The sequence below is a fragment of the Lytechinus pictus genome, chromosome 2 (genome assembly GCF_037042905.1).
Source record: "Lytechinus pictus isolate F3 Inbred chromosome 2, Lp3.0, whole genome shotgun sequence".
Taxonomy (NCBI): domain Eukaryota; kingdom Metazoa; phylum Echinodermata; class Echinoidea; order Temnopleuroida; family Toxopneustidae; genus Lytechinus; species Lytechinus pictus.
The window spans coordinates 1,052,214-1,196,392 of NC_087246.1; the positions used below are offsets into that span (position 1 = coordinate 1,052,214).

The following is a 144,179-nucleotide window of genomic DNA, read 5'->3' on the forward strand; positions in this document are numbered from 1 at the left end:
GTAAGGAAAAGAAAAATCAGACAAGTTGATAGGTGAAATTTTGAACAATATTGGACAAACAACAAGAAAGTTATGAATTTTTAAAAGTTGTAAATATTGGTAATCACTATACCCATGGAGACTTCAAATTGGCCGCATATAAGATGTCATAGTGATGTAAGGCAAGGACTACTCTTCCATGTACTCCAATACATATTATGGCTAAAATGTCATTTTTCCCAAAAGTTTTATTTCAAATTATATTTTTCTTCCATGAGGACATAAAACAATATACTACCTGGGTTATATTTAGATTACTGCCCCAGGGGAATGGGTACTTAGGAGAAAACAACAAATCCCTGATAATAAAGTACATGGCCTATGGGAAAGTTGTCCTTGCCCTTGTCATAATTTACTTACCCAGTTGCCAATTTGAAATCAACATAGTATTAGTGATCTCACTTTTAAAGCAGCTATAACTTTCTTATTGCTTGTCCGATTTCTTTCAAACTTTCACCATTCTGTTTAATTTATTTTTCTCCGTCCTAACACATCATTTAATGGCCAAGGTTGGATTCCCCTTTAACTGGCACCCAAACCAGACAGATATCCCCCCCCCCCTACCCCTATCAAACTGATGACCACAATGTATTTGAACTAGATTTTTATATCCCTAGAGGCCACGCACATATAAGATTCCACTCCCCCCATTCATCCTCCCCCATCCCTCCTTTGATTCTCTGTCTCTCCTTTCTCCCTATCTCCTCCTCTCTCTTCTCATGGCTAACTCTGCCCCCCCCCCCCCCTCTCTCCTCTCTCTCTCTCTCTCTCTACACTGGTCAGTGCTGGACAGTCTGGCTTTGTCCACTGCATACATCACCAGCTTCACAAACAAGCGCTGCATGGCAAGTTCACTCTCGGTTACTGTGCAGCAATATAAGCGCCAGGTCAAGGCTGTTACAAATATAGATTGTCGTTATGAAACGTAAAGAATACACGCACAACATAGGAACAATATCAGGCGGCCTCTCCTTAGAAATGGAACTAGTGCAATGCTTCTTTTTTTGTATTGATGGAATTGGATTGGCGGGTTATGAAATAAAATTCATCCCTCCTGTAAAGATTGTGTAATTTAACAGACACTCCCTGGTGAGGAGATTTTTCCTGATGAAAACCTGACATGAAAATAATGACCAATGGATTTAACTGGCTTGATGCCCCAAGTAGAATCAAACGAAAATCTCATTTGAACAATCTTGACAAATGTTCTGCAATAAAATAGTTACTCACAAGTGACAAAACCATATTTTAAACAAAAGAAAAATTTATATTACATTCTTAAAACCTTGAAATAAATGTTAATTTTTTAAAGTATATGTATATAATATAATCAAAGAATAAATAACATTTGAAGTGGGAAGGTGGTCAATGATTTTACTCATCTCGCTATCGTATCTAAAACATACATGTACATTACAGTTGTGCAGTTGTCTTAAAGGGATACTCCGGGCTGAAAATATTCATATCTAGATAAATAGAGTAAAATTCACAGAGCAAAATGCTGAAAATTTCATCAAAATTGGATAACAAATAACGAAGTTATTAAATTTTAAAGTTAAGCAATATTTTGTGAAAATAGTCATATGCACGTCATCATGAATATTAATTAGGTGGGCTGATGTTACATCCCCACTTTCCTTTTTCTTATGTTATTATATGAAATTATAATCGCTTCATTTTTTCCACACGTGTGAACAATGTGTCTCCTTTAGAATTAAATAAGCTGTAGCAATGAATATCTAAATCATTAAATCAGTTGTCAATCCAATTTTTTCAGATCTTGGTAGAAAAAAAATTGAATAAACCTAATTTCATTTGATGAAATACAAAAGAACAAGTGGGGATATGACATCATCAATTTGCTCATTGAATATTCATGAGGAAATGCCTAGTAATGTTTCACCAGAATAATGCAAATCTTTAGAATGCCATAACTTTGTTATTCCTTGTCCAATTTTGATCAAATTTTCAGTGTTTTGTTTGTCTTATTTTTCTTGATCCGTTTAAATCATATTATTTTCAGCCCAAAGCATCCCTTTAAATAGCTAATCTGGGTTTTCCCAGGCCAGTGGCCACTCACAATCATTGAATAATAAATAACCCATAGCACCTGGCTAATTGTATTCATGAACATTACAAATATATAGGAGCACTTTGATTGGATGATGTGAAAACAAGCCCAATAGGTTTATATAATGAAGCTCAGAGTAAAGCATATTCATCCAGAGTGATAAACGCCAAATAGGTAGTACCTTGAATCTCTACAGATATTATTAAACTTTATTAAGTCATATATTACTGGGAATCTGTACAGGTATTATTAAACTTAATAGAGCCATGAAGTACCTGGAATCAATACAGATATTACTGAACTTTAAAAAGTCATAATACATTGAATATGTACAGATATCACTAAACTTGATCAAATAGAAAGAAACTTTCCCATAAAGCAGCATTTAAAAAGAAATAAAATCAATAAGCTTAATTACCTATAATTAGAAGACTGAGAATTTATAGGAAAACAGTTGAACGTCAACGGAGATCATAAAAATAATTGAACATCTGAGAAGTCTGCAAGGTAGTTCTAACTGTATGTTGTTATTTGTTACATACAGTGAATATTCCGTATGGTTTATAACATATGAGGAAGGCCTACTTTACTATTCAAAGAAAATGTGACCAAGAAAGAAAATTTGATTATTTCCATCTTCATGACACTCGTTTCAATTCTTCTTTGCAAATCAGGCAATTATAATAAGTTAAGCATTGTGTGGTCATTGGCAAGGCTTTACAAGGCAGATATCTTTAGCAGTTCTTTTCGTATGCTGTTTCATATGACCTAAGAAGAACTGGGTCATTTTTTATCATTTTGATAATTTGTAAATTCTCGTAATTGTCCAAAATGATCAGTAACATCAACCTTTTCCCTTTGTACATGTTTTATTTTTAACATAATTTAAGTTTTTTTTACAGTCCCGTATTATTGGCAGGGCAATGAAAGACCTTATCCTCAGACCAGAGCTAAGAACCTCTTAGTAAAAAAAAAAGTTTGTAATCTCATACCACAATCTGAATTAATTCTGATAAAGCACAATTGTAAAACTTTATGAAATATTAAAGATTAAAGTTCTATCTAAAACAAGTAATATCATTGTGGTTGGTACAGGGTGGGGGGCACATGGCTGAATGATTTTTCAGTGCAGTTCAAAATTTCTTCCAAAGTCGAACCAAAGTTTTGAAGATTCAAATCAAGATCATCTGTCTGTCCTTTTTTTTTTGGGGGGGGGGGGGTAAACCAGAGCAAGTAATGGACCACTTCATTATAGATAGAGAGTCACTATGAATTTAGATATATTACAGGATAGAGCCCCAAGCATATGCCATCACTAAAACTTTTTTGTAGGATGAATTATGGTACTGGTCAAATCCAGGTCAACTTGAAAGTCAAGGGAACTAAAAAAAACCCAGATCTTGCCTTGTCTGAAGAGTGATGATAATCATTCTAAATGCTAGGTCAAGGATGTTTCGACTTCAGTGACAGCCATTGGTCAAATTTTCACATTTGGACTCTAGCCCTCTTCCTTTGGGATTTCATCAGGGAAACTGGGATTTTTTTTCTCTCTCCTACAATTGAAATCTCTACTGACCATGACCGAAATCATCAATGACAAGTAGGCTAAATCCACAAATGGGATAAAAGAAGTGATAATTACAAAAGTGTGGGGAATAGGTTGGGAGTTACCTGTAGCCACTAAATATGAGGTCACATAGGCTCCTATAGGGCTCACATGAGTATTACAGACCCCCATTCACTCACGTGTTAAATCATAGCTCATCAAAAAAATCATCAAAAATCAATCCCACGAAAGATTTTGTTTTAATTCACTGACATAAGTCACAATTAACAGTACATTAACACTAGATATGTTAATCAGGTACTTGCCCAGCTCAATCAAAAGTTAAATGGCCTGAAATAAGATTTACAATAATTTCGGTCAGTTCATTGCCAGAAAAACCCGAACTGCATTGTCGATAATTAAAATGAAATACAAAGATGCAGTCTAGCCTCCCCAAAAGCCCTAATTATGAGAGTATGAAAATGACATTGTTTCTATCATTAATATTTTGATATTCAAACATTTTGTCTATTTTTAATGAATTATTTTAATCAATAAAGTCATGTGATCTTTACTTACACCTGTCCTGCATGCTTTGCGCGCGGTTGAATTACTCTCATGTGCCCCTAAGAGAAAATTTAATTGGGGTATGCAAGCCTAAGAGGGGACAATTTGAGCCCCCTTTTTTATATTAAAAAAAGTAGTGTACGTAATAGAACATGCTGGGATATACATATAATAGTAGCAGGTTAGAGGAATATATCATGTAGAAAAAATCAAATTTTATTTGCATATTAATTGATGTTTAATAGCTGTAACAAGGAACAATTTCACCCCCACAAAAATCGGGGGGGGGGGGGGGGAAATGAGCCCCTTATCAAAACAATATGTAATTAACTACATTCTAGGCTGTATAAAAACATAATGAAGTGTGCTACCTTCATAACAGTTTTCAAGTACAATACTCCATAGTGATGCAAATAGCTCAATTTTCCCCTAATTAATTAATAACCTATGAATTATAGAAATGCTTTGAAAGGATCTTTTGTTCTATACAGGCGGAAACATATATATCACTTCTAATTCTACATTAATTATCGGCAATGATTGCACCCAAAACCAACTGCCAATAACATCTACTACATAGGAGATACACATGTCACAACAGGTAACACTCCTGCTGTCATGCAATGCTATTATACCAAAACAAATGAAGTGGTCAAAGTTGGTAGTATCATCAGTTTTAATAAGTCAGTTAATTGGTCATGTTTAAGGTATCTTTAGGTCACTTTTCCCCAAACAGTTTAAATGTTTAGCAAAATTTGCAGATGTTTTTTGTAAGCCAGAGTCATATTGATTATTTTGAAAACCGGTGTTTGACAGCTTTAATTCGATCGAACATCGATGCATCAAAATTTGAAGGCGGGGAAAACAGAGTCATTTTTTTTGCTCCGGCCGGCCGTCGATGCATGCGCTATGCATGCACTACATGCACTGACGGTCTGCGCTGGCCGGGTGAGCGTTGCAAAAGCAGATAGATGACAGAGCAAAGTTTGTTTGTATTTTCCATGATCACAAAACACAAAAAAGGCCGGGGAGCAATGCAGAATTCTTCCCAAAATATCTTCAACAATGATATTTGCAGATGATAACATATAAGTTTAAAATGAAACATATTTAAGACATGAATCACGCAGAGTCGATTTTCGGTCAACTAGCATTCGCAGTCCAGACTCGCACGCATCAGCCCCGTCCGCAGCCCCGTACTCTCCCGAAACGACAGGCGTGCTTGCCAGCGCCATCTAACTTGTGCAAACAGCGGGGAGAGCGCTGTAACTTGCCTGAGATTGTGTAGTTGGCGGGGTGGTTGGATCCAAAATTAGCTCCAAATAAATTGATGGGAATAAATACGTAATTTTCTCTGGATGGTCATTTGAATTGGTATTCAATGCTGATATAACAATTGTGAGGAAAGATTGTGGAATATGAGTTCTGGCGATATTCGAGACTTAATCCTGATAATGATAATCCATTTTTTTAGACACAAGAGCTTGTGATCGAAATAAATACGAATGTCTCAGATCGAGCTCTAAATTCATATAAATTATTATTGGATGTTAAATAATTACGATTTAATAAGATTTTATGGCCATACTAAAAATATTGACGATGTCAGCAAAGTATGTTATGTTCATATGGAAGAATTAATAGTATTATACTGGCATTATTTATTTTTTTTATTCCATCTCTGGACATCTCCGAGCTCCAAGAAAAGAAGCACAATGCACATGCGCGTTCGATGACGTCTGACATATTTTCCATTCATGAAATTAGAGCCCAAAGTTGGGCACAAACAAGCTTCAAATTGATGGGGAAAAAATATCAAACGTAATTTTTCTCTGTTTTTGTCATGTAACATATTATTATATGGTGATATTACGATCTTCAAAAGAGTTTCTACATGTTGACAATGTTCGATAATCAATCCTGACGTGATAATTATTTTTTAGACAAGTGCAGTGCACTAAGCTCACTCAAGTCGATGGTCATGTGATGTCCGCCATTTAAAATTGAAACGAAATACAAACGTTTCACATCAAGCTCTAAATTCATATGAATGATTATCATATACAAATTGTTGTTAAATATTACGATTAAATCATGTTCTATGGTTATGATATTAATATTGTTCATGAAAAAGCAAGATTTACTTTACGTTGATCGCATCAATTTTCCGGCCATTTTCTGATTTGATTAAAGCACAGTACTGCGCATGCACGATCAATGGCGACTTCCATTCATAAATTCATCGTGCATAAATTATTTCGGCACGAGCAGACGAGTAAGACTCGAACTATGATCGAAATAAACTTCAAATTAATGGTGAATAGGCATCATAATTACACAATCGGTTTCATTTTGGGGGCAATATAAATGAAGTAAGTAGTAGTCAAGTTTGATATTACTGTTTATTTTGATGTTTGATTGTGTGAACCAAATGAATCGGCCGGCCGACGTATTTTTTTTTTTTTTTTTTTTCGATGCACCGATTTTGCAAAATCTGCACCGGCGTTCGATGACATCGATCAAACACCGATTTTAAAATCGATTCGACTCGGGCTTAGTTTTTTGTGTTTTATGGTCATTTGAATAGCTCAGTTTAATAAACATTTTAGCTCAGGTCTAATTTCACTTATATACATATATTTCAAGAAAACATTGTATAGTTGTATAGTTGGGACAAAGCTGTCAGAAAGTTTCTGTTGAGATAGGGCTTAATTATCAGTCTGGAATGACATGTACAGTATAATCGTGGATGTTTAACAAAGAGAATTTAAGTGCTGTTATGAGATCGTGAAAAACACAGTGCAAATGCATCATCGCTTTGTTTTTTTTTAAATGTGAAAGTATATGTGAAAATGATTTAAAGAGCAAGAAAAGCATAAATTAGCAATGTATGAAAGAGATATTTCTTACAAGAATATACTCCCAAAATCACACAAAAAAATGTTGCAGATTATGGTAAATCCCCGAAAGTTGCATGTCACTATCAAATTCATTACTACATGTACGGATAAAAACAGTAAAGATGTGGAGGATATGACACAATTTTATAATTTTACGTGGAAATTTCTTTTGATTCCCGATCAAAATGAAATAACAAACCTGCGTAACCTTTTCTTTTTATATAAATCCATTTCTCAAGCATAAAACTCTTGGAATGGACTAAAAATATTCTAATGGTAATAATAAATGAACTTTTCCCTACCGTACTCATTTAGGATATGACCATATCTGGGAAAACCACCACAGGTAACAAGGAAATACTATTACTATGGATAAAATCAGTATGAAACTGTTGAGAAACAGCACAAATATTTCACCATGTTTCAAATATGCACGCATTACAGAAAATTTAAACTCGAATATAGAATGGAATTAATTAGTTTTAAAAATATATTCAAATATTGATGTAAATAAATTATCCTATACAAATACATGGATGTTTGGAACAGGGGAACTTCACTGCCAAGAAGGGGACAAACCAACAATGAATTTAAACCACACCACAGCCAAGAATACACGTCCAGAGCTAAAATGGTGTGACCTTTATTCCCCCTTTAACCTCCAGTTTGGCGGGAAGTTCCAAACAAAGGAGAGGCTACCACAGACAGCCACACCCCTGACGCTGGTGAGCGGCAATACTATGCTAGCCAGCTATACACCATGGATGAGGTCAGTGGTCCATTGCTGCTTTACAAACCTTGCCCAGTAAACAAGGCTTTGTGGACATATGTGTATAGTCTGAAGAATAAGACTTTTTATTGATAAAAAAGCAGTTAAGATATATATAGGTATATTTTCAATTGGTCAAATGTCATTTCGTCCAATAACCAACTTGTCTACTATCGTATGGTCTACCATCAGTTCGTCCACTATCCACATGGTCTAATTGTCATTTTGTCCACTCACCATTTTGTCTATTAACCAGTTAGCCCAATAGCCATTTAGTCCATATACCATTTGGTCTAATTGGACTAAGTGTTAATTGGGCGAACTGAATGAAAATAAAATAAATATTAGACCAATTGAATATGAGACAAAATAGTCATATAAGGACTGGTGATTAGACGAAGTGGTGATTAGACCAAATAGTTATTGGACTAAATGGCTGTTAGACGAAATGCTGATGGATGGAATGGCATTAGACTAAATGAATGTGGACCATGTAGTAAGTGGACAAGGTGGCAGTAGACGAATTGGCAATTTACCAAAACATAGCCTATATTTCGACCAATTTGATCACGAGACTTCAGGGCTAATTTCCACGACTGATCATACACAATAATCAATGAAATCAATTGTAGAAACCAGCCCCATGATCAATCACTAAAGTTCTATGTTACATGGTCCTTTTGTTAATGCCCTGGATAAGAAATATGATTGCAATATTTTTAGATTTAAAGAAGGCTTTTGATAAATTTGATCACACTACTTACAGATATATACATGGAAAATTGAACCAGCTAAATTTGTATAGCATAAGAGTTATTGTACTTTCATGTTCAAAGAAAACAATAATTAAAAATCCCTCAATTAAAATCAACGCTAAAGACTATCTCATGTGTGGTCCTGAGGGTTCTCTTTAAAGTTGAATTAAGAAGGGGGTGAGTTTCCATAAATATAGGTTCTACATACAATATATAGTATATATAAGTTGTTAAAACACATAGCATGTCACAATAATCCTCTGCCTTCTCGATATTTTGCTTTGAAAGTCTATGAAATTAGCCACCTGTCAGAGCCCGAGAGACGAGTGTACAGAAAAGTCACTCGGAGTGTGACGTCACCGGGGGGAATTTAGTATAAGAGGTGCCTGAATGTCATACAGAAATGCTATGCAGAGAGAGAAAGATATTTTACAATTTTTTTTCAAAGCAACTCAAATCAAACAAATAGGACTGATATGTACAAATCTTTACTTTCCCTGTATAAAAAACAGTATGAATAACCACCATGAACTCTTCAATCATGATGTAAGATAGCAAACAGTGAGTTATTGAATGATATTTTCACTATTTCTCATTTATTTTATCACGATGTTCAATCAAGTGAGTAGCTGGAAAGTAATTCCGGCGGCTAGCTCAGCGCGCGCTGAACGCATAATACTAGTACACACAACACCCAGGCATTGAGTGTACTGTTATGGTCTGGTATGTCGACTTAGTTCATGGCCGTGCAGCGATCCCCTGGCGTTTTTTCTTCTTTTCTTTTGTCTTTGACTCCACTTTTATATCCTCTGGATCATTTCCACTCATAGCTCATTCCACAGAACAATCTTGAATTAACCAAACGTATAGTATTCTTTCTCGGCCTTCTGAGTTGTTTTCTATATTTAATTACGCTAGGGGTCACCGTCACACATACAAACGCAATTCGGAAGTGAGTTGAAGACAGAAAGATATATAGTAATTAGTATACATATCTATGGTTGAAGACAACAAGAACGGTACGGTAGCTCGACAGCTAGCTCCGCCGGAGCGGGCGGCCGGTCGGCACAAAGCAATTCCGCAACCAACTGTGTTTTTTTGCAAGAGCCGCGTCACACGCGGATAAATATGTCATAATAACACGTCTGCTACGTTATCGACTGGTGAGAAGATCTCGATCAAATTTCATATTATTCACCTTGAAATTATTCCTTTAGGGTCTATGGTATCATTCTGAGGGAATTCACATATTTGGAATAATAGTACGGCCACAAATATTTTAATCATTTCCTCTTTGCAAGTTCTATGGCTCGCAGATACAACTTCAACTGCAGTTATTCCATAGTAGTACACAAAACGGCACTGCCTTGTTTACTAAACCGGGACCGAATACCCCCCGGTGACGTCACACTCAAAGAACACCCGTCTCGGTAGGCATTGCAGGAGCGAACTCAGGGAAAATGGGTAGGGATAAATCGTTCAAATTCACTATTTTGAAAAAAGAAAATGGGGGGTTGAATCACCTATTAGTGTTTGGGGGGTTGTAAGGTTGCTATTAATGTAAATATCTCAATATTTGGAATCGTCTTCTTAATTCAACTTTAAGGATCACTATTGGTTGTTTTTAATGACCTACCGGGTATGTAAAGTATCCATATTATGTATGTTTTCTCACTTTGCTGACACTAGACTGTTTTTATCACACCCAAAGTATCATGTTTTCCACAATCTATTCAATTCTAATTCTAAACTTGAATAAATATCTGAGTGTTTTTATACATACTAAACAGAACTTAATCTTACAAAAACCAGTTATATGATTTTCAGTAAGTGTGTAATGTCTGTAGATATTTTAGGTATATAGCAATAGATACATGTAAGTTTACATAGAAAATCACACTGATAGTGTGAGCAACAAGCTACCAAAATAGGAATTATGTATCATTTAAGATCATTTCCTATTAGGACATTTTGTCGGCGGTCATCCGAACAGTCGTATCACACAGACGACGGTGCAAACCCATTTTAGAGAAAATCGACTTCAAAGTTTACTAAAATTTTCACACTTTAGTTCTCCAGCCTTACAACATATTCATTGCTAGAAAAATACATGGTTGGAAAGACCAAGACAATTGCTTGACAATGGTATCCTTATATTAACACAAAACCAAAGATCAGAGAAAATATCGCAAAAGATCTACATGCTTGTAATTTCGGTTTGAGCGGTTTAGATTTCCCCCGTACAAAACGCCATAGGGAATACAACAACCCTGACCGCGATTTCAATGCGCACGGTCAGTCAAAACGTCATATCGCTTTTCGTGTGCAAAGTCAATGCTGTGCAGATGGCAGATACGACAGTTTGCCTGACCGCGCGCATTGAAATCGCGGTCAGTCAAAAAAGCGTATCGCTCTGCTACTGTACACGTCTCCAATGGGATTTGCGCATTTCATTAAAAATGTGTACGGCATCGCCGTGAGAATCCTCTCATATCTAAGAAACTGAAATAAATTGCTGCCTAGAAATTTAGTTATGAATAGAATAGGACTTGTACTTTAATTTCTGCAAAAATCTTTTTTTTTTTTTTTTTTTTGTGACCAAAATTAACTGATACGACGGTTCGGATGAACGCAGACGATCTTTAAGATCATGTATCATGCCATTTTGTGTACCCTAGCTATGGTATTAATCCGATACATCAATAGATTTACAAAAAATATGCAATAAGGTTTATATCTCACACTCCTTACCTTGCCCATACCAATCCTATATTTATTGAATTAGATTTATTGGGATTTTTATGACATTCATGTAATTCAGGTCCTTATATTTATGTACAAAACAATAACCTCTTGCCAGGTTATATCAAAACTTTTCTAAATCCTAATGTTCAATAATGAATTTCATGGACACTAGAAATAAAATGATTTTCATAAACTTTACCTAAACTCTCATCTTTTAAAAACTTGATCTCATTTCAAAGACCGGAAATCTGGAATGTGTAAACAAGCTGTTTCATCAAATGTTTTAAAGTAAAATTCTAGGCAATGCATTTCAAACAGTTATGTGTTTGTTTAAATTCATATAAGCTTTATAGGCATATATGACACCCCCCCCCCCCCCATTTACACTGTAGGTTAGTGATTCTCTTTTTGTGTATGTGTTATCATGAAATCTACATATTATGTTATTAATAATAAGATAATTACAGTCAGATAATTACTAGGATTGTTTGCAGTCTTTCTCAAACTCAAATCATGTAACAATAATATGTATTTATATAGCGCAAAAACTATTTCTATATATTCTATTGCGCTGCAAGAGCTTCCCATATGCTGTACATATTATTGGAATAGATAGGTTTTTAATTTTAATTTGAAATTATGTAAAGTTGTTGAATTCCTAATGTCGAGGGGAAGTTTGATCCATAGTTGTGTTGCTTTAGTCTTGTGTGGGGGTACTTGCAGTGTGAGTGTATCTTGTGAGCTACGAAGTTGATGGTCATGAGATCGGGATGTTAATGCCTGACCATTAAGACCTTTAAAGACAATCATTAGGATCTTAAATATGATTCTTTGCTGGACAGGTAACCAGTGTAATTCTCTCAATAATGGGGTGACTGGAGAGAATTTGGGAAGACGACATATTAAACGGGCACATATGTTTTGCACTCTCTGCAGTTTGCTTATTTGAGAATCAGGTAATCCGTAGAGAATACTATTACAATAATCCAATTTACTTGTGATACATGCATGAACTATAGTTTTCATGCTGTCCTTGTCAAAGAATTCACAAATAATAAAAGATTGAATATGCAATTAACATCATTCTGGTCTAAACATGCATTGACTGCGCTTAGGCAGCATCAAATTAGATAATTCTTTAACTTGCATTATGTAATGAATAATTTCATTCAACACGTACAAACGGGTCTTTGAATGAAGACTATGGGGTAAGGATATATGGAGTTGCCATTTACATATTTTGCATCAGATTTGGGTCACTGATTATCATTTCTTTATTCGAAAGGCTTAAATGAGAATTGAGATAAGATTGTTGAATTGACTTATGTACGGCCATATATATGCATGGATGAATTTGGTATATATTCAAAATTTACTTTGGGTGACTTTAGTACTGTTTACAAAAAATGACTTGAATGTCAGGGGTGGAAAATAGAATAGCAGTATATTGGTAATGAATAGTTTAGATATAAAGCCACTCCATGGTACAAAGTAATGAACATCACTTTATGTCAGTGAACACAACGGGATGTTACATCTGTGCCATATACACAGGCAAGTCTTAAAGGGGAAGTTCACCCTGAAGAAAACTTTGTTGTAAAAATAGCAGAAAAAATAGTAAAAAATATTGGTGAAGGTTTGATGAAAATCCGTTAAAGAGTAAGAAAGTTATTAGAGTTCAAAGTTTTGGATTTGTGACGTCATAAACGAGCAGCTGCCCCATGTGTTATGTAATATAAAATGCATGAATTTCAAATTTTGTATGGTTCCTGATGACTTAATTTTTTTTCTATTCATGATCGGGTGTGAAATGATTTGTCTATTGATATACAAAAGGTACAGTGAAAACCATTTTCAATTTTCTGAGAAAATGACATTTCATTGATTTTTTACCATTCGCTATGTAGGAATGCTGCTCGCACATGACGTCACAAATCAAATAATTGAAATTCTAATAACTTTTTAATTATTTGATGAATTTTTCTCAAACCTTCGGCAATATTTTTTATCATTTTTTCTGCTATTTTTACAATAAACTTTTTGTCAGGGTGAACTTCCCCTTTAATCAATTGTTGAATTTAGTCTTCAGCAAACTTTGTACAAACATTTATTTAGCAAATTTCTTTATGTAACACCCTCTGATAAAAGGTGTAATTTTTCAGTAAAAATGAATGAATTATTAAGTTTAAAGATACTGCAAATTAAGAAAAAGCATTAAACACGGACATGCAGGGGCAGCGGAACGGGGGGAGGGGGGTTCAGGCCCCAATATGTATTTTCCATAGGGAAAAAAATTATTTTTTTCAGATTTCCTTGCCTTCTCTTAAACCAAATAAACAGATAAGGATGGAAAAGGAAAGATATAGGAAGCAACATGGGGGCCTAAAATTCCACTTGTGCTTCACAATTGCATTACCTGTTTAATAAGAGACATATCTGATATTTAACGACTACATGTCACTTGACTAAGTCAATAAGGAACAAAAATAGTTTAGTTCACAAATCAGACTTTCATAAGTTTGTTTTGTAAGATATAACTTATAAGCATCACATTAATGACTACAAATAAGTGCTTGAAAGGTCCCAACTTTCAGTGCTAAATATAATTTGAATTGAACTCGTGCTTTGTGCTTACTTCGTCATGAATTCAAATGGTACTTGAAATATCTTTTTTTCAGGTCAGAATAACAAACAATTTATAGTGTGCTTTGCACTCGCATTGTTTGTTTAGTGATAATCTTTATATACTTTTCATTTACATTTATTTGTTGTCATCATTCTGCTCATAAATTCAAACAGTGTCTGAAAATTACTCTTTAAAGCCAGTACACTGAATCAGCTGGCACTTCGCGTAATTAATTGAAATGTTGCTTTAACTGTCCCCTTTTTAGATAAGAATAATAAAAAAAATCAACTTGAGCCTTGTGCTCAAAACTGTGATTCTTATCATTGCATCTCTGCCTTCAACAAAGTGTTGTCCATTGCTCCTATGGATCCATAAGATTTATACAGATTCTTCAATAATTAGCATCAATAAAAAAGTGAGTTTTACAACCTAAGTGTTTAAAGCTATTTATGAAAGAAATGAATAAAAATGTAATATGTCTGATGGGTTAATCACAGAAATAGAAGAGAGGGAAAAATAGAAATCCATGCATGAAGGAAATAGGTATGAATCATCAAGAAACTAATGAAAACCAGAAATTGGTGAAGTATTCCTCAGTAATTTATCTTGTACAGTATGATGCTCTGTTGTATCACTGAAGACATATCCATGCTATGAACTCTACATGAACTTTTTGATGCCTGTGAAAGGGCCTATAGGTGGTTTCAAACCGCCTCGATCACAAGAATCCCCGTTAAATTACGAGAACTTTTTTAGGCTGAAAAATACCCATTAATTATTCCTGCATTCACACCGCCCTGAAACATACCCTTCGGGATAAGTTCCTGAAGTTACGAGCATGCGCAGTATGGTCTGATAAGCAGCAAGGCGCGAAATTCAAAATCACTAGCCCAGCAGCAACCCATGCACGGCGCCGCACCCAACGACACGCTGGGCTAAAAGTTCCCGTAATTTGCTTTCAGACCGCCAAAATACCCACGACCTTGGAAAAATCCCCGCGAAAGTTCTCGTAATTTCGCCAAGTACCTACTATTTATCGGGTATTTTCTTTCGGGGATATTACGCGTAGTTTGCTTTCACACCGCCAAAATACCTGGTATTTTCTGATCGGGGTAAATTTCCCGATCAGAGAATACCTGGAACTGGCGAACTTCGAGGCGGTCTGAAACCACCTTATGAGAGATTACTTACAGAGAGCTTCAACTATAAATGCTAGTGACATAATGATTCTTACTCATCTAGGTTAAATATCTAGGTATGAAAACACTGCCAAAATTGTATTGCCCAAAATATTACAAATAATTATAAGTTCTTTGATATCAAACCCCCTTGTAAATTATTGACAGTGAAAGATTTTTTTTTCTGAAATTGATAGAATAGTGTCAAATGATGAATATAAAAATATATGTGTGAGATCATCTGACAATTCACTCTATGATTTTGAGTGAAGTTCATTTTTTTCTAAAGACAGCACCATATCCAGCCATTGCTTTCAGCCTCCACTGGTGTGCAGAAGTTGGTGTATTTAAGCACAATAATTACTAGTTTGTTACACAGATACATGTAACTGAGCCAGGTTTTTGAAGTGTACAATTATTTCATTTGTTTTTTCAAGTCTTATCAAAATATATCTGGCCTTATTATAATGGTTTTGTAGAGATTGAATGACATATACTAGCCTACATTATACATGTATGTTGAATATCCCATCCAATTAAGAGCCCCCCAAAAATTTAAAATGGCCATATATATGCCAATACATGTATGTAAAGATCTCTTGGTGAAAATCTCATTTAAAGGGGCTGACACAGAACTAAAATCCATCTATGAATATGAAGCGATTTATCGTACAGTTTAGCAAAATGAATAATGCATGGGGTTGCAAACTGTGCTATTACATGTACAAAATATGTGGCTGATTAACATTTCATGAATAATTTCATACTTTGTAAAGCACCAAACCCTCATAATTGTTATTTGCATCAATGCAAATGCTTCTAATATAAATGAAGGAGGAAAAAGAACCGAAAACAGATTCTCTTTCTTTCAATACATGTAATGAAAGTAAAATGGAAATTTTAATTTTCATGCAAATTGTAATCTCTAATCTGGGGGGAAATGTCAAAAAATGGAAGAATGGTAGATAAGCTCATGACACTTTTTTCTTCAAAGAAATGAATATTGCTCATCAAGGACCAATTGAGAGTATTTTAATCATGCTAGCATTTAAAAGTGATGCTCTGGTATGGATTGGACAAACAGTATACTCAATCAATCTACTTCTCAAAAGGTCACTGCATCAAGAATGAGGCTTGCTTTCTCTCCTTCCCCATCTCCCCCCCCCCCCTCCATCTTCATCTCTCTCTCTCACCGTCTCTCCTTCTCTCTATTCTGGTTCCCTCAGTCTCTATCCTATCTATCTGTCTCTCCATTTATCTCTTTGTAGGACTCTCTGTAAAATGTATATCACATCACTGATCCCGCCCCCTCCCCCCCCCCCCTCTCTCTCTCTCTCTCTCTTCCTGACATAGTAAAGGTTGAACTTAAAAAGGAACATGCTAGCACACATGGCTTACACATAATTCAGTAACTCTGAATGTTACATGCATGCACATATAGATCTATAGGGGAAGGCGGGGTAAGTTGAGCATAGGGGCAAGTTGAGCCACCACCCCCAGGCCAATAATGAATGAGTCAGACATTATGGTGGTGTCATGTATTCATGACCCATTACATAACCCTTAACCCCACCACTTTGTTTTCAACTTTTAAACAAAAAGTACTTTTTTAGAGGGGAAAAAAAAAATCAGCAAAAAAAGTAAAAAAGGGTGTGAAATAGACCAGTGCTTTTTACCCACACACATCTTCTAATATAATAAAGAAATTATAAGAACAATATTGTTAGTCCAGGTATGGATTCTCATTCTTGTCAGTCTTTTACATGATGGATGCATAAGAAATGTGTGGATGTGAAAATATCGCATGAAGTTCGGACTGGGGTAATATAGAGCCAGCCAGCATGGGGCAAGTTGAGCCATGGTAATTCTTATGGTAATGTAATAAAAAACAAACCTTAAAAAGCCATTGATATACAAGCAGAAAGGAGCAAATTCACATGACAGTTCTTTTACTTTTAGAGGATGTTAGTATTTATAGAGAATTAGCAAGTGAAGACTTTTAATAAAAAATTGACATGCTGGTTCTTCCCGCATACATTTTGTACATAGTTTTTGTGGCTCAACTTACCCTAGAAGGTGGCACAACTTACCCCACAGATGGGGCAAGTTGAGTCATTTGATATCGTTTATTTCAAAGGTCACAATGACTTTCAGTGTGGGGGTAGAAAGTTATAAATAAGTGAAAAATATTTCCCAAGAATCAAATTTAAAGGCAAGCTACTTATTTCTTCAAACTTATTAGTCATATCAATTCTAACATGCAAAATACAAAAAGTGTCACAACTTACCCCGCCTTCCCCTATTTATTATATCAGTGTATTGTTTCATACAGGAAAATGAAGTCTAATAGTTATAATTTCAATTATACGCTTTTACATTGTCTTTTCTTAACCCTGGGCTATCGCTAACCCCGGACTATCCTTAACCATGTTCTATTTTTTTTTCTTTTCACACATGCAAAATTTTCTAAAAGTTCACTGATCTAAATGACCTTGACCATGAGACCTGAAAGTCATGGAAGACAGTCAGAGACACTTAATTACCTTTATTTCCAAGTTTCCTCCTATAGATCCATTTAATCTCAAAGCTATGACATTTCAAAAATTTCCATGTTGTTGAAGCTATGTAGTCTAGCTCTCCTATGCAGGCGAGACAAAAAAGGTGGACATGCAGTTAGCTCACATACAGGTATATGCACAATCGATTGGTACCTCTATTAGGCTATCCTAAAATATTTGTTTATGAGGATATAAAAAACACTTGTATCACAACATACTTTTAACAAATATTAATCACAACAATAGAAAAAATTAATTCAAATTTTTTCATTTTTAATTTCAAGTGGGAATTCATATTACCTTCAAAAATAAATAAATACCAACATACCAGAAACATAAATGTATTATAAAAAAACCTGACTTTACCATTCATTTGATCATGCATGTAAAGGCACGCACCTACAATAAGTCATCGTGCAATGTCAAGCTGTTCAGACAGGCCGTATCCAGACAGCATCTTAACAGAACGTCTGACTGGGCTCAGACGGTTGTGATTTTACCTCACTTCCACACTCGTCAGATCAGGACAAAAATTGACAAAATTATTCCCTTCTAATTCATCCCAATACATCAGTGAGTAGGAGCATTTTATTTGGCAGGGGTAATTATTTTTTACCCTGACTTTGTCAAGAAAAGGCAGTAAGAAAAGCAACTGTTAAGATTTGGCTTTAAATGTATTCTCATTGTGGAGGTGGATTCTTCAATTTTTTTTTATTTGATATGTCAGAGTACAACACTTGATAACTCTTAATAATGGTGAGTTGGTGACCAATCGGCATTGTCATATTCATAAATAGAAGCGGTTCATTTTTGCAGTACAAATTAAAAACAAAACTCCTGGTGAAGTATTTACAACATTAGGGTCTATATGTGTATCAATCATAATTACAAGTGCAAGTCACAATTACAAATTCAAACATCAACATGTACAAAATTGTGCTTTAACTAGTACCATAGGCATACATGTAGCATGTTTTCAGAGCAGGAAAGCAGGAATTCATGCATCTTTCATGCAATTCATTCATGCCTACATGTAATAATGCATGAATACACACATTTCAAGAAATGGCAATACACAAAAATATGAAATCAGACTCAGATATTGTAAACATTTGAGATGCAGAATTCATTTTCTGTTAAAAACAAATGGAAGAGGGAATTCTACCAGGCCATATGGGTTATTTGTTTAAAATGTTTTCCTTCTTCACACACCTTTATTTTTCCTTGTTCCAGAATATTCGTCATTTCGTGAATAATGGTTTCAAGATGACTGATGTTGGCATGACCTTGTCAGCAGAGGGCGCTATAATTGAATCTACAACAACTGCCATTGACTAGTTCTGTTTTATGCTCACATAACACACTTGTTATTTATAACTTGAAATATAATAGTCAGTACTTTGTATTTGTCAGTTTATCATGATTTGGGATTTAAACATTTTAAAGACCTACTAAGGTCAAGTTCACCCTAAAAATCAAATGTTGATTTGTATAGAAAGAGAAAAATCAAACAAGCAAAACACTAAAAAATTCAATCAAAATCGAATGTAAAATAAGGAAGTCATGACATTTTAAAGTTACGCTTATTTTTCACAAAACAGTTATATATGCACAACTCAGTGATATGCAAATGAGGAAATCAATGATGTTCCTCACTCACTAATTCTTTTGTTTTTATTGTTTGAATTATACAATATATCCTTTTTTACTGATGTGACAATAGGGACCAACTTGACTAATAAACAATGGTAATTCTACATGTTCAGGGATGAAAAAAACTTTGTTTCACAGGAAAATGAGGAGAAAATTAGTAAGCCTGAGTCGAATCGATTTTAAAATCGGTGTTCGATCGATGTCATCGAGCGCCGGTGCAGATTTTGCAAAATCGGTGCATCGAAAAAATAAATAAATAAAAATACGTCGGCCGGCCGATTCGTTTGGTTCACACAATCAATCATCAAAATAAACAGAAATGTCCAACTTGACTACTAGTACTACTTACTTGATTTGTATTCCCCCCAAAATGAAACCGATTGTGTAATTATGATGCCCATTCACCATTAATTTGAAGTTTATTTCGATCATAGTTCGAGTCTTACTCGTCTGCTCGTGCCGAGATAATTTATGCACGATGAATTCATGAATGGCCGGAAATCGTCGATCGTGCAGCGCATGCGCTGTACTATGCTTTAATCAAAACAGAAAATGGCCGGAAAATTGACGCAATCAACGTAAAATAAACCTTGCTATCATGAACAATATTAATATCATGACCATAGAACATTATTTAATCGTAATATTCGACAATAATTTGCATATGATAATCATTAATATGAATTTAGAGCTTGATGTGAAACGTTTGTATTTCGTTTCAATTTTCAATGACGGACATCACATGACGATCGACTTGAGCGAGTGCACTTGTCTAAAAAAAAAAATTATCACGTCAGGATTGATTCTCGAACATTGTCAACATGCAGAAACTTTTTCAAGATCGTAATATCTCCATATAATAACATTTTACATGACAAAACAAAGTAAATTGCATGATATTTTTTTCCCATCAATTTGAAGCTAATTTGTGCCCAACTAATTCGGGCTCTGATGTTCATGAATGGAAAATATGTCCTACGTCAACGAACGCGCATGCACATTGTGCTTTTTTTTCTCGGAGCCAGCTAGCTCCGGAGACGTCCAGGCCAGAGATGGAATAAAAAGAAAAATAATGCCAGTATAATACTATAAGTACTTCCATATGAACATGACATGCTTTGCTAACATTGTCAATATCTTTAATATGGCCATAAAATCTTATTAAATCGTAATTATTTAACATCCAATAATAATTTATATGAATTTAGTGCTCGATCCGAGACGCATTTATTTCGATCGCATGCTCTTGTCTTGTGTCTAAAATTAAAAAAATATGGATTATCATATCAGGATTAATTCTCGAACATCGTCATTACTCATATTCCACAATCTTTCCTCACAATCGTTATATCAGCATTGAATACCAATTCAAATGACCATCCAGAGAAAATTACGTATTTATTCCCGTCAATTTGGAGCTCATTTTGGATCTAACTACACAATCTCAGGCAAGTTACAGTGCTCCCGCTGGTTGCACTTTTTTGCTGGCGCTGGCCGGGGCTAGCTGCGGGCGGGGCTGGTGTGTGCGAGTCTGGACCTCGAATGCTAGTTGACCGAAAATCGTTCGGATCGACTATGCGTGATTCATGTCTTTGATATTGTTTCATTTTAAACTTATATATTGTCATCTGCAAATATCATTGTTGATGATATTTTGGGAAGAATTCTGCATTGGTCCCCGGCTTTTTTGTGTTTTGTGATCATGGAAAATACAAACGAACTTTGCTCTGTCATCTGCTTGTGCAACGCTCACCCAGCCAGCGCATACCGTCAGTGCATGCAATGCGTGCATAGCGCATCGACGCGACGGCCGGAGCAAAAAAAAGATTGATTCGATTTTCCCCGCCGCGCCTTCAAAATTCGATTCATCGATGTTCGATCGAATTAAAGCTGTCGAACACCGGTTTTCAAAATAATCGATATGACTCAGGCTTAAAAATTAGAATACTTCATATATCATGTAATAGAATACAACAGAAAAAGTGAGTAGGTGACATCTTCAGTTACCTCGTTTGCATACCGACCAAAATCTCATCACTTTCTTATTTTACATTCGATTTTGATGATATTTTCAGTGATATGCTTCTTGATTTTTTCTCTTTTTATTTGAATAAACTTTTTGTTGGGGTAGACTTATCCTTTAAATGTAACTCTTTAAGGGGAAGTTCACCCTGACAAAAAGTTTATTTTTTAAAAAGCAGGAAAAGTACTAAAAAATATTGCCAAAGGTATCAGAAAAATCCATCAAAGAATTAAAAAGGTATTAGACTTTTGATTATTGGATTTGTGACGTCATATACTAGCAGCATTCCTACATAGCGAATGGTAAAAAATCAATGAAATGTCATTTTCTTAAAAAATTGAAAATGGTTTTTACTGTATCTTTTGTACATCGATTGGCAAAATTATTTCACACCCGATCATGAAAAGAAAACAAAAATAAGTCACCAGAAAGTAGGGTTGTAATAAAAAACGTTTTTCATAAAAAAAAACCAAATAAAACGCTTTTAATTGTTTTAAATCGTTTTAAAACGTTTTTTTTCCAACGAACGATGTAATTTTCTGTAAATCAATTAAATTGTACACTTAATACAGTGTGATTTAAGCTCTTGATGTTTTAAATACATTTTTTGGAGTAAGTAAGAGATGACTACAATTTTTGTTACTGAATTTCCAACAGAAAAGTTCATATTTTCCCCCAAATAACTAAATCAAGGAAATTGAATGTCGAAAAAGTCGAAAAAGTTTATTCCTCATACATATGATGTAGTCTCAGGTTTTTTTAGTCTTGTCTATCTAGGGGGTGAGAAGAATTTGCACAATGTAAGAAAATGACATAATCTTTAGACTATAGGCTTTCAATGCTTAATTTCATTTACTCAATATGCTTTATTTCATTTGAATCAATTGTACCAATTTTAAGTAATAATAATAATAAAAGTCCGCTTTTATATACTGCTTAATACATCGGAACGACATGTCTAAGCGCTTTAAAGATTTATTATTACCACAGTCATCCGATTCAATCAGTCATTCCCGCACACAATGTATGCACATCCTCCACTCCCTGGGTAGTATTCAAGTCAGTCGCCAGTGAGGCGTACACAGTACTGGACAAGCTACAATGACTTTTACATTCTACCGGGTACCCATAAGTGCATGATATACAAAATTGGGTTTAAATCTATAAATATTAGGCCCTTGAACTGCTTATTTCTTTAAAGGACAAGTCCACCCAAATAAAAAGTTTATTTGAATAAAAAGAGAAAAATCAACTAAGCATAACACTGAAAATTTCATCAAAATCGGATGTAAACTAAGAAAGTTATGACATTTTAAAGTTTCGCTAAATTTCACAAAACAGTTATATGCACATCCTGGTCGGTATGCAAATGAGGGGACTGATGATGTCATCCACTCACTATTTCTTTTGTATTTTATTATATGAAATATGAAATATTCTAATTTTCTCCTCATTGTTAAGTGAATCAATGATTAATTCCTCCCTGAACATATGAAATTAGCATTGTTTAATACTATAGGGGAGACCGGGGTTAGTTGGAACATGGGGTAAGTTGAAACATTGTAATTTTCTTTAACGTCTTTAAATAAATTTCTGCAATACTGCCCTCAAGTTATTGTCATTATCAAGAGCCATCCACCATATTACAGACAACACATGTGCAACAAGCCTGGTGAAGTTAGAAACAAATTTTTGTTTTTTGACCTTCTGAGTAATTTTTTTCTCGTTCAGAAATGTTTGATTATCTCAGAGAAGTTTATAGATCAAGTTGGCCAGTTTGGGGGTATAATAGACACTTATACCAAGCTACAAAATGAGGTTATTAATATGCCATGGTGAAGTCCCTTTTTTGTGCTGTAAGCTTATAAATGTCAAATGGGCCTCCGGGGTTAGTTGGAACAAAGTTGAAGGGGCTAGTTGGAACATGTTCCAACTTACCCTAAACATCATAATCAAACATCATAATTTTTCAACCAAAAGTCTTAAATGTATGATTTACTTTTGCTGGTTCAAATAGATTCATTTTATACTATTTATGATCGCAAAAGACTCCTGACAAAGTCCATCGGAAAAAACAAAGTTCGGAAAACAAAAATACAAATTTAAAAAAAAAAAAAAAAACCATAATAAATTACATTTTTTGAATTTTTGGTGGATATTTGTTATAAATGTGAAAATTGATACTCTCACCAAAAATTAGCATTCTACTACATGTAGCTTAATAAATAGAGTTAAAGGCAAAAACATACCAAAAAAAGCAAATTTCAGGAAAATTTTATATGCTTATTTGCATAATTAATTATGAAAAAAATATAAACAATTAATTTTTGTCTTATAAATTTGATGCAGAAGTACATGAAATTGCTGAGAGTACACCTAATTGCATGTAAACTCAAATGCACCCAAATATGCGGAATTCTACTACACAGTCTGCTTGTGTGAGTGGCTGTATAATAGAAAGCCTAAATTTCAATGAATCCACACTTTAATATTTTGAACTTGAATAAGATAAAGCAAATAGGCTAAAACCATGTGATATTACAGATTCAAGTAGTTTAAGTATAATTCTTAATTGACCATGCAGTGTTCCAACTTACCCCATACCATGTTCCAACTTACCCCGATATGGGGGTAAGTTGGAACGTTTGCGATGGTCTTGTTCAAGTTGGATTTTTTCAGTAACCATAATGGAGTTAAAAATTTTATGGGGTACATTTGAAGCCCTGAGATATATGCTTCAAGCTGATATATCGATTGTTTCTCGAATAAAATCTATTTGGATTTTACAGCCATTTCTGTCAAAAATGTTCCAACTAACCCCGGTCTCCCCTATGGTTCAGTCAAGTTGGTCCTTATTGTCAAATCTGTAAAAAATGAAACATTGTATAATTCAAACAATAAAAAACAAAAGAAATAGTGAGTGATACACATCATCGATTGTCTCATTGCATATCACTGTTTTGTGAAAAATAAGCGAAACTTTAAAATGTCATAACTTTCTTATTTTACATCCGATTTTGATGAAATTTTCAGCATTTGACCTTGACATGATATGTCCCCATAACTGATATTTTGAAGAAAATTGAAGATGTAGATTTTGAGATTTTAGTGGAACAAGAAAAGGGTGGAAAAATAAAATAAAGAAACAAATAAATAAATAAAAAAGAAAATTTGTACGAAATTAATAGTTGATCTGTCGATTGACAGATCACCTAATAATTATTCACAAAAAACACCATTCATATAATGATACAATACTACATTCATAGACAATAAATGACATTTGACCTTGATCATGCAACCTACGTGTAAGACTTGTCAGTGATAGTTGATTACCCCTATATCCACATTTTATAAACTATATCTATATCGACGCTATATAACCCATGCGCAGCAGCGTCTTTACTCATTGCCTCATTACGAAACGTCACTCTCCAACTACATTTGATACATTGTCAGACAACTGGTTATTTCTACTTCTCAATCCTTCACCACGATGAACCTCTTCCACATCATATATCTATAAACTTTGAAAGTTATGACAGCAATCTAATAATTACCTCCAAAAGTTCAATGACCTTAAATGACCTTTGAATTTGGTCATGTGACCTGAAACTCGCACAGGATGTTCAGTGATACTTGATTACTCTGTCCAAGTTTTATGAACTAGACCAATACACTTACAGAGTAATTATGGTAATTCAACAAATAACCCCAACATGGCCAAAGTTCATTGACCTACCTTTCACCTTGGTCATGTGACCTGAAACTCGCAGAGGATGTTGAGTGTGCTTGATTACTCTTATGTCCAAGTTTCATGAATCAGATCTATAAACTTTCCAAGTTATGATGGTAATTCAACAGATACCCCCATTATAGCCAGTTCATTGACCTTTGACCATGGTTATGTGACCTGAAATTCGCACAGGAAAGTTATGATGGTAATTTACCAAATACCCCAACTTGGCCAAAGCTCATTGACCTTAAAATGACCTTTGACCTTAATCATGTGACCTGAAACTTGCACATGATGTTCAGTTATTCTTGATTACTCTTTTGTCCAAGTTTCATGAATCAGATCCATAAACTTTCAAAGTTATGATGACATTTAAAAAACTTAACCTTAGGTTAAGATTTCGATATTGATTCCCCAAACATGGTCTAAGCTCATTGACCCTAAATGACCTTTGAACTTTGTCATGTGACCTGAAACCAAGGCAGAATATTCAGAAATACTTTATTACCCTTATGTCCAAGTTTCATGAACTAGGTCCATATACTTTCTATTAAAGTTATGATGTCATTTCAAAATCTTAACTTTAGGTTAAGATTTGATGTTTACGACGCCGCCGCCGCAGCAACTAAAGTCTCACTCTGCAACATGTATGCAGATGAGACAAAAGCGGGAGTGGTTGAGAGGTAGCAGAAGCAGTATACATGTGACAAGATGGAATTTTTTCATTGCTGGTAGACCTACTAAACATGACTATTAATTGCATTTGCAATCTTCTTCTTCCACTAATCCCGGAGATCTGTAGCTGGTTGCTGCATTGTTGAATAAATAGAGTAGGGGAGACCGAGGTTAGTTGGAACATTTTTTACTAAAATGGCTGTAAAATCCAAATAGATTTATTTGAGAAACAATCAATATATCAGCTTGAAGCATAGGTCTTAAATGCACACTCAGACCTAACTGAGAAACAAAACAAGCATGGTTATACAATACATGTTCAGAAGAGTGTGAAATACTGTTTACATTTTTTTCTCATATCCAATGTTTTATTCATAATTATGTTTGGGGTAAGTTGGAACATGTTCCAACTAGCCCCTTCAATTTTGTCCCAACTAACCCCAGAGGCCCATTTGACATTTATAAGCTTACAGCACAAAAAAGAGACTTCACCATGGCATATTAATAACCTTATTTTGTAGCTTGGTACAAGTGTCCATTATACCCCCAAACAGGCCAACTTGATCGATAAACTTCTCTGAGATAATAAAAAATTTCTGAAAGAGAAAAAAATTACTCAGAAGGTGAAAAACCCAAAATTTCTGTCTAACTTCACCAGGCTTGTTGCACATGTGTTGTCTGTAATATGGAGGATGGCTGTTGATAATAGCAATAAATTGAGTGCAGTATTGCATAAATTTATTTAAAGGCATTAAAGAAAATTACAATGTTTCAACTTACCCCGCGTTCCAAATAACCCCGATTTCCCCTGCTCCAAACACTTCCTCCGAGTTGAACATAAACCGGTGATCATTGTCATGTTTAAACATTCAAGAGAGAGGAGAGAGAAAGGAGATACGAGTGATGTGGATTTTGCGCAGGAAGAGTAAGAGTTTAGTGGACAGCTTGTCTTGTATAAAGGAAGCTAGTCTTAGATAGACTGGTAATTAAAATAGACTTAGCATCTAGTCTTCAATCACAAGTATCACCGTGGCCGCCTGCCAAGCATACTTTCAATATTCTCGAATCAGCGATGAATTTATAACACGTAAAATCATTGATTTTGAGACTGATAGAACCATGGGCATGGAAAGGAGTGGACTACAATGTACATGTAGTTGCTGATCGCTTGAATACCTCTTAAAGATGCCTGGCAAGTTAATCTTTTGCATTACTTACATGTATACTTACTTTTGACGGGTACAAATCAGGAATTAACGGTTCAATTCCTATGGACTCAACCTGACGGTTTGTGTAGTGTAGTGTAGAGTACTGTAGTGGAGCATACATTACTATCACCTGAGCCTGAGGTAGATCTGGATCTAACTTGTAATGTTACAACGAACATGCAAATTACGTATTACTTCGCCATCTGCAATTCTTTTACTGCTTCTCCACTCACCTGTCACTGCCTAACCAAAATAGTTCTATAAATCATTTGCAATGTTGAAACTTGAAAGGTGTTTTGTAAATATCCTACCACACAGAAAAGCTTTGAAGATCGAGAAAACAGCAGAGTCAATGCACTCTTGTGCACGATCGGTATGTGTGTGCAAATGCACAATATCAGGGCTCGAATTAAGAATTGAGAGGGGCAAGGCCATTTTAAAAAGGGCACTTTCAGCTTGGGGCAAAGTGGCCTTGGATGCCCCCAAATTTCGAGGGGGCATCAAGGCCATCCTAAAGGGCATGAAGGCCACTTTTATTCTGGTCAAAATGGCACCAAGGTAAATTTTTCTAAAAACGACAAGTAGGCTATTGTAGTGCAACCTACTCCGGCACTTCCTTATCTGATTAAATATCAGAGTGTAGATCTGTTGAGAAAAAATCTTTCTGGTGCACCAAAATCAATTTTGGTGAAAATTTCTAGGGCTCCATTTTTCTGGTGCTTCCTTTCCACTTCTAAAATATTTCATTGTTTTTATGTTCACTTTCCTGACAAAACTACCTAATTCTAGACTAAGAGAAATAAAAAAAGTTCACATCAATCCAGACTTCTCTTGCCAAGTAACAATGCTATTGCCAAACAGTATTCTTTAAAGTGAAATAAAAATGGAAGTAACATTCCACAAATATCAACAATTATGTATAAATCAACCTAATTTAAAATTCAAATAGATCTATAGATAAGGAGTTGAAATAACTCCACATATAAAGTCCCATCGTACTGATCGTAGATCACTTCACGATGCCTCAATCACAATGCATGCACACTCACTCATCTACAGCAGTGACAGCACTATAGAGCAGATATCTAGGCCACCAGAACCGGGGAAGAAATCTTCCCATCCCCGCTAAACTGAATGCTTTTTTAATGAATTACAAAAGCAGTAGGACTTTTTTTTAGTGCAAATCATGTAAAATTATCAATAAATGTTGAATATCACCCAGAATTATTACTTCAGTGACAGTGAAGAGCTTTCCGGGTCTTTTCGAAGATGAATTCATCGTATTTGTTTGATACATGTTGATGAAAATCACCCAGACAGTACATGTAGGCCTACCATTATCCGAAGGGAATTTCTAATGATCAATTCAAGAAAATAGCCTCAAAATTTCATTTTTTATCACAATTAATTTTAAAGGATAAAAAATATATTTTGATGATTCAATCTTTAATATATATGATAGGTATTTTGGTAAAATTTTACACAGTATGGACTAATAATTTCCCTCAAACCTCCAAATCCCCCTCAATTGTAAATGGACTCTTCTCTAACTATTTGGGGATTTACCCTACCCAATTTATCATACTGCTCGCTCTGAGCTGCAGAACGGGGGCAAAATACGGTTTCAATATTAACCCTTATCAAATTATCAAATATATAAATAATATATTACTATTATAATCACGTTATTAAATTTTAGTATTTGTTAAATAATAATTTTTATCTATAAATTATTCTTCAAAACAGCATTTTGTAACATCGCTAATCGAAGGTACGTCATAACGAAGCGGTTCAAGGGTCAGTTCCTCACACGTATAAATAATTTGCTGCCGATTTCAAAACATCGCATGCGCGGGCGAGGGTCCGAGCTCGGACCGGACCCGGTACCTCGCGCATATCGCATGCGATACGGCAGCGAATTATTTATATGTGTGAGGAACTTCATGTTGGCTCTAAATCACCAATTTTGAGACTGATAGAAGCATGGAAAAGAAGTGAAACTTTGTGTAAAGTAAGAATATTAGTTTTAATTGTTTTTAAAGATCATGATGTTGCATGAATTTTATATTTTCCCCCCATAAAATCCCACCTTTGTCACTCGGAATATCAGATTGAGTTCACGGTCTCAAAGTTCGGGTAGGTGGAGCATAGTGTAGCGGTAGTGAAGTGGAGTGGAGCCTGCACGAACTTCGCTCGAGGTACCTCAAGGCTAGCCATTGCCCACCCTATAGCTGACTAGACTTGCTTTGCAAAAAAACAAAAGAAACAAGACCAACACACACTGAGGTTTATAGTTACCTGACTGCTAAGAAAGCACGAATGCCTGTGAGCAACCAGGGGACCAACGGCTTAAGGTCCTCTCCGAGGGACCTGGTATTGGTAATGAGGATAAATGCCTTGTACCAAAGGGCACTAGCGCACCACTTGGGAATCGAACCCGGGTCACCGGAATCCGAAACCCCCGCTCTACCGACTGAGCTATCGCGCCTCCCAACAAAAGCATCATTTTTTCCACCCAAAATTTTGTCTCACTGACCCTGAGGTCAGAACAGAAGCCCATTTGTTTTAATTAGGTGACAACAAAAATCATTATCAAACAAAAGTAGACGGTGAATTTTTAAACTAAGTAGGCCTACCGTAAGGGCACTAGTATTCAACCCGTTTGGAGAGTTTCCTCAATTATATAGAAATATGGAATTTACCTTAATTTCAGACCTGTCTTATTTCCAAGAGCGAATGCTGGTTATTCTTTTTAGCGTTATTTTTTTCTTCAAAATCAACCCGTCGACTGTGTGCGCAGGCGATCAAATTATACGGCGATGGTTTTTGCCACTAGAATTCAACCCGTCGGCACTAGTAATAGTATTCAACCTAGCGATGAAAGATGGCCCTGTCTCTCAATCTGCCCTTGTCCAATCCGACTATGGACTAGACCATTTGAGATGAGACCAACCCGGGAATTAGTCAAAGCCAGAGACTTATGTAGATCTATTCTAGTTTAGCATGTTTAGCAATCTCAAACATTTTGAGATTCGCTATCTATCATCACGACACTAGATTGAATACTAGTGCAATTCAGTGCAAAAGGTCATCACCGCATAATTCGATCCTCCGCGCATACAGTCGACAGATTGATAAAGAAAATACCGACAACAGATTAAAGTTACTCTGGTCCTGGAAATTACCAGTAAGAATAGATAAATTCCTATTCCTAAATTCCTATTCCTAAATTCCTATTCCTAAATTCCTAAATTCCTATATTTCTAAATATTTGGGGGAATTTGTCAAAATCTTTGAATTATGCCGGGTTGAATACTACTATTACTAGTGCTGATACTGATAGTACGGTAAGTATTTTAAGCCCGAAGGTAGACGGTGCAGCCAAAAGCCCCCAAAAAGGGGTAATTTTTCACGAGAGGATTTTTTTTTTATCGCATTTTTATTTAAAATTAAATAATTTACCATTGGTCACCCGGCAGCCGGTCACCCTATTAGGCCTATATCTGCTAAATCCACTTCTGTAAAATATCAAAATCACACACAAACACACACATAACAACATCAGACATTAGTATCATTCAATACAAACCTCTTTCTTCGTCAGTGTAAAGCGTGTTGCACTCTTTCAAGATTCTTTCGTTCAGGGAGATGGTTGCAGAATCCGTTGGATTTGCCGACTCTCGCCTTCTCACTCTTCCTGACATATCGACAGTTCAAAGATGGTCTTCAATCAGTCTTGGAAGAAGTACTGCCTCTTACTCTGAATGGTTGGTGAATCTTAATGAAAGTAGACGGGTGGATATTTATTTTAAAATGTTTTTAGCTTCAAACTCTGCCGCTTGATCGTGATCGTCTGCTCATTGACAGCTCGGTAAAAGACTGAAGTTAGAGATTGGTTCACGAAATGTACAAGTTGGCACTCGGACAAAGTTTCGCGAAAGTAATGATCATCTGCATCATTTAGTGATCTGTGTGTCAAAAATCATAGGCCCCTTTTGGGATTAAATAGATTTTTTTTTTTTTTGGGGGGGAAGGGGGAGGTCCTATCAAATTTTCTTTTTAATAGATGATTTTTATGAGACTCCTCCCCCAAAAAAAGTTTTGATGAAAGTGATGAAAACAGAACTAGAGAAATAACTTGAAGTGGAGAACTTTTTATTGATTTTGGTTGAGACTCTATATTGTTTTTTATTTTACATATCAAATATGTTTCTGAAAGATTTTATCAAAATAATATGTGAAGCAAATAAATCTTGAATTAAATGATCATTTGCCACGCAATATTCAGATAAATATTCGTCAGAGACAAGAAATATCCCAGGACCAAAATCCAATTGAAACCAGTTGGATTTCCAACTGGTTTCAATTGGTTTCAATTGGTTTCAACTGGTTTCAATTGGTTTTAACTGGAATTTAACAATTTCCAGTTGAAACCAATTGAAACCAGTTGGGCAACTGGAAATCCTAACTGGAACCAGTTGGGTAACTGGAAATGACTTCCAATTGGGAATGATTTCTAACTGGAACCAGTTGAGTAACTGGAAATCCCAACTGGAACCAGTTGGGCAACTGGAAATCCTAACTGGAACCAGTTGGGTAACTGGAAATGACTTCCAATTGGAAATGATTTCTTACTGGAACCAGTTGAGTAACTGGAAATCCCAACTGGAACCAGTTGGGCAACTGGAAATCCTAACTGGAACCAGTTGGGTAACTGGAAATGACTTCCAATTGGAAATGATTTCTAACTGGAACCAGTTGGGCAACTGGAAATCCTAACTGGAACCAGTTGGGTAACTGGAAATGACTTCCAATTGGAAATGATTTCTAACTGGAACCAGTTGGGCAACTGGAAATCCTAACTGGAACCAGTTGGGTAACTGGAAATGACTTCCAATTGGAAATGATTTCTTACTGGAACCAGTTGAGTAACTGGAAATCCCAACTGGAACCAGTTGGGCAACTGGAAATCCTAACTGGAACCAGTTGGGTAACTGGAAATGACTTCCAATTGGAAATGATTTCTAACTGGAACCAGTTGGGCAACTGGAAATCCTAACTGGAACCAGTTGGGTAACTGGAAATGACTTCCAATTGGAAATGATTTCTAACTGGAACCAGTTGGGCAACTGGAAATCCTAACTGGAACCAGTTGGGTAACTGGAAATGACTTCCAACTGGAAATGATTTCTAACTGGAACCAGTTGAGTAACTGGAAATCCCAACTGGAACCAGTTGGGCAACTGGAAATCCTAACTGGAACCAGTTGGGTAACTGGAAATGACTTCCAATTGGAAATGATTTCTTACTGGAACCAGTTGAGTAACTGGAAATCCCAACTGGAACCAGTTGGGCAACTGGAAATCCTAACTGGAACCAGTTGGGTAACTGGAAATGACTTCCAATTGGAAATGATTTCTAACTGGAACCAGTTGGGCAACTGGAAATCCTAACTGGAACCAGTTGGGTAACTGGAAATGACTTCCAACTGGAAATGATTTCTAACTGGAACCAGTTGGGTAACTGGAAATCCTAACTTGAACCATTCAGTTGTGTAACTGGAAATCCTAACTGGTACCAATTGGGTAACTGAGATGACTTCTAACTGGAAAGATGGGTAACTGGAAATGAATTCTAATTGGAACCAGTTGGGTAACTGGAAATTATTTCCAATTGGTTTCCAATTGGAAATTTTCCAGTTACCCAACTGGATCCAGTTGAAACCAGTTAATTTGCATATTATTTGCCAGTGTGCACAGATTAATGTTTTATGAGATTAATCATCATTAACAATGTATCTATTTAATTCTTTACAATTTCAAGTACCACACTTTTTAAAGATTAGTATTTAGAATACTTAGCAGTGAAAACCATGTTCATAAATGTTATAGATTATAATTAAAACAGATTAAAGGATAATTAGTACACCACTAACTGTTACCAAATTACATCAAATAAAAGTACATATATTTGAAGATCTTCCATATAAACATATATACATGAAAGTCTGTATTTTATCAATGCCCTTTACATTGGTATTAATAGACATATAACACTGCTTCTGTGTTGGCATGAGAAATAGTTACTGCAAATGCTAATTAATTTGTAACTAATTAAGTTCGTTCCAACTGGAAGTTCCAATTGGATCCAGTTGGAAACCAATTGGTTTCAACTGGTTCCAGTTGAAACCAGTTGCCTCCAATTGGTTTCAACTGGAACCAATTGAAACCAGTTGCCTCCAATTGGATTCAATTGGTTTTAATAGGGAAATTGGAACAACTGGAACCAATTGACAACAATTGCCAACTGGTTCCAGTTGCCCAATTGGTTTTAACTGGAACCAATTGGCAACTGGTTTTCAATTGGTTTTTAACTGGAACCAATTGGCAACTGGTTTTCAATTGGAACCAGTTGTTCCAATTTCCCTATTGAAACCAGTTGGCCAACTGGTTTCAATTGGTTTTGCCCTAATTGGTTTTAACTGGATTTTGGTCCTGGGATACTATGGACTCAAAACCGAAACCCCGGGGGGGCCACTTCCATTCACGAGTGGATACCATGCGCGACCATGAGATCTCAAAAAGCACCCTAAACACGTATTTTCCATATTCTTAAAATGCACCCCTTAACAAGTATTGGCGTGTGAAACCCTACCCTTAACAAGTATTGGAAACAAAATTATACTATTAATTGGCAAGTATTCCCTGAATTGAACCCCTAAACAAGTACAGCGATATTTCAATATTATGTCACGGACGTCGGTTTTACCTTTACCAACAGTCCTACATCATTGGGTTTAGTACAGCCCAACTCGCGCAAATCATACTCTAAACACATAGTGTTGACTTCAGGGGCAAAAAGTACATCCTTTATAAAACATTTTAGTCTTGATTTTTATACCCTCGCAAATTTGACCCTAAACACGTAACTTTCCTAGCGAAATAGATACCCTTTTTTCATTATTTCAGTGTTTTTGACACCCTAATTACGTTACGTACGTAACGTGCCCTATCTTGAAAAAGACATCCTTTTTACGTGTTTTTTTGGTCGCGCATGGTATCCACTCGTCAATGTAAGTGGCCCCCCCGGGACCGAAACCCCCTGCCAAAAGTTGTTGCGTCAACGATATGCAAGTTTTTCTGCAAATTGATACATAACTTTATTCATGTTTCAATAGGAAAGTCATTGTTTTCTTCTATTTTCCAAAAAAAAATGTTCATGGAAATATTTAAGAAAATTCTAGTATTTTAACTTTATGCCATAACGTACGGTTAGAGATGAAAATATCGCCCAATGAGAATACTAGTACATATATGGTACAGTACGACATTTCCCTTACTGATCAACACGATGCAAAATTGGCCACACGTGCTTTTAAAAGGATTGTCGGAATTGTGTGCTTGGTTTCAATTGATCTTTACTTGATTGCGTGTCATCATGCAGCGCAGCTAGCGCTAGCCTGCGGGACACGTACGATATACGGGATCAACGACTACACAGGGGCCGGGGGGGGGGCACGTCCCCCTAAATTTCAATTGGGGCCGGGGACACCCACTAGCGTACCTACGGGGGGGGGCACATCCCATGCAAAGGACGTATCCCTGCCCCCCCTGACGAACTTGAAAGACCTTTTTCGCCTCCCCCTGACGAGCTTGAAGACCTTTATTGCCCCCCTGACGAGCTTGAAGACCTTCTTTTTTTTTTTTTTGCTTGTCAATTTTTTTGGCGGATGGTTTTGCCCCCCTGTGGAAAATCCTAGGTACGCCACTGGGGACACCCCATAAAAAATAGAAGAAATGAACGAAAGGAGGAAAGGAGGAAAGAAAGAAAGAAAGAAAGTGAATATGTGTAATGGTTGTCCTCAGATGTCCTTGATTCATCTATCCTTGTTGATATTTTTTGTATGGTCTGTGAGACTGTGACGGATTTGGTTTAAAAACTGTTGTTTTGGTATATTGTATACTTGTTGAAATCTCTCCTCATGGTTGACGGATTTAATATTCCAGAACCAGTTATTAGTGAGTGTAAATACGTAAACTGTGAAGATTTCCAATGTAATGGTGAAAACTTTTCTGTTAGGACCCTATGCATATTAATTCGAGAAGTCTCTTTAAATTTTTGAAGATTTAGCAGTCCTGTTATCCTGTATAAATCATAATTTTTCTGTGATTGGTGTTTCAGAAACCTGGTTTACTCCATCCACAGAAGTAGCTATGTTTGATATTTCAAGTATGTCGATCAAATAAAAAAGGTGGTGGTGTATAGCATGTTATGTCAGAGAGGGGCTTGATTACAAATTACGCAATGATTTATCAACGGCAAATACTTACTATGAGTCTGTATTTATTGAAATGAATAATGCAAACAAAAAGTCAATTGTTGGTTGTGTGTATAGAGCCCCTGGTAATGATATTCGATCATTTACTGATGATTTTGACCAAGAAATGCAAATATTGAGTTAAGAAAATAAAGACATTTATATTATGGGTGATTTTAACATTAACTTGTTAAATGTTGATACAGATGAAAAGGTTACAGATTTTAATAATTTCATGTATTCATTTGGCCTGTTTTCCCTAATCACTAAACCTACACGCATAACATCATCTTCAGCAACCTTAATTGATAATGTATTTACCAATTGTGTTCAATATCAATTCTGTTCTGGAATTTTTTGTTCTGATTTTTCTGATCATATGCCGATTTGTAGCATTAACAAAGGCAATGCCATTACAACTAGTAAAGCAAATAGAAAAGTGTTTAGACGTCTAATTACTGAAGTAAGAATGAATAACTTTAGACAAGATTTACTTAACACAGATTGGTCTATTTCGTATGATTTGTGTGACGCTAATGTGTCGTTTAACTATTTTAGTGACCCTTTTTCTAAGCTATATAATGAACATTTTCCTTTAATTGAATGTAGTGGTAAGAATAAATGCAGGAAACCATGGATCACTCCAATTCTTCTAAAATCCATTCATAAAAAGCATAAGCATAATCGGAAAAAGTATATTGATTACAAAAATATATTAACAAATCTTGATCGTCAAAGTAAGAAGAATTATTATGATAATGTTTTTCGAACAAATCAAAATGATATGAGAAAGACTTGGTCACATATTAATGAATTGCTGGGGAGGGGGAAGAAAATGCCACTCCCAAATGACATGTATCATAACGAATCATTGTTCAATTCGGATTTACATAAAGCAGAGTATTTCAATAAATATTTTATTGATCTACCTTCTAAAATAAGCAAGGAAATTCCTCCTGTTCATACAGAGATTTTATGTCGGTCCAAAATCACTCCTCATCCTTGTATTTACGATCAACATCTGTTCGTGAAATTTCTAATTTGGTTTCGACTTTAAAACCATCGAAGGCATGCGGGTCAGATGATATTTCTCCCAAGGTCATAAAAAATAGTATTCAATGCATTGTTGATCCCTTATGCGATATTTTTAATAAGTCCTTGTTTCAGAGTATTGTCCCTGACAAACTGAAAATAGCTAAAGTAGTCCCAGTATTTAAAAAGAATGATCGTAAATGCATTGAAAATTACAGACCTATTGCGTTGTTACCCATATTCTCAAAAATTCTTGAGAAAATAGTGTACAAAAGAATGGATGATTTCCTTCAACTTCATAATATCATGATACCACAACAATTTGGCTTTCGAAAAAATTACTCCACAAGTATGGGCATCTTGAATTTAGTGAATACCATTATAAGTGCAATTGATAGTGGAAAATTTTGTATTGTTGTGTTTCTAGATTTATCGAAGGCATTTGATACTATCGACCATGATATATTATTGTACAAGCTTGAGCATTATGGTGTTCGTGGGGTAGCCTTAAGTTGGTTTAAAAATTACTTAAAGAATAGATGTCAGTATGCAATGATTAATGGAGTTAAATCACAATCAAAGGAGGTTAAATGTGGTGTACCCCAAGGCTCGGTTCTGTGTCCCTTATTGTTCTTGATTTATGTTAATGACATTATAAATTCATCAAAATTGTTTACTTATTCACTATTCGCAGATGACACTTGCTTACTTTCCCATCACAAAGATATGCATACTCTCATATTCTCAACTAACAATGAAATTAAAAATATATTTAAATGGTTTTGCTGTAACATATGTTGTCTTTAGAACAAGGGGTAAAAGAGTCCCAGAAGATACTAATCCATTATCAATAGGAGGCCATCAGATCAATCGAAGTCAAGATGTAAGGTTTCTGGGAGTTGTAGTTGATGATCACTTATCATGGAAAAATCACCTCAGTTATGTTTGTACTATAAGGTATCAAGGAGTGTTGGTGTCATTTATAAGTTACGTTTCTCTCTACCTCAGCAGACCTTAGCAACTCTTTACAATGCTATATTATGCCACATTTAGATTATTGTAATGTTGCATGGGGAAATACATATAGGAACCATTTAGACAAACTGCTAGTTCTTCAGAAGAAAGTTGTGAGGCTCATAACATATTCGAATTACAGATGTCCAAGTATTCCTTTATTTCTGCAATTGAAGATTTTGCCTCTTGATGATTTAGTCTCCTTCAATTGTTTGATATTTATGTACAAATCACAACCCTCTCAAAACTGTTCATTTTTAAAAGATGCATTTGTTGTCAAATGTCTATTTGTACAATACACGGCAGAAAAATATTATCCACCAACCACTTACAAGAACAAATACTGCTTTTGTAATAGTTTGTACCAAAGAATGGAATAAGTTACCACAAGCTTTAGATCCAGTCCAACACTGCCCATATTTAAAAATGCATGTCGAAAATATTTATTTGAAAGATTACAAAATATCTTAAATTGATTCTTGATAAACCATATGTGTGTGTGTGTGTGTGTGTGTGTGTGATTTTGTATGTATTTTTCTTATTTACTCTCTAGATTATCATTGTATATATTTTTTCATCTCATTCTTGATGTAATGTTCTTTATAAGGGGCCCCTCTCACAAGCTCTGCTTCTATGGGGTCCCAAACCTATCATGTATTCTCATTTTTTGTTAAACTGTGTAATATGTCTCTTGTTTTTGATTGGTTTAAATAAACTTGAACTTGAAAGAAAGAAAGAAAGAAAGAAAGAAAGAAAATATTCGCCACCCCCCCCCCCCCCATCAAACCTGTCTTAGTGGCTATACCTGCGCTGCCTATATAGGTTCGATTTGATTTGATTTGAATTCTGAACCGGATTCTGAATTCACATCAATATCAGAATTTGACGAGTATACAATAACAAAACAATAATCATAATAACAGTCATTATGTTAAAATACATCTTGTTTATATTTATTTTCATTGCTTACTTTTATAAGCAACATTGTCGGCGGAAGCCAACAAATTTAGGGGGGTGAACCTGAAATTTTGGGATGGACACAGTTAAAAAATTGGACAAGCAAAAAAAAGTTACCAATCAAAATTTTAGGGGGACGCAGGAAACAAAATTGACAAGCCAAAAAAAAACGTTATCAACAAAAATTTAGGGGGGACAGGACACCACACTCAACACAGATTCATGCACAAACACCCCCCCCCCCCCTGCACACACACACACATGTACATACATCCCCCCATCAAATCAAATGCATTTCATCTGTCCGCATAAGTTTCATGGCAGGCGTCATGAAAATAAGTGCATGTCGTTTTGTAAAAGAAACAAATGGATTCGGAATGCCTCGTCGTCATGAAGACAAGTGTAAAAATTTTCCCACTTCCTCAGGTGGCCGGATGATTTTCCACGTGCCTCTGCCAGTGGCGTACCTGGCATATTTCGTCAGGGGGGACAAGCGACAAGGATAAGCAAGAGGGGTTGTAGGCATGGACGTATAGGCAAAAAATTTTCAAGGGGGCTGATAATCATTGCCCAAATATCAACTTCACAGTTTTAATTTTCGAGCGAGCGAAGCGAGCGAACATTTTTTCAATCATTATTTAGCCTTTTTACATGATGTGAAATGTGCAGAAATTATACATTCGGTCCTCAAATTACCAATACGATGATATTTGGGCACCTCGCAGTCCTCGTTGCCCTGCATTTTGCAGCCCACCCCCATACACGTTTGGATGTGTACGTCTGGAAGTGACACTGAAGGTGGGATAGGTTACCCAGGGGGTGCCCAACACTAGCGTACCTACGGGGGGGGGGGGCAGAGGGGGCAGACTGCCCCCCCCCCCCTGACGAGTCACAACCCATGCAAGGGAAATATCCCTGCCCCCCCTGACGAGTCTTCAAGAATCCTTTATTTGTGGTTGAAGACCTTTTTTTTTTTTGCTTGTCAAATTTTTTGGCGGACGAATTTGCCCCCCCCCCCCCCTGTGGAAAATCCTAGGTACGCCACTGGTGCCCAATAAAACAGTTGGGATCTTGCTACTACTGATATTTGCTATTGGGCGATTACAATTTATTGTCGAAATTAATTATTTTTGTACATCATTCCAGAAATGAAATGTATTGGATCGTGATCGATATATTTCTAATCAAGTGGTAATTGCAATTTTTATATTAAAATACTTCTTTTATTCCTCTTTGAAGGTGTTTACATTATGTTCCAATTTCTGCTCATTTGGAGACGTTATAAAAGAGGTATTTGACATTGAAATCAGTTGTATTCATGTATTGATTTGCATTTGTTTTATTTCCATATACACAGTTAAAACAAAAATAAATGCATCCATTCACTCATAAAAAATTAAAATGAACGTGAAAATATATGCGACAGTATAGCACTAGATATGGGGAAATCACTCACTCACTGGCAGGAATGGCAGAAGGTTGAGGAAATTGAAATTGGAAAAAGATATAGGCGGACGAAGGGATCGGGTACATAGGATAGAAAGGGGGATGGTAATAACCAGAGGAATGTGTAAGCAGTGGTATAGCTAGGCCTTTTCAAGTGGGGGGGGGGTGGAGGCCCTTGATTACCGACAGATATCAGTACCGATTACCGACGTCCGGCGACCAATACTCATCTATATCCATCCAAGGGGCAGATCCAGGATAATTTTTTTCAAAAAAATTTAGACATAAAACAATACATTTCGTGCACTTAATTATAAATAGGATGGGTATCTTCCTTAATAAATTATGCGAGCGCGAAGCGCGATCAAATTTTTTTTGATATTCCTAACTGGACACTAGACATTCTAAGAAGTTTTACAGGATGGGTATCTAAACAGTCGTGCGGGCGCGAGCTAAAATTTTTGATTTCGATATTCCTACTTAAGAACTGGATATTCTAAGCACTTTTAGTACCGGGTAACCATGAACAAATTGGTTTCTAACTGAATAATCAATTGATGCAAGCGCGAAGAGCGAACTGAAAATTTGAAATATTTCCCCTGAAAAGTGGACATTCTAAGCACTATTTTAAAACTATGAGCAAGAAGGGAGTTAAAAACAATTGATTGGTGTGAGCGCGAAGCGCGAGCTGAAAAATTTTCATATTTCGACCTGAAAAATTTAAATTATAAGTATGCTGAATTTTAAGCACTTCATTTAATTATGAAAAGGATAGAATTTTATGCGAGTGCAAAGCTCGAGCAGAAATTTTTGATAATCCGACCTAAGAACTTGATATTCTAAGCACTTTTTGTAACCGTGAACAAATTGGTTTCTAATGATATATTTTTGATATTTTTTATTGTTTTTTATATTCTGACCTGAAAACCGGACATTCTAAGCACTTCATTTAACTATGAACAGTCATGATGGATTTACCTAAACAGTTATATGTGAGCACGAAGCGCGAGCTGAAATTTTTGATATTCCGGCCTAAGAACTGGATATTATAAGCATTTTTTGTAACCGTGAACAAATTGGTTTCTAACTGATCAATTGACGCGAGTGCGTTTTTCTATATTTCAACCTGAAAACTAGACATTTATCTTAGGTATCCAACTAAAAATTGATGCGAGCGCGTAGCGCGAGCGAAATTTTTATTGTTACAATTATATTACCTAAAAGTTGTTCTCTACCTTTTTCCTGTCCCTGGTCAGCCCAGCCCGTCCTCATTATTGGAACAGAGAGCTCGAAAGTAAAAGTCGCGTAAATATCACAATTTACCAATAAAAGTGTACAGTTTAATTACCGACAAAGATGGTGGAACTAAAAAACCGAATCAGTTGGAACAGCCCTGTGTGCCTGACAGTTTATCATTTTTTCCGACAGTCTGCAGTGCAGATTTTGTTTTCCCCTTTCTCTTGAACTCTATCTTATTTTTCCCCTTCCCCCTTTTTTCTCTCTTTCCTTTTTCCTCTATTTCTTATTTCTTTCCCCTTTTTCGCTTTATTTTGCTTGTGACTCGTCGGGGGGGGGGGCAGTCTGCCCCCTGCCCCCCTAATCTCCTAATCTCTTGAGGGGTTGGGGGTCTTATTATAGCTTACTACGCTCAAAGATCATAAATTTATTTAGAAAAATAATATGATTTAGTAATTGTTCCTTCCCTATATCAAAAACCTTAACTCCAATATGAATATCTTTCCAATTAACAGTTTCAATTTGACGTAATTTAAATAAATAACCAGTCTCTCCACAAAGTCTTTATGTATTCACAGGTGAAGAATATGTGCTCATATGTCTCTTCAAATTTACCACAAAACGAACATAGATTATGTGTTGATAATTTAAATCGAAACAAATATTTTTTTTATATAATTAACTTTGCTCATTCTCCTGAGGACGACAAGAACACACTTGTCGAAACGTCGAGATTGGGTGGTCCTTTTCAGGACCAACATATGCCCAAGAAAGATACATGGTGTACCGTGAAACCTACTACACTATATTATTATACAAGTTCATAAAACAATTTAAATTGAAACTCCCTTAACTTGCTATTTAAGGTAGCTTTTTAGGGATCCACTTTTGACTATTTAAGGATCCACTTTTGACATCGATATAAAGCTTTGAGAGAAGAGGTGATTATGATTAAAACTATGATTAAAAGCTCTTGTTTGTTGTGATTGATCACCCCCTTTTAATGGTTGAGTTAATAAATTCAGGAAACTTTCCAGCACTTTGGGAATTCAATATGCCTAATATCATTTTTTCAATTCAATTCAATTCAATTCATTTCCATTCAAACATAAAACAATGAAATATAAATCGGATAAAAGCAATGCTTGTAAAGTGTGTATCCCCCTTGGAAATGAAAAAAAGTGAATTGTCGACTTAAAGGGGAATCCAGCCTTGGCCATAAAATATTGTGTTGGGAAGGAGAAAAATAGATTAAACAGAATGGTGAAAGTTTGAAAGAAATCGGACAAACAATAAGAAAGTTATAGCTGCTTTAAAATTGAGATCACTAATAGTATGTAGATTTCAAATTGGCAACTGGGTAAGTAAATTATGACAAGGGGCAAGGACAACTTTCCCATAGGCCATGTACTTTATTATCAGGGATTTTTGGTTTTCTCCTAAATACCCATTCCCATGGGACAGTAATCTAAATATAACCCAGGGAGTATATTGTTTTATGTCCTCATGAAAGAAAAATATAATTTGAAATAAAACTTTGAGGAAAAATGACATTTTAGCCATTTATATGTAGTGGAGTACATGGAAGAGTAGTCCTTGCCTTACATCACTATGACATCCCATATGCGGCCAATTTGAAGTCTCCATGGGTATAGTGATTACCAATATTGACAACTTTTGAAAATTCATAACTTTCTTGTTGTTTGTCCAATATTGTTCAAACTTTCACCTATCAACTTGTCTGAATATTCTTTTTCTTATAAAAACATTTTTTTTATTTGGGTTGGATTCCCCTTTAATAATTTCTGCGTATACAGGAAAGAAAAGGGGGAATGAACGAAAAGGCGAAAATCACAATATTGATGTAAACATATTTTAAATTACTGACCAGATGCAGGGCTAGTCACACAAAGAGGTCTCCGCTATGAATGATATATTGCGCATTAGACAGAAGAAAAAACAGAGAGAAGAGACAAGAAATGACAAGACATAGAAGACAAGACAAAATAAGAGACAGGACAGGAAAATACAAGATAAAAAGAACACGATAAGCAAATAAGAACGAATGGAGGAAAAGTCAAAAAGTCAGATAAAAGGGAGACCCCGTATAGTGGTCCACCTGCACTCCCCCAATCAGTTATGTCGGGAAGAGAGACCTGCGGGTCATAGTGATTCAATTCGCTTTTAGCCTCCCAGGCACAGGTGAAGCCAAACAAATAATAATAATAATAATAATGATAATAATAATAATAGGGAAGGGCTGACCACAGACCAGCTTGATCTGGTGAAATAACAAAAGTTGATATAACTGGACAATAAAAAAAAACACAATAATCTTTTTTTTTAATGTAAGGATGATATAAAGATTATTATGAATTATATGAAGCAGGAGAACTTTGAGTTTACGTTTGAATGCATTTATAGAGACACTCATTAGGAAGGGAATTCCAGAATTAATGACCGTCGTATATAAATGTATTTTTGGCCAGTAAAATTCTGTTAAGTGGTATGAAATTCGTCAGAGCGTCTCGTGATGTCCCGTGGGGGTAGTTATGATAAAATTTATTTTTAGGGAACATGGCATAAAAAACATGGGAATTGTGCTTTGTTATTGTAACTGCATGCCTACATGAATTGCCCTAACTAATACAGGTCTTTGACTTTCAACAGTTAACTTTCAAGAACAAGTGGGTCCGTGCATGTGAGAACGGAAAGCAGAACTGTAAATAATACGAAGAGCTTTCTTCTGCAAAAGTAACAGTTTATCTAGAAGATAATGATGGGTTTTACCCCAAATAAGAATCACATAATCCAAGTAAAGCAAAATTAAGTATAAGTAAAGCGTGATTAATGATGAGGAGGCCCGGTGAGGAGGGAATGCAAAATTTTAGCCTATTAATAATACTTATATTTCGCACATATAGGCATGTCATGATAAAAATGAACTTGGTCATTGATTAATAATACAGTGAACAGAGGCCAAGTAAAGAAACTTGAAGGCTCAAATCAAATTGATTAGTATCTTAAAAAATATATTGGATAGTGATAGCAGTCCCAACTCCGCAATCATACTGTATTTACTCCCAGAGACATTGGGTGACCCCCACAGGGGCAAACTTGTTTTCTTTACCGTTCGTCATAATATTCGATGCTCACCCCTTTGCTGTTGAGCAAGACCATGCAGAATTGGAAAAATCGCTACCTCAGAAAATATTATTCTTTTTTTATTCTAGTGGCAGGCAATCTAGCTGATTTATCGTATGGGGTGAGTTACTATCTAGCAGTGGGTGAGGCAATATGCTCCCAAAAAAATTAAGCTTTCAACAAAAAATAAACAAACAAATGAAAAACAAAATGACAAAAAAAGAAAGAAAAAAAAAACCCCGTGGGCATATTGGTCTCTTTGCAACGGAGCAGAACTTGCAGAAGTAGTCTCTATATTGATGAGCCCATTCTTCGGGATTATTTATTTCCTTCAAAATCTTTTGGAGGAGGGAACAAAAAGTGGGAAGGGTGAAAATGAATCAGAGCATGAAAGAATACAGAATGCAAGAAGGGGGATGTATATACGTTTCTTTTCTGTTCTTTTCCTTACTCTTTTTTAAAATTGTATATGGTTCTTCCATTGCTTTCTGTTTTCCTCCTTTTTCTTTCCCCTTTTTTCTTTGTCCTTGCACTTTCCTGTGCAGATTTTAATTTCCATGCACATGCTTGATTACGTGCTTAGGGAATTTCCCTTATATGGGCGTGGCACTCGCCGGCCGAGGTCCAATTGTGAATTTGAACTCTCTCCCTCTCTCAGACTCTTGCCGATCCCCCGGCGATCTCGATGGTGATCTCGAGCCGGAGAGAGTCGTATTTTGAAGGGAAAAAAAAATCTTCTCCTGGAATCTTCTGTTCACCATATAGGCGGGAATCCGCGATTTATGTTTGCAGTCCGTCAGAAGATATATCCAACAACTTCAGCCCCTTGTTTTGTGGTGTATTGTATTTGATTTAGCGGGATTCCCCCACCTTAATCAGCGGCCGTGGGCGCGGCGCCCGGCGCGGTTGGTGATATCACCAAGCCGTATACCGTACGTGTGATTCTGTGAACTTTAATAGCGCCAGTAAATGCAGCCCAGGGCAGGCCCATGCAGCTGAGCTAAAGTCAAGACAAAGAAAATAGAGGAGAGATATTTTTAGCTGATGTGAGTCCTGTTCAGTTTCTAAATATTCTAATGATTTTAGGGTGCGTTCTTCCTATCTTTTGCAACCGAACTCGATATCAGAGTGACTCATGCCATGCATGCAGTCCCACATCTTGGAAAATGTGTTACTAAGACTAAGTGACTCACTCTTTTAGCTAATTTTTAGTTTTAACTTAAAGAAATCTAACTAACTCAACAATGCATGGTACGCATTAAAAAGTGATACTTTGACCCCTGGGCCTGGCTGAGAGGTAGGCACGGAAAAATCCCTAACAAAATAAATTGTTCATTTTTAAATTGAGTGAAATTAACTTTGTTGCAGCCTTAAAGTTTAACCTACGTTCGTTGGGCCATTTATTAATATTGCACAACTGACCTAGTGAGGTCAATTCATAAACAGTATTGAGGGTAGGCCTATAGTGTGCGTTTGTGTGTACTTGGTGACTTGCAAAGTCAATGGGAATGAAAAGATATCACAGCACTGACTAATAATAGCAGTGAATTGTGACAATGATACTAATTCCCCGATTATTTTGTTCTCTGATGAATCAGATTTTTTTAGGGGCCTCAATTTTTTTTTAATGTGAAAATTAATTGTTCGATTATCTTAGTAAACCTGGGAAAGAGATGACAGTCTGTTCACATGACTCGGAATGAGTTCGATGCACCCCCACCTAAAATAACAAGATTTTCAAGACTTCAGGTTCGTTCACTTCAGATTTCTCTATCGATTTTATCATTTCTTACCTTAGTTGGGACTCAAACTCGCCTCATTGTAACTTGTAAGTAACTGCAGTCAAGATCTCTTCTCACTACGCTAGCGAGAAGTACTGCTGATACTGGAAGAGGTTATTGAAAGCATATAAGAAATTTTCTGTGTGTAAGTTATGACAATAACACATCGAAATTGTGCATTTGGGGGGGGGGGGTAGGTTGTCTTTTAATGCATGACTGCATCCTAAAATGCTTTCAGTATACCTGTAAAAGAATATCAACAAGTAGGCTAATATCTTCCCTTCAATTTGATACCAAAATGATGCAGTATAGATATCCAATAATGATTGCACTTTGATGTCAATTCATTTCAATATTTAATTCCTCATTATTTCTATCTCAGAATGGAAAAGATACTGAAAGATGCTGTTGGGGCTACAACAATCAAATCAATGGGTAGAGCTGGAGGAGGGTGTATCAGCGATGGACAGAGCTATGACACAGACAAGGGAAAATTCTTTGTTAAAATCAATGAACAGAGTGGGGTAATTTTCTTTTTAATTTTCTTTTCATTATTTACCTGTTATTGATTTATCTACCTCTCTTGCTATTCCATTAATTTCAACAAGACCATTATCTGAGTGCATGAAACATTTAAGCATTAATGTACAAAATGAATTTGTTAATTGATTGGCTTGAATTCACAAAGGTGATTTTGAATTTTGGAACTAAAACCATGGTTTATGCAGATTTCATGCATTGACACTCAGTGTTTAATTATAAGAAATAGTGAATGCTTACTTATTCAACAGCATGCTATATTCACACCTGTTACTGATAAGCCCTCTGTTTATTTTAATTGATATAATGGATATGAATTTAGTGCACTGTGACAAGAACATGCGTTTATTTGTACTCGGGAGATTTGCTCTAAATAATAATGACAATTATTACTCTTGCTTATAAGTATTATCATCTAGTGCAATAAAATGTAACTAGGGCCTTATCTTACAATGAGTAAAGATGGATTCAAATCAAACGCAATTTGTGATTTATATCAATTTTAATAATTGAGCTAGGAATTTTAGATCAATTAAATTTGAGTTTGGTTTAAATCTATTGCAATGCTTTGGAAGATGCACAAAGTTATTTATAAAGTTTTGTGTAAAATTTGAACAGCTTTATGAAATCACATCCTGGAATAGACACCTGTGATACCTTTTTAGTCACTTGAATGAAAATGTACTATGAAGTTTGGTGTAAACTAAGATGGCCTTTTGGAATTTTCTTTGATGAAGGCAAGACAGATGTTTGATGGTGAGAAGGCAAGTCTTGATGCTATTCTAGCTACTGAGACCATCAAGGTTCCAAGACCTGGACCAGTCCTGGACCATCCTTCGGGAACTGGAGCTATATTCATCATGGAATATCTGGATCTTCAAGGTCTTGGGAAACATTCTGCGGCTCTTGGTGAGCAATTAGCCAGGTAGGATCCTGAGGCCATTTATGTGATGAAATTTTGTTCGAAAAGGAAAGTCCATTTTGTGTATCTTAGAAGGTTTCCAGTAGCAGCTACCAGTTACTACATTCATAAAGGATTTGATTGTAGCCCTACATAAGCATTGTACTTTTGCAGACCTAAATTAACCCCTGCCATGCCATTGGTGCTGTGTCATGCCATTTGTGACAATTTGTGCCTGAATGCTTGAGTGATAGAACATGCTGCTTCCAAAGGTTCTTGTTACAGATACATACATCATCATCAGCAATAGAACTAGTACCATTTTTGTTCAAGAAATAATTGTTACGTAGTCTTTAATTATTGCAAGTATTAGATTAAGATTATTGTATATAAATGAACATCAAAGTTTACAATGAAGCAATTACATTTAATACGTGACCATACAAATACAATGCAATAATAAAAGACAACGATGGTTTGATGACCCTGGAGAAATAGAGCAGCAGGACTTATAAAGAAGGGACCATGTAGTTGAAATACATGACAGATTATTGTAGGTGATATAGATGACAATTTGTAAAGATCCTGGGAAGGCCTGTCAATGCATGACCGAAAAACGTGTTTAAAGGGATGTTTGTCAGTTTTGGACGCGGGCCACGCGTGCACTCAATAAAGGGTATAAAAAACACAGATTTTCAAAAAAGGGTGGTTTTGAAAGACAGGTCAATCACAGGGTCAAACGTATTTGGGGTATGTTTTTTCTTCCAAAGCTTTTTTTTTAAAGACTATCTAAACGTGTTTAGGGTATGTTTTTTCCCAAAGCTTTTTCCTCCTCGTTTCTGAAGTGTTCTGGTTCTTCCCAATTATAAGCAATAACCCTGGGAACGGGCCTAGGAAATGGGAAAAGTGTCATGAAAGCAAGTAGACAAAACTTGTTTAGGGGCCAAAATGTGTAAATGAAGCCCGCCAAAAACTTGTTTGGGGGTTATTTTGCACACAGAGAAAAACTTGTTTCAGGTTTTTTTAAATAAGTTTGTCACGTATGTGTACAGCAATACATTTGACTACCCTCCCCCCCCCCCCCCCAGATAAAGATATGTCCACTAACCACACTAAATACAATATAACAACGGAAAAAAGAAGTATATTTTGGCAATTTCTAATGAAGGGTCTAAATAAAGGGTTATCCTAATGTGCTAATCATTTTTACTTTAAAGAAAATTAGGTCCTCTGATTACATTTTGCGTATTTTGTTCTTTCAACCACCACATTGCAGACACCAACATCACAATGTTCATGTATGCCATTTCATACAGATTGCATCTACACAACATTGAACTGGGTAAGAGAGCCAGGAAAGTTGAAGGTCGGATAGGAGCACATACATCAGAAGGTTTCATCAATCAGTATGGTTTTCAAACTCCCACCTGCTGTGGTTATCTACCTCTTGATAATACATGGAGTGATGACTGGGTGGTAAGTGAGGGTCAAAGGTCATGAGGGTCAAAAGTCATGGGGTAAGGGGGTCAAGGGTGTGTGAAGATGAAAGGGCTGATTCTCAAATGAGAAGAGCTCTGTGAGCACACACAGTGCTCCTGAAGTTGGAGAATGTTAATTCTATATTAAATTTTTGTTGAAAGTGGTTACATTCTTACAGATATGCAAAACTTCAGATAAGGTTCTCTTTTTTTGTATAAACTGTTACCAGATGACACACCGTAGTAGTTTGTAACTTCCATAGTGAAGAGTGTAGTGGTTTCACGGTACACTCAACAGGACCAATATATGCCCATGAAAAATAATACATGGTGTGCCATGAAACCACTACACTTGTGGTAGTTTGTGTCTGTATTCATGAATGAGATCCTATACAATATTCCACTACAGAGCTTTTATACCCAGCAACGCCTCAAGATGCAGATTGACATGTTAGAGAAGAAGAGCAGTGACAAGGAATTGAGAGAGATGTGGCCTCTCCTTGAGAAAAGAATACCAAAGTTATTTGAAGGATCAGAGATCACTCCGTCTCTACTGCATGGTGATCTATGGGGTGGTAATGCAGGCCAGCTAGAATCATGTCCAGGTAATGTCAATATTCCAAATTGTTGCTAGAAAATACAAATTAATATAATTACCCTACACAAACCATATATAAACTTCATCCTTATTTTACTCTTTTCCTAGCTGAAATCCAACACAAACCTGATTGAAATGTGACCTTAATGTACCGCTTAAATTTTGGTAAATCCTTCTAATTGTCTGTCACTGCTCCAATATATTACTTCATTATACAAACATATTTGTTTTAAAACAGTTATGATGTGGAATGTATGAAAAAGAAATATGTTTTGTTGGGTTTATTTTATAATTTTACAAGAATATTTTATTTTGATTGGGTGCCGGAATGCCCAATTCAAATAGAAATATCTGCATATTTTTTCCCCCTATTTGATATAAACCCATTTGTTTGTATGGAATGGGCTGAAATTTTCAAAATTGGATCTTTACATTTTCTGATATCTAGTAATTTCAAATTCTGTATGATCTGTAAGATATTTGTTCAAAGGGTTATTACTTAAAGAAAATGAAAGCAGAATCAATTAAGATATTTAATAGATATTCAATATTCCAAATTGAAATTTCACAGAGAATCAAGTGATGAAAAATATTCATCTTTCAGTACACTTGTGTAAGATTGTAATGCTAGATGATATTCAAGTATAATTCTTGATATACTAAAAAGCTATCGACTGGCTTTAACCTTCTATGAATTTTTATATTAATTAAATGCTTGTTTACAATTGTTGCATTATCTTACTTATTTTATTTTTTCTTGAATTGTTTTCAGTGGTTTATGACCCAGCTAGTTTCTATGGCCACCATGAGTTTGACTTGTCTATAGGAGCTATGTTTCACTCTTTCAGTCAAGCCTTTCATAAAGCCTACCACAAACTCATCCCTAAGGCTACTGGCTTTGAAGGGAGAGAGAAACTCTATCTGCTCTTCCATCATCTAAACCACTGGTAAGTCACATGATGATAAAGAATAGAAAAGATGATGATGATTGTGATGATTAAGATGGTGATGATATCGCTGAAGGCAATGATGATGATGGTGATAATGATGGTAATGATGATGATGATGATGATGGTGGTTTTTGTGATAATGGTGATGATGGTGATGATGATAACAACAATGATGTTGTGATTTTGATGATGATGATCATAATAGTAGTAATGGTAACGATGATGATGATGATGATGATGGTGGTGAAGATGATGATGATGATGATGAAGAAGATGAGAAATAAGAGCAGGACCAAAGGCTCAGAAGTATATATTACTGGCAATTGCTCTCATGAATATGATATTTCTGTAGCCTTGTGAATATAAATTGTCTTATAAATTTCTGGCCAGACTGTAAATATGAACATCTGAGTAGCATTTCATCAAGCATCATGTTGAATATGCTCAACCAATCAGATTCAAGGATTTTAGTAGCTTACAACAGTTATTAATGGAATTTAAATGATTTTACCTCATGCATTCATTTCTGTACATTCCTACATCTGTTTTGAGGAATATATGTATTTCATTCAATTTCATTCATTTCAATTTCTGTCTGTCCATCTTAAGGAATCATTTTGGATCAAGCTACAGAGGTTCTTCATTATCTATCATGAGGGGTCTTGTAAAAGATTGATCAAACCATGTACAGAGGTGCTTCATTATCTATCATGAGGGATCTCCTAAAAGATTGATCAAACCATGTTCTGTTATCCTACTTGCATCCTTAGACTGCCATTACTTACACCTGCAATTTACCCACATTGTGAGGGTCGGCGTCAGTAAATGTAAAAATTTAATTTAAACATTGAACCAGTTGGTGACAGATCTTAAAAAGTGGGTACCTAATGCTCCAGTTCTTCACCATGTTTTTTTTTAAGTGCCAAATTATCTTATTAAAAAGAATAAGTGAAGATGTGCTCAACAATCAGCCCCCTTTAGTCAGTTTTATGGTACCCCAATTTCAACACTACTTTATGCTCCCCATAAATTTCTACTTGATTCACTACAAATTTGTATTTGGTATGAACAGAAGTAGTGAGATAGCTTTCGTTCAGAAATTATATTCATTTCCCCTGCATTTGATCCTCTGATATCATTGTAGTTTCTTGATAAGTTATTGAATTGCTTTCTGTGATTACAAAACATTTTTTTTTAAATGATGTGTTCATGATTGATACCACAAAAAGTAAAATTACACGTTTTGAATAAAATCATCACAAATTAAGATTTGTTGGTGCAAAATGTGAACTTGGGTTTACAGTCATGAATGCTTTTTCTGTTCATTTTATTTTGTGCTTCAATGTATATGTGGCAAATAGAGTTTATGTGCCTGTTACTAAATGTAAAGCTTGAGTTACTAACTCAGCTATGATAATTTACATTCTTGCCTATGTTTATTTGTAATTCCAATTGTAACTTGAATTTGTTTTTATATTACTGATTATTAAGAGTAAGTTTCATCTATCTCTATCATATTCAATTAAGGTTACAGGACTTTCATCATGTGGTCTATTATTGAAGTCTGATCTCATTGAATGGTGTTGATTTTAAACAATTTTACTTGAAAAAAGGCAATCAATTTCCTTAAGGCTTATAGTAGAAAGCAATCGCTTAGATACTCCTGAATATTTTTCATTTAAGTCAAGCCTTTGTAAAATATAGTCAGTGTTTGTATAATGTACTTTATATGACAACTCTGTTCTATGAAAATGGTTATATTGTCTGAAATTCATTAAATATGCCATGGTTGCATACCACAATGTTATGTTGGAATGAGCAAGTTCAGATGATAGTGCAGTCAAAGTATCTAATGGTAAATAGGAAGAAAAGAGACCAAGCAGGTATGCTAACTATAAAACTATTGGAACATCAAGGTGTCTTTCATCAGGAAACCTGCAGGTGTATTTTCATTCATCAAACATTTGGGAATGTAGGAGATGTGCTGTGGAAGACACAGTTTTGACTTTAAGGGACTGAACTTACCAATGTCTTCAAAATTGTGTGTTCTTTCATTAAATTCTTACTTTGTGAATTATATTTTGAAATGAGAAAATGAAAGTGAGATTTTCAATCATCAATCACTTTAATCACATCGTGACAACTTATTTCAGTTTTTATTTTGTTACAGTGACTGATTTTATTTGATTTATTTGAAGCCAGGTATTATTTTGTGTTGATACTTCATTCACTATGTATTATCAGCTCCCTTTAATTAGTGATTGGTGTATTGACTTAATAAACTTCTTATTGGGATATTTATTGGTAGGCCGGGTTTCAGTTGTTGATGATGGTATGTGATGTATATGTAGCGAATTGTGTGCAAAACCAGGTACTGATTCATGGGGTGGGGCCATAGGCCCAGAGGGCATGAACTCTTATTTTACCAACTGCACGAATAGATCTGTAGCATTAAGTGCCTCTTGTGCCCTTCCTACTCTTGGGATAGATAAACAGCAATTTTGGAGTGATATTTTTTCCTCTTTGCTTGTCAAACTTAATTTCTTGCTCCCTATCCTTGATCCAGCCTTGTGCACTACAAATATGTTTTTAGAAGTCCAGTTGATGAAATAGCCATTCACAATGCATACAAGGATTTGGAATAGCATATGAAGTGAAACAGATGCACAGCTAAAAAGGCCAATGTAATTATAATTTGTTGAATTTATATGAATTGTGTTTCTTTTTATTTAGGAAAAAAGAATGCATACACATTCATGTATTCAACTATTCATTCTCTTTCTATAATCCTTTCTCCCCCTCTCGAGTCCCCCTTCTACTTCTCTTTTTCTCCCTGACACACACACCTATGCACACACACACACACACACACACACATCTATATTTATTGCATATCCAGGGCCCTGTTGCATTATAGTTACCATTATGGTAACATTGCCATCCAATGGTAACTTCCATAGTAACTATGATCAACAGCCAATCAGAATCAAGGATTCTATGATTGTTACCATTGCATGGCAAAGTTACCATAATGGTAACTTTTATGCAATGGGGCCCTGAGTAACATAATTTTTACCAAAAGCGAAGGTGAATGTCATTGTGATCCATTAAAAGATTTAATTTAATGAAGTTCTGGAAAAATCAATTTACATGTATACATTTTGTAAATTTTTTTTCAATAGATTTGGAAATGATATGATCCCTGGCCCATTGACCCTTTGAAGTTTGAATATACCTGAAATTTGAATGATCATGCAGCTGAAATGCTTATATAGCAAAGAATAAAAAAATATACCAGTATTAATATAGCCAGTATATTTGTATTTCATTCTTTTTGTTGTTGCTTGTACGAGTTTGCAATAGATATGTTTTGAAAATGACAAAAAAAAAGACGTAATATGATTGTCATCATAAACATTGTTGCTCTATTTTCTGTGTCAAGTTCACATTTTAAAGTTCATTTTATGTACACATTTTACATCTTTATGCCTAGAATATAGTATCTAAAATACATTTCATAATAGGTTGATATCATTTTACAAATATGACATTAATGCAATGATAAGATTTTGAGAACATTTATATTTTATGAATGATATACTGTAATACTAAGGAGAACCCAAAACACAGGGTTCAGTTTAGATTGGATTTAGTTAGTCCTATGTCTATCTTTTACATATTCTAATAAGTAGTCCAAGAGATTTGACATCTATAGTTAAATTCACCTGTATTTAATTTCCTGTAGAACAAGAAGACCATAATCTGTGGCATTCTTGTTTAGCAGTGGTTCTATATTGTTTGTTTGTCATTAGGAATATAATAGGCTTCCACCAAGTATTAATAAATGAGGTCAAAGTGACAAACTGGAATGCTATAACTGAAAAGTGTCCACGCGACATATCCCTGGTAACACGTACTATGATGACCGGTAAAGCTACAAAATTGGTAGCGAGGATGAGAATAAGAACAGTGCGAACACCTTTCAGATACTGCTTATGGAATGGCCTCTGGTCACCACCAACTCCTCCCTGCGGACCACCGATGTGTGGCTGTAGCCGCTTTTCAGCATGGATCTTGGTGAAAGTGATCTTCAAAGTTGCCAGCTGGGTACATGTACAGAAGATGGTCATGAGAGCAGGTACAAAGAATGTGAGAGCAATCCAAATTGTCTTCCCTTTCATGTTCATATCATCAGGGAAACATTCGTTAATCATGGTAGGGTTGTGTTTCCAAGAGACCAGTTGACCTATGCTGAAAGCAAAGCAACCTCCGGTTAGGAAGATTAAAGATATCGTTGAAAATAACTTGGTGACAATCCTTTTGTAAAGAAATGGCTTCCATATGTGAATGAAACGATCCCCACTCCATGTTGTCATATAGGTAATGGAGAGTGTGTTGAAAGCATGCTGAATGATAAAGAGATAGACACATGTATGGCTGTCCTGACTTCGAATGAGCTTTACAAAGTTAAGGCAGATCATTGCCAAAGCACAGAGCTGATCTGTAACGGCTAATGCCATTGCATATTGCCTCGCTCTGTATTCAAACCCGCAGTCTTCTCGACGGAGGATGCGGATGTTGATATTGTTTAATATAACGGAAAGGAGTAGATGAATTGTCGGCAGCACATGCAATGTATATTCAAAACCATTTAGAGAAAACCTGTCACCTTCATCATCGATGGTGTCTTCTAGGTGGAGTGTTCCATTAATACCTTCAGTCATGATGTGTGACTGATCAAAACAAAATAGCAGAGAGCTTACATAACAATATGTTTGCACACAGTAATTGTTAAATAACTTTCTGATTTAGATGGCACCAGCTCAGAAAAGGCACATTTTAAATTAGCTCCAATGGACTGATAAAACTACCAGTATGGCAAGCCGCTTATCAAGAAATACTGATAATCATAAACTTTCATTTCAAACAGACCCTCTGGATGAATTTGAGTCGATCTTATTGCTTTCAGAATAACAAAATTTTTAATATCCTTTTCATAAAAAAGAGAATGCCAAAGTATACAATTGAAAAAAAATTCAAAACAGGAATTACTATTGACAGACTGATTATACTTCATATCAAAGTTTTGACATAGTCAAGGGTTGTGTAAATTGAATAGCATTATGTTCTTATCAAGGTTTTGTTCGAATTTGACAGTGGACCTCCGCAAATTTCCTTTCCGAGCTCTCTGCAAATATGATTGTCTACAGGACATCATTTTCCCTGCCATATTCCTTTTTTTGTAAAAGATCAGTTTCTGTATCTTTTACACTTAATTCGGTCAAATAATGCACATTCACATTTCATATTCGTTATTGTTCATTTACACAAATTGGATATGAGAATGACAGGTGATATATATTAAAGGGATGTGTTTGGTGGGGGGGGGGGGGTAAGAGCGCTTGGTGGCTAGTCGTTAGATTCATTTGATTGAATCTCGGGGAGGATAAAGAAAGAACTGGGTCAAGTAAGTGGGAGCGACATGTTAATTAAATGTCATTTAGAGATATATGCTTTCAAAAATGCATCCATTAGGCCTGAGACAATACATAAAGATACATGTTGGTAGCAATAAAAACACATCATATTGATACATTGTAATTACCAGTCACGTATTTCAGCTGGTCATTTACATAGGGGGGGGGGGCAATTTTTAGACATGTTTTTTTTTCTCCTCCAAATCACACTTTGTTAAAGTAATATTTTATCAAATCCATATAAGTGATAGCTCCCCATACGAATACTGGTGGATTTTTGTGAGGTTGAATGAGGAATTGGTGTATCCCCCTTTCCCCAACAAATAAAATTGAAGAATAATCAAAACCATAGTACCGGTAATAATAATAGTACTGATAATGATAGTAATAATGATAATAATTGATAACAATAATAGTAATAATAACTAATACTACTACTAATAATAATAATAATAAGAATAATGATTATAATTATAATAACAATAATAACAACAATGATAATGATGATATTAATAATAATTACAATAATATTGATGATAATAACGATAATAATACTGATAAGGAAAAATTAATAAGAAATGCAATATGAAACATAAGCTTGTATATTTTAACATATTAATTGGTATCAAATATTCCTGTCAGATGGTTTTGATTTGGCTATATAAAACTATTCATTCTACTTGCAACCCTGTCCTAGGACAATCCTAATTGTCTCCTACCAATTCAGAGATTTTTAAAAAAATTGTTGGAAGTGACATTGTAGGATTCGAACCAAGTCACCTATGCTTCACAATTTGGAGAGTTGATACCAATCCACTAGACCACTTCACTCTGCATTTTTATATTCTTAATAGATGTCGATTTAATTTTTTTCTATCGGGGGGGGGGGGAGTTTGGGTGATGAGTAGACCCTCTCTCATAGGTTGTTGTAAGTCTACAATCTCTATGTAACATAGAATTCAATAAACAGCTTCTCTATTTAATTCTTTCTCTTCAAAGATTTTTTAAATTTCAAGTGTGATAGGAGAAAAAGTAGTTTTCCATGGATGGGTAATGTATGCGCATCTCTAAAATGGGTATCAAAATTGCCAAAATCAGAAAATAAGTATATTCTTCAACAATGGTTATGTATAGCGCCGAGTGTGTGCACTGCGGTTGCCCCTCCATTATCAGTCAGTATCGATTTAAATTTATTTATGATATACTTTGTAACATATATGTCTATATTGAAATTTGTTCGTAGTACTATAAGTTATTTTCACCTTGTTATTGATGATTTTGTTTGAAATGTAAACTTTTGCAATTCGGCTTTTGCCGCAAAGAAAGTATTTTTAATAAACCATTTGAATTGAATTATATGAAAAGAATATTAAATTCACCCTATCATGAAACAGACTATTAATGAGGCATAATTTAGGAGAGGTACCCTGATGCTACCTTGATTAAGGTCCTTTGTATGAGCATGATGTCCACCTCAGTGCCCACCCTGATTGGGAGTAATGAACAAATTTGATGTATTTGTAACTTTGTCTTTTTTTCAAAATGTAGAGATTATTCAGAAAAAGGTTTCCTTCTCTTCTTGTCTACTAATGTTTATTTCATTAATGCATTCATATGAATAAAAGAGACTCTATAACATCAACGAAATAAAACACAGGCAATGTAGATAAAGTTTTTTTTTCCATTTTGGATATGATATATTTCATTGAAAAAATAAGAATGCAATGACAGAAGAGCTTTACATCACTGGAATACATACTTGGCATTGCAACATACCGGTATATTAGCATAGCTGATAGTCTTAAGCAGACACACCACACAATTCTAATCTAGTCTTTTAAGATATATGTAAAGCATTGAATGTAAGATACACTTAAAAATCAAAAGCCTCTCACTAATGTATAATATATTTGATTGTTGTTTCCTCCAGGTGTGTGTGGGTAATGTTTCTATTAGTCTAGTCATCAATGGTTTAACAGAGATAGTGAGTAAGAGTAAGCTAAAACAATAAAAGGAAATTAAAGGAATATTCTTACTGTTAAAAAATAATGTACAGAAAAACAATGTTGCTTTATTTTCTTACTTTATGATTTGAACCCTGTTTTTTTATTTTTGCAGGCAAGTAAGTAGTAATGAAAGTCATAGAATACTGGAGCTCGTATAAAAAATCGTAATATTTTTCTCTTTAGTTACTAATACATCCTTACATTTGTTCAGTAACTTTAAGACCATTCATAACCCATACAACACTTAAAGACCGTCTCCAATGTAAACGAATACATAAACATTTACACATACTGTAAATCATTGGCCAACATTCATAAGATGACAAGAGGATCCTAATGATACGATTGGTTGTGCACGAACATTTGAACGGTCATTTATTTGGCCTAATTAAGAAATGACTGGTGATGGGCAGTCACAAGTAAAGTATAATGACCAGTCTCCGTTTTGAGATAATAATAATTGGATTTATATAGCGCTTTTTCCAGAAAATACAAAGCGCTGTTAGTGGCATAAGACAAGTAAAGGTATATATATATATATATATATATATATATAGGTGTGTTTTAAGATGTTTTTAAAGAGGTCAAGTTAAGAACTGTTTTAGAGAGATGGAGATGATTTTTTCAAACATTGACAACATCTTGTAAAACGAATAATGCACATCATTTGCCCTATCATTATATTTGTCCACACTTGTTACCTTGTAACAGTCTAAAATGCCCCCGGCTATGACTCAGCTTTGTTAGAACTGTTCCAAATGTACCCAATGTGTATAATTCTTACTAATGCCCTGAATGATGTGCATTATCTGTATACTATCTCATTTCTGCCAGCAAAAACTAGAACCTCTATATTATTTTTAAGAACTTAGAATACAAAATAAATAGAAGAATCAACTATGAAATTAATTTATACTGATTGTTACATAGTTGCATATCAGAGGCCCGTAACACAAAGCTTAGCAATGATCGTAGAACATTTTTCTACGATCGATTCCATTGACTACAATGTACAATCAATCGTATAAATGGAGCGTACGATTAATTGGTAACCTTTGTGTTACGGGCCCCAGGTGATTCTAATGCTACAACCAATGCATTGTTCTGGATTCTTATATCATGCTAATGACACCTGGATTCTTATATCATGCTAATGACACCTTCTGAATTCTTATATCATGCTAATGACACCTTCTGGATTCTTATATCGTGCTGACACCTGGATTCTTATATCATGCTAATGACACCTTTTGGATTCTTATATCATGCTAATGACACCTTCTGAATTCTTATATCATGCTAATGACACCTTCTGGATTCTTATATCATGCCAATGACACCTTTTGGATTCTTATATCATGCTGACACCTTCTGGATTCTTATATCATGCTAATGACACCTATCTATTGCAAATGCACCATAATTGCACATGTAATAAGTATTTGCTCTTTAATAAGACATATTGACAACTTAATTGATAACAAAAGCCTTGACCACATTAAAGGAAGCTATTAAGCAACCAAGTTGGATTTCATTTTGAAAACAGATCAATGAGATTTGAAGGAAAACAAACATTGCAATCTTGTAAATGACAAAACAATTTTTGGAAATGAAAATCATTTGATCCATAAATGAGACAAAATTATGTGAACTTTTTTATAAAACAAGTAAAAATCTCCCTTTTTCGTCTTCTGAATCCCAAAACACTATTGAATATCGATAGAAAATATTATAAATTTGATTACATTTTAATGATACAGGTGCAATAAGAAATGATAATTTTTTAAGATATAATTTCAAATCAATTGTGGCACATCCAAAGCTGGCTTCATAATAATACACATACTACACATCATCACTAAGAAAAGAAAATAGATATATTGTACAAATTTAAACACATTTTCATGATTAAAGTTGGATTGAACAAAAAAATTGAAAGAAATCTTTTTGGAGTAGTGGGTAAGGCTATCATTCAACCATACATCAACAGTTATATTCAATAAAAAGGATCAGTAGTACAGAGTTAAGTACTTAACAGTGCATTTAAAGGTCAAGTCCATCTAAATAACAAGTTGATTTGAAAAAAAAAAAATCATTAACACTTAATCTTTTCTAAGCAAAATTGGATGTAATATTAGAGTTATGACACTAATAGTTTGGCTTTTTTACACAGAACCTTTATATTCACAAAGAAGTTATATGAATGACACGGTGATATGCATATGAGAGTGCCCAATGAGGTCACACACTCCAAATTTCTTTTATATTTTATCATAGAATATCTATTTTTTTGTAGATTTGACAGGAAGCTCTTAAATAAATCGAAATAGGCTACAAAAATGGCAATTCCACATACTAACAGAGAAATAAATGCAGATGCTCAATTTTAAGGAGAGATTGCAATGTTTCATATTTCCTCTCATAAAGTACAAATGAAATAATAAGAGGGTGATGCCATTAGTTCCCTCTTTTGCATGTTATTCATTTTATTCATAAAAGTTTTTTAATGAATTAAATAAACTAGGCTTTAAAATGTCAGGAATTTCTTATTCTACATCCACGTTGAAGAAATGTTCAGTTTGCTTGATATTTAATCTACTTATTCAAATCAACTCTTTGGAATGGCCTAGATAGTTCTTTTTAATGCATGAAGCATCAAAAGCAACCTTGCTTAGTCTGGTCTGGGAATATATTTATGCGTAGTTGTCAATGAGATAATACTCAATATACTCATTTGCAACTAGGCACCTTGTCATAAGTCAGTGTCATGTTTTTTTTCTGCAGGAAACCTGCAAGCCGCTTTTAATCCCAATTCTATCATTTCATCGTAGAAAATAACCCCAGGAATGTGGGAAAGCATCTAAGAAAAGACAAACAGCTGAATCCCTGCTAAAGATGCTGTACAGACTATTGAAAAGGTTCCTTACAAGTGACTTTAAAAAGATATTACACTGAATTCTTGACAAAACAGTGCCTTGACGTGAATATAATTTGTAGCTGATTAGTTTACAAATCCTAGGATCACAATTCACATTTTGTTACTTGAGCATTGGATCACATTATGTGGTTAAAGGCACTCAACCATGTTCTACATAGACCAAAATAAATTAAATAAAGTATAATACTGTTAAAGTCAATACAAAAGTTTCTGATTGATAAATGCAATCATACACTCTTAATGAGTAATTCATTTCAATTCATCCTGGTGACTATGAGTAATTAAACAAATATTCATAGTTACGCTTTACATGATTGTCAAACCTTTGATATTCTGTAGTACTATGACACATTTGCACAAAACTAGCAATACTGTAATAACCAACTTGTTGAGGAGAGCATACAACTCCAAGAAGACAAATAATTTCATAATCCCACAGAGGGCTTATTGCAAAAATCACCATCAATGGTATCACTGTAACATTGAACATCGGCCAATCAAAATCAAGGTTTCTATGGAAGTTACAAGTAATTGCAAAATTATATTAATGGTGAAAGCGGGCCCTTTATAAAATATCAACACAATGTCATTAAAATCAATGTACACATTCCTAAATTCATAACCAAATATTTTGAACACAGGACATTTTAAAATGTAATACATTTTCATCATTGCAAGGAAATACTTTATTATATTAATAATGTGTATACAAGATACACTACAACCATAAAAGCACCAATAATGTCAGTATGAATTCTTAACTATGTCTAAAGTTGATTTTACTTTTTGTCCTATCTTTCCTATATATTTTTGCACTGATTCTTTATAATTAGTTTAATATATTTCATTTTAATAGATATTGTTCCATCTAAACCAATGAGAAAGCAAGTTATTAATTGCCCCACATCTTAAAAAGTACATATGTAATATCTTGTCCAGAATCAGAGGCATTGGTTAATATTGATTTGACTTTTGAAATTCTGGCACAGTAAAAGTCCCAATTGTTGCCTGTGTCTACGATATGATGGAAAACTGAAGCCCCAAACAAATTGCACCTTATATCATTATTCGATAATAAAAAAAAGTACAAATAACTGGAAAACCCATTCCAATTTCATTCAACAGTATACAATTATACACGGCAAAGAAATTAAATGATTTATTTCATCAAAGATATCTTGAAAGTGACTGCATGATTTTTTGTCCTAAGTGTTTTTTATCTATACAAATAATACTTAATGCAACACACATAAAAGTTCAGGAAGTATTTTAACGATACCTTTGTAATATTGACCAACGTCTTAAAGGAATCTTTCTTTACATGAGTATTTTGCTTTGAAATATCTGACAAAGGAAATTTGATATTAAAGATCAATATCTATTTTCTTAAACATAAATGACCATGGTTTGTATTGAGTGTAACTCATCGATCACAACGTATGGACAAATGATCCATGACAAAGAGTTGTAGAAAGCGGAAAACAGATCACATAATACGACTTCATCAAAATGAATGTGGCATTAAAGGTGGCAAGCAAATGATATTGCAGATGCATATCAAAACAATCTCACTGTTATGATTGAATACCTCAATGAGTATACTATTGCAACACAGTCTCTAACTCCATTCACTAGGGATAACTTCAATTGTTATCATTTTTCATTGGTAATACAGATGCTAGTCATTATTAACAAAAATGTGCCCCTTATACTGAGACCTATTTTTTACAATTTGATTAAAGCTGATTTTTTTTCCCTTCAACTTTTTAACTTATCAAATTTTGATTCTCTGCACTGATCAATGATCTATCTCTTTATATTCAATTATCCTACGGGAGTAAAGGAACTATGACCTATTATTGTCTCATTGTCTTATTTTACTATCAAAGATCTTACCCCCGCCTTTCATTAATATTATCACACTTGTATGAATGCATTAACAAGTGAATAAACAAATCTTATTAATTATTCTAAATCATTATCACGTCTCTATTGCCATTAACTGGTATATAAAAGAAGAACAACAATAATACTAATAATAAGAATCTATACGATTCTTTTAAAAAATGGCCAAGCCGACAAAGAGAACATTCATTTTGGCAAGTACGGACGGAAAGTTAGCTAAGTGCAAGAAGGCTATTGGGTATTCACTCACATGAATGTCTTAACCTATTAAAATGCCTGCTGAACTCTTATTCAAATAGACTTTGCACAGGGGCCATTAAATACTAGTAAACAACTGGTTAAACAATACAAAAACAATTAAAATTCAGCAATCATGCCATTTCTAAGAATGTTCAGGGATTAAGAGGTAATTTGTCATGGCTGATATCAACAAGAATATTAACCAGAAATTTCCTCTTTTCCCTCAAGACAGGTCAATTGCTTTATTAAGAATGCCATCGCTTATCCCATCATATCTAGTTATCTCAGATAGGTTGCAGCCACTTGGCCTATTTGTACAAGGTCTAATCTCAGATCATCTAACACCATCATGGCTAAGCCCATGAGGTATATGATCAATTTAAACTAATTACCACCTGTACTTTACAATTACAATTTATACTAATATACATACAGTCTAATTACCAATTTGACTTCTCATCATTCTACACTTTGTTTAAGTAACATTAAATTCATTACCAGCTCATCTAATCATATATACTAAGAGGTGTCAGATCAAGTGGATATTAGACCAAATGAGTTTAGCCTAACTGAAAATTAGACAGAGGGGTAAAAGGGGGACACTAAGGGGGTATTAGATCAAGTAGATGAAATGGTGATAGATGAACTAGGATTAGACCATGGCAGGAAAACAAAGGCAAAGGGAAAGTAGACCAAGTGGGTGTAGACCTACTGGCATTAATAGTCTTCTACATTATCAAACAGCAGCACCAATATTTATTAAGAACACTCCATTTTATTTTCCTCTTCCATGTCTTGTTCCCCATCTTCTCCTTGTTTCTTCTGCCTCTCCACCTCCTCATCTAACCAATTCTTCTCTCCGTAAGTCTTCATCATCTCAAGGCGAAGTTTATTCAGGATCTTCCTATTAGGTTTAGCTCTGGGTGTGTTATGGGTCAGTCCTGTCACGCTCAATTCAGCTTCCTAGAATGAAGAATTTCATTGATAATAACTTCCATCAATTCAAGTGAGATAAATATGGATCTACTGAGTGCCTTGCTTCCAGTTCAAGATAAACTAAGATGGCTTCACAGTCGCATAGAAATGTGTCCTGGACATACATTTGAATGTTTTGTGCATGTTATAACACATACATACATACTCATACCATTGAGGCATGGTATGTTATGGGCACAAATAAAGTTGATGCTGGAAATGAATTGTGATTACAGCTCAATTTTTCAATTCTTACAATAATGTTGCAAATTCAATGGTTATAATAACAGTCTATCTACATGGTTGATATAGTATAATGTCGGTTTTCTGTATTCTTTAATTTTCGAGGTATTCATATGTATTTACAATGTGTGTTTTTTCCCAACCTTAAGTCCTTGTCTATATTTCATTATTCAAATATATTCACCTTCTTCTCTCTATTGATCTCACTAGATCCCTTTCCATACATCTTGATGATAGCTCCCCAACTTCTTAGCTCAGGATGGAGTTGCTGAACAGATGCGAAAACAATCAATATTGATACATTATATAGAATATTTGCGGTCAATTTACAAATTAATGGGAAACCCTGGGAAGCAGCATTACTGTATTTTGATGTAAGGACATAACTGAGAAGGAGGGAGGGGGGGGGGGGTAATATTTCCACCTTAACACAGTTATAAAAAAAAATCTTAAATGAAAAACATGTTGAATAAATTAATAATATATTTTTTAATGGTATCTCTGTTGTCATATCTCGTATATGAGAAGATATTTCTTAAGAATTGCGGAGTAAAACCAATGTAATTTTATCATGGCCAATTATTCTAAACAAAGAGGGGAGGGGCATTTCATCAACATTCATCATCCTTGGTTTTGATTGGCTAAGCATAGATTTCTCTCTGTTTCTATGGTAACTGGTAGATAATGACAACTTCTCTGTGCTTACGACTTTCATGAAACTGTCCCATAACCTAGTACATAATATATCAATAGTTAGGTACTATATCTCATGATATATTGACTTACTTTTAATAGCTTCTGAGCTCCTTGTTGTTTTCCATTGGCTTTATTTTTGCACATTCCCTAGAGAGAAAGAAAATCAGATAAGATTAGAGGTAAGGAAAAGAGGGAGAAACATGAGAGAAAACAAGAGTTGAGGAAGGGGAGAGGGGAAGGGAGAGAGATGGGAATGGAGGTAATAGAGAGTGGGTGGGGGGGGGGGGGGACAAAGATAGAGCGCATAAAGAGAAAACACACGGCTCCTTAGAACCTAAGTTTATTGTTGTGCCAACACCATTCTAATGACATGAAATATTGCACTGTGATTCTAAACCTTCAAGTTTTTAATGTATTTTGGGGGGACATGTCGGTCAACAAACACATACTTTGCTTGCTGTTCTGTAAGAACCTGTATCACTCAAGAAACAAATTCAAGGGTCAAGATAATTTAATGTCATATAAAAAAATAAAAAAACTGTTTGGGAGCTATTAATTAATAACAGAGTGAACAACACATATAAATATACACTGGTATAATATACATTTAAAAATTAAAACTACATTAACTGTAAGCGAAATGTGTTTTTTATTCACATACAGTCGACAAAATGTTCTGAAAAATCATCGTTTTTATTGTCATATACCATTTATTTACCATTTGTAAACATCTTCTACAATTCCCTTTTTGTATACAGAATGTAGAGTACCATACTAAGGTCATAATAACATACTCACCGTTACTTTATGTGGACCTAGAGTGAGAGTGTATTCACTACGTTGATGATCTTTGAGTTTTATATTCATACTGAACTTTGTATCTGCCATACCATGACTCCTACATTAGGAAAGTAAAATACACCTTTAATAAGACTTGCACAGTGATAAAAACTTGTATAGACAGAAGATAGATACTTATAGGAGAAACTGTGTATTGATAGATAATGGAAGTAACAATGCATGTTGAAGAGCTGGTAGTAACTGTATTGTTATAATAAAGCTGGTCTCTGTCTTACAAGAAACTTGATTATACCTGTTATATATTAATCATTGTTTTGATCGCATCTAAAAGTGGAAAAGATACAAGTTTTCATTAAAATTCAAATGTAATTTTATAAAATATCAGATGATAGCAGAATCAGCTAGCTTTAACTAGAATTTCGTAAGTGAACTGGCCTGAATATGATAACATCTAAGGCCTAGAATCTAGGTTTAATTAGAAAATGACAATTTTATTACAACAGTTTAAGATAGATCAAATGGTGTCTTTGTTTTAATTGCATTTTTACCTTTGTATATATTCTTGAAGAACCTGCCATGGAGTGAGTTGTCCTGCCTTCATACATAGATCATAGATCCTTATATCATCAATAGCTACATGGTCAAAATACTGGGGGAAACAAAGAATATAAATCATTACTTCTGCTTCATACATAGATCCTTACATCATAAATGGCAACACGGTCCAAATACTGAGGAAACAAAGAATATAAATCATCACTTCTACCGCTTCATACATAGATCCTTACATCATAAATGGTAACACGGTCCAAATACTGAGGAAACAAAGAATATAAATCATCACTTCTACCGCTTCATACATAGATCCTTACATCATAAATGGTAACACGGTCCAAATACTGAGGAAACAAAGAATATAAATCATTACTTCTACCGCTTCATACATAGATCCTTACATCATAAATGGCAACATGGTCCAAATACTGGGGGAAACAAAGAATATATATCATTACTTCTACCGCTTCATACATAGATCCTTACATCATAAATGGTAACATGGTCCAAATACTGAGGAAACAAAGAATATAAATCATCACTTCTACCGCTTCATACATAGATCCTTACATCATAAATGGCAACACGGTCCAAATACTGAGGAAACAAAGAATATACTGTAGAAACAAAGTCATTGATGTTCGTACTTATCTTGCACCCGTTCACAAGTTCTTGTGGGTTCACAGATGGCTGACTAGACCAATCTTTACCCCCCCAAAAAATCTAGTGCAGTGTGGACAAGTTAACACAGGCGGTGGGTTAGGTGCAGTAATGGCGTTTGCTCTGCCTTTCCAACACAGGGTTTTGTTCTTAATTGTCCACCTGAATCGACTTGTAGCCCGACACACCAGCCCTAACCACTGGTCAGGCAGAATGGTCCTGAGTTGATTCTTCCATGGTTTCTAAGATGTATATATTTATATATATGCATGATGGTAAATTGATTCAAATGCAGCAAAAGTAATTCTAAAAAGACATTTGGGAAATCTGATGATAATAATCCTGAAAACACCATTCTAAAAAAAAGATAAGAAATAATCTTACCTCTGTATCGGATGGTGCCTTTTCTTTGAAGTCTGAGATGAGTTCTGGTACTAAGATATCTAAAGTTTTCTTTGCTGAAATAAGAGAGAACAACAAAAATGATTTTAAAAATTGATTATAAATTATGAGCAATTAGGCATCGATGAAGTGATTATATTTTCATTATCTGAAATGATATATAAGAACAATACTGAAGAAAGGCAGAGAAAATGGTAACTATGAACATGACCTTGAGAGGACATTGAGAAGGAATGGGAAAAGAGAATTCTTTCTATCATCGGATATGATATAGTATTATATTGGAATGCTATACCGGAGAAGGTGGTAAGACTGTGGTTGTGTGTGATCATGACCTTGATAGAACGGTTGAGCAAATGCCGTGTCACCGATAGAACATCATTGATTTAGAAAGAATGAGGAATGGGAAAACAAAAAGAGATAGAGAACAAGAGAGAGAGACCTGGAGCCTGTTGCAGAAAGAGTTGCGTTTAAACGCAAGTCAAAACATCAAGCGCAAGTCCCGAATGCCGGTGCTTTATTGGCTGAAAATCAAGTTGCGCAAGATTTTTTGAGTTGCGTTTGATTGCAACTCTTTCTGCAACAGGCCCCAGGAGGGGTATTACTTACCTGCTTCAGCTTTAGCTAATCTTTTACTGGTCGCTTCTCCTCTACCATACTTCACACCTTTGATCTCAACTACAGCTTCAAATGGAGCACTAGCATTCCCTAAACAACAAAAGAAGTCATTTCATTCATTCAGTAAATGATTCTTTTGCTTATTACAAACATACTATGTTTGTACAATGAAGCCCAACAGATACAGAGAAAATTTGCTCTATATTTCATCTATGAGAAAAATGTACACAATGTCCTTCATACTTCAAGTTATTTCAGTCAGCAATAATCACTATCAGAAATAAACAGCAATTAAAATAATATACTTGTAGCATGATTGATACTTTTATCACAACTTATCAAGCATTAAAATATTAACATAGGGATCAATCCAAGTGCTGATGAACAATCACTTAAAAACATATAGCTCTCAATAAATATATCAAGGTATTGATGTAGCTCTTTTCAAAACATTTGCCATAATAAGCAATGGATATAAAGACTTACTGCTCTCCCCAAAGACATACTGAGGTTGAGTTCTCATGACTCTCTGTGCATACTCATGAAGAATACATACTGGGGTCTTATCCTGAGCATTGATAACAAATTCTACCAAAAGAGAGACAAAAAAAACCAGAAGAATATCAGTAACTTCATTAGTAATACAAAGGATACAACATACAGCTTTCAGAAAATCAATGAAGTTATGACTGGGTTATTTTAGCTAGTTTTCACGTTTTCTCTCCCCTCTCCCATCCACTACCGCCTCAACTTTTTCTCCATTCTCCTTCTTCAACCCCCTTCCATCATGTCCACCCATACTCCCTTTGCTCTCTCTCTCTCTCTACATCCTTTTTCTAACCCTCCCCTGTCCCTCCCATCTCTGACATCATTCACCGTTCTTTTAACAAGCCCACTTATGAAAATAACCAGAAATATCGTGATTTGCGAGGGCACGCAACAGAATTGTATCAAAACTTCATTGTGAAATGACTGGGATGGAATAACATTTGTCATAAAAGCCTTGCACGTACACTTTAATGTTGACCTGAAAATGACCTTTGACCTTACCATGTGACCTCCGACTGCAGCATAACATGCAGGTCGCCTAAGTACATCTACCATCCAAGTTTTGTTGACAAGTGACTTCCGGTTGCGGAGTCAGGTGTCATAAGAGAGTCTTGCATGTAAACTTTAACGTTGACCTGAAAATGACCTTTGACCTTACCATGTTACCTCCGACTGCAGCATAACATACAGGTCCCCCAAAGTCCATCTACCATCCAACTTTGGTTGAAAAGTGACTTACGGTTGCGGAGTTAGGTGTCATAAGAGTCTTGCATGTAAACTTTAACGTTGACCTGAAAAAGTCCTTTGACCTTACCATGTGACCTCCGACTGCAGCATAAGATGCAAGTTCCCCAATTTCATCTACCATCCAAGTTTGGTTGAAAAGTGACTTATGGTTGCAGAGTTAGGTGTCATAAGAGAGTCTTGCATGTAAACTTTAACGTTGACCTGAAAATGACCTTTGACCTTACCATGTGACCTCTGACTGCAGCATAACATGCAGGTCCCCCAAGTCCATCTACCATCCAAGTTTGGTTGAAAAGCGACTTACAGTTGTGACGGACGGATGACAGACGACGGACGACATTTGGATCCCTTAAGTCTCGCCTTCACCTCTGGTGGGCGAGACAAAAACCTCTCTCTTCTTACTCTTTCAAGAATCAAGTATCAGTGATCAAAGTCAGTATTGATCATAGAGCAAGAAAATAACTATAAGTAAAATGGGCTTTAAAGGGATGGTCCGGGCTGAAAATATTCATATCTAAATAGAGTAAAATTCACAGAGCAAAATGCTGAAAATATCATCAAAATCGGATAACAAAGTTATTGAATTTTAAAGTTTCTCAATATTTTGTGAAAACAGTTATATACACATTGTCATATGTTATTATCGTCTTATGTTATTACATGAAATCATAAATGTTTCATATTTTCATACATGTGTAAATGATGTGTCTCCATTATGATGAAATAAGCTGCGGCAATAAATAACTAATGCACTTAAACAGTTGTCAATCCAATTGTTATAGTTCTTGGTAGAAAAATTTTAAACAAACCTAATTTCATATAATAAAACACAAAAGAACAAGTGGGGATATGACATCATCAGCCCACCTAATGAATATTCATAAAGACATGCCTAGAACTGTTTCACCGGAATAATGCAAATCTTTAAAATTCAATAACTTTGTACTTATTTGTTTTCCGATTTTGATAAAATTTTCAGCATTTTGCTTTGTGAATTTTACTCTATTTTTTTTAGATATAAATATCTCCAGCCTGGACCATCCCTTTAAATCATTATCTATTCCATGGCCTGAAAATTGATCTGCCAGGTTTTGGCTGAAAGAAGGGCATCCAAAGGAGCATTTCATCAACATTTGGTGTGTGACAAGTTGACAACTATCCTTGGTTTTGATTGGCTGAAAAGCACAGCTGACAGACTGTTAGTTACTATAGTAACTGTTGGATATATCAGACTTTTTCAAATAAAAAATCTGATAAGTGCTTAAATGATATGATCTTCCTGAATTTATTCAAGAACAAAGACGCTTACCTCTGCCGGTATTTCCTTCCAGCTGACATCGTAACACCTTAGGACCTCCAGGCTATATCATCAAAACAGAACAAATATCAATTTATTTAATAGTTAATTTGCTTGATCAATAGTATATTATGATATACATCTTCAATGCATTCAAGCATTCATTGATGCATTTTTGGCTATATTGTTATACCGAGGTTGTTTTATCTGACTGCTAAGAAAGCACGAATGCCTGTGAGCAAGCAACCAGGGGACCAACGGCTTAAGGTCCTCTCTGAGGGTCCTGGTAATGAGGATAAATGCCTTACCAAAGGGCACTAGCGCACCACTTGGGAATCGAACCCGGGTCACCGGAATCCGAAACCCCCGCTCTACCGACTGAGCTATCGCGCCTCCCTTAAAGAATAAAGCTATAGAATAGAAAAACAACAATAACACCACACATTTTGTCTTCTTCATAATTACACTGTGAAATGATCTATGTTGCTTTTAAAACAATTATTTCAACTCGTAAATCCATCCACAGGCTAACTGGCAAATGTGATAAATTTTCTCATAGAAAATTGCAACAAAATAATGGTGTAAAACTACAAACTAGTTTTGTGAGAAAAAAAACATTAAAAACAAAAAAAAACACTGAATTTACCTGACCATGTCTTTATAAAAAATAAAAGTGAAGAGACAGGGAAACAGATAAACAGAAACAGATAACAAACAAAGAATAGATTTAAAAGTAAACTTACAAATTGAGGTCGTTCTTTATTTTTCACTGCTTTGGTGTACTTTCTTCTTGATGCCCAAGATCTAAAAAAAAAAGAAAACAGTTACAGCATCTTGATTTACAGTCCGACCTCTCTTATCCGGCCTCCCCTTATCTGGATCTCTCTTTTATCCAGACGCACACTTGCCGAGATTTTTTTTTTTAAATCTATTACGGGGGAAATGAGATTTCAATCTAAACTCAAAATTCCTACGCAAAATCACTTTGATTACATACATTTTCCAATATAGTCTACCTACAACCACATTATTTTTAATGAAAATATCTTACCCAAATCACAGAAAGAACTTAGACAGGATAATTTTCCAGTAAATCAGGGCGCAGCACAACCATTTTATCACATTCTCTTTTTTTTCCAGGAAAATCAACACATGTCTCACCAGCTAGCGCTAGCCCTCGATATGGACAGTGCCATCTATCATGTTTGATCCTATAGTCATAGCAATGGCTGACTTTGTGATGCTCGCCACAACGATCCAAATTTAAAACTTAGTTTCATTGAGTTATTCTCTTTCTTTCGAGGTATGCGCGATGTATATCTCAATTATTTCAGCAGGTAAATTATCCAAGCGTTTTGGTAACCAATCGATTTCATTTCTGTAAAAAAAAACGCCTATATTTTGCACTGACACTGCAGTGAATACTGTCTGCGTACGCCCACTACAATACTACATGTAGCTACCATAGGGGAGGCAGATGCATGTACATGTATTTAATATTGGGTCTCCCAGATCTGGATAAATCCCTTATCCGGACTGGTGCTGGTCCCAACATGTCCGGATAAGAGAGGTTGAACTGTATTAACAAATGATCTGAGACATATGTTTATACATCTAATGAGTCAGTAGAAAATATCAAAATAATTTTATGTAAATAATCCTCTATTTCGGCTTCGGACATTTTAATAAAGATGACCTTATTTTACAGAACATTATTATGTATGATACTTTTCTGTGAGTACAGATAATAACACCTTAATGAAAAATAACAACATCACCTGGTCAACTAAATCTCACAGACAAAGGTGTATTCACATCATCTATTGTTGCATTCTTGGATGGCTACACGAAACTGTACTTGGTTTTCTAATAGTTTGATATTTAGTTTTTGTTAAAGAAGCATTGTTGTTATTTGTTGCCAATGAAAAAAATATAGAGTTTCTTTAACCCTAAAATGACTGGGGGGGGGGGGCCATGATGGGTTCGCGCAATATTTCCAAAACGCAAAAAGATGTGTGCATGAAATTCTTAGTTAAAACTGTTGAACTGTTAAAAAGTAAAAAAATAATATAAAATTTATGTACTCACTTGAATCTCTTGATGGCTATTTTTTCAAACTGGAATATTCTAGATAAGTACTCTTGAAGATCCTTAACATCTGTACAATAAATAAATTAGAAATATGAGCCATATAAAAATATGATTAATCAATATTCATACTTTAGAAAATGGTACATTAGGTAAAACATGTAATATCTCTTGATCACAAGATTTGTCTGTATTTTATCTCATCAAATATAATGGTAAAAAAAAGATAAATCAAGAAATTGAAGATGGGGATGATACATAACATTGAAACAGTAAGCACAAAATACAGGTTAAATACAATATGTAATTTAGAATGGATAGAAGTGGGAAAAAGGGTTACTTACACAAAATCTTAATTTTCTCTGATGAATCACATCAATTCTGATGGAAACATCCTTTAAGTTCACAAAAGGCAAAATAGTAACACATAAGCCTAAAATACCACCAAGTGATGAACTTACCTACAGAATCATCTTCACATATATGAACACGATTCTTCTTAAACTTTGACACCTCTCCTTTAGACTCTTGTCCTTTCATCTCAGTATCAGGATTGGTCTTATTATTTTCTCCTTTAGGACAGGTGGAATGCTGATCAGGTATATCTCCATTAGGAAGATCTGCATAATACACAAGGATACATGACAAATGAAAGAAATTGACTAAATTATAGCTAATGTCCTCCAACACATTACAATGAAAGAAACTCATCCGATCAAACCACCTGTACATAATCGCAAGGGAATTCAGTCTCCAGGAATATTTGTCAATTATAAAGTTGACCATATTTTCAAGGAACTTCCTTCCATCTGCTTGACATCCTCTCACTTGATACTTGCCAGATTTGGCATCAGTTTTACCTGCAAAAATGCCAAATCTCCAAAAAAAGGAGGAATTGAAACAAAAAAGATAGAGAGTAGGACAAAATAAATTGCCCCACAGTTTGACCAAACAAATATCTTGAAGTAACTTTTCAAGTTGCTTAGACTAAGAGGAGTACCTGAAGGTATTGCCTTTATGTCTTTGGCATCTGATTCTCCCTTCTTCTCTTTCTCCAGGGCACGACTGTAATGCATACAGGGTATAGCAGCTACTGGAACACGGTGGCGCTATCAATGAAATAAACAGCAGAATCTCAGTAAAAGATAACATGATCACAAAATGTTTATTCAATTGGCTTGAAAATTTAACAGCTGAGGTACAAAATGAAGCCCTTATTGATGTTTTAGGGGCAAGATCATTGCCACTCCCCACCCAGGTGTATGTATTATGTATGACAACTGAAAAACATATAAAAGCAAATGCAAACACACCATAAAATTTCCTGGCTGTAAAGTATTACCTGTTAACCACTTGATAAGTTGGATGAACAACATAGTTACAAAAGTAATCTGACATGAAGCTGACATTTAAAAAAAAATATCTTCTAGAATCCCCACCAGAAGTAATACCATACCGCCCTTTCACACGGTACCAAGATCGTAATTTGAATGATTCCAGTGAAAAATAATTCTATTGACGAATTTTTAGCACGTGTGAAACCAAACTAGAATCACGAACGCCATTGACAATCAAGAATTCAAATTCTACTACGGAGGTGAATTCCAGTGAAGTTTCACTGAAATTACGGTACAAAGTTTACGTCTGAAACGGTTTACCTCCAAAACATCTTTTGAGGGGCGGTGCTTACGTGACCTTTCAAGCACTTCCATAGATAATACATTGTCATGCACTCATCGTAGTTTCTTTTTTGCGATGCAGTGCTTTGATTGGGTTTGATCGACAAGTCACCAAAGACACAATACCGCCTTCGCTCAGAAATTCAAATTCAAATCAGTTTTTCGAGTGAAAGTGTGAATGGTACAATGATTCTATTATTAAGACAAATAGCAATCATCATCACAATGATGATTGTGTGAAAAGGCCCATAATACCATGAGAACAAAGAACATCTTACAAGCAAGGTCAAAATCTTAACTGTAGAGGAAATTATCTTCTGTCTCTGAATACAATTAAAAATAAAACAGATGAGTCTATACAAATTTCCTGGCATTACATTCCTACAGATTCAAACAGGTTATCTAATACAGTATTAAACAGGTGTTTACAACTTACCCTAGCACTACCTGAGCCTAGAAGGTAAGGTCTAGACCAGGTACATACTCTTGAAGGTCGATGGAGATAAAGAGGCATCCCACATTGATGACTGATTCTCACCCAACCATCAGGTAAACCTTCTAAAGGCTCTTGACCTCGTCCTTAAAAATAACAGATGGCAAAAAAACATGGATATTTAACTTGATGGCTTACCAAGTATCAAAATATTAAACAGATAGCATATTGATTGTCCTCATGGAAGAAAAATGTAATTTGAAGTAAAACTTTTGGAAATATACAATTTTAGCCATTTTGTGTAGAGCAATTGGAATAGTCCCTACCTTAAATCTCTATGACATCAACAATACAGCCAATTTGAAGTCTCCATATACTATAGTGATCATAACTTTTACAACATTTAAAAATTCAAACTTTGTTATTGTTTTTCCGATATTGTTCAAAGTTTCACCTATCTTCTTGAATGATTTTCTTTCTTTTCTAAGAAAACACTTATTTGGGTTGGACTCCCCTTTAATACTGCAATCCCATCGGCATCTTAATTAGCAGAACTTAATATGTAGTTATTTTTCTGTAGATTATAAATAAGGATGGATTCATTTTCAACTGTTGAAGAACAGAAAAGGGTGATTATAAGAAATTGATAATTGTACTTTGACTGTCATTGGGGTGCTGTATGCTGTTAGGTCTTAGAATTCATTCAACCATTTGAAGATTTCCTTAAGATAATACACAGAACAAAATTGGAATAACATGGAATGAAAAAGATAATAAATTCAAGAAGACTCAAAGTATATTAAATCCCCCCCAAAAATAAATATTTTTTTCAAACATTTATAATTTTCACCTCTTTTCTGTTGTGAATTAAAGCTTGAAAACAAAAGTGCTTAGAAAACTTGGGGGCTACATTTTTAAATATTCATTAACTAAACAAAATTATTAGTAAATGCAAAGATAACACAATAGTTATTCTATTACTTACTCTTAAGTACTGTTTTTTCCTTGACTCCTATAAGACCTTCAGGGAGAGCACCTTGAGTAAGGACCTTCCTCCATGCCTCTCCAGCCTTCTTCCTTCCTTTCCCTTGTTGTGTACCATCACTTTTACTTTGTTTGTACTGCTCTGGTAATCCCTCATCTAGAAGAGCATCAAGATCACCTTCACTATCAGAATCCCACTCATCATCTATCATCTCTCCTTCCTCCTCCTCATCTACTTCCTCTTCTACATCATCACCATCCTCACCATGAGTACCCTCTGTGATGCTTCCGCCTGCATCATTAGTAGTCTCTGGATTGTTTCTATGTGATAAACCACTAGTATTGTTTGTTATGACGTTTTTGCGACTGCCATTATCACTTGTGGAATGTTTCAATTGTAAGAGTTCATCACCAATGTCATGGTTTTCCTCCTCCTCCTCTTCATTATCACCATCTTCATCAAGAACTACCATTTCTTCATCACTCGCTCCATCATCCATCCATTCTTCATTATCTTCTTCTGGAATCACTCCATCATCCTCTATCTCTTCTAATCTTTCTTTTTTTCCTCTTTCTTCCTCCTCCTCTTCTTGTAATTCTTCTCTTCCCTCAAGATGAAATGGGTCTTCTGTTTCCTCCATCATAGAATCATTGACTTCAATCTTGACACTGGATTCAAGATTCAATTCTTCTACTCTTTCTTCTTTTACTCTACATACTTCCTCTTCTTCATCTGGTGGTTCCTCTTTTATTCTACCATCTGGTGATTCCTCTTTTATTCTACCATCTGGTGATTCCTCTTTTATTCTACTATCTGGTTGAAAGCATTCTCCAGTGTCCTCTATCATAGGAGAATCATCAACTTCAACCTTAACCACTACGTCTCGATATGTTGATCCAACTAATCGGTGGAAATGATCGTTGTCGTCTAAATCGATATCCAATCCGAGCAAGGCTGCTGCGCTGTCTGGCTTCGCTTCTTTTAAACTTGACTCAATGTCCCTAATGACATCGGGGAAGGCATCGGCAATATCCCATGCATCATGATCAAATGTGATATTTGTTGGGGTGATGTCGACCGGCTGAGAAAGTCGTCGCTTAGGAGGTGAGGATTCATCTAAAGGTTCCATTGGGGGATAGAGGGAAAGCTCAACTTTACCTCATCTGCAACCAAAGATGATTTGTTAGGATCATGCAATGGCAAACAAATCCTCTGCAAAAAGTTAGAAAGGGAAAACACACATATCAATTACAAGCACACTATGATAAAAACAATGGTAGTTAACATGCATCTATGAGTACAGCAATGTAACCAAAGAAGAAATTAAGGTTGAGGAGCATTTCATGATACAAATAATGATTTTTCACATTCTGTTATAAGATACTAGAATTCTTACAATATGTGATCGACTCAGAACAAAATTTGTCTGTGAAAATCCCCGACTAGATGATTCATGAAACACGCTCTTCATATATCATTTCTTTTGCCATTAAAAAATAAATAAATAAAACAACCCCCCCCCCAAAAAAAAAAAATTAACACTCAGTATACTCAGGAAACTATATTTCACTTCAAATAAAATAATTAGTTTAACCTACAGTGTAACCAATAATTTTGTGAAAGACTTGAAAGCCACACTGTCACAAAGTAAATGATTTATCTCATGATGCACCAAAGCATGATACCTTGACAATTTCACTCTAGATCTCTAAACAGACTACTGTGCAAAAAGGCATTCCACACAATTATACAAATAAAAGTGTAGTCTTTTGTACTTTTAATGGGCAATTTATAAAATATCACAAACAACTTATTTCCCTTCAATCTAAGAAACATGTTACCAACATTAACAGCATGTGATGTCAAGTAAAGGTCATGTTTATCCATGATAACATAACATTTGGCACTATGTAATCTCATCTTATTTTTAATTTCATATCAGGAAAATGATTTATAATATATTCTATATCGTTTATTATTTACAATTACAGGCCTTTCATGGATTCAAGGTATCTGTGAGCTTGATCTTTAACCTTGACATCACAAACTATTGAGATCATTGACAATCTTTATTATTTTTACTTGTTTTAAATAAAAATAAATCAAGATGGAAATTTTGCCCTTTTTTAAACTCTGATTTCATTCAAACTCAGGTACAGCTATGGAAAACCTATAGATAGCCAACACAGATCTCTATCAGTACAGGTTACTGTACATTTATCAGTGCATTAGACATCATTCACAACTGCCTGTGAATAATGAAATAACTAGTGTACTCCGAAAAGAAAGCATGGGGAAGAGAAAACAAAAAACATAATAATCATACAATGTAAACAAAATTCTGACACTTTAAGCTTCTCATAACAAAGTTAGAACATGGTATAATTCAAACTAGTCTTCAGAACAAAGGCCTATAATATCATCAACATGTTATGTCCTCTCCAATAAGTTTGATGTGAGATAGTAGATGTTGAAGTCTGATAGATTGGGATGTTTACTCAGCTATACTGCAATTAACCCTAGTAAAGACAAAGCACACTGAAACACCTTATAAAGGCTAGATCAGACCTTGTCTAAACCAGTGAGAAACCAGTACAGTTGAGTTACATTCATCATCTCATACTGGAGCCGGCTACTTTAATACCTAGTAGACTCCTTGTCCAGTCACTTTACACGAGCCAAGTCGTACATAAATAGGGTAGGAATAATAACTTCTTGTCCAACCCATGTTGACATCAATACTTCGGCTACTGAAGAATTGTATCTAGAATAAGACATCTAAATGTATATTTACCAAATTTAATATTCGGGGAAGTAAGTGTATGTCACACACTTAATTTTATCATTTATTTTTTTTTCAGTATCCTAAAACAAAAGACTATTTCTTCAATTATGATTATGAAACATCTCAGCAAAGAAGATTCCATGTTTTAACTAAATATTTTCCCCCTTTTTTCTGAATATAATTAATGATATGAGGATATCAACATGAACTTAAAGGAGAATGAAACCCTTGAAACCAGCTGAATCCATATCAAAGAGAAAAATCAAAGAAACATATTGTTGAAAGTTTGAGGAAGATTGAATGAATAATAAGAAAGTTATGAGCATTTGAATATTGAGATCACTAATGCCATGTAGATCCTCCTATTGGCAATGCAACCAAGATCTGTGATGTCACACACGTACAACTCCCTCATTACTTTAGTACTTAAATCACTTATATTCTCACTTTTATAGAGTCTATTACAAGGTGAGGTGTTCTCTTTATGAGAGGACAAGTACAGAGGTTTCACAACATTATATCATTGATGAATCATTTGTCATATGATTAGAATGAGCAAAAAGAGATGTTTTGGGGTATATTTTCAGTGTCCAAAAGGGGAGAGTTGTTCATCTGTGACATCATAGATCTTGGTCGCATTGCCAATGGGAGGATATCCATAGCATAGTGATCTTGACATTCAAATGCTCATAACTCTTCTATTGCTAGTCCTATTTTACTCAAACTTTTGTTGATCTTATTCTTTGATTTTTCTGCTGTCACAAAAGCTAACTTGCTCCAAGAGTTTCATTCTCCTTTAATACCTGGAAAAATCTTTGATTTGTTAAATGATCATGTTATAACTAGGACTAGTTATAACCACAAATAAAATCACACAAACATGAAGGGTAGAAGAAATCACACATGTATAAAGTACAATAATGGGACACATGCTCAAAATCAGGCTAAATCAAACAACATCAATGAAATGAAAATAATAATGAAAATGATTTAGAATTGCATATTTTACTCTCTAAAGCTAGAGATATAATTCTTGTTGACTTGTCGTTGATCCCAGAGCTTGCAGGAGACTCTAAAGCTAAAGGATGTTTTACAATTTGAAACAAGAATCAATTTAAGGTGGTATCATGCAGAATCTATATTTGATTTTAAGGTCCCTCCCAATGACCATGCCAACTCTTCAGAACTAATTACCACCAGGAGGTGGACATAGCGGAACTGATGATCCTGCCTCCAGAATTGAACCCCATGTAACCTTTATGTAACTAGTAAATGACATAATAAAATATATAAAGAATTAATCAAGTTTGATTGTTTTGTGAACTATCTCATTTGCAGGATATAATAAAATACCAACAAATATATCAGCAATACCCCCACAAATAATTATGAAAATAACCAGAAATATCGTGATTGGCGAGGGCATGCAACAGAATTGTATCGAAACTTTATTGTGAAATGACTGGGATGGAATAACACTAGTCATAAGAGTCTTGCACGTAAACTTTAATGTTGACCTGAAAATTACCTTTCACTTTACCATGTGACCTCTGACTGCAGCATAACAATACATGCAGGTCGCCTAAGTACATCTACCATCCAAGTTTGGTTGAAAAGTGACTTACGGTTACGGAGTTAGGTGTCATAAGAGTCTTGAATGTAAACTTTAACGTTGACCTGAAAATGACCTTTGACCTTACCATGTGACCTTCGACTGCAGCATAACATGCAGTCCATCTACCATCCAAGTTTGGTTGAAAAAGTGACTTACGGTTGTGGAGTTATGTGTCATAAGATTTGTGACGGACGACATTTGGATCCCTAAAGGCTACCGCACACCTTACGACCCGACTGGTCTACGACTGGCTTGCGACTGAGTAGAGATGAATCGCAAGGCAGTCATATTAAAGCCTTGACACCGCACACCTTGCGATCCGACAACCATGCTGTCTGCGACTTATGCGCTTTTTGCTTTTTCCATAGTAACTGAGAAAATGGCGCTTACTACTGCGTATGCGCGTTGTATATCATATACTTGTCGCGTAACGTTGGGGAAGTACAATAAGAAACAAGATGGCAGCGTAAACATCGGGCAAGTCTCTTCCGTCTTTTCACAATATTTTTTCCTTTTTTTGATGAATTCTTGTTTAAAAATAACGAGAGCGTAGAAATGTCGGAAATTAAGTTTTATCCCATGTAGGCCTACATGATTTATGGCTAGATGTTTTAGAGGGAAAGTAGAAATCTCGGGGGCGAAAGTTTCAGGGTTTTTTGCCCTTGGGGTAGGTGAATAAGAAGGCAAGTGCCTACCATATAGGAAGGACTCCCTGGCTTCATTGAGAGTACGCCTACAAGAAGCAAACTTCTTGCCATTGACACCAATGGAAAAAACAGCATACGTGTGTGTAATAAGCTAGCAATCAACGGGAACCCTGGCCAAAGAACGAAACTCACAGTGTCTGTGCAGGTCGACAGTTGCTCTATTATAGCTACAGGATCCCTATGCCAAGACTTCATGAGATCGTACCTTCCTCAGATCTTAGATACTGTCAAGTCATGTGACCTCACAGTGCACTTGGAAGTAGAACTCCTGAGGCGAATCTGTGTAGAACATGACCAAAAAAACACAGTACCTCTTGACAAAACACAGCAAGGGAAAGGCCACTCAAGTAATGATCAAACTTCCAGTCAGTGTCCTTGTTCATCATCAGATATGCTTCTTCTCTGTCCAGTATGCCAAACCCATTCATGTAATGGCACAATTTTCTGCTCCTCATGTAGTAGTTGGCTTCACTACTCATGTACGCCAATGAATGATGAAGAAATAGCTACCCACGAGGCTGATGAGTCCCAAACATACATTTGCCATCTATGTTCAGCTCTTCAATCTTTAAATTCCACAAATGAACCAGACGAAGCCCATTCAGACAAAGATAGCACTATATCACTCAATGACGATTGGCCCCCCAGCATCCCTTTTGCTGACTCCCCCCCATCTCCAACCAATACAATTCGTTCAGGAGGCATCCCTGGCGAATCCAGGATCAACATAGATGGGCCTGACGAAAGATCTGCAGATGAACTTCGTGAAACAATGCCCACTCACCAGGAAAGTACCAGCTCTTCACCAACTCCTGTTAAGATCGATAAAGAGTCACAAACTGCCATCGAATTGCCAAAGGGTGACTTAAGTAAACTTGAGAACACAGTCTCAAAACTGACAGCAGATCTACGTACTGCACGCTCTGTCAACAGAACTCTTGAAGGGGAAAATGAAGCCCTTCTTCGCGACCTTCAGGAGATGAAAGCTGCTGTAAACAAGGCCGAAGATGATTTACAGCATGTTCGAAGTCGACTGAGGCGCACCAAAGAATCCTGTGACCATGCTGAACGGGAAAGGCAAAAGTTGGCAAACAAGAACAAAGAAATTCAATTTCAAAACGACAACCTCCTTGCGTTATGTCTTAGATATGACATAGAAGAAGCTTTGGCTGAACAAGACTGGAGACTTGTCCCAGATGGTAACAAGGCTCACCCTGCTTCATCACACATTCAAGGTACTGAGAGCCCCCAGAGTAACAGATTCACTGTTCTCAGAGACGAGCATACCCAAAATGATGTTACCGAAGTTACTGAGCCCTCATCTAGCAATGGGAGGTGGACCAAAGAAGGGGCGAAGCCTAAACTGCCAAATCAAACCGTAAAGCGAGATCAGGTCAAAACGCTGGCCAGCAAGCAAGCAATACACTCTGACCAAAGACACCGTAAAGATCTTAACTCAGGGCCAAGCCCTTCACAACCCTTTAATGGACATAAGATTGGCCTGGCCCACTCCCCAAGGAAAGACAGACGCCATTCTATAGACAACGGACCTAGCGCAATGGCAGAAGACCCCACACTTAATGCCCATCCTGTCGAGGCGCTAGATGCAGAAAGAAAAGGTGAAATCAACATCCCCTCAAAAATGGACTTCGAGACAACTGTGACCGAAGATGATGATGCAGTTCTTCTTGACTCGCCCACCTCTACACCAACCACCACCAGCAGACTGAACCATACATATGCTAATATAGTAAAAACTAATATGCCTGATTCTGTAGGACAAAATATTTCTGCTTCACCAAGAGCGACAGACAATAGTGGACCTCGTACCCAGAATATCCCCAATCCTGCATCTGCACCTTTACCTGATGCTGACAGTGCAGAAAAACGACAAGACCAGGTTTTTCGGCATGGCAGAGCATCCCACGCCACTTACCTAAACATTATGGCAGTCATAACCAGGGCAGCAATGGCATCATTGGCGGTGTTACAAACCCCCAACATATGGAATCAGACAGGGACACAGTTTCTCATGCAAGCACACCTCCACAACATCTCTTATCACATAAGGCTGCTGAACCTTCACAAACAGCACCTGCTCCCAGCCACCGATCCTCAGTCAAGCTATGCTCCTTCAATGTACGTGGAATAGCTTCGTCTCAGTTCTACTTATATGATCTTCTTTGTACTTGTGACATTATCTGCATACAAGAACACTGGCTACATGAACTCTCTCTTGGTAGGTTAACAGAAATTAGTCAGAATCATTTGGTATTAAGTAAGTCCTCTTGTCGTCCTGCAGAGACTGTAGTCTCTCGCCGTGGCCATGGTGGTCTTGCGATTTTCTATAGCAAGAATTTAGAGCCATATACCTCCATTATTCCAACTACCTCTGAAAGACTTATTGGAATGAAGTTGAAATCTCATGGAAGCCTCAAGGATCTAGTCATCATGAGCGTATACATGCCTACTGGCAACTCCACAGACATGACCACAGAATACATATCTGTACTAGACGAACTGACTCACATCCTACAGTCTTTGAATCCGAAAACAGAGGTCGTCATACTTGGAGATTTTAATGTAGATCTCCTCCGCCCTGCTAAGCATCACAGACTACCAGCCAAGGCCCTAAAAGAGTTCATGGAAGAGCATAACTTCAGTTGTCTGAACACCCTGCTTCATATTCCTGGAGTCTACACTTATTCCAGTGATGATGGATGCACGAAGTCTAACCTCGATCTTGTCTTGGTCAAAACTCCTAGTGAACACTGTTTCAAAGAGTTTCACATCTGCAACGAGGAACCAAAAAACACATCAGATCACCTCCCTGTTGGAGTGACCTACTTTCACACTTGCAGCGACCCCAGCTTAGTAACCCCTCGACATGAGCCCAGTGAAATGCCCTATGGCAAGAAACTGTCGAAACTCAGAGTACATTGGGATAAATTAGATTCTACAAGTACCGAAAGACTTTACACACAACCTCTGGAGGCTCAGTGTAGGAAAATCTGGGCGCAACACAAAGACAAAGCCAGAATTCTACAGCCAGATACTGCAGAACGGCTCCTTGATACAATCTGTAGTGTCATGGTACAGACGTCTACTTCAAACCTACCTCACTCCCTCTCTAGTACTCCAAGGAACAGGAAACCAGAATGGAACAAAGATGTTGACAAGTCGTATGTAAAAATGAAGGTCAATTGGAAGAGTTGGAAAGATCAGGGTCGCCCTCGGAGTAAGGAAAATACGGCTTGGATTTCCTACAAAAAATCAAAGAATATGTTCAGACGGTCACTCCGGCAAAGCAGGCAACAAAGTCGTAACGAGATTATAAAAGAAGTGGAATCTTCAAAGGATGACAACCCCCTTCTCTTCAGCAAACTTGTTAAGCAGCACAGATCCCCCAGCAACATCAGGACAGAAACAGACTCTCTTATTGTCTCCGATAAGAAGCATACAGGACAACAACTCCTTGAAGGATGGGAGCAATACTTCCGTGCTCTTTCCAACCCTGATCCCTGCCCTCCCTGCCAGGTGGATGAGGAAGTAACTCAGGCAGAAGTTTTACTCGAAGGAACTCAACTGCATGTCACATCTTCGCAGCTGAACATCGCCATTGCCCAGCTAAAATCCGGCAAAGCAGGAGGCATAGACCAGATCTCCCCTGAACATGTAAAGTTTTCCGGACCAATCACTCGTCTTGTTCTTGTGCAGATTTACAACTCAATCCTATTCCACTGTCACATACCGTCCAACTTCAAGACCAGCTTAATCCTTCCAATTCATAAAGGAAAGGGGAAATCTCCCACTGATCCTTCGAACTACAGGGGTATATCTCTCACTACTGTGTTCTGCAAGATCTTAGAACTCCTCATTAAGCCAGAATTAGAAGAGGCTCTTCATAAGTCAAACATACCTCATGAGCTTCAAAGTGGATTCCAGGAAGGTCACTCATGTCTACTGGTAGCGGCTACATTGAATCTCATCATCGAAAGCAACAAGAAGCAAACATTCATTGCATATCTGGACGCCGCCAAAGCTTTCGATACAGTTTGGCACAATGGTCTTCTCCTCAAGCTATACAAGGCTGGTGTTCGGGGCAATCTCTGGCTTGTTATAAGGAGATTGTATGAAGATCTTAGCTCTGCTGTGTGGTGGAAAGGCAGAATAAGTGAAAGCTTTCCTGTGAAGCAAGGTGTAAGACAAGGAGGAATTCTTTCCCCCCTACTCTATTTGGCCTTCATCGATGGTCTGATCAACAGCCTCCAGTCGTCGGGCCTCGGAGCTTTCACCCAGTCTATATACACAGGCATTCTTGTACTCGCAGATGACGTTGCACTAGTGGCTACCTCCGCAAAAGAACTGAACAGTATGCTTCAACTTGTCTTCGACTATTCCTGCAGGTGGCGCTATACCATCAATCCGTCTAAGAGTGCCGTCATCATCACTGGTTCTGGTCCCCAGACCTCAGAGGCATGGCAATTTGGTTCTTGTACCATACCTCTCGTAGACAAGCACCCTCATCTGGGTATCACCCGTTCCTCACACAAACTTGATGCTACTTCCAAGATGATATCTACCGGCAACAAGACTCTCTATGCTCTTACTGGTGTGGGAGCATTCCGTATGGGACTCACCCCCGCAGTCATGGCATCACTCTGGGAGAGATATTGCATACCTAGGATGCTGTATGGTTCAGAGGTCATCCACCTGACGAAGGCAGCCCTAGATCGCCTAGATAGGGCCCAAATATCCCTATTTAAAACCCTACTAGGTCTTCCTCGCTCTACTGCCAATGAATCAGTCCATATCCTCACTGGCCTCCCGGCGGTATCTGATATCGTAGCCATCCAACGCCTCAGACTTCTGGGGAAGCTGGTGAACCTCGACCCCTGCAGGCTAGAGTATCGTCTTCTTCTTCATGTTATGTGCCAGCACCCCAGCTCCAAGACTGTCCAAATGTTCCAATCCCTCATCAACAAGTACGACCTACCCTCCTTCAATGATCTTCTCAACTCCCCTATACAGTACAAACAATGGAAGAGACTCATCTCTACAGCCGTTCTTGACTACAGGGAGGAAGAAACCCAAGCGGCTCTAGCAGCCAAATCCTCACTTCAGCTGCTTAGTCACCTAGACTGCGCCCAGAGGACAACTCTGCTCCCGTCAAAGCTAAACTCTCATAGTCATCGCCAAGCCTTATCCCTGAAGAGTCAACTTCTTTGTGGTGTCTATGCTACCAACACACGTCTCACCAAGATTGGAAGGCGTCATGATAGCACATGCTATTGCAATATCAAGGATGAGACTGTAACCCACCTTATAGGAGAATGCACCCTCTATACGGATGAAAGGAAAAGGTTCCTCACCAACCTTCCTCCCTACCTCCAACATGATCTTGCCATAACTCCTGTGTCACAAGTCGCAGCAGCTGTTACGAACGTTGTACTTCTTGGATTGGACACTAATGGAACTAGTATATCTGTTGCCTCAGCTCCCCAACTTCATTACTACTCTCTTAATTTCTTGCATGAGCTTCATGTTAAACGTTCTCTGTTGGTGAACAACAACTAGACAGTCTGGTGATACACTTTATTCCAATCTCCTCCTGAGCCTTGCTCTTTTGTTTCTATATGTATTTATCAAACCACTTTTTCTGCGTATCCACTGGATCTCGCAGTTCTCCAGGACTGGAGGAAATCAACAGAAGAAGAAGAAGAAGAAGGTACCGGTACGTTGTCGTTAGTAATTTACTCTCATTCTCAAGAAGCCGCCTGGCTATACCCACTAGTGTCCTTACTTTGTTTAGTTTAGAGCACGAACACGAGAAGAGCATTGAAAAATATCACAATTAAGTCATTCATATAACTCCTATATAGAAAAAAGAATCACATGATTAAATATTATGGTTTATACTTCACGAAATAATTGAAATTTTACCAAATATTTCAGCAGATCCCCAAACGTAAGCTGGCAAACAAACAAGACCCGACCTCCGATCGGCGATCAGTTACCGGGTACGTACGTAGGTACCCGTAGATGGCAGTGTTCAAGACCCCGTTCAAAATGGCGCTGTCCTTGCAGAAAAAAATTCTGTCGTCGATTTACGTATGCCGTAAATCAGTAGGTTTTTGTGGACTGAAAATCAAACACGAATGCAAGACTGGTGTTTCAGTGCCGAACAGTCAATCAGTAAGTATTCAAATGGTTTAGAATTACGTTTCCACATATGATAGTGTGTCCCAAATTCCAGTGAGAAAAAAAAATGGTAATGTCAGGTCCCACTTATACAAATTTGTGTTGGTCATGTTGGTGCCCAGTCAGTACCGATTAACGCGCCCGGAATTCGACATGTGCCTCCATTCGACTAGCCAGGAGGCTCCTCATCATCATCTGGTACGGGATGAAGGCGCGAGCCTGTAACTCCCGGTCGCTTCTTGTAGAATTGATTAAGCATTAGAATTGATCACTGAAAACTACTAGGCCTACTTCATCATTTTTCATGAGCTTGCGTGAGGAGTCATTGAGATTGAACTTTGAAGCTCAAAGCCAAAGGTACTCATTCCATGAACAAGGGGCCGATTGCACGAAAGGGTCTTTCCAAGGACCATCTTTCGTGTCGCCCATATTTTATGATGCGCTGTATGCGGGATTTTTCTAAAATATATGATAAACTTTTTAATCGATTTGTATACAATTTTCTGATATATCACATCATTTTATAAACAAAGATTTTGTTTACTTAACAGATGAATAAAATATGTTTGCAGGCACTCACACAACATGCGAGGTTAGTTGTAATAACCTCGCACAACGCATGTCATTTCATAATGAATTTTGACGTTTTCATTCATCACACGAATGTGAGAGAATGACACATGCCAAAATCTTCACAATATACTAAATTTATTCATCTTAATCTTATTATTGAATGCAATTTAAAAAATATGCTAAAAAGTATTTATAAAAAGTGATTTTAAATGCTTACCTCCAAATCTCAGCCAAGATAATAGTGAAAGATGATTATAATAACTACAACAACTAAAACAGCAGGAAAAGATCCTAATACTGCGGTGGAAATTACGCAAACAACAATCGAAATGCGAATTTTTCCTATCGAACAGTCTAGATTCAAGTCGCCGGCGCATAATAGGAAATTGTACCAAAAATCAACAGGTTGCATGTCACGTATAATCGCTGATGGCGCTACATCATAAAATAACGCTGAACAGCGAAAAAAATGTGGAGCGCCTAGAACGCAACCAGCAATACAGCTGATCTGACGTAAACGACGTAAACAAGCAAGTTTATTAAATATTATCGCGCGCCCTCTCTGTGCGTATAGAGAGAACCAGTGAATCGGCGCCATGCCTGCTTTGACATCAAGAAAAATCATCGATATAAAGTACCAGAAAGACAGAGAGGAATTGAAATTGGCTCCATATCGTTTTGTAAGTTTCCTATCGAAAGCTTATCTGATCTTAAATCCATATATATTGCTAATTTAAAAGATATAGCCCGAAAGGCATTGCAAGTGCCGTGCAAGTGGTTATCCTGTGGACGGCGGCGGTAATGTACCCATGGGTGGTTTGCAGGTAGTTATCTTTGTGCTATGTTATGTTAAGCATTACACACATATCAGTCCGGCATGGGTATTCAAATTTTTCCCAATACCCGTCTTTATTTCTTTTACTGTATCTTGCCTGGCGTTACGTACATACTTTTTAAAATAATGTTTGTCAATGTGTTTTATTTGAATTTTAATAATGTGCAATTTTATATATTGAATGTGCAATATTCTCTCAACGGTTTTTCCATGAGGGCTCGCATGCCTCTGGGCAATAGTACTGAATTTTGCTTTTGCGAGCCCTGGCCCATGGAAAAAACGTTTTTTTTACTCTTTTCTTCTTCTCTCTCATTTCTACCTTATCTATATATAATTATTCAATTTCAAATTGTATTTATGTAATTACATTGTACAATTTTTGTATGTTTTTTATGGCCAAATAAATAATAATAATAATAATTTATTTAAAATGTGTTTCACATGGCGCATCATAATAAATGGGCGACACGAAAGACGGTCCTTGGAAAAACCCTTTCGTGCAATCGGCCCAAGGTTATGATATGATATAACCTTGTTCTCAGTTACATCTCCATGTGTGGCAAAATAAGGTTGACAATGTTTGGCTTATTTTCTTTTTCTTTTGGACAAATGCTTGATTTTTTTTACACTGTCAGTTTCCATTACAGCTTTTCATTATATAACTTGGCTCTTAAAGGACAAGTCTACCCCAACAAAAAGTTGATTTGAACAAATAGAGGAAAATCCAAAAAGCAGAAAATTTCATCAAAATCGGATGTAAGATAGGAAAGTTATGACATTTTAAAGTTTTGCTAAATTTCACAAAACAGTTATATGCACATCCTGGCTGGTATGCAAATGAGGGGACTGATGACGTCACTCACTCACTATTTCTTTTGTATTCTATTATGTGAAATTTGAAATATCTTCATTTTCTCCTCCTTGGAAGGTGAAAAAAAAATTCTTCCTCCATGAACATGGGGATCTTACAATTGTTTTAACATTTTATGGTTCAGTAAAACTGGTCCTTATTGTCAAATCTGTAAAAATGGAAATATTGTATAATTCAAACAATAAAAAACAAAAGAAATAGTGAGTGGAGGACATCATCGACTCTCTCATTTGCGTGTTGCCGAGTTGTGCATATTACTGTTTTGTGAAAAATATGCGAAAATTTAAAATGTCATAACTTTCTTATTTTACATCTGATCTTGATGAAATTTTCAACGTTATTCTCGTTTGATTTTTCTCTATTGATTCAAATCAACATTTTTCTTGGGTGGACTTGACCTTTAAGTAAATTTGATTCTTTAAATTATTTTTTTTTTATTAAAAATAGAGCTTGAAAAATGAAAATTTTCTTACCATATTACTTTCCACCAATAGAGGGCGTACACAAAAATATGCCCAAAATTCAAGTTTTTGGGTGCTCTGGTCAATACAAAAATTATTCTAAGTTACTAATGAAAATTGAATTGCAACTGTATGGAAATTCATAATTTTGGTCACAAAAGTGATATTTTAATGATTTTTAAAGTGTGTGCTCTATACAGCATTGGCATACCATAGTCCTACCTGTAGATTCACCACAGGCAAGATGGTAGCAGTGAGCCAGTGCTCAAAGTGCTTATTTTGCCAAAATATATCAATATTTCTTTTAAATTTGTCTGTTGGATTTGTATTAGGTCTTTAGGAAGACTATTCCAGCCATTGATTACTCTTCTACTGAAAGACTTATTTCTCACATCCAGTTTGCTATGGGATTTCAATAATTTCATTGAGTGACCTCTTGTAGAGTTACTACCAGACTTGGAGAAGAAGTGGTCTGGAGAAATGAGTACCGTAGTAAAAATCATTTACTAACGTATGCTTACTCTCCATGGAGCCAGGAATTGCATCCCATTCATGTGTGTGTACCTCTCATTCAATGAACAAGGTTATGATATAACCTTGTTCTCAGTTATATCTCCATGTGTGGCAAAATAAGGATGGCAATGTTTGGCTTATTTTCTCTTTTTCTTTGGGACAAATGCTTGATTTTTTTACACTGACAGTTTCCATTACACCTTTTCATCATACAACTTGGCCCTTAAGTAAATTTGATTTCTTAATTAAAAATAGAGATAAAAAAATGAAAATTTTCTTGCCATATTATTTTCCACCAATATAGGGCGTACACCAAAATATGCCCAAAATTCAAGTTTTTGAGCGCTCTAGTAAATACAAAATTATTCCCAAGTTACTTATGAAAAATAAATTGCAACTGTATGGAAATTAGTAATTTTGGTCACAAAAATGATATTTTAATGATTTTTTAAAGTGTGTGCTCTGTACAGCATTGTCATGCCATAGTCCTACCTGTAGATTCCCCACAGGCAGGGTGGTTGCAGTGAACAAGTGGTGTGTACCACAAAAAAAACAGAAACTTTCGCCCCCGAGAATCGAGATTTCTACTTTCCTTCTAACTTAACAAAAGTAAAAGATCTAGATCTAAGCCCTAAAATCATGTAAAAATGGGATACAACTTCATTTCCTACATTTCTACGATATTGTCTGATTTCATTTTTTAACGAAAATTCATTAAAGAACGAAAAATACTATGAAAAGTTGGGGAAACTTGCGCGTTGTCAGTTTACGTCGCCATCTTGTTTCTTTTTGTTCTTCGCCAACGTTAATACAGACGCATATCCTCGATATTCATCTAAAAAGAGTGCAATCGAAATTCTAGTTGACAAAATGGATGGGTGTGTTTAAATAGACAATAATCTTTACATTTCTTTTTTTTTAAAGAGGGATGTCAAACATGCCATATTCAATGTAAGAATGGTGAATGAACATTCTATTGAGTTGTGTTAGAGTGGATGTATCATCAGCCACATGCACATTCCCCTCTATTGGAAAAAGCCCTATTTTAGCTTTGAACATTGCTCAGTCACACATGCCAGTCCCAGAAATCCACTTAGTGGAAAATGTATGGCGTGGGGCCCTTAGTCCTTGTATAGTGTGATTCCAATTGTTATAAAATATACACAACCACCACAGAGTAAGTACTCATTGACCAAGCAATGTATTATCTTATTTAATGCAGATCTGTAGCAGTAGTATACGGTATGATGAATCAAGTTTGAAGAGTAACTCTGAGATATCCTGGGTGAGAAGGATCCTTCAAGGTAGTGGACCCAGTGCTGATGTAGATGAGACTACACTAGATGATGAGGTGGTAGCGGTAGAACCAAGATATATGGAGATACTACAAGAAAAACAGACTAACTTCATCTCTAGGTATGTGTGTTGTGTATTTTCAATGTGCAGAAGAAATTGTTTGTATTGACCAGTGAAGCATTGAGAATGGAACTGTTGCTGCGCTAGCGCCATGAGCGTCTCTGGATGGTGTGTGCGCTCAATAAGATATCACTATTGTAATTTTATTATTCATAAAAAAAACTCATATTATAAAGAGTATACATGTACATTTAAAACAATAAATTGTCCCCCTGAAATAATAAAATAATGAAGATGGGGGAAAAAACACATATTCAATATTTATTATTCATTCAAAAAGAAAGTTTGCTCCTTAATAATTCTATTCATATAAATATAATAAAAAGAAAATAACAAAATTCTGATTTAAGTGGATAAGCATTGTGAACGAACCTGGGGAGCGTTTCATGAAAGGACTTGTGTGACGTTTACCATAGTAACAGTACCTCTCAGTCAATCATATCCAAGGAAAGTTGTTAGACAAAAAATATTGATGAAACGTTCCATTGGTCTGGAAAACAGTCAGTTTACATCACGGCATTCATTCCTCAACTATTGGTTACAAAAAGTTCGGTCAGTCTGTAAGTAGGGTTCTAAAGGCACAGAACCTAATTTAAATTTGAATAAACTTTAGGGTTGGAAAGTGGTCTAGAAAAAGTGCAGACTATCTGTGTCAATATTTTGGACTTAGATTTTTTAGAAGCTACACTTTGTAGCCCCAACTCTCTAACATTCACACCACTATTGACAAACTGGAGTGGGGTCTTTGCTGCTAACTACTGCAAGTGGACTGAGGTGGGTTTAAGGTAGGTTTGCATATATCTATGGGTAGGTCAGGTCAATAGTTGGCCACCCGAGTCCACTTTGAGACTATCTCTGGTGGTGGTTTTGGGTAGGTTCACTAAAAGGTCCCGAGGTTGGTTTGATGTGTTTACATCTAATTTCTTTTTGCTTGAGGTAGGCCCTAGGCCAGGTACATGTAAGTGATCTTCTAGATGTAACAGGGGTCTCAAATTCATTTTCCCCTCACATATCTCCCTTTTATTTGAAGTTTTTGGAAGCATAGTTGAAGTTTGATATCTCCATCTTTTCTCTGTCTTTCATCCTTCCAGACCAGAGACGAGGAGAAAAAATTATTCTCCACCTCTTGATGTTGAAGATAGTCTTGAAGAAATGACCCTTCAGCTTACGACTGAGACTGATCCAGTCAACTGGAAGGAGGTCACCCTTGATGATAATCTCCTCAAATTTCAGGTAAGGAAATATTTGATCCAATGGGTTATTATGCCTCCGCTCTCAGAAGGTGTATGATGGAGACATAATGTTTTGGGGTTGTCCGTCCTGTTTGTGTTCTATTACTAACTAAGGAACTATTTGATGACTCCTCCTCAAGCTTGGATCATGAATTACAGTAATCTAATTAGATTTTTGGATTACAATGTCAAAGGTCAATGTCACATAGCTCATGAAAATGTCTTTTTGTGATTAATACAACAATTGGATCAATTCAAACTTTGCACAAGTAAGCATATGGGGGCAGAAGTGATTTGAGAGTCATGAATTAAGATGTCATTGTTGACATGAACATGGCTTGTTTTTGCAATGAATAAAGAACCATTTGACAAATTAACTTCAGACTTGGCTCATAATGGGAGTGACAATAATCTGATCTGATTTAGGGGTCATGACGCAAAAGGTCATAAAGGTCATGGTTCATGTTCTCAATAACATAGATCAAATTGATAAATCAAAAATTGAACGTAGGGAGTGGCAGTCTGATCAAATTATGAATTCTTAAAAAATTTTAGAAGTTAAGAGCACTACATTAAATTAAATCAGGCAATGGGGGAGTATGACTTTTGACTGTTGAGAGTTGAGAATCCATCTGGTCTTCCTCTGCTCTCAGTTATTAGCCCATTCTCATCTATGAAATAGGTTTTCATGCAACTTAGTGGTATGGAAATACAGTGCGTTCCACAAAAAACGAAACCAAGATTTAGCGTTGATTTATCATAACTTAATCACGAATACAATAGACAAATGACCTACCATTGTACAGCATAGAATCTCTTCTTTCAGCTGGTATAAAATACAAGATTTCTCATCCATGCATGAGTGAATAAAAACAATTAGAAAAAAGGATATCAAAAAGTTATTCGGCGGGGGTATCAACATTTCAAAAAGAAAATCACATGCCTAAAAAGTTATCTGCCATTTACTTTGATAGCTAAATCACAGAAAATGATAAAGAAATAACAAAGTCATGTTTCTTCAAAACTTTGCTTGTATTTCCATAATTTCATGAAACAAACATGTTTTCACCGGTTTCCCTCCCAAGCTATCGCACGATTAACAAAAGTCTTTATGCATGGCTGATTGTCAACAAACAGGGTGTTGAGTAAGTCTGAAAGCTATCCTGTAAAACCTCTTCATTTTATTTCATATAAAAACAGAACTTTATTTCTTGACCATTTTCTGTATTACTGTATTGAGGTATCAAATTAAAGAGCAAATATTGAACTTTTTAAAAATGTGATTTTCTTTTTTAAACTTAGATACCGCCTGCCAAGTGACTTTTAGGTTTCCTTTCTTCAAATTGCTTTTGCCCATTCATGCATGAATGAGGAAAAATCTAAGTTATTTCAAATGAAAGAGGAGACTCTAAACTTTACAATGATAGGTAATTTGTCTATTGTATTAGCGATTAAGGCATGATAAATCATCGATAAATCTTGGTTTTGTTTTTTGTGGGGCGCACTGTATAATTTATTGATGTTTTTTTAATATTTAACATTCTTGTATGTATAGCGTAATATAACTAAAAGCTTTCATGGTACTCCTCAATGAAATAATAAGATAAACAGAAATATAATATACCAGTACATAGGACTCATTTGTGCCCCCCCCCCCTCCAAAAACAGGGGGGAAAACACACACAAATGCTCCTTCTTGTATGTGTAGAATTACCAATCTTATTTAAGACATCACTAGACCCAGGTGAGGTAAAAGGGTACATGAGATGATAATAATCATAATAATGATAAATAATTATTTGTTAAAACTATCTTTGGTCTAATTATCTTGTTTATATTACTCACATATTGCAGCTTCTTTCCAAATGTGGCCAGACGTTCCAACATTCAATCCCTAACTACCAATTAAAGAAGATGAAGACTGTTGAGGATGTTCTCACCTTCTACCAGACTTCGTTAAAGGATACTTCTGTCTTTGATGAACTGAGTACCAAAGAACTCCCAGCAAATCTACGAATACAATGGGACTACAATGATTCCAAACTGGAGGTTTATGAAGAATATTTAGAATATGTAAAGAAGAAGAAACCAAGAAAGCCTTCTGATTGGCCTTACAGACCATCACATTGATTGATCGATTCGCTGGGACTCCATTTTTTGACAAAGAGAAGTGTGTGGACTTGGTAAATGATACAAGATTCTTGGATGATATTTGATGTATAGAACTTCTATTATACAGTCACTCCAAAATATAAGTTCAAAGGAAACAGAAATCAAAGCCTAGTACATGCATGGATGTGTATCTGGTTTACTTTCCAGTAGATGATTGATGCTGGATGCATGTCATTGAATATACCCAAAGATGTTATGGTATACTGTCAGAAAAACTCAACTCTTAAATCCTAGTGTGAAATAAATGACAATTTATCATTAAAAAGAAATGAATGCCTTTGTAAACTTGAATATATTCAAAACCTGTATTATAAAGTGGTATTATTTTAGATACAAACATCCAGTAAGCAGAATACTTAATCATATTGTAAAGTATTAAGGTATTTTGTGTAATGATTTTAATTTTATGTCTATGTCTCCACCCACTGTAGGTGGTTGTTGGAGGCATTGTTTGTTTCATGCTGTCCATCTATCAGGTTTTCCTTCAAACTAAAGAACTGTATTTGATGATGATGATGATGCACAGCATTTGTATAGCGCCATATATCTGTCAAAGACATTCAAAGGTGCATTTTCAGAGGAGCCAGCCAATCTGGGTCGCCAAGAAGGGCACGCAAACAGAACTGTGACCCGCAGGTCTCTCCCGATATAACTGATTGGGGGAATGCAGGTGGACTACTACACTGGGGTTTCCCCCTACTCTTATTTGAATAGTGCAGTGGGTTCTTAATGTGCAAAGGTGGGGACTCTCCTCTTCACGGGGCCTCCATTAAACATCCTATCCAAGGGAAGAAGTGTTTTCCACTATAACAGAGCCTGCATCTATGAAACAGGGGAGAGACGTTTATATACAACGCACTGGCTTCAGTCATCCGCCAGGGTTGGACTCGAACCCACAATCTTTTGTTCGACAGGCAGACACTTTACCGACTGAGCCAACTTCACTCTCGATCTATTTATAGATCGACTTCAAATTTGGTTTGTGATGCATAACAGAACCAACATGGTCTGACGAAATTTGGGGTCAAATGTCATAGAGGTCATGATTCAGTGTAATAATATTTAGGTCCAATATTTAAATCAATTAAATAGAACTTGGCTAATGAATGGGGGTGACAATCTGATCAGATCAGGAATATTTTTGAAACATCAAGGATAATTGTGCAATGTATTTCAGATCTGACAATAGCAGAGGCATATGCACTAGGTTCTCTTTTCCTTTCATTCTTCACTTTCTTTTTTTTTTTCAAATAAACCACCATTTAATAACTTTCAAATTCACTCTCATTTAAAGGGGGAGTGAACTATTTGTGGTCTCTCATTGACTGTATGTTATGAATACATAGTCTTAAAATATTACATTTTCAGATGTCTACTAATAATACAGAGAATAAATTGACATATATTTGTATTTGTATTCAGAAACTAAAATGTTTTGAGAGGAAAAGTAATTGTTTTGCTACTTAGTAACATAATTATTGCGGAATAAATGTATTGAGTAGTTAATTGGCATGTTATCATTCAAGTGGGTCTATATTGCTAGACTACACTAGCATTATGGGTCAGGAAATGTGCCCAGGATGAGTAGTTGAGGACTCAAGATGGCGCTATTAGTTCGTTTCTGCTTTAACATAATTCCTCCAATTCATCTGGAGATGATTGAACATTTCAAATGCCTGAAGTTTTCCCTTGCGCAGATCAATTCGATGTAGTAAATTTGTTTATGACTTTTTGTATCGATATATGAATGGTTCTAGCCATAAAAATAAATGCACATGCATCAATTCATAAATGTAGGTGCCTGTTTTGTGACTCTCTGAATGATATAAAAATTAAAATTAAGGGTAGGAGATGAAGGAGCACTTGAAGAAAAGAGAAAAAAAGGGGGAGTTTTGTAAAGCTTTTGCTACTACAGTGATAATGATAGTGGTGATGGGTGATGATGATAATGGTGCTGGGGAAGGAGTGGTGAAGATGATATTGGTGGCGACGGCGATGGTGTTGGTGGTGGGGATGATGATATTGGTGGTGATGGTGTTGGTGGGGATCATGATGATGTTATTGGTGGCGATGGTGTTGGTGGTGGGGATGATGATGATATTGGTAGGGATGATGATGATGTCGATGGTGTTGGGGATGATGATGATATTGGTGGCGATGGTGTTGGTGGGGATGATGATGTTGGTGGTCGCAATGGTGTTGGTGGGGCTGATGATGATGTCGATGTTGGTATTGGTGGGGATGATGATATTGGTGGCGATGGTGTTGGTGGGGATGATGATGATGTTATTGGTGGCGATGGTGTTGGTGGGGCTGATGATGATGTCGATGTTGGTATTGGTGGTGATGGTGTTGGTGGTGGGGATGATGATGATATTGGTAGGGATGATGATGTCGATGTTGGTATTGGTGGCGATGGTGTTGGTGGGGCTGATGTTATTGGTGGCGATGGTGTTGGTGGATGTTGTGGGGATGATGCTGCGTAACAGGAAAAATGATGAAAAATGATAATGGTGATAAAAAGTGTAGTACAGAAATATCACTCCACTCACCAAGTCAAATTTTCCAAGAGAAACAATATTTTCAACAATGTACAAAACATCAGACATTCCTATATAATAGAAAGATTTGATCTTTATTTCAACATAATAATAATATTCATCATGGCTCCTCATACCATGATTTTGCTTTTTGTAGCTTACAACACAGTGGAGAAAATCTGGGGAAGCATAGCTGACGAGCCACTGAAATCAAGGCTTCTGATTGGCTGAAAGGAACAATGACAATGAAAATTACCAATAAGATGTATCATGAAGGGCTTCAAAAGTGTCCAGAATGCAAATGAAAAAAAAAAAAAATAAACAGAGAAGTCATTGAATGTCTTTAAATAGTGATTGGCTATATTATAAGCCTTGTAGTTGAAAAACATCTGTATGGTAGATCTTGGTAATATAATAACTAACACATCAATGATGTGGAGCTCATCCGGCATCTCGCAACGAAATTTTACACAATTTTAATTTCAGCCCAGTTGACACTGTAGTGAATTATATTGGTGACATAAATTGAGGATATAGAATTGAAATTGATGAAGAAATGACATAAAAGCATTTTTTGTGATCTATGAATAAATTTCATATAAATTAAGCATAAACCATTTTCTCGTCAAAATTTCTTAACTCTGTGTAGTACCTTGGTGAACCTCATGTAGCTCTCAGATGGAACAAAAATAATCAAAATCAATCAACAAATAATTAAGTATTTTTTGTGAGTTTTGAAAATATATGAATGAATTAGCATATTTAATGAGTTTCAAAATTCTGTGTTGAAATTTTGTATCACCACCTCGAGCTATCATATAAAGCAAACAAAATTGAAATTGATCAACAATGAAGAAAAAACATTTTTTGTGATTTATGAATAAATTTTGCAAATTAGCATAAATAACTTTCTAGACAAAATTTCTAAATTTTGTGTACAAGTTTGGTGAACTTCATGCAGCTCTACCAGATTGAAGAAAAAAAAATCAAAATCGGTCAACAAATAAAGAAGAGGCATTTTCTGTGATTTATGATTAAATTTCGCATAAATTAGCATATATAATTTTCTACTGAAAATTTCAAAATTCTGTGTAGAAGTTTGGTGAACCTCATGAAGTTCTACCAGATGGAAGAAAAAAAATCAAAATCGGTAAACAATTAAAAAAGAAGCATTTTATGTGAATTTTTACAAATACGCATAAATTAGCATATTTAATGAGTTTCAAAATTCTGTGTAGAAGTTTTGAATCCCCCACCTAGTGCTATCATATAAAGCAAACAGAATTGAAATCGGACTTGAAATGGCGAAGAAGCATTTTGAAATTGTGGACAGACGACGGACACCAAGCCACAAGCTCATCTGGCCCTTCGGGCGGGATGAGCTAATAAATAGAAGTTTTCATATAGTACAGTATCTATATAAAACAAGATGAATGCCTCTGGCCGTCTCACCTGCATCACGCGATTCAATATAGCAGCAGTGCTGATTTTGAAAACTACTATAACTCGCACAAGATGTTCAGTGATACTTGGTTACTCTTATTTCTACGTTTTATGAACTAGACCCATACACTTATAGAGATATGATGGTAATTCAACAAATACCCCCAACGTGGCCAAAGTTCATTGACCTTACATGACCTTTGACCTTGATCATGTGACCTGAAACTCGTACAGGATGTTCAGTGATACTTGATTACTCTTATGTCCAAGTTTCAAGAGAAAGATCCATCAACTTTCCAAGTTATGATGGTAATTCAACAGATACCCCCATTAAGCCAAAGTTCATTGACCTTTGACCTTGGTCATGTGACCTAAAATGCGCAAAGGATGTTCAGTGATACTTGATTACTCTTATGTCCAAGTTTTATGAACTAGACCAACACACTTTCAAAGTTATGGCGGTAATTCAACAAATACCCCAATTTGACCAAAGTTCATTGACCCTAAATGACCTTTGACCTTGATCATGTGACCTGAAACTTGCACAGGATGTTCAGTAATACTTGATTACTATTATGTCCAAGTTTCATGAATCAGATCCATAAACTTTTAAAGTTATGATGGTAAATCTACAGATACCCCCAATTCGGCCAAAGTTCATTGACCCTAAATGACCATTGACCTTGGTCATGTGACGTGAAACTCATGCAGGATGTTCAGTGATACTTGATTAAACTTATGTATAAGTTTCATGAACTAGGTCCATATATTTTCTAAGTTATGATGACATTTCAAAAACTTAACCTTAGGTTAAGATTTTGATGTTGATTCCCCCAACATGGTCTAAGTTCATTGACCCTAAATGACCATTGACCTTGGTCATGTGACGTGAAACTCATGCAGGATGTTCAGTAATACTTGATTAACCTTATGGCCAAGTTTCATGAACTAGGTCCATATACATATTAAGTTATGCTGTCATTTCAAAAACTTAACCTCAGGTTAAGATTTGGTGTTGACGCCGCCGCCGCCGCCGCCGTCGCCGCCGCCGCCGCCGCCGTCGCCGCCGCCGCCGTCGGAAAAGCGGCGCCTATAGTCTCACTCTGCTATGCAGGTGAGACAAAAAGCAACACAACTTTCATTATTAATGGTGAATAATCGTTAAACTAATGAAATTCATATCACTTTAAACTTGAATTATTACAGCATATCAATGGAACCTGAATTCTGTTTCAAGGACTGCACCAATGAACACATTTCCTTTTAAAAAAAGTAATGTATTTGCTTGATTAACATTGCTTAAAAAAACGTTATTTTATGCATTTGAAATGTCTTTAAGAAGTTTGAAGCAAATAGTTTATTAAACACAAACACAAATAAAGTTTTTCTGTTCTTATTCTATTCATATCTCACTGTGTATTGAATCTAATATTATGTTAAGCATGCATAACAATGGTGGTCATTAATGAGTGTTAGTTAACCTGAAATTTTCCACAAAATCAAGGTTGAATTTAACTGCGAATGAGATTTACTTTTAGGATATTATGATTTTTATAGGCAAAGATTTAATCATTTTCTCAAGAAAAGATATAAAAGAAACATTGGTTTCATTTTGCTAATAAACCCAGTATTGCATATGGTACCCTTGAGAAGGTCTCAACGCATTTAAAGAAATGAAAAAAGAATGAACAATGAAAGAATAGAGCAACTGGAAATATTACAGATCAATGTCTAATCACTAGTAATATTATAATTTTCAATAAACCTTTGAATTGCCAAACTGGATCAATTTGTCTCAATCCAAGACCCATGTTTACCATAAAGTTTTGTCTTGCATTACATAAGTAAACTATTTACATTAAATAAGTCCTTCTGCACTGACCAAAGATTTTTCATAGATTCACATAGTAACTCTGAGAGATGAGATGGAGCCAGGTCAAGAAAACATTGAAATGAGATTTAAAAGATCTTAAACTCAGTGACTCGTATTCTGAAGTCAGGTTTAATTTAAACTGTGGTTTAAACTTGTGGTTTAACTATGGATAGCCAACTGTAAAATAAATCTGTAACAAATCTGATTTATCAGCTCATCTATTACTCAGATCATTCATAACTGTCTGGGAAAAAAGTTGAATTTGTTTCCATTGCCATTAAAGTATAATGAAAGAGCACTGAAAATAGAATAAATATAGAATGCAAACAAAATTTTGACATTTTTGGCTTCCCATAATGAGACCATGGTTTAAGTTAAACCTGACTTCAGAATACGGGCCAATGTGTTTTCTGAGTGATAAGAAAGATGTCAAATTATAGGAAATGAACTACATAACTGCATTTAAATGTTAAACATTTTAATGAAACGGTGGAGATGGCCTGTGCCCTGTATGCTAATTACAAGATACAAGATATTTTATTTTGTCTTCTCAAAATAAAATTAAGGCTGTATGGAAATTGTGAATATTTAAACCACATTTGTGGAAGACTGGTAAGACTTGAAAAGAAACAAAGTAAAAGGTTACTTTAATTATGAAAATGAAGTCATTTATCAAGTGCTAAATGTATATTCCTACCAGGTACACAATCATTACACATAGTCAGCTTCAGCACAATTCGGATGAATTTATTGCTAAAGAAAATTAGTAATATAATTTCTAAAATATGCCTCTGATGTCTTCACTCTAAGACCAATGCATATCAGTTTTTATATCCATTACTTAAGATTGTTGTATTGAGAGTGTACACAAGGAGAAAAAGAATAGTTTGATTACGAAAAACGTTTGCCATGAAATAGTTCATTTTCCTTGCTGACATCACGCATAGTCCATTTTTTCTCTAGGGAAAGAGTGAACTATACGTTTTTTTTTACCCCCCCTGCCTCGCGATTCGCGAGCAGAGCGCTGCTTAGCCAAACGGTACTCTCCACTGCATGCCACGGGAAACAGACGATCCATACGGCAAGACTTTAATATTATTTTCTCAACTTCTCAACGATTGTTCTATATCGACTTATTAAAAATTGTTTCGCTGTAAAATGGTATGAGTGGAAGGGATATAAAACAAATATACAATGACCCATTCTCGGAACAGGCTAAAACTATTCGCACTCAGGAACATCAGATAGTAGTATTTTCCCTCGGGCCGATGGCCCTCGGGAGAATAGTACTATGTGATGTTCCTTCGATGTGAATAGTTTTAGCCAGATCCTCGAGTGCCATTGTATATTTGTATATTATGACCACTGAATTAAAAATGAGGAAGTACTTGTCTCAGCAAGATATTCAAGATTTAATGTTATTATATGCTGTGACCATGGCAACATAGTACCCAACATATTAAAAGATTATGTCATGCACATCTTCACTTCGAGACAAATGTGTGCGCCATGTCTCATGAGCATTGGGCAGAAACTAAGAAGGTAGTTTGATCTCTAAGATTTGCAAGTTGCAGAAGCCACCCATCCATATGCTTATTCTTAAAGTACCCCCTTCAAAATTTCTTTGGCGGAGGTATAATTCATTCCATTGTTGGGATTCCAAACCCTGTCCCTCTGCTTTAAAGATGTAAGAACTATCAGACCATAATAAACATATAATAATAATAATGTCCAACATTTATATAGCGCTTAATACAATGTTCCTAAGCACTGCAAACTATTACCCCTTCAAAATTTCTTTGGCGGAGGTATAATTCATTCCATTGTTGGGATTCCAAACCCTGTCCCTCTGCTTTAAAGGTGTAAGAACTATCAGACCACAATAAACATATAATAATAATAATGTCCAACATTTATATAGCGCTTAATACAATGTTCCTAAGCGCTGCAAACTATTACCCTGGCTTTAGCAGGGCTACCCTGATCTGGCGCTTGAGCATTCAAGAAATTTCTTGCTACCGGGTTTACTACACCTGGGTGTAGTAATGTAGATGATTCAATATCACTACAGAGAAATATTTCATTTAAAATGAATAGTCAGAGTGGAGACACACAAAGTACTAAACACAATGTCTAGTTGACTCCAGTACTATACATGTAGATATAAGTTGATGATTTTACAGGAGTATGTGATAAGCTGGTAATGTAATAAACAAATCCGTAGCCTCCTGACAGATTGTTCAATCTGATATTGTGGCAATCTATCATCTATGGAAGCAGTACTCCTTCTCCTTGATATAGAATGATTTCAGTACTCATGAGGAGTCATTGACCAGAGTTCATTACCAGACAATGTAAGAATGCCCAAGTCTGTGAAGAGTAATGAATGCCATTTTGCATCATAAATATACTTTGACTGGTTCATTACTGGTACCAGACCATGTTTGAGTCTTTGAAGAGTAATGTAATGAATGCCATCTTGAATCATAAATATAGTTTGATCAGTTCATCACTTATACCGGAAGGTGTAAGAACGCCTAAGTCTGTAAAGAGTAACGTGATGAATGCAGGAGGAGTGTAGTCAATGAGAGGATGTTCATGATTTAGATCAGCATTGAGCTTCATTTTAGAGGCCGGGTACTGCAGGGTATAAAAGAAATTAAGAGAAAGGAAAATTACAAAGAGGGAAGAAAGATAGAGGAAATATAAAATTGGGGAAGGAGAGGCACAACAAAACTGTAGGCATCATAATTCACTGATAGACAAAACAACCAGCATCTTATTATTTTATAAGTGTACAGTCCTCACGCAATCAAAATTTCCTTGTTTATGACACAGATTTGTTACGTTGGGTTTCAGTAACAAGTTTAAAATACATATTAGTAAAATCTGTCAGAGATATGTCTTTTTATAATGACTGCTGTTTTTAACTACTACTATTATTATTTAACTATTATTAATGTACATTTCCAACAAGAGTTATGATATTCATTTTTTTTCCAGTTTTATTTAATCAGGGTGGCCTCATCAGTTGCACAAACTGCTGTCCTTGAGGGCCCTGAGAATATGATGTTCCAAACAACACAGGTTATAATGTTATGATACCTCATTATCTGCCTAAAATTATACGAACTAATGTTGTTCAATGAGAATTTTAGGATATTTATTCTTCCATTACATAATTCATTTTCACAATACAAGCGAAAGTTTGCTCAACTGCTTTTTTAATTATTATGGAAATGAATAAAGAGCATAAGCAAGTGGATATTCAAACAACTTAAAAAATGCAATTCAAAAGAAAGAATCACAATGCTACTAAATGATAAAAGGATAAAATTTCTTTGCAAATGATGTTTCTGAAGAAAACATCTTTGTATGCTCATGGACACAAGTCACACAATATACATTCTCTAAATGTAGATAGGTCATCATGAAGCAACTTGATATATTATCTTGTAAATTAAACATCTTTAAATTGACTAATAAATATACTCTTCAGAGTTGCTTCATTTTAAAAGAGAAAGAAAAGAAAGTTTACCTTATATTCATCAGGGACATCTTGTTGGTTTAATGGGTAGATCATTCTAACAAACTTGAAACTCTCTGCTACAACATAGACTGGTTTATTAGCCACTTTAGCACAGCTTGCTATCTGATAAGTCCCTATCTGCAATGAAACAAAATAAAACAATGATCTTAAAACTCTATTCTAGGATGTAGACTGGTTTATGAGCCACCTTGGCACAAGTTCCAATTTCTATAAAAGTATAAGAGCTTCAGCAAATTTATGCTTTTCAAAGCTCTTTTTATTTGCAGTCACTCGAAACCCTTTAAGTACTGAAGTCAAATAGAGAAACAGTTTTTTTTTAACCTAGCACAGGAATTGTAAATTTTAATCTCCAACTGTACAATTGGATAAAAAACTCCTGCCAATAGCACACTGTAGGTCACTATGATTTATAATTATTACTTCTAGTTTGCTTATTTGTTTGTTTATTTCCCCTATGTTAGCCCATTGTTTCTTGTTATTTGTTGTTCACTCTTTATGTATGTACTATATTAATTTGTATTTGATTGTACCATGGTGGTGCCACACTCACAAGTTTTTTTAAATGAAAACTTCTAGGGGCTCCCAATCCCATGTTTTTTACCTAACTTGTATATACCTGTATTTTTATGATTTATTGATTAAAATAAATTTTGAATTGAATTTAGGTATAGCATACAAAACAAAAAATAAGGATTCTTTAAGAATGACATCTTTGTATTTAATAGACATGTGTTTTATATTTTGATTTAGGAATTCAAACATTTGTCTGGAAGTGGCATACAAGGCAGGTGATAGTTGGACAAATTCAATCCCCTCTGCTTATGATTGTAAATCATGAGAAAATACCTGATGGCTGAGGTGATGCTGTTTCCAATCGATAAGTGTGGAAAGTTTTACTTGATGAATCTCCTGGAAGACACTAACCTTATTAATGATACCTCCACTTTCAACGATCCCTTCTGCTCCCATGATCACCATGTCAATCCGCTCCATCAAGTATCTACACATACAGAACACAATATATGAAGGAGTAAACAGCTGCAATTTACATAAAGGATTTAGATTTGAGACCATGTTTGACAAATATTCCATGAATTTAATGAATAATCTCAGGGAGGTTCAACGATGAAGAACAGGGTGCTCAATTTTTATAAATTGTTTAAAAGTATTGCTTTGGTCTAGGTCTCGATCTAGAAATTAGTCTTAATCTTATTTACAGTTAGCCATGTGGAATTGGAAACTTACCTGACTTTGCAAAGCAGCTTCCATTCTCTATTTTGGAAACTCTAAAGATTTTAACTTCCTGAACACACCTGTACCTTGCCAAGTATATACACTCCTATATTACAAAGTAAACATGATTTTAGATGTTTAAAGACCCTGACCGGTGTAAAAACAATCATATATCAACATAAAGATAATGATTCATACAATACGAATATACCAAAAATATTACATATATCTCCTTCCAATAGTTAAAAATATTAAATAAAAATCAAAGAAACTGCTCCTCCAAAGTACGCTTCGATTGAGCACCCCCACGTCGCCTGGAAATGATGACGTCACGTTGTGTCAGGAGGGTTGTGATTCCATAGGTTTGTGTACAAAAGCATTGGGTATTTTCTTCCATTTCCATGTTATGAATCCATTTTTTTTTTCGTTTTCGGATGAAAATGGCACTCAAAATTATTCACTGTTCAAATTGTTGTAAACCTACAACTATTCACTACCTTTTTTGTGATTTCTTTGTTTGGCTCTTATTGGGCCTAAATTGCTATGTCAGGAAAAGTTGTTATACATAATCTAAATGCAGATAGAATTGAAATCTGCGCCAAATAAGCAGGAAATAAAATATGGCAAAAACTAGTTCAAAACTGCAGATTTCATAAATTCAAGCTTGTGGGTAAAAATATATGTGATATCCCTCTGTGTTTGAAGTGAAGAGAATGAAATGCGTTATCTGGAAAGCAAAAAAATTACCCAGTTTTTCTGTGTACAAACCTATGGAATCACGACGCTTCTTACACAACGTGACGTCACGGTCTCGAGGCAGGTGAAAAGCACAATAAAGCCTATTTTCTAAGCGGGGTTCGAAACCCGATAATTGGAATATTCTTAAGCAAAATACTCAGCTGGGAAGCGGTGAAAATGCATAAAGCATACCTTGGTGTATTTAGTAGCTTAAAAGCTTTCGATTGGTATATAATTTATCAATTTCATTTTCGGGTCCGGTCTGGATCTTTAAGTACTTACCCTGCAGCTGAGTCAAGGATGATGACGGTTGGTATCCCATTGTCTTCTAACTCCTTGGCCATCTTCAATCTAGGAAATCAAAAAAATCACATTGAAAAGATGATACATAGAAATAAGAATGAACTGAAATTAAAATCTCCTAATTAGGTACAATGAAACATGTACAGAAAGATCACCAAAAGGGAGAAAAAACTGCAGTCTTATCAGGTGGTTTTTATTGATAGAGTAGTAAGAGTACATGGTTGGATGTAGAAAATTTGGAAAGAAATTGAACTCTGTTTAGACAGGTGATCTTTCTATTCAAGTAATCACTGAAGTCAGTTCTACTGTATTAACATCCTATTTCCAGGATAGTATAGGAGTCATTTATGAAAATCATTGAACGTCATATCATTTTACAAATGCATCAAATTAATAAGACACAGGAGTAATTGGTGTTATATATAAATTCAAACATTTCACAACAATGTTGAGAATAAATGAGTCTGTGGAAACCTACATTTAGGTCCATTGAAACTACCTACAATGAAATGGGTTGATGCAATAAAAAGTTTTGCTTAACCATGCATTTGAAAATGCATTTTAAAATTGTTTTAAACATTTCAAAACATTTAAAAAAGGGTAAGGCATATTGATTATATCTGGAACTTTAATAATTTCCTGTAGTGGGGTGCCTGTAAATCATCTACACTGAAAAGACGTGATAGCTCAGTCAGTTGAGAGTTGGCCTCCAATCCAGCAAACTGTGTTGATTCTAAGTAGGTGCGCTAGTGCTGTATGAAAAGCCATTTATCTTACATGCCACAGCTCTCTTGCATAAAAGCTACTATTATGAAAATCCATATTTTATTGTTCAAAATAGACATGAAATACTCCGAAAATTTGCTCTGTCCAATTGATCATAGGCCCAACAGCCGCTGTGCAGCGCCAGATCGACGAGGCTCTTTCCCTTAAATGTTAAACGCCAAAAAGGTTAGCAGCAACTCCCATCTTTTAACATCTTTTAGTCTGACGCGGCCGGGCTTTGAACTCCTGACCTCCCGGTTGTGAGACAGATGCTCTACCAACTGAGCCAACACACCAGTATGTTATGGTAACTACCATGGTAACAATGCTAAGCAGCCAATGAGAATCAAGTATTTCAGGAAAGTTACGATTTGTGCAACAAGGCCTGGGTCAATCAGGGAGGAAACTAAGCCCATGGTCTCCTGGATGCATTAATACTAACAAGCATTCCTACTTTGTTAGCAGTCATGTACAAACAAATACCACCACTTCTCACTGGACTAGATTCTCAAACAAATTGAATTATTTCTTGGGCTTTATAACACAAAGCATATCAACTGATTGCACATCTATTATTAACTATTGATTACATAAACCATTACGTGTGATCGATTGTACAATCAGCTTTTCCAATTGATTATTGAGCTTTGTGTTACAGGCTACTACCTCTCACCCTGATTTATCTGGACAAGATTCAGTAACAAACACATTGAATCGTTTCTTAGCTTTGGATGCCTCTATGAGAACCTTCATAACAACCCGAGAATAGGAGTGGGTCAGAACATTCTAAAAAGAAAAACAAGAGATACATATGTTATTTATTTTTATTAAAGCAATCACAATATGTCTCTTTGCTGCATTTTAAACTTGATTTTTTTGTAAGTAAATTTATGTGTAAAAATGGTATTCACATTTAAAATGGCACACATAATCTCATAATAATAGTATACATGTAATACCCAATATTAATAAAGTGCTTTTCCCAAATGGCCAAAAGCGCTCTCAGTTTCAACTTAACAGACTGACCTCTTTTAAACTAAGCAGGATTTTTTTTTTTTCAGGAGCTACTTTTCACAACCTCCTGTCTAAATCTGCTATACTGTATTGTACAAACTTTGAACAACATTGCAGGGAATGGGGATTTTCCAGGGATCTTTTTTTTTCAAGGCTCTTTTGGTTATTTGGGGTCAAAATCACCCCTGTGCAATTTTTCCCTGCTACTAAAAAATCCTTGACAAGAGATTCTGCTTTAAACTTACATTTTTGGCATGAATACAGATACCAATCAACGCTGAAAGCCAAGAAATATTAACAAATTACTAAGAAACATCCCCAAAGTCGGAACATTCTTAAATTTCCTATAGAATACTACAGACAAATTTTCACAAAAATTGAACAAGAGTGTCGCTAAGGCGAGCACATAATACACCCGTCTGTATGTTCACGGAAACTGGAGTATTGGTCAAGCAAGAAAAGTGGAAGATGGCGACTTCACCTTTGACCTTCTGACCTCAAAATCAATAGAATTGCTAGGATCTATGCTAGTATCATACACACCAAACTATATGAGCCTAGGTTAAGTTCAACTAAAGTTATCGCGTTAACAAGGACTTCAGAAGGGTAAGATGAAAACGTGTCACTGTGATCTTGACCTTTGACCTTTTGACCTCGAAATCGATAGGCTTGCTGGGATCCATGCTAGTATCATACACACCAAATTATATGAGCCTAGGTTGAGTTAAACTGAAGTTATCAAGTTTACAAGGACTGCAGAAGGGTAAGATGAAAACATGTCACTGTGAGCTTGACCTTTGACCTTTTGACCTCAAAATCTATAAGCTTCCTGGGATCCATGCTAGTATCATACACACCAAATTATATGAGCCTAGGTTAAGTTAAACTGAAGTTATCGCGTTTACAACGACTGCAGAAGGGTACGATAAAAATACGTCACTGTGACCTCAAAATCAATAGGCTTCCTGGGATCCATGCTAGTATCATACATACCAAATCATATGAGCCTAGGTAAAGTTAAACCGAAATTATCGTGTTTACAAGGAAAAGTTAACGGACGGACGGACACCGAGCGTGATACCATATGTCCCGTCGAGATGGGCGTATAAAAACACTGGTTAAAATGGCAATTTTCTTTTCCCCAAAATATGTATATTCTGATCAAATACAATCTTTGGTAGGTATGTGACAATGAAGGATTTCAATGCTGCCATGGCTTTAAACAGCTCAAGAAATCTCAACTAATTCTTTTCTTTCTTGGATAATTTCACATGAACAAGGAATGGTATTCCATTGGACTCCTTACCAGCATGCTTCATGCCAATACCACAATACAATTAACAGTCTAATTTTCCTCCATGTGGGGAGCATTTCATCATCAATGATTTTCCCTGACAACTGTTATAAGCTACTGAAATCCTTGCATTTGATTGGCTCATAACAAATTAGGCAGTGAAAATCTTCCCAGAACTTACTGCTCCATCGGTGATGAATGGATGACCAAGCTTAGCAATCTTATCTCTTGACCCGGCTACAGTGTCTAGGTACATATTACCTCGGTTTACTAAGATCTTCTTGCATTCATTAAAATTCTGAAATGAAAATAAAAGATGATGGAAAGAGGAATAAACATAATGAATAAAAGACTTAAGAAAAGGACACAAAGCACATTTTTCAAGACTTGAGAGACTGCAGATCAAACAAACAAAGAAGACACATAAAATGGAAAGAATGAATCTAAAAAAATTTTGGTTTCCTCTGTAAGTTATAGATTAATTCAACACTGTAGACCATTCTTTACTTAAACCACAAATATAAATGACTACAAAAAATCAATAGGCTATCATTGAATAAGTCAGTACATTGGCATTACCAGGCAACCCCCAAAATACCCCCCCCCCATAAAAAAAAAAAAAAATGGCTGCTTCAGTGATACATTTTGAGAAAGCATATATGAGGCCTAAACAAAACAAAGAAACTATGATTCACAAGACAAAATGAAATAATACACCTTGTGATCTAAGGCTGCAAGAGTGATAAATCTTAGGAACAGCTCGCATCCTGATGATATAGCTGTTACTGAACTATCTGTTTCCATCAACCATCTGATACATTCCTTCAGCCCATCTCGAAGACCAGCTAATGTCTCAGCTGTATACATACATGTACAAACATAAACAAAACATATATTTAGTGGAAATACACCTTACTGATGTGACGTTTTGCCAATTTTTAATTGGTTTCTTCAGGCGAATGACAAACTCACTGAAGGGGAGACCCTTACAATGTTTGAGAATGAACCCATCCCCTTAGTGGGTTTGTCACTTTTTCTCTTGATCAAGTAGATAAAGTCTTATTTGTTCTTGTTCTGACTACAGATATTCTTTTTATATTTTATTCATCAAATGCCTTGGCCCAAAATTAAATTGAATTCTAAACTTTTTTTCCTAACAAAATAAAGTCTGTGCCTTTGTGGGCTACTTATAATTACTTTCAATCAACAGAGGGTCACAAAAATACATGCTAAATATTACAGTTTTTTAACACTCTGGTGAATAAAACAAACAATCTCTAAGATTATAAAGAAAACAAATGATCATAAATGAATGGATTTAGTATCATTTGTTATGAAAGTAATATTTCAGAGACTTTTTGGAGTGTGTGTTTTATGTTGCATAGACTCAACACAGGCACAGTGGTTGCAGACTGCAAGTACCAAGCACTCCTGATTAACATTTGTTTGTATACCTTTTAAAAAAAAATTAGTAAATAGTATAGGTAGTAGCACCTTGACTTAATTTCAGGTATTCAATCAGAGTGTTGATAGCAGCCACTGCAGCAGAGATGTCCTGGTTTGTAGACATGTACTCAGTGAAATACAGAATAGCATCTGCAAATGAGAAGAAAGAGTCAATATCAATGTCTTATATTTACCAACAAATTATGTTCCTGGTATTACTAGTAGTATTACATTTAATTTGCTTTGATTTTTTTTCTTAATGTTAATGCTGAAAATGATGGTCTTAACTACATGGCTCATTAGACACATGTACATCGCACTTGGTTTGTTAACTTACAATGTAGTATGTTCAATCTAACTCTAAAGAACCAGGCTTGATCACCGAGATGACAGAGAATCTCAACCAGCCTATACTCTTGCCTAAAGACACCAACTCCTAAAACTTATATCCTACTTTAAAGTTGTTGAGGCACTGGTTCCTGGTTTTTATGTTATCGGAAACTTTTACCCATTTCTCTATTAGAATATTTTAACCTGAATTGCAATATACATTCTTATCCTACGAGAAATGCAAATAATTTTCATCTTCCTAAAATAAGAACGTCACTGTCTCAACAATCCATCATTTATCAAGGTCCTGTAGTTTGGAATTCACTAACAGATGAAATACGCAATGCAAAAACACTTAATTTATTCAAAACACAGTTCAAAAGATACCTTCTTGAGAAATACAGTGGCTGAATGATGTATAGTTTATGTATAGCACTTGTATTATTATAATTATTGTAATATTATGTTAGGGCATGGCACTTTTTGATGTCTTGGTTCATTGTTTATGTGTATTTTTAAGTTATTTTGTTTGTTTTTAGAAATGTTTTTGCTATATCCCTGTTATTGCATTTTCTATGTCACCTTTTCGTTTTAATAATGGGTCGGCCTAATTATAAGGATTTTTTTCCTTTTTGGCTGCCACCCCTCAGTATGATTCTGAATCATAATGCAATTTTTAGACTGTCTTTTACACTGATTTGTAATACATGTATTTTAACTTTGTATTATATTTGTTTTTTATGTAAAGGTTTTACTGAGAGAATAAAACAATTTGAATTTGAATTTGAATTTGAATACCCTTCCTGTTGATAATTTTTTGACAATGACTAAAGCAAGGCTACTACTAGACTGATAAATCCAATGTTTTGGAGGAGTTTTTTTCAAAATTTTCTGAATTTTTTTGTCCTCCTCCTACACAGACAGATGATGGCCATTGCGCTCATAATGCAGCCTTCTACCATAGTCCATTTCCTTCAGGGTTGGTACTAGTTTGGTTGCTCGTCGCTGGACTTTCTCAACAGCCTTCAAGTCAGGAGCATATCGTAGGTACCATATTCCGTTCGCGTATTCCAGAATTGATGTCACAAGTGACCTGTACAACCTCTTGATGTTTTCTTTGTCTCTATGCAAGAAAGTGCGTCGAATCATAGCGAGCACACAATTTGCTTTCAAGACTGTGAATGATATGAATCAAATTTTCGCTAATATTCCTCAAATACTACTTAAGCGCTGATTTTTCTTCTCGTTGACGAACTATGGAGTTTAGATGTTGTTTGAAGGTTTCCATGGTGGCATGTACAATCGCTGATGTGGTTTACGGTACACCATGTGGAGTATTATAGAAACAGTGGATAGAAGAAGAAAAAGAAAAAGAAAACAGAAATGGATAGGCGAGAAAGTGGAAATTTGAGAGTAGAGTAATCTTTCTTGAATGTAGTCCTGAAAAGGACTGTAAACCAGAAGAGATTGATGAGTTGAAACAGCTTGACTAGTAGGATGGATGAGGTGCTGGCTTGAGTCGGCGAGTAGAGATGATGAGCAGAAGCAGTAGAGAGACTCGACGTTTCGGGCAGGTTGACTGTCCGTCTTCAGTTTACTCGCCGTTTCCCAATTTTTCGTCTCAAGAGGGTGCGCAATTCATATTCATATCAAAGACACTACAAGGGAAAGACTAGGCACCAAAATCATTTTACACTTAAATCGATGCAAAGCATTACGCGGAGTCTGCAAAGTGTCCAATCTTTCATTATAGAGCTGAATTAAGGTTGTGAATTGTATTAGCGCCACCATCGAGCTTCCTTTTATTTCCATGGTAGAGACATGTGAAGCCACTTTCCAGGCCGAGGTAGGCGAATTTGCTTGTTTAAGTCGTTTTATGTGCTTTTTATAGAAAAAAATAATAAAACAATTAAAAACGGATAGCCACTAACTCCAGTAACTGGAAAGAGCCCCAGTGAGTAGCGGAATGAGTTTCCGCCAACATTATTCCTGTTATGCAGCGATGTTAACCGACTACTAAAAAAAAAAAAAATTGTGTAATCACGTTTGTAACGCAAAGTTGATATAACATACTAATCTCGCAATAGATGTGAGTGGGCTACTACTATTAGTATTAGGCCAAATCCTTTTTAATTCTCTTTATTCAATCCTTCCTTTAATTTCTTTCTTTTTCTTTTCTTTTGATCTTTTTAATTGTTATCTCCATCTTTCCTTTATTTTGTTTCAAGATTGTGATCTGAGCTGAATTAGTCAGATCACTAAAATGGCCTTCTCTCCAACCATGAAGAAAGGACAGCAGACTAACCTTATTCTACAAATCTCACCATAAAAGGAAGCCGCTGTAAACATCCCTGAATATGTGTTGGAAGCACCAAGATCAGTAAGAGCCAACAACAGCCGATTGGTACCACTTCAATGTGGAACAAAAGCCTACCTCAATAGTTTTATACCAAATACAATAAAAGACTGAAACAATCTCCCACCAGAAATAAACTAGCACATCACTGATGTGGAGCTCATCCGGCATCTCGCAGCAAAATTTAACACAATTTTTAACTTCAGCCCAGTTGACACTGTAGTGAACTATATTGGTGACATGAATTGAGGAAACAGAATTGAAATTGGTGAACCTCATGAGGCTCTCAGATGGAACCAAAAAATCAAAATCTGTCAACAAATAAATAAGCATTTTTGTAAGTTTTGAAAAATATGCATAAATTAACATATCTAATGAGTTTCTAAGTTCTGTGTAGAAACTTAGTATGACCACCTAGAGCTGACATATATTTAAGCAAACAAATTTGAAATTGATCAACAAATGAAGGAGAAAAGGTATTTTTTGTGATTTATGAATAAATTTTGCATAAATTAGCATAAATAATCTTCTAGCCAAAATTTCAAAATTCTGTGTGGAAACTTGGTTACCCTCATGTAGCTCTACCAAATGGATGAAAAAAAAAATCAAAATTGGTCAACAATTAAAGAGGCATTTTCTATGATTTATGAATAAATTTCCAATAAATTAGCATGAATAATTTTATACTCGAAATTTTAAAATTCTGTTAAAAAGTTTGGTGAACCCCATGAAGCTCTACAAGATGGAAGAAAATAAAATAAAATAATAGACAGTTCTTGTATAGCGCATAACACATAATGAATAACATCTCTATGCGCTTCCAAAGGACTTGGATTATTACCCCAGCTGTAGCTCAAGCAGCTTTCATGCACTCGGCATTTCAAGGAATAAATTCCTGCCAGGTACCCATTCACCTCACCTGGGTTGAGTGCAGCACAATGTGGATTAATTTCTTGATGAAGGAAACCACGCCATGGCTGGGATTTGAAAAAAAATTCAAAATCGATAAACAAAGAAGAAGCATTTTATGTGAAGTTTTAAAAATACATTGTATGCATAAATTAGCATTAAAAAATTTTTTAGTCAAAATTTTAAAATTCTGTGTAGAAGTTTGGTGAAACTCATGAAGCTCTACCAGAAGAAAGCAAAAAATCAAAATCAGTCAACAAATAAAGAAGGAGGAGCATTTTTGTGAATTTTGAAAATTGTGCAAAATTTAGCATATATAATGAGTTTCAAAATTTTGTGTAGTAGTTTTGAATCCCCACCTAGTGCTATCATATATAGCAAACAGAATTGAAATTGGACTTGAAATGACGAAGAAGTATTTTGAAATTCGGTCAACAAATAAATAAGAGGCATTCTCTATGATTTATGAATAAATTTCGCAAAAAATGAGCATGAATACTTTTCTACTCGAAATTTCAAAATTCTGATCAGAAGTTTGGTGCACCTCATTCAGCTCTACAAGATGGAAGAAAAAAAAATCGGTCAACAAATAAAGAAGCATATTTTAATATGACATTTTAAAATATACATAAATTAATTTCGCATAAATTAGCATAAAAATATTTCTAGTCAAAATTTCGAAATTCTGTGTAAAAGCTTGGTGAACCTCATGAAGCTCTACCAGTCCAGATGGAAGCAAAAAAGATGTACCTCTCCTTCTTTCAAAATTCATAACAAAATGGCCGATCGAGACTGGGTTAGGAGAGGTATCGCGTGTGGTAAAATGTACCACAGTCTGGGGCACGCGCGACTGCTCCCTACATACATGTAGTACTGTGGGATGGGTTGGAGCAACTGCCTCCTTGGTTGGAGCATAGAATACACATGTACTATGGGCTAGAGGCTGTGTTGTGTGCACACAACAATAGACCCAAACCCCCAAGCCCTGTGCATTCATCCATGCTTGGGTGCACAACTCAGGTCTCAGCATAGCTGCATAGTCAGGCCAGCCAAGGGATCTGATCATCACTTGGAGAGTCGACCGGTGCGAGACAAGGACGTCTGTGTTTACACTTACTATACCTTCTGCTTCGCCCGTTCGCCCTTCGGGTTTCATCTAGTTGCGGCAATTATACATCACATCGGCAATTATACATCTACACCAAGAATACGTCACACCAGCAATATCCACAAGTTATTTAGGCCTGCTTTTTGGTTACCGTATCTTTATTTCAACGTGCCTTGCACCAACTTCCTACTGGTGAGTATATCTGTGAACCTTCCTCCTGTTAACCCCACTTTCCACTCTTTCCCTCACAGGATATATATACTAATACCCCAAAAATTACCACAGTGGCGCTTGCGAACCTTACTTTGCGCGAATTGGTATCCCATTGGATTTCAATTCATTTTCATTTTGATTTATTTTGAGTGTGTTTTGGGAGTGTTCTTCTTCCTTCATAAATTTTTGGAAGGGGGTAGATATTGGATATATTTAGAGTGTTTAAAAGATCAAAAATACATTGTGCTTTTGATTTTGTATTGCTTGTGATATGATAGTGATATTCTGATTAAATTTCTGAATGCTTGTTGTGTTGCATGGGAGTGAGACTCCACAAATAAATTTGTATTTTTGACATTTTGCAAAGCATTATTTTTACATTGGCTTTGAACGTGGTGTCTTGTGTTGAGTTAGATGGTCAGTCCATCTTCCTTTTACAGCATTTGTACAACACGTCCCAAGTCAATCCTTGTCTTTTATACGCAATTTGTTTGTTTTTTATTCAAAACTTGAATTAATTTTACTGTCAAACTTTAGTGGGATAATTATATCAAATTTGTTTCAAGATTATCACAGCTATCAATCTTGTAATATTTCCCAAATTGCGCAAAATTGTGATTTTTAGAATAGATTTTCTAGTCTCTTTCCCATGTTTTGTTTGTGTCATTTTTGAGTGACTCTGAGTGCTGAATTTTCATGCTCTTTGCTGTGTTTTGTTTTTGAATTTTTGCCTCGGGCGTGGCTCAGTTAGTGAATGGACCAAGCTGAATTGTGCTTGTTTTCTTTCACTTGTTAATAGCTGAGCATTAATTCAATAGTTTGGTGATTGTTATATTTTATGTATAGTCACCACATTTTCCAATTTGAAATAATTCTGTTTTCTGGATTAAAATAAAATACCCGGTAGGTGGATACAATATTTTCAACCATTTTTCAAGGAAGTTCCTTGTTTAAAACAAAGATATAACTGTTTGGATACTTTGCTTGATTTTAGGAATTGAAACTGGATAGAGTCATAGACTATATTTGATTTTCTTGCTATTGAATCTCAAGGTGGGATTAGGAATTTAATTTTCCGCTTTGAATTTTATATTATTCCACGTACAATTTCAAATTGTTCTGTGCTGAATGCAATTTCATAATAGGAAGGCATTTTCTACCTAGAATTTTATATTCTGGTATATATTTCTTGCTTTTCACTGTGAGCGGTTTGAGTTTTAGAACCAAGCAATTTTGCAAAGAATTTTCTGTTAGGTCAAATTGGGTTTCATGTTTTTGAAATACTTTTGATCAAACTGTGGAGGATACCACATGTTTTATAGAAGTCGATGGCAGACCTCTTCCACTTGGTGTACTAAAGATAAAGTTTCTGTTTTAGACAAACCAAGTTATGATGGCATTAATGGAAGTTGGGAAGTTTTTCTTCAACAATTTTCTCGGTATGCCGATAAGGCAGGTTGGACCGCCAGGCAGAGAATCAATAATTTATATTTGTGTTTGCAGGGGCAAGCAGCTGAATTTTGTGCAGCTATATTTGAAAGCAACCCCAAAATTGATTTCTTTGATTTAGTTTTTGAATTGGGAAATAGGTTTGGACATGATCCACCTAATACATTCCCTCAAAATGTTCAAACCCATCAAAGATGGCATAGTTCTTTTGTAAGCCCGTTTACTTATTTTCCCAGCCCAAGAACACAATCTCCAGTTCAGGTTACCCCTAATATTTTGGAGGATTCTACCCCAAAGTCATGTAGCTATTCAAGGGACTCTGATGGAGTTGGAAAGTCTCAATGGAAAACTGAGATGGCCTCTATTAATAACAAGTTAGACAATCTCATTAGTACGCTTTCTGAACTTTCCAAATCTAATAACCACCCAAACTGGGAAGGGTTGAAGATAGAGGCCGACCTTCAACCTTAAAAACAGAAGGCCAGGGTTCCATATTAAGCAAAAAGAATTTGGATCCACCCAAATCTGGTAGTCTGATCTCTGGCAATGGGGAGGGCTTTGACCCAACAGTTGAAATAAATGTGGCTTTGACCACAGCTCTTGAAACTGAGGGCTCCCAATCCAGTGGGGAGGGTTTTGACCCGAAAGTCGAATCAGATGTGGCTTTGACCACATCTCTTGAAACTAAGGGCTTTGACCCTAAAGTTGAATCAGATGTGGCTTTGACCACGTCTCTTGAAACTGAGGGCTCCCAATCCATACCTGACCAGGGATTGACTTCAACCGTAAGGGTGAAGCTTGATCTGAGCAACAAAATAGATGAAGGTGTTTCCTCATTTTCTAGTGAGGGTCCATGCTTAATTGTTAATGCACCTATTATTTCTGAATCTGCAAATGAGCAGTGCAAAGATCTTATTTCTGATCCTTTATTTTTAAGTCCTAAAGTGGTAGAAAGAGAAGCCACTCCAGCCAAAACAGAATTGCCAGCTGATGTAAATAAAATGACTGTCAATTCTAACATTTCTGATAGTTCAGAAATTACCATTCAATCTAAGCCGAATTTGTATTATGTAAATATGTGTAAGATTGGGTTGAATTTGTTAGGATTTAATCCTAACCCACATAAGCATGCAGTGTACTGGGATAGCGCTGTAGCTTTTCAGCTGCATCAAAGTCACGGGTGGAGTGACCCACTACTGTATTTTGGCATTGAGCGTGATCACCGTTGCTATCCTTTTAGGTTGTACGGTACCACCTTGGTACCACCGTGGAATTGCATAGATGATTTATTTTGCCCGCATACATTCAAGAAAATGTACTTTGGCATTGATCATTTTATGTTGCTATAATTTGATAATTATTGATAAGGGATATGAGTGCTGGAGGAAATTCTCATAACATTCCTTTTGCAGTTATTACTTAGAGACAAATTGTCTGGTATTCATTGATCAATTTTTTTACTAAGGAATTTACACCATTGCTTGATATTCATATTTTGTACCAAGATTGATTTAAATTTAAAAGCATGGTGTTCTAAATATTCACACCTGAAGATTGACTTCCAGTTGTGATTAGGAATCAAGAGCTGAGAAGCAGAGAAAGTATTTCTTTTGCTCAATGACTCTAACCCTAATCATGATTTGATTTTAACTTTATAAAAAGATTTCAAGAGAAAAATATCCTGAAGTGTTTTACTTTTTTTTTTGCATCTAGAATGACCATTCAATCTTTTTATGGAGCACTAAAGCAAGTGAGTGAAAACAATTGCTCTGATATTTTATTATTCACAACATATTTTTCCTGGGGATATTACCCCTGAATCCTCAAAAATAAAAAGGAGGGGGTAGGGGATAATGAAAATTTCATTAAATATTATTCAGTAAGTTCATTCAGTTCATTAAAGTAAACCTGTCTGTGAACATTGTTACTTTATCCCTTTAAAGTTTAAATAATTATATTGAGGAATGCTTTTAAAGTTAAGTTTATTCTATCCAAGCTTAACATGCGCATATAACATACAGCCCACCATTTAGGTTTTATCAAAAGGGGTAAAATGCTTTTGAATTCAAAATGATTCAAAGTTATTTCCATTGATAATGTTTGTAAGCAGATTCCTCATGTTATTGTGTTCAAAGCTTTTATACAAAACTACTCCCCTTTTAATTAGGCAGATGCTTTAGATAATTTCATTCAGTGCTTTCTATAGAAAGTTATTTCCATTGATTAACAGGTTCTTCAATCAATTGGAAGATCTGCAGAAAGCATCCGAAAATAAGCTATTGATCAATTTCCATCAAATAATACAAACAAATGTATTTCTTTTGTTCAAAGTTTCTTAAGCAGACCCTCTGAATATTTGAGAGCAGACTTGAGAAACATCCAAATTTATTGTCTCCAACCCTGGGATTTCTTCCATTTAATTGCAGAACATAAATAATAGATTGGAATTGCTATTGTATATAGAAAGGTAGGGCAATCTAATTGTTTAAGGGTGACCCCAACTTTTCAGACTAAAGGTGAAAGCATTGTAAATGGCTCACCTTTGGTGCAATTCCTCTTCCAGGGCAATGAGTTATGTAATTTGCATTCTTTTCTTTAAGAATCTTGCAGGGGCTACAGTAGATACAATAGTTCATAGGAAGCCAAGTCTATCCGAATTAATCTTAATTGTTAATCAGGGGTGTTACCAGGGAGTTCCAATTGAGTTGGTTTATTCAGTACATATTTATTTTGAGAGTACTTGTTATTTCCCATGTGCTTGTCCATGGTCAAAATACATGTAGTTACCTCGGAATATTTTTTGTGCTGATGAACTAATAATGTCTTTGTTAGAGTAGCTGCAAAATTGACATTCATTTTCTAAAATCTGACATTTTACTATCACTCAGAATGTCATTGACATCATTGAATACAATTCTTCTTTAACATTGACATAAGTCACTTATCATAATGGGACACATTTTTAATGATTATGCTATAAATCATTAAATAACCTGAAAAGCTGACACTGTCTTAACATTGATATTGTAATTAGAGACAAGAGTTACATGAATGTAAACACTTGTCAATATATCTTTTTGATAGATGGGGTTTTTATTTGTGGTCTTTTATTGAATTAGTTAATGAATAGAACTTATACCTTGAGCAAATGAGTTTCCAGTCCATTGCTTCCAAAATGTTTGAGTAATTTACAAATATTATGCTATATTTGGGCGCAATATTCCTGGGATTATTTAATGTAGGTTAGTGTGTATAAGGTCTTGAATTTTATGACTTCAGACTTCATCATTTTGCAGGGTTATTCATTTTTAAACTTCACGACCAGAATGTCTTTTTCTTTATTCTGGTTATAGCCTCCTTGGGAATCTGTTAACTTATGGATTTCTGCAAGGAAGATATAAGAATCGTTGAAAATAAAGCAAATTGATAGAGTTCAATGAGGTCCTCTTTTTACTGGATAGATGACAAATATTAACAGATTCTCCTAAATCTGATTGTTCGTCTCTTGGCAATGAGGGCGGAGATCCATCGAAGGACTCCAGACCCAATCCTGGCCGAGGACAAGCCCCAGAAGTTGGGATTTGTATTTATTCAGTAATATTAATCAAGCCCCAAATCTAAATGTCTAAGAATTTATCTTTATGGAAGGGATTAAGACTAAAACAAATTTTATAGAAATTTTGTCAGACCTTTGGGTCAACTATTTTGCTGGCTGCTGCAAGCATGCGTTCATATGTACATTACAAATTGTAGACATTCCAGTATTCCTGGGATGAGGTTAAGCTTGTCAAGTGAAGTGTTTAACAATCAAAGGATCCTTTCATAAATTCACATTGATGAGCTACCCCATTAACTGTCTGCTCAGAAAGCTTAAACTTTTTCACAAGAATTATTTTTCTGGTTTAAAATTAAATGTACACATCGGCTTTTGTAAACAATTGTTAGGGTGTCTTTCCCTTACAGGAGTAAAGATTTCTAGATCTTGACTTGTGTAGGGTGATAGTACGCCAACAAAGTCATTCTCCCTAGATTTCTTATTTACATTGGTCAACTTCTTTACAATTGACCACGTTTTCATCTTATGAATATGAGATATCATTCCTGGGATTTCCTCTTGGAAGTCAAGTTCCAATAATGATGGGATTAAGACTTGCAACAATTGTTGTAGCAAATCCAGTCGTTTGGCTAGAACTTGCAGTGAAAGTTGAGTCTAGAACCTGCAGACAAACTCGTGGTCTAGAACTTGCAGGGAAAGTCAGGTCTAGAACTTGCAGAGAAACTTGTGGTCTAGAACTTGCAGGGAAGTCAAGTCTAGCAGTACAATCGGTTGCAGACAATCTAGTACAGAACTAGAGTCAAGACACAGCTATGACTTGTGCTAGACTTCAAATCTCGTACTACATTGTGTTTTTTTAAAACTGGTCAGTTTCTGACCTGTCGCAATACTTCGGCAGCAACATCTGTATTTGACGCAATTGCGTGGAAGCATTAAGTAAGTCTTCCCAAGCATTTTAGAAAATATGCATTTCATGTATTCTTTATATCCCTTGCGGGCGAAAGGCTTGACCTTCGCTCTTCTTGCAGTCCATTTTGATATTAATATTTTTGCAAAACTTTAGAAACTCCCTTGTAGTCTCGGTATTAGCATCAAGCTTATCATGTGGCAGCGTATGTTTGATTAAAATACTTGTATTAAAAAGTCACATTGATAAGTCTCCCCTTGACCTTTTACCTGAGAAGTTGGATAGTTCTTTTATTTAAAATAAATTTGGGCATATAAATATACTGACTTAATGGCATGTTCATCCTCTGACCCTTGCGACTCCAGACAGTTTCTTACAAACATCTGAGAGCGGCAGTGGATTAACATTTATCGTTCCCTCCTTTCACTGAGGACTGCTTAGATCCACATGTGTACATATGACATATGGCCGGACAGTCCAAAAATAGAGGAAGTAACGATGTCCTAAAGTCGGGGGGAGTGTGGTAAAATGTACCACAGTCTGGGGCACGCGCGACTGCTCCCTACATACATGTAGTACTGTGGGATGGGTTGGAGCAACTGCCTCCTTGGTTGGAGCATAGAATACACATGTACTATGGGCTAGAGGCTGTGTTGTGTGCACACAACAATAGACCCAAACCCCCAAGCCCTGTGCATTCATCCATGCTTGGGTGCACAACTCAGGTCTCAGCATAGCTGCATAGTCAGGCCAGCCAAGGGATCTGATCATCACTTGGAGAGTCGACCGGTGCGAGACAAGGACGTCTGTGTTTACACTTACTATACCTTCTGCTTCGCCCGTTCGCCCTTCGGGTTTCATCTAGTTGCGGCAATTATACATCACATCGGCAATTATACATCTACACCAAGAATACGTCACACCAGCAATATCCACAAGTTATTTAGGCCTGCTTTTTGGTTACCGTATCTTTATTTCAACGTGCCTTGCACCAACTTCCTACTGGTGAGTATATCTGTGAACCTTCCTCCTGTTAACCCCACTTTCCACTCTTTCCCTCACAGGATATATATACTTATTACACCTAATTTTACTACACGCGACAGAACTTTTCGTTTTTTTGAGGTTCCAGTCTGTGCCTCGATGTCAGGATGCTGTCACACGATAGACCTTCATCCATATAATCGTGGTAAGTGCATAATTTCACATTTTTAAAGTAAGTTATTGAGACCCCAATCTACCCCAGTCCCGTGTCTATGTCTAAATGCACGGTGGACTCCTGGGCTCTGGCCCGCTCCCTGGGTTAATTTTACCCATATGTTTTCTACACAGCAACGTGCGATGGTTTACGTACTCAACGCTAGTGGATGTCCTTCCCCATGAGCATTTATCAAGTGTTTCAAAAAAATCGCTGAAGTGTCCGATCTTCCCCTTGTAGTATCTTTGACGTAAGCGACATCACATCTAGAATTCTAGATACTAAGATAGTGCTTCTGAGTGATGTCTGAATTACCCCTTTCTCAGTTTCTGATTGAGATTCAGCCGAGAAGAGATTCTTGTGATTAAAATATTAAATAATTAAACTGCAGACAAAAAGGTGCATTTTGATTGGACATTATCCCCCCCAAAAAAAATTGTTGAAGATGAGTAATGGGTGGTCCTGGCTTAGTTTTAGGCCCTACAATACAAAGATAAGATCGTGTTTCAAGTACGATGATAATGATACACCAACCTGGTGGACTGTACAGTACTTTAACGTAGCCAGGCGGCTTCTTGAGAGTAAAAATCATTTACTCACGTAGGCTTAGTCTCAATGAAGCCAGGGAGTCCCCCAAAACCTGAAACTTTCACCCCCGAGATTTCTACTTTCCTTCTAAAAGATCTAGCTATAGCTATAAATCATGTACACGCGAGCGTCGCGTAACGTTGGGGAAGTACAATAAGAAACAAGATGGCGGCGTAAACATCGGGCAAGTCTCTTCCGTCTTTTCACAATATTTTTTCATTTTTTTGATGAATTCTTATTTAAAAATAACGAGAGCGTAGAAATGTCGGAAATGAAATTTTATCCCATGATGTACATGATTTATGGCTAGAATAGATGTAAGTAGAAATCTCGGGGGCGAAAGTTTCAGGGGTTTTTGCGGTACACGCACATGAATAGGAAGGACTCCCTGGCTTCATTGAGAGTAAGCCTACGTTATTAAATGATTTTTACTATCAAGAAGCTGCCTGGCTACTTAAGTAACGGATGATGATGATGTTTCCGAATACCACCCCTGGACCCTGGTCCTATATATGACTGGGACTGTACAATTAAACTACAAATACAATAACATATTTACACAAATTTTAATCTAAGCCAGACTTCACTGTCACAGTCACACATTCATTGACAGACATGACACTGACAGAACAAACAATCAATGGAACGTTCATCTGCCAATAAGTAAATACTACAGTAATTTTTTTCTCAGGAAAACAACTAATTACCTTCCTTATTCATTACTATTGCAGAGAGTTCCTCTAATTTATCCCAGCTCAGTCAGACTCAAGAAGAGTCAGAGTCGAGTCATTGGTCACAACCACCATACCACGCGCCAGTACAAGTACACCTGGCCGGCCAGCCGGGCCCCGCAATTCGCAAATGGCGGTACCGTAATTGCCTTGTGAGTCGAGACCTCGCCCTCGGCCTCGGAAAGACGTCACCTTTAAGTTTTCAGAAAATGGGAAAATATCAACTTGGAAGTTGGAATCATGCAGCGTGGTTTCATATCATGAGAAAGCGGATTGCGGTAAGAATATGGTGAAAGTTTTGATTGAAATGTTGGCACTTTTGACGACCAGAGATCAGCGCGAGGAAGCGTAGTTTGACCAAATGACATTACTGTCAGCTGGCCGGTTTGTGTTCGTGTTGTGTATGCCCCACATACTAATTTTCGTGTCAGAAGAGAAGTCGCAGTGCCTGAGCTGTGCTGTGCATGTGGCTGTGTCTTTGATTTGAATTTAAATAGATCTAGTCTAGTCTAGATCTACTCATCATTCTTGTCTTTCTGTTAATGCACACAGTCATTGTATTGATGATTCAATGAATGAACAGTCAATATGATTACCTTTTTCTCTGTTACTATACTAATAGTAATACTATTCTAAATCCCGGCATATGAAATAAAGACAAAAGTTGCCAATGTTTGGCTTATTATTTTCTCCTGTTCTTTTTTACACTGTCTTGCCTCTTGGGTAGCAAGGAGGCACCTAGAGAGTAAAAATCATTTACTAACGTATGCTTACCCTCCACGGAGCCAGGGATTGCGTCCCATTCATGTGCGTGTACCGCGATAAAAACTGTAAATCCCGTCTTTTCATAATATTTTTTTTTTTTTTTTTAATGAATTCTTGTGTAAAAATGAAATCAGTATCATAGAAATGTCGGAATGAAGTTTTATCCCATTTATTTGCATGATTTAGGGCTAGATCTTTAACTGGGGGGGGGGGGACGAAAGTGAACTTATTTGGGAAAATGTTTGAACTCAGTTCACACATGAAGGTAAATGGTCACATGATTATCTCGCTGTTTGGTATTTTTTTCTGAAATATAAAAGCTCCGATCTTTGCTATTTTAGCTCTCAACCCAGACCGGCTTGGCCCGGGGAAATCCCCCCAACTCGCCGGTCTCCCAGTTCCAGCTCCCAGCATAAGTTGCAATTTACAAGTGCTTTGAAATGAGTTTGAACAGATAGTGTGGGCTGGGGTAGATAAATGAAATGGAGATAAATCCATAGCATCTATTTGGTACTTGTTTGGGTTATCTTGAGGGCAAGAGTTCCATGTGTTTACCCCCAGTATGCCTAGTAAAATTGACATGAACTTATACCTTCAATTCAATTTTCACGGTTCCTTTGCTCTTTTTTTTTACAGGAAGATCTCTGGGCTCTACTTAGTCTGCTCAACTCAAGATGTCAAAATGATGGGGATTGAGCAGGGAAATGATACAAACGTGATCAGGATTGAACAAGAAGAGGATACAAATATGAGCAGGATGTTACAAAATGATGATACAAACATCAAGATTGAACAAGTATATGATACAAACATGAGCAGGATTGAGCAGGGAGATGAGACAAATTTGATCAAGATTAAGCAAGAAGATGATACCAACATAATCAGGATCAAACAAGAAGATGATACAAATATGGTCAGGATTAAACAAGAAGATAATACAAATATGGTCAGGATTACACAAGAAGATGATACGATTAGGATTGAGCAAGGAGATACTACACATGTTATCAGGATCAAGCAAGAGGAGAAAGAGAAGGACACAATCCGCAATGCTTTAGCAGATGAAGTATGGATGAAAGAGAAAGTAGAGGAGGTGAAAGAAAAAAAGTCTGTCAGTTCTGCTGGTAGAGGTCGGATGTCTGTTGATGAAGGTACAAATATTTTCATTGATATGATTTTTGATAAACTGGGAAATATTCTAATTCTTTTTCTCCCATCTGGGAAAACAATGTTGAAACATTTTGTCAAAAAGAGCAAGAGTATTACACTCAAAGTCAATACCAAACTAGACACATAAGAATGTTATGAAGTACATAGTTGGTCATGTTTTTTTTTTATGTCACCAATATAATTCACTACAGTGTCAACTGGGCTGAAATTAAAAATTGCGTTAACTTTCGTTTCACCATGCCGGATAAGCTCTACATCATTGATGTGCTAGTAAAGTACTTCAGACCTTAAAGGGCTGCAGTTTTTGTCGGAAATACACTGTAGAAATAGAATAATGATAATATAACAGCATAGGCATGTTTTGTTATTAATTTTTTCATGATGGTACATGATGCTTTCATTTACATAAATGTAAAATATAATTCATTTAGAAATTTTGCTAATACAAAGAGAAATGCTTTCAAGTTGTATAATATATCAAAGCTAAACTGTTGATGACATTTGTTTATATCTTTCACTTCCAGGAGATTCGGCTACAGAAACACAATATTTGAAAGAAAAAGGTACGTCAATCAACAGTGGTGATGAGTTTCATCTTAAGATACAGTTTGGAGAAAAGTTAGTTCAGAGGAATGTTCCAGAATCAAGTAGAGAAGAAGATAAATGTTTAAACTGTAAAAAAGAATTTCCTTGTAAATGTGATGGTCAAAATCATGTGGAGGAAAGGCCACATGGGTGTTCTTACTGTTACAAAAGATTTTCTTTTAAAAGCAGGCTGAACGATCATATCAGGACACACACAGGAGAAAAGCCATACCAATGTTCATTATGCAAGAAAAGATTTTCTGCAAAATTCTCCATGGACAGGCATCTGAGAATACACACAGGAGAAGCCCCATACCAATGTTCAGTTTGTGACAAAAGATTTTCTCAAAAATCTGCTCTGAACTATCATCTCAAGACACACACAGGAGTAAAGTCATTTAATTGTTCATTATGTCAGAAAAGTTTTTTTCATAAGGGTGGTTTAACCTTCCATCTCAGAATACACATAGGAGAAAAGCCCTACAAATGTCTATTATGTGAGAAAAGATATTCTCAAAATGGTGATTTGAACCGTCATATCAGGACACACAGAGGAGAAAAGCCCTACAAATGTTCATTGTGTGAGAAAAGATTTTCTGAAAAGAGTGGTCTGAACCGTCATCTCAGGACACACACAGGAGAAAAGCCATTTAAATGTACATTATGTGAAAAAAGTTTTCCTTCTAAAGACAAACTGAACCGTCATATCAGGATACACACTGGAGAAAAATCGTACAAATGTTTGTTATGTGAGATAAGATTTTCTCAAAAATCCTCCCTGTACAGGCATCTCAGAACCCATACAGGAGAAAAGCCATACAAATGTGCATTATGTGAGAAAAAATTTAATCATAAGAGTATGCTGACCCATCATCTCGGGAGGCACATGGGAGAAAAGCCGTATGAATGTACATTATGTGAGAAAAGATTTTCTGAAAAATACACTCTTAACAATCATCTCAGAACCCATACAGAAGAAAAGCCATTCAAATGTTCATTATGTGAGAAAAGATATTCTCAAAAGAGTGATCTGAACAAACATATCAGGGGACACATACCAGAGAAAAGCTGTACAAATGTTCATTATTTAAGAAAACGTTAAGCCGAAGGTACAATCTGACCTGTCGTGTCCGAACACACACAGGAGAAACGCCATAGAAATGTTTATTATGTGAGAAAATATTAATTTTCGTAAGAGAATGATCTGATATGTCATCTCAATACATACATTGGATATAAGCCATATAAATGTTTCTCATGCAGTGAGTAGGCAGGTCCTTAAAAAGTGGCTTCTTTCTTCCAAGTGATATTCATGACTAGAAAGGTTTATTTTTACCTGACAGTTGTTTTAACACTTTATTTTAGTTTCAACCCAGTTGATTTTTAAATCATAATGAAGCTGAAGATTAATGCTTCAAAGCCTATCTTTAGTTTTGGTAAATCTTCCCCAAAGTGCATTTTGCTAATATTGTAATTCATTACTAAATTATATCAATGCATGCCCAAGACATTTGATTTAGTAGATAATTTTTCAGATTTTACTTCAAAATTTCATTTTATCAGGTTCCCGATCAAGATTATATATCTGTGTAGATATATAACACGCATGGAATGAGCTGAAAATGATTGAAAAATATACAACTTAAAATACAAAAGACCCGAATAGCAGAATGCTCTCTGTAATCGTAGTTTTCCCCGAGGTATTGTAGTCTTTTCAGCTATTGGGTAATTGATCAATACACAGTGTGTGTCTTCTTGGCATGATCTGACCAATGCATTCATGTTTTTTATGCACACCAGAGGACCGTTTCATAAAGCTGTTCGTAAATTAAGAGCGACTTTAAAGAACGACTGGTGAACCTTTCTTACGCGCATAACCAAATCGCCTATGAATATACCATTTACCTAAAGAAAGGATCACCAGTCATTCTTAATGAAACACCCACCTGGTTTCTATTTCATACTTGTTCCATTACATTTTATTTGCTATTTTGTCTATTTTGTACTTGTCCCAATACTGTTTATTTGTCTTGAGCTCTCTACAGACTAGATTTTGTGCTTTACAAGTCACGTTGCTGTTTAATTATTCAATTTTTACTTTGTTGATGCTTGTTTTAAGATTCTTTTCATTCATAATTACCGTATCCCTTGCTTTAATTTGCATAAATCAGTTTATTTGATAAAATGGTGATATGGATCAGTCATAGCTAATAGGCAAATTTGCTAATGACTTGTTGTATATTGACTTGCATGACTTCAACGAATGAATGCAGATATCAATGTCATAATCCTACAAGGGTTGCATTGAAATCTGTTTCAAAACACCTTTTCAATAACTTACATTATAATTGTTTAATTAACACTTGTCAGTATTAATTTTTTAAGTTAACTTCATGGGAAAGAGGTTTGCAAATATGTTTACTTACTCATGTAGGATTATGACATTGGCATCTGGATTCATTCATAGAATTGGAGTCAGTTCCATAATTCTTGGCACAACTCAAAATTTACATCACTGCAAAAAATACCTACTGATTATCCAAGCGTGAAGATGTACCACATAAATATGGTATCACATTATTTGGGAGAAGTTACTCTTACCAGCCATATATAATGATTATGCGTTAATGACACATATGTTCTTTAAATTGGGGATTTGTGAGGTGTCAAGTATTTTTTTTACTCTCATGGTATAACCGTTGCATTTAAGAAATGCACAAAATGGCATATACAGTAACTGTAGTCTTTGGAGTCAGCTTGAGTTTACAATATTGATATTACATGTAGATGTTAGAATGTGTATTATTAAAATAAGTACTGATAGACATGATGATAATGTTGATGATGTAACAATAATAATAATAATTATAACAGTTAAACTATACCTATGGAACATCAGAAAAACTTTTGAGGAACATTATGAAAATGTGTTTACTGGGTAAATGTCTTTGGTCATATGGAATTTTAAATTTACTTCTTGGTTGATCAATGAATAAAGTTGTCACGTCACATTCTGACTAAATAGAATTGTAAATTAACTTGTCATTGATTGGTAAAGAAATGACATCATATAATCTGGTCATATGATTTCAAATATATTCTTTATTGATGTATATGTAGGTCAATAAAATGCGTCGTATTCATGTCATAATCTTGTCATATAAGCACCTGCATATAAGAACGCAAAATAAACTTGTTGAAAGTGGTCAAAATCACCAATATTACTATTTTTATGACCAATTCATGACATTGCTACGACCATGTTTTGACGAAATATCATTGCGCGGACGCTTAATTTTGGGCTAATGACCGACCATGGAGGTATAAAAAAGGGGAAGGAGTACCATAGCCATGTTTGATGCCGCAGGGATAACATATGTCGGGCATGTGTTTCATAGACAATATATTCATTAGAAACGCACTAGTATATATTGAAAATAATGATATAAGTTTGAATATTTTACCTACATGTAGGCATACTCAACCCTTACTTTTTATCCAAAGGGAAAGCTATGAAAAGAATGACTGTCTCTTCAGTCAGCGGCTGGTCCTCAAAAAGTATGAATTCATATGTATGTATAGTGATATTCATGACTAGAAAGGTTTTACATATTTAATGAGCTGGGTGCGGACCAGAACACCTCGTTTAATTCGGTAATTTCTGCTCATAATATTTGCTATATTTCATAAATTTGGTATCATTGTAAAGAAGAGAAATCATTCTTTCAGGTCATGTGTTTGAATTCATTTAAAAAAAAAATGTTATGTAGGTGAATCTTTTGATGTAAAACGTGCTACAAAATCATTATTTTCACCTAACAAAAGTTGTAATGTTCAGGGGCCGCGGAACAGTTTTCAGAGTGGGGGGGGGGCTGACCATGCAAAAAATCACAATCATATGGTCATTTTTACGTTTTTGTACACAGTTTTTGAAAAAAGTGGGGGGCTTCCGCGGCCCCTGATGTTTACACTTTATTTCTGTTTGAGACCAACTGATTTTTGATCATGGTTGTTAAAGGACAAGTCCACCCCAACAAAAACTTGATTTGAATAAAAAGAGAATAATTCAACAAGCATAACACTGAAAATTTCATCAAAATCGGATGTAAAATAAGAAAGTTATGGCATTTTAAAGTTTCGCTTCATTTCACAAGATAGTTATATGCACATCTCAGTCGGTATGCAAATGAGGAACTGATGACATCACTCACTCACTATTTCTTTTGTATTTTATTATCTGAAATATGAAATATTTTTATTTTCTCGTCATTGTCATGTGAAATGAAGTCTCATTCCTCCCTGAACACGTGGAATTCCATTATTTTAACATTTTGTGCTTCAGGCAAGGAGGTCCTAATCGTCAAATTCGTAAAAATTGAAATATTGTATAATTCAAACAATAAAAAACAAAAGAAATAGTGAGTGAGTGACATCATCAACTCTCTCATTTGGATGTAACTGGCTCGTTCATATAACTATTTTGTTAAAAATAAGCAAAACTTTGAAATGTCATAACTTTCTTATTTTACATCCGATTTTGATGAAATTTTCAGCATTGTGCTTGTCTGATTTTTCTCTATTGATTCAAATCAACATTTTTCTGAGGTGGACTTGACCTTTAAGAAGAGGTGATGGAATTGGGTCAGGATCCACCTATAATAGGCCCAGTACATTTTGTAGCTTGAAAGCAAGAATACTAGTACTGCATTCTAATTGGTCTAATAAACCACACACCCACCTAAATTCCAACGGTTTCCACTTTTAGTCGATTTGACATTATCAGAACCTAGAAATGTTCTTTCCGATGAAGTTTTTTTCTTGATTCATGTTCCTATGGGGTCCTAGAACAAATTCATCTTGGTTGCCCAAAGTTGCCGTTTGGGCAATTTTGCTAATTTGCATAAATCCAAAATGGCCGCCACATGCCGTCTTAAAAACCTAAGTTTTGAACCACTTGCCCCAAAATGACGAGGAATAACTCATTTCAGGGGTTTAGGGTTGTGTAGAATCCATTTCTGTTATTGTTTTTGCAATATAAGGTCATCTTCATGTCAAATCCAAGATGGCCGCCATCAGATGCCAACTTGAAAAAATAAATTTGAACCCTTTGCCCCAGAATTATGAGTAATACCTTTGTTTCGGGGTTTGGGGTGTGTAGAATCTATTTCTGCTATCTATTTTGCAATATAATGTCATCTTTAGGTCAAATCCAAGATGGTCGCCAGGTGACGCCATCTTGAAATATTAACTTTTGAACCCTTTGCCCCAGAATCATGAATGATAATTCTATTCGTGAGTCATTTGGTATGTTGATTCAATGCATGCTGTGATTTTGCATAAAGGAAAATCTTCAGATCAAATCCAAGATGGCCACCAAACGCCATCTTGAAAAGATACATTCCGAGGCTTATACGTGTAAGAGCTAATGTAAAGGGATTTCAGTAAGAATACTCATTTGTTTTGTTAATTCTCAAGTTTTAGGCCAAGGGGGAGTCACATCTGAGATGTCAGATTTCGGCATTAACTGCTCACCTTAGAATGAACCCTCTTTAGGTTTGGGCTATGATCCATTTCGCGTGTATTTTTAGTTGTTTTAATGTCCATTCATACTTTTGAACTGAAGAGGCTTTTAGAGTCTTATTTGAATTTGAAGTGTTTTCTCCATATTTTTCCGAAATCAATGTGTCAGGCATCAGTTCGTCTTAAAAGACGATGGTGTATTGCTAGGTCTTACATTTTAAGTGGCAGTCTCTAGAGCAAATTTGTGCAGATGAAGGAGAATGACGCTGAGACAGGTTTAGATAGAGATGCTGTCCTAGCCTTCCTCCTAGTCTTTTGGTCTGTCAATTTAGCATTCCGATTATTTTTTGACGTCTTGACCCCTGTATTTAGTAGCTCTTCATAGAATGGCGACTATCATCTACATCTTCATAAGTGTTAGTGTCTATGCCGGAAGTTTTATGTCACGTTTGCAGTTGACTAGGATGAGACCAATCACACAGCTCACATTACCTTGGCGAATCGCTTCTGGGATTCGCCAAGGTTTCATGCGGCGAACATGCCCCAACCACTTGAGGCGCATTTATGTTTCTGTTCTGTTTCTGTTTGTGGTAACTCCCGTAGGAACTCGGCAGGACAGCATTTTTTGCTGGTAAACGCCAAGCTGGTATATAACCAATTACCTTGGAAACATTTTACGTCTAGGTTAATCAGTCATAGTGGCTGACGTAATAGACGACAGATATCACTCTTGGGCCTTTTTATCAAAGTGGAGACAATGGCAGAGTTGGGATTCGAACTCACAACCTTGCTATTATGAGTCCAATGCTCTAACCACTGGACCACACGACCCGTTGACTAGAGAGCGAGAATAAACTGAGGATGCCAGCACGTACGCTGAAGGGCCTCTGTATTTTTTTACTTGGTCCTGCCATTCAATGTGCATGATACGTCCGAGGCAGCTAACATGAAAGGTGTTTTGCCGCTTTTCTTGGTCGGCGTACGTTTTCCAGGACTTACTTCCGTACAATAACTTTGCCATGCCTGTGGCAGATTTTCCTATTCTGGTGCTTACCTCATTGTCCAGGGAAAAGAAGCTAGAGACAGATAGTCGATCCAATTAGGTAGGTGAAGAGTCCTCCACAACCAGACGAGTGCATGCTGTTGATAGAGATATCTGGAGGACAGTCCGTGTCTTGAGTCGATCAGGATTTCTGTCTCACAGGCTGATGGGTGATCCAAACTTTTTTATATGCACAGGACAGGCGGCTGTATGACTATTTCTTGTACCCCCGCTTCTTGAGAGGCAAGGGCGACATCGTTCCCGTACAACATCTTACGAATGAGAACCATTCTGACCATTGTTTTGGCACGTAGTCGGTCTCTGGTACGAATATAGAAGCCTTCTGTGCATTCGCCAAATGCATACTGGTGAAGCATGGAGAAGAAGATCCCAAAGAGTGTCAGGGCAAGGCGCAGCCTTGCTTCACGCCACTGCTCACAGGAACTGAGGGAAGCTACCAGATGTTCCAGCGGTGTAGCAAACTGTTGTCATGGAATGATACGACCATGGAACAGTCTTGGGGGAGCCAATCTTCTGCAGGAGGCTAAATAGTGCACTCCTGCTGACCAAGTCAATGGCTCTTGTCAGGACGAAAAGTCCGATAATTATAAAGGAAGGTAATAAGTTAACTAATTTTCTGTAAAATCACTTTTTAATTCAAATAACACTTCGAAGTCCTTTCACTAGAAAAGTATAGTTGGACGTAAAAAATGATATGGACTCCCGAAATAGATCATAGCCCGAACCTTGAATTGTATCAATCTAACATGTCTAAAGTGAGCGGTTAATGACGAAATCTAACAACCTTCTGACCATCTTAGACATGACTTAACCTCGAACTAAAGATGGAGTGATTAAAAGAAATGAATCATTCTTACTGAAATCCTCTTAAATGGGCTCCTACACATAATAGTTGGGACCTTTCGCAATCCTCACGGACGCTAATATTAGGGTCCCCTAACACAAAAGTTAACGCTTAATCATACACTTGATTTTTAAGATTGAATGTGCATTATAGTCAATAGAATCAAACGTAGAAAACTGCTCTACAATCAATGCTAAACTTTGTGTTACAGGGGGGTTACAGGCCCTACAGATCTGCTTTTCGTGTGCAAAATCCTTTTCTGCGACACTCGCACCATACATAGCATGTATATTACGACTGATGGTTTGAGATATTCGAAATGAAGACCTAAAATAGATTATGACATGGATAAGAAAGTGGTTTTTCAAACAAATCGAGTACATATTGAGTGAGGAAAAACTTACTGAATGAAGGCTTAGATATAGATCATTACAGTCCATCGAATCGATATTACATTTAATGTGGATTATTGGTGTATCACTGGCAATTGATTTCATGGGTCAGATCAACCTCTCCAGCCGAACATTTCGCGTGAGTTGATATGTGCACACCATTATGTAATACATTTGAACTCGTTTCTTTTTGTTTCTTTTGTTTATTCCTTCTACACAAACGATATGCCTCTCGCACACGATGTAATGGGCATTATGTTTTACTTCCCCCAGAAATGGGGATTAGATTCAAATTCCGGGGGGACCACTTCCATTAATGAGTGGATACCAGGCACGACCATGGGGTTTCGAAAAATACCCTAAACAAGCTGGGAAGTAATTCTTTTCCAGATTATGAAAATGCATCTCTTAACAAGAATTTGGCTTGTGAAACCCTACAAGTATTGGATATCCCTTTTTTGTCAGCATTTTAAACATCGTTTTGACACCCTTATAACGTTACATAGGCCTATACGTAACGTACCTGCCCACTCTGTCCCCTTTTACGCGTGGTCGCTCCTGGGATCCACTAATCAATGGAAGTGGGCCCCCCGGGCGGCCTCTCGAGCTCTAGGAGGAGTCAAATGTGGCTTTGGAAAGTCGTCCTCAATGAGATATAGCGCTGTTACCATAGTAGCAACCAAAATTTTGCACACGAAACGCATATTGAATTAATGTTTCCGTCGCAGATGCGAAACGAAAAAAAAATCTCATGTCACACAATTTGCATTGCAGGACGACCATGATGACGGGCCCAAAAAGTCTCTTCCAAAATCAACTAACGTCGTAAATAAGCGTGCGCGTCCTCAAACGAAAGGTCCGGAGTAACCTTTTCAGGAAAGCGTGTACGCTTTTAGGAAGAGTACTTACGGTTCAATAGTCTCGGGAAGTATTTTTTTATATATGGCGTTTAGCGTTTGAACATGTTGGATTTGATCTGAAGATGAGCCAATATTGCAAAATTATTAACAGGAATGGAATCAACATACCAAATAACTCACGAAAAGAGGTATTATTCATGATTCTGGGACAAACGAATCATAAGTTAATTTTTCAAAATCCATCATCTGGCGGCCATCTTGGATTTGACCTGAAGATGACATTTTATTGCAAAATAGATAGCAGAAAGAGATTCTACACATCCCAAAACCCATAAACAGAGGTATTACTCGTCATTCTGGGGCAAGAGGATCAAAAGTCAATTTTTCAAGATGGCATCTGGCGGCCATCTTGGATTTGACCTGAAGATGACCTTATATTGCAAAAATGATGATAGAAATCGGTTGTACACACCCCTAACCCCCTAAAAAGAGTCATTACTCATAATTTTGGGCCGAGTGGTTCAAAAGTTAGGTTTTCAAGATGGCTTCTGGCGGCCATTTTGGATATATGCAAATTAGCAAAATTGCCCAAACGGCAACTTTGGGCAACCAATCTGAATTTGTTCTAGGACCCCATAGGAACACGAATCAAGAAAAAAACTTCATCGGAAAGAACATTTCTAGGTTGGTGTATTGAGCCTATGGGACTGTCAAATCGACTACAATCAGAATTCTGGATTTCATGCTACTCTGAAATTTGGTCTTGTATCTTGATGGGATTAGCTGGATCCTGACCCATTTCCAAGGTGCCACCTATCAAGAGTGACACTGTGAAAAAGTACAGAGAATAAATGGGTTGTGCGATGATATATTAGTTAGGCTAAAAATAAAAAGTTTTGCACAATTTGCAAGAGAAAATTAACAGAGGATGAAAAATCTGTTTTGAGACGTCTCTTCAGGCCTAAAATTCACTTATTCATCAAGATGTATAAATGACCATTATAAAAGAGTAACATTTACTTTTTCCTATGGTGCAATAATATTAAATTTTACTTAATATTAAGTAAAATGGTAAAATTCTTTGAGAAATAAGGTTTCACAATTCACGAGATTTTGCAGGGAGGTGAATTCAGCCACAAGAGGAATAGAAGCTTGCTTATTTGCTCATTATCATAGGCCCTGCAGTCTGGCTGTCTTCTGATTACTATACAGTCCACATCAGAAAAATGTTGATTTGAATCAATAGAGAAAAATCAGAGAAGCATATAATGCTGAAAATTTTATCAAAATCGGATGTAAAAAAAATATGACATTTTGAAGTCTCGCTTACTTTTCACAAAATAGTTATATGCACAATTTAGTCACGTGTAATTGAGAAAATGGATGATGTCCCTCACTATTTCTTTAAATTATAAAATATTACATTTTTGACAGATTTGAAAATAAGGACCAATTTGACTGAATCATAGAATGTTAAACAATGGTAATTCCACATGTTCAGGGAGAAATAAAATTTTGTTTCACATGACAATGAGGAGAAAATTAGACTATTTCATATTTCATATAATACAAAAGAAATACTAGTAGTGAGTGAAGGATCATCGGTTCTCTCATTTGCATACCGACCAGGATGTGCATATCACGGTTTCGAGAAATTAAGCGAAACTTTAAAATATTATAACTTTTTTATTTTACATCCAATTAAATAAAAAAAATTGTTTTATGCTTATTGGATTTTTTTCTCTTTTTATTCAAATCAACTTGTTGTTGGGATGGAATTGTTCTTTAACGCATTTCTGAATGAAGTCCTGCGTATGACACGCATGGAACATTTCACATTTACGTTTTCATCTGCGCATCAGCTTTTGAATGGCAACAGCCTCTTATTCCTCGAGATAATTATTTGTGAAATTCATCAATTTATACTGTGTTTTCCGGAATCAAGGGCGTAGGCTGGTTTGAGCATAGAGCTATTTATAGCTCTATGGTTTGAGCATGGGAAGGTGCACATCCAGGGGAGATAGTAATAAAGTGGTATAGGGCATGGGTGTCGATCCCGGGGAGGATGGGGGATGTATCCCGGTCCTGTATCCCCACACCAAAGTAAAAATGTCAGGTGGGGGGATGGCCTGTACAATCATCCCCCAATAGGGCATGAACAAAAAACAGTATGTCTACAGTATTAAAATACATAGATTCAATAAAAATTGACAACACAGAAATACAAAACAAAAAAAATTCGTTCCCCAATTCAGTTAATCCTCAGTTGTTTTTTCTTCTGAAGTTGACAAGTCTGTTTTGAAAAAAGTTAACGCACTCATCTCTAAGTGATAAGTGAACTTGTCAGGGTAATTTCATGATCCATGAATAAATGCATTTTTTAGGCCCTCTCTCATTTCGATGGTGCATAAAAGCAAAATTAATTTAACAACAAATGCAGTTATATGTTCTTATTAATTCATAGGTGGATCGAGGGACACACCCCTCCCCCCCCCCCCCCCCCCCCCCCCCCATTGGCGGAGCAAAAAAAATGGGAGGGAAGGAAAGAAAAAAAGGAGAAAAGAAAAGGAAAATAAGAGAAGGAAGACGAGTGAATAGAATAAGATGAGGGGAAGACTTGGAAAATTAAACAAAAACTTTCATGTCACTATGATATGAAATTGTATATGAGATATGAAATTTTGAAGCGCTTGCATTGCATGTTCGATGATACATATCTTGCTATAGAGCTTGATATAGAGTTTAAAATATCAAGTTTTGAAGTCAATATGCAAAACATATTTCAGCTTCAGAAGGCATCGAGCTTTCAATATTTTGTTTGATTTACAAATTAATCGTTAAAAGATTGCTTTGTAAAATGTCAATTTTATGGTCTGAATATTAACATTTTCAGCTCGCATTATTTGAGTTATCAAGTTCCTATCCTCTACGTGTATTTCATAAAGTTCTAAAAATATATATCCCTTGTCAGGTCTGATTGTTATGTATACCTCTATATTAATTCTATAACATCTTAAGATCCCCCTTTCACGACAGTTTATCCATGAAAAATTTCGGCTCGTGATTTGCGCTCGCATCAATTTTCAAAAATATATTTACCAATGCATCCTATTCATAATATAAAAAAAGTGTTTAAATTGTCCAATTTTCAGGCCTTGATATCTTTTATACAAATTTCGCGCTGTCATTAGATTAATGAATAAGATAATAACATTTTTAAGAAAACCTATAATAAAATGTCCCTTTTTTCAGAAGAGAATATCGACAAGTTTCATCTCGCGCCTAGGAAGAGGAATAGGCATATAGTCATCATATTCATACATGATGACGAATGTTCTTAGCAATTTTCAAAAACAGTGCTTGAAATAGTACTCAATTGACCCCGTTTCAGATCGGAATATCAATTATTTCAGCTCACGCTTCGCGCTCGCATTATTGACATTATTATTATTTCTTTTTTTTTTGGTCTATGGTCTAAATCTGGAACACGCATGATTATTGAGATATGCAGCTTGTTCTTAATTTAAAACGTGCTAAAGTCATCCAGTTTCAGATCAGAATATCAACAATTTTCTGCTCGCGCTTTGCGCTCGCATTATATATATAGGAAGATACCAAATTGCCCAGCAAAGCATGAATAGATTATGCCGTTTTTAGCCCTAAAAGGACTGGGGTATGATGCCCCCCCCCCCCCCCCCCCCCCCCCCCCAGTGGCGGACCGTGCGCCGGAGGAAATTGTAGCGTGTGTAAAAAGGTACGAGTGAAGTACTTGTACTACGAATGATCGACAAAAACCACTAGTCCGGGGTTAGCGAGTTTCGTGTGTGAAAAGCAAGCATTCCTTATCCGGGGTTAGCAATAACAATTTGGCATGTGTAAAAAGGAAAAAAAATAGTACGGGGTTAAGGATAGTACGGGGTTAGCGATAGTCCGGGGCTAAGAAAATCCTGTGTAAAAAGGGTATAAAATTACTTAGCACTACTTCAAGAGCCTACCCCCGACTGATAAGTCAGCAAAAGAGCATGATTGTCAAAGGTGCTCTTTTATAGGAGCTTTATCTGGAGAGCAACTGATCATAATTATTTGACTCCCCTGCAACTTGCCTTCCTGTTATAGGAGGGCATTCCTGTACCCGTTCATAGCACAGTGGTTACTCCAAAGGCTTTATAGCAGAACTTGTTTCAAATGGATGCACGTCAGTGCCACCATGTTCTAGGGCTGGCATTTGCCTCTTTGGTGTATCGCATATTATGTAAAATAATATGGTGCTATTATTTTAAATACAAGGAAGACTAAACATGCAGTTGAGATTGATAAGGTGAAATTAGTCTAGATGAGGAATCAGAGAACAACATGTAATGGAGTTACGATGATGTCTATTGTTACTTGTCTAAAAATGTGAACTTGTGTTATAGAAGTCATTTTCTTAGGTGGCTCCAATTAACATGATCGATATTAAAGGAGAATGAAACCTTTGGAACAAGATAGCTTGTGTGAAAACAGAAAAATCTAAGAAACAGACCAACGAAAGTTTGAGAAAAATCGGACAAATAATGAAAAAGTTATGATAATTTGAATATTGCGATCACCAATGCTATGGAGATCCTCACGTTGGCAATGCGACAAAGATGTGTGATGTCACTCGTGAACAACTCTCCCCATTACTTTAGTAAATATTTCACTTAAACTGCCTCTTTTACCACATCTATCAGTACATCATGTGTTCTATATAGGAGGGCATGTAATACAGATGTTTAAAGAATACATCATGGATAAAAAGTTTTGTATATCACCATAAGAAAAAGCAAAAAGAAACATTTTGGGGGTATTTTATAGTCCATTAAAGGGAAAGTTGTTCACATGTGACATCACACATCCTTGTCGCATCGCCAATGTGAGGATCTCCATAGCATAAATGATTGCAATATTCAAATGCTCATAACTTTCTCATTATTTGTCCGATTTTTCTCACACTTTCTTGTTCTTATTCTTAGATTTTTCTGTTTCGACACAAGCCTAACTGTTCCAAAGGTTTCATTCCCCTTTAAACCGGAACTTTTGTGTAATGCATTGATACCGTGTATGACTCCGACCTTGATTATAGTTAAAGGAGAATGAAACCTTTAGAACAAGATAGCTTGTGTGAAAACAGAAAAATCAAAGAAACGGATCAATGAAAGTTTGAGAAAAATCAGACAAATAATGAGAAAGTTATGAGCATTTGAATATTGCGATCACTAATGCTATGGAGATCCTCATATTGGCAATGCAACAAAGATGTGTGACATCACTGTGAACAACTCTCCCCATTACTTTACTATATATTTCACTTAAATTGCCTCTTTTATCACATCTATCAGTACATCATGAGTTCTTTCTATAGGAGGGCATGTAATACAGATCTTTAAAGAATACATCATGGATAAAGAGTTTGTATCACCATAAGAAAAAGCAAAAAGAAACATTTTGGGGGTATTTTATAGTCCATTAAAGGGAAAGTTGTTCACATGTGACATCACACATCCTTGTCGCATCGCCAATGTGAGGATCTCCATAGCATAAATGATTGCAATATTCAAATGCTCATAACTTTCTCATTATTTGTCCGATTTTTCTCACACTTTCTTGTTCTTATTCTTAGATTTTTCTGTTTCGACACAAGCCTAACTGTTCCAAAGGTTTCATTCCCCTTTAAACCGGTACTTTTGTGTAATGCATTATATACCGTGTATGACTCCGACCTTGATTATAGTTAAAGGAGAATGAAACCTTTAGAACAAGATAGCTTGTGTGAAAACAGAAAAATCAAAGAAACGGATCAATGAAAGTTTGAGAAAAATCAGACAAATAATGAGAAAGTTATGAGCATTTGAATATTGCGATCACTAATGCTATGGAGATCCTCATATTGGCAATGCAACAAAGATGTGTGACATCACTTGTGAACAACTCTCCCCATTATACTTTACTATATATTTCACTTAAATTGCCTCTTTTATCACATCTATCAGTACATCATGAGTTCTTTCTATAGGAGGGCATGTAATACAGATCTTTAAAGAATACATCATGGATAAAGAGTTTGTATCACCATAAGAAAAAGCAAAAAGAGACATTTTGGGTGTATTTTATAGTCCATCTAAGGGAAAGTTGTTCACATGTGACATCACACATCCTTATCGCATTGCCAATGGGAGGATCTACATAGCATTAGTGATTGCCATATTCAAATGCTCATACCTTTCTCATTATTTGTCCAATTTTTTTCAAACTTTCGTTGATCTGTTTCTTTGATTTGTCTGTTTCGACACAAGCCTACTTGTTCCAAAGGTTTCATTCCCCTTTAATGTTTTTATAGAAAATAAAACACCCTATAGTTTTTATGGGGTGATATGATACCAAGCTTATATTACATGTTTTGATCAAAGTCTTGTTAAATTCCCTGACATCATTCGACCTATCATTAAAATCAATGTACTTTAGGCGATCGATCTTGTCATGTATTTTATCTCTTGTAATCTTTATATTTGCATTTCACTTGCTTCAAGCTTAAATTAGTCACCAAACACGATAGGTTTATTATATAAACTGTCATATTCTGTCATGATTACTTATAGGCCTATAAAAAGTGGGCGAGGTTCGTAACATCAGAAAATAGAAATTTCCAAAGGCTGAGGGCCGGGGAAGTACCCGTCAGAATCCTGATAAACACATCCTCTAATTTTTCTTTTGGTAAAAAAATGCACAATACCCAAATTATGCTGTATTCCACTGAAACATGAAATATTCCCATTATGTTGCATTACTTACATTTGTGAATCAATTTGACCTCTTATGACCTTAGATTAACTTCATGCCCTAGGCACGTTTTAAATGCCTATATATATAGTGATTCATATAATTATGTGGATTTCATTTTGCATTTGATTTAATTTCATATCAAACATGATGGCCCGTATTCTGAAGTCGGGTTTAACTTAAACTCAGGTTTAAAGTTGTGGTTTAAGTATGAATAGCCAATTGTTAAATAAATTACTAACAGTCGAGATACCATATTTTAGCTCATTTGGCTCTCAAATCATTCATAATTGTCTAGGAAGTATAAGAAGATGAGTTTCTTCACCATCGATGAATCGGGAAAGAGCACAACAAACATAAGAAACATACAACTGAATAAACATTTTGACACTTTTGGCTTGGCCATAATTTTAGCACAGAGTTATACCATGGTCTAAGTTAAACCTGACTTCAGAATACGGGCCGATATGTTTATTTTGTAAAATTCAAGAGGAAAGTAACACGTTCGTGAGGTTTATGACGTCAAAAAATAAAATTCCTCAAGATGCCAAGTTGGCACCCATCGGATTCTTAATATGCACACCCTCAGCTAAACCTTTGCCCCCCCCAACATGCATAAAATACTATTTGTTTGTATTTAAGACATGATTTATGTTCGGCATCATATATATTATTTGCATTTGGTTTGATTTGATTTGATTTGATTTATTGTTTTGCATTCATAACATTCGTATAAAATACATTTTCCATTACATAACAAACATAATATATTGGTAATTGATATGATAAGAATCATAAAGGAAAACAATACTAAATAAAAAAGTCATTCTAAACAAATATGATCTACTACCAAAAAAATAATTATAACAACAATTTGCAGAAGGATTGTCATTATAAGTAGATTGCTTGAAAAAATGACAACCCCGGAATAAAACTCATCAAATCAATAATTATTTCTAAAGCAGAATGGAAATTTTGTTTTGTTCATAATTGTATAATGATGAAGATGGAGATGATAAGAATGAGGATGATGGTGATACTCATAAAAATGAAGGTAATGATGGAGGAGATGATGATGATGATGACGATGGTGGTGGTGGTGGTGGTATATGGGAGAGTATTTGGTGATGATTAAACCACAGGAATAGTGATTTAATGATTAACTGAAATTCTGACACAGAAAACTTACTTTAAGTATTCTGATAATAACATGGATTTTACATTTGCCTTAAATGAGTAAACAGATGAACATCTTTTGATAGATTGGTAGAGAGTTCCATAAATCGGGACCGCGGTGTCTTATGGATCTCTGTGCAATGAGCAATTTGGGGTTGGAAAATTGGAAGAGTTCCGTGTAGGGTACGAATGAATAGATGTGTTCATTGTATAAAAATTGTGGAATGAAGGTGGAAGCTTTTTATTTACGAACTTGAACATCAGCAGTAAATTTTGAAGTGAATTTATGCCAAATAGAGTCTTTAGTTTATGGAATAATGGGTTTGTGTGTGATAAATACTACG

At 35.8% G+C, this 144,179-nt stretch overlaps 6 protein-coding genes across 8 annotated transcripts; 4 read left to right on the forward strand and 2 right to left on the reverse strand.

The window, feature by feature from the left end:
* The first annotated feature begins 44,776 nt into the window (after positions 1 to 44,776).
* Positions 44,777 to 53,737, forward strand: LOC129255046 (ketosamine-3-kinase-like). 2 transcript variants are annotated; one of them, XM_064106831.1, is made up of 8 exons: positions 44,777 to 45,241; positions 45,853 to 45,944; positions 46,359 to 46,500; positions 47,254 to 47,441; positions 48,734 to 48,893; positions 49,305 to 49,500; positions 50,266 to 50,440; positions 51,053 to 53,737. In XM_064106831.1, exons 3-8 carry the CDS (start codon positions 46,360 to 46,362, stop codon positions 51,117 to 51,119), a joined length of 927 nt encoding a protein of 308 aa, XP_063962901.1. In that variant the 5' UTR covers positions 44,777 to 45,241; positions 45,853 to 45,944; position 46,359; the 3' UTR covers positions 51,120 to 53,737. The 2 variants fall into 2 exon arrangements, with proteins under 2 accessions (XP_063962901.1, XP_054749571.2); XM_054893596.2 differs by lacking the exon at positions 45,853 to 45,944 and having other exon boundaries at positions 44,822 to 45,241.
* A 5,625-nt stretch (positions 53,738 to 59,362) lies between these two features.
* Positions 59,363 to 86,876, reverse strand: LOC129255043 (microprocessor complex subunit DGCR8-like). Its single transcript, XM_064106845.1, has 16 exons — positions 86,788 to 86,876; positions 75,738 to 76,949; positions 74,756 to 74,898; positions 73,641 to 73,749; positions 73,102 to 73,260; positions 72,641 to 72,710; positions 71,296 to 71,356; positions 70,565 to 70,616; positions 68,446 to 68,547; positions 67,951 to 68,049; positions 67,324 to 67,397; positions 66,273 to 66,373; positions 65,722 to 65,821; positions 65,014 to 65,070; positions 64,412 to 64,495; positions 59,363 to 63,972 (listed from the first exon to the last, which is right to left on the reverse strand). The coding sequence occupies exons 2-16, from the start codon at positions 76,864 to 76,866 to the stop codon at positions 63,769 to 63,771; spliced, it is 2,544 nt and encodes an 847-aa protein (XP_063962915.1). The 5' UTR covers positions 76,867 to 76,949; positions 86,788 to 86,876; the 3' UTR covers positions 59,363 to 63,768.
* Positions 86,606 to 96,902, forward strand: LOC129255041 (uncharacterized). The gene is made up of 4 exons (XM_054893593.2): positions 86,606 to 87,039; positions 91,521 to 91,714; positions 92,806 to 92,947; positions 94,801 to 96,902. The coding sequence occupies exons 1-4, from the start codon at positions 86,887 to 86,889 to the stop codon at positions 95,074 to 95,076; spliced, it is 765 nt and encodes a 254-aa protein (XP_054749568.2). The 5' UTR covers positions 86,606 to 86,886; the 3' UTR covers positions 95,077 to 96,902.
* LOC135153331 (ctenidin-3-like) lies at positions 95,269 to 97,604 on the forward strand. Its single transcript, XM_064095894.1, has 3 exons — positions 95,269 to 95,316; positions 95,550 to 95,617; positions 97,082 to 97,604. Exons 1-3 carry the CDS (start codon positions 95,269 to 95,271, stop codon positions 97,602 to 97,604), a joined length of 639 nt encoding a protein of 212 aa, XP_063951964.1.
* A 130-nt stretch (positions 97,605 to 97,734) lies between these two features.
* LOC129255040 (translation initiation factor eIF2B subunit alpha-like) lies at positions 97,735 to 111,463 on the reverse strand. 2 transcript variants are annotated; one of them, XR_010295150.1, is made up of 9 exons: positions 111,366 to 111,463; positions 110,589 to 110,728; positions 110,053 to 110,169; positions 108,237 to 108,349; positions 106,778 to 106,846; positions 105,449 to 105,524; positions 104,513 to 104,641; positions 102,815 to 103,614; positions 100,837 to 102,640 (listed from the first exon to the last, which is right to left on the reverse strand). XR_010295150.1 is itself a non-coding variant. In XM_054893592.2 (8 exons), exons 1-8 carry the CDS (start codon positions 111,439 to 111,441, stop codon positions 103,459 to 103,461), a joined length of 876 nt encoding a protein of 291 aa, XP_054749567.2. In that variant the 5' UTR covers positions 111,442 to 111,463; the 3' UTR covers positions 97,735 to 103,458. The 2 variants fall into 2 exon arrangements, 1 of the variants encoding a protein (XP_054749567.2); XM_054893592.2 differs by having other exon boundaries at positions 97,735 to 103,614.
* A 13,375-nt stretch (positions 111,464 to 124,838) lies between these two features.
* On the forward strand, positions 124,839 to 130,890 carry LOC129255039 (zinc finger protein OZF-like). The gene is made up of 3 exons (XM_064106865.1): positions 124,839 to 124,940; positions 126,064 to 126,578; positions 127,122 to 130,890. Exons 2-3 carry the CDS (start codon positions 126,110 to 126,112, stop codon positions 128,282 to 128,284), a joined length of 1,632 nt encoding a protein of 543 aa, XP_063962935.1. The 5' UTR covers positions 124,839 to 124,940; positions 126,064 to 126,109; the 3' UTR covers positions 128,285 to 130,890.
* Positions 130,891 to 144,179: the final 13,289 nt, after the last annotated feature.

What these genes read in the sequence shown, in the direction of transcription:
- LOC129255046 (XM_064106831.1), top strand. Translation starts at nt 46,360, where the DNA reads ATGGAAAAGATACTGAAAGATGCTGTTGGGGCTACAACAATCAAATCA. An exon ending in CCAGCTAGAATCATGTCCAG is followed by an intron (nt 49,501 to 50,265) that starts GTAATGTCAATA and finishes AATTGTTTTCAG; the next exon opens with TGGTTTATGACCCAGCTAGT. An exon ending in TTCCATCATCTAAACCACTG is followed by an intron (nt 50,441 to 51,052) that starts GTAAGTCACATG and finishes GTCCATCTTAAG; the next exon opens with GAATCATTTTGGATCAAGCT.
- LOC129255043 (XM_064106845.1), bottom strand. Translation starts at nt 76,866, where the DNA reads ATGGAACCTTTAGATGAATCCTCACCTCCTAAGCGACGACTTTCTCAG. An exon ending in GGAAAAAACAGTACTTAAGA is followed by an intron (nt 74,899 to 75,737) that starts GTAAGTAATAGA and finishes GTTATTTTTAAG; the next exon opens with GACGAGGTCAAGAGCCTTTA. An exon ending in ATTAGCTAAAGCTGAAGCAG is followed by an intron (nt 67,398 to 67,950) that starts GTAAGTAATACC and finishes CTCTTATTTCAG; the next exon opens with CAAAGAAAACTTTAGATATC.
- LOC129255041 (XM_054893593.2), top strand. Translation starts at nt 86,887, where the DNA reads ATGGCAGTGTTCAAGACCCCGTTCAAAATGGCGCTGTCCTTGCAGAAA. An exon ending in CAGTGCCGAACAGTCAATCA is followed by an intron (nt 87,040 to 91,520) that starts GTAAGTATTCAA and finishes TATTTAATGCAG; the next exon opens with ATCTGTAGCAGTAGTATACG. An exon ending in CAGACTAACTTCATCTCTAG is followed by an intron (nt 91,715 to 92,805) that starts GTATGTGTGTTG and finishes TCATCCTTCCAG; the next exon opens with ACCAGAGACGAGGAGAAAAA.
- LOC135153331 (XM_064095894.1), top strand. Translation starts at nt 95,269, where the DNA reads ATGATTGATGCTGGATGCATGTCATTGAATATACCCAAAGATGTTATG. An exon ending in ATATACCCAAAGATGTTATG is followed by an intron (nt 95,317 to 95,549) that starts GTATACTGTCAG and finishes CACCCACTGTAG; the next exon opens with GTGGTTGTTGGAGGCATTGT. An exon ending in TTCCTTCAAACTAAAGAACT is followed by an intron (nt 95,618 to 97,081) that starts GTATTTGATGAT and finishes GTGCTGGGGAAG; the next exon opens with GAGTGGTGAAGATGATATTG.
- LOC129255040 (XM_054893592.2), bottom strand. Translation starts at nt 111,441, where the DNA reads ATGTCTACAAACCAGGACATCTCTGCTGCAGTGGCTGCTATCAACACT. An exon ending in ATACCTGAAATTAAGTCAAG is followed by an intron (nt 110,729 to 111,365) that starts GTGCTACTACCT and finishes GTATGTATACAG; the next exon opens with CTGAGACATTAGCTGGTCTT. An exon ending in CATTCATCACCGATGGAGCA is followed by an intron (nt 108,350 to 110,052) that starts GTAAGTTCTGGG and finishes TTTTCTTTTTAG; the next exon opens with AATGTTCTGACCCACTCCTA.
- LOC129255039 (XM_064106865.1), top strand. Translation starts at nt 126,110, where the DNA reads ATGATGGGGATTGAGCAGGGAAATGATACAAACGTGATCAGGATTGAA. An exon ending in TCGGATGTCTGTTGATGAAG is followed by an intron (nt 126,579 to 127,121) that starts GTACAAATATTT and finishes TTTCACTTCCAG; the next exon opens with GAGATTCGGCTACAGAAACA.